This window comes from Syngnathus acus, chromosome 13 (genome assembly GCF_901709675.1).
Source record: "Syngnathus acus chromosome 13, fSynAcu1.2, whole genome shotgun sequence".
Taxonomy (NCBI): domain Eukaryota; kingdom Metazoa; phylum Chordata; class Actinopteri; order Syngnathiformes; family Syngnathidae; genus Syngnathus; species Syngnathus acus.
The window spans coordinates 7976575-8120753 of NC_051098.1; the positions used below are offsets into that span (position 1 = coordinate 7976575).

At 39.2% G+C, this 144179-nt stretch overlaps 3 protein-coding genes, 1 non-coding gene and 2 pseudogenes across 8 annotated transcripts in view; 3 read left to right on the top strand and 3 right to left on the bottom strand.

Moving 5' to 3' along the window:
• Nucleotides 1–13995: 13995 nt before the first annotated feature.
• Nucleotides 13996–70197, bottom strand: b3gat1a (beta-1,3-glucuronyltransferase 1 (glucuronosyltransferase P) a). 4 transcript variants are annotated; one of them, XM_037267247.1, is made up of 9 exons: nucleotides 69734–70194; nucleotides 44574–44790; nucleotides 31677–31826; nucleotides 29008–29150; nucleotides 25714–25782; nucleotides 25102–25613; nucleotides 19220–19516; nucleotides 17176–17278; nucleotides 13996–16317 (listed from the first exon to the last, which is right to left on the bottom strand). In XM_037267247.1, exons 4-8 carry the CDS (start codon nucleotides 29117–29119, stop codon nucleotides 17192–17194), a joined length of 1077 nt encoding a protein of 358 aa, XP_037123142.1. In that variant the 5' UTR covers nucleotides 29120–29150; nucleotides 31677–31826; nucleotides 44574–44790; nucleotides 69734–70194; the 3' UTR covers nucleotides 13996–16317; nucleotides 17176–17191. The 4 variants fall into 4 exon arrangements, with proteins under 4 accessions (XP_037123142.1, XP_037123145.1, XP_037123143.1 ...); XM_037267250.1 differs by lacking the exon at nucleotides 31677–31826 and having other exon boundaries at nucleotides 69734–70197; XM_037267248.1 differs by lacking the exon at nucleotides 44574–44790.
• A 42845-nt stretch (nucleotides 70198–113042) lies between these two features.
• On the top strand, nucleotides 113043–113124 carry trnas-gcu. The gene has a single exon. It is a non-coding gene; the product is annotated as a tRNA-Ser (tRNA).
• Nucleotides 113125–122283: 9159 nt separating this feature from the next.
• Nucleotides 122284–129859, top strand: LOC119132728 (annotated as a pseudogene).
• A 437-nt stretch (nucleotides 129860–130296) lies between these two features.
• Nucleotides 130297–134789, top strand: LOC119133029 (annotated as a pseudogene).
• A 38-nt stretch (nucleotides 134790–134827) lies between these two features.
• On the bottom strand, nucleotides 134828–139515 carry LOC119133026 (transforming growth factor beta regulator 1-like). 2 transcript variants are annotated; one of them, XM_037268653.1, is made up of 15 exons: nucleotides 139229–139515; nucleotides 139042–139160; nucleotides 138670–138727; nucleotides 138489–138571; nucleotides 138336–138376; nucleotides 138032–138093; nucleotides 137465–137707; nucleotides 137145–137215; nucleotides 136769–137001; nucleotides 136559–136695; nucleotides 136341–136487; nucleotides 135888–135985; nucleotides 135581–135691; nucleotides 135342–135481; nucleotides 134828–134997 (listed from the first exon to the last, which is right to left on the bottom strand). In XM_037268653.1, exons 2-15 carry the CDS (start codon nucleotides 139158–139160, stop codon nucleotides 134918–134920), a joined length of 1623 nt encoding a protein of 540 aa, XP_037124548.1. In that variant the 5' UTR covers nucleotides 139229–139515; the 3' UTR covers nucleotides 134828–134917. The 2 variants fall into 2 exon arrangements, with proteins under 2 accessions (XP_037124548.1, XP_037124547.1); XM_037268652.1 differs by lacking the exon at nucleotides 138032–138093 and having other exon boundaries at nucleotides 138340–138376.
• Nucleotides 139516–140214: 699 nt separating this feature from the next.
• Nucleotides 140215–144179, bottom strand: part of LOC119132729 — a gene marked incomplete at its 5' end in the record, with an annotated part of 9122 nt that continues 5157 nt past the window's right edge. The window contains 11 exons of the mRNA XM_037268201.1: nucleotides 140215–140384; nucleotides 140484–140587; nucleotides 140918–141083; nucleotides 141156–141286; nucleotides 141354–141537; nucleotides 141762–141923; nucleotides 142028–142153; nucleotides 142232–142380; nucleotides 142864–142991; nucleotides 143111–143227; nucleotides 143731–143876. Of these exons, the coding sequence (XP_037124096.1) occupies nucleotides 140281–140384; nucleotides 140484–140587; nucleotides 140918–141083; nucleotides 141156–141286; nucleotides 141354–141537; nucleotides 141762–141923; nucleotides 142028–142153; nucleotides 142232–142380; nucleotides 142864–142991; nucleotides 143111–143227; nucleotides 143731–143876 (1517 nt within the window). The remainder of the gene's footprint in view (nucleotides 140385–140483; nucleotides 140588–140917; nucleotides 141084–141155; nucleotides 141287–141353; nucleotides 141538–141761; nucleotides 141924–142027; nucleotides 142154–142231; nucleotides 142381–142863; nucleotides 142992–143110; nucleotides 143228–143730; nucleotides 143877–144179) is intronic.

Consider the following 144179-nt stretch of genomic DNA (forward strand, 5'->3'; position numbering starts at 1 on the left):
GATACATAAACAGAATGATATTCCCATTTCAGCTGCATAGCGTAGGGTGTGTCCCACCTGGATACAGTAGGTGTTCCCCTGTTGCTTGAAAGGGAGCATACAGCATCACATATAATAATAATAATAATAATAATAATAATAATAATAATAATAATAATAATAATTCAATTCCACAGGGGACGCAGAAATAATCAGCTTTTTCGATTGCTTTTTTCTTATTTTTCTAACGTAATATAATTTCTTTCCATGTTTCTTTTTAGTTTTTGTAAGGTCTAACAATCAATATCATAAAAGATAAATCTGTAAAATCCAGGGAATACAGTAGGTACTAAGTCTCATTGTTTGAATTGATCCGTTAAAATGAATTGTTTTCCACAATATTCAATTATTGATTTATATGCACCTGTATGATTAGTGCTCACCACCTTCTTAAAAACAAGCAGAAACTTTACTTTTAGTTCAATGTTCTACACAGGCAAGAATGCAACATCTGGCAGGTACTCGTTTATATTCTTCTCACCGTGATTGCTTTCCAGCAGTCACAAGTGATACGCTTTCCTCTCCAAAGGGAAATGGGCAGAGACATGCATTTAAGTCATTAAGGCAGACTTAATTGGCTGGAAAATTAATTTGTTAAATGTTAGGCTGCGTGTGTCCATAGAAACTAATGTCATAGCGCTCTTGAATAAATAAATAGTGTAATGCATTTATAAAGGGAATTATTTTATTGATTGCAGGAACGTATAAACATCGTGTATGAGACAGTGACAACTGTTCAGTACAATATATATATATATATATATATATATTATATATATATATATATACACACACACATATATATATTGTAGAGTCAATAATATCCAGCAGGTGGAAGTGTTGTACTGCAGTTCAATTATGACGAGTGGTTGTATGGGAGCTTAGTTTTTATTTTATTTTTAATATCGGGGGTCATTTTAGTATTTGAGTGCTGAGCAGCTCAATGATCCATTATTGAGCATACAGAGCGTGGGTCGACTCGAGACGATCATTTTGAGATTTTACTTTTATTTATTTGATTTTTTTATGCATTCTCTACTGTAGCTAGTATATTGCCCATGGGCTGCAACTTCTTTATTCTTGCTGAATGGCATATTGACTAAATCTCATCGTTGTCAGTTAAAACAAAAAGGCAAATGTATTATCAATATTGCAACTCCACTGTGTACAGATTTTTTTCTTTTATATAGCATATCCATTTTAAGAGGTTTGGATAAGTAAACAACCCTTCTATGAATATCAAAATGGATTTAAAGCTCTACATATATTCCTGCCAACAGATAAACTTATGGATGTATCCAAGCAAGGAAAAACATTTGAACATTTTTACTATGACATGGTATTGGTATGTTATGCTCCTAATTGATGTTAAAAGCAGACAGCTTTGTGTTGTGTCTTGTGACACTTTCGATTCGTGTTGCTACGCATCACCAAACAACAAATGTCTACCATGAAGTCCGACACACAATTTTGACATATCCTACAAAAGACGACAGGATTTCACAAGACATGCATGGAGGGCGTTCCACATCACACAAATAAACCTTCACTGATACAAAGTCACTCATGATTCGTTAGCGTTTTCATGAGGTATTACGGGGAACAATAATTGAATCTGACAGCCGTATCTCCCTGAAAGAATGCACTCATTAGATATTGTAATCAAAATAGATTCACACTGATAAAGGGGTGAATGTTGGAGGTAAGTATTTTTGGAGGAGCTTACCTTAAGGGCAAGTGAGATCATGTTTATTTGATCATCATCAAAACAGATATTCATAGGGCCTGCAATGAGGCATAAAACCTTTATTTTGAGATACTCATGCATGGGGTGCAAAAAAAAACCCCAATATGAAATAACTCAACAAAGAAAATCATCAACAACATCAAACCGATGTACACCAATTTCTAACTTTCTAATTCCAATTTCTAACGGTTCAAGCTATACTGAGACCGATTCATTTGTTTTTGTACTGATGCACGCACAGATTTTCCGATTCAAATGTATTTTCTACAACTGAAGGTGTAATGTAGCTATTTATTAAAACTAAATATCATGCACAATAAATAAAACAATAAATATGTGTTTGATGGTTTTGGCATATTTCATAAATTAAAGATGAAGAATATCAAAATGGCACTTGCATCCTTCAATTATTATTTTTTAATGTTTGTTCACCCTTGGTATACAAACCCAGCTCTTGTCAAATACACAAACTGCATACACTGCATGACCCTGGTGAGTAATCAGATGTATCCTGCACACTTAAATCAGTCAATTTGCATCCACCCAGCAGACATTTTCACTCCATCAGCGCCACGCGCCATTGAACAAACTCTGATTTCCATTTCAAAGTGTTTTTGAAAAGGCAGCTGCATTGAGGCTATAGCGACAGCCAACAGCAAATGCCAAGTCTTAATATGTGTCATCTATTCAATGGCTTGTATGGCTACCGTACTCCAAGGGTCACCTAATTACCACGGTTCAAGTGCTGAATGATATCAATTTGAAGATATCGGACATCCCTTTTACTAAAGGGTTTTAAATAACAAAATCAACAACAATTCAGTGGAACCTCCAAATGTGAGCATATGTAATCACGTTGATTTCCACGTTCTTCTAATTTCAAAACTATTGTTTTTCATTCTTACAACTAAATATTGTTTAGACTCCAAATTTGGCTTTGAGGGACAATTGACTTGAAAGCTTCTGCTTCCTCCTATATTCCAAAATAATGTTAGCTTCATTGCCCATAGCCATAAACATGACTGTGTTTGTCGCTACCCTGTAATTGGCTAGCGACCGGTTCAGATTGGACCCAGCAGGAATACTCTGCGGTCACACGCAAGCATAACAAAGACAAGCTATGTCAAAAATGGACGGATGGGTGGGTTCTGTTGTATTTGTTTATCTGATGCAGAGCTGATAGGAAGTGTGGCTGAGGCGAAAGGGGGTCAGGGGAGGCAGCAAGGGCATTTTGAGTCACAATGCCTGATGTTATCCTTTCAGGCATAAATGTTTAGGGGCATCACAGAGATGCTGCAACTGACCTCAGACAAGAAGGGAGGGCTGAGTCTCCAAAGGAGACATTGTCTGATACACAATGCAGTGTGCATGCACAAAGTCAGGCAAACAGCATGTTGGCAGGGGAAGAATTGTCTTTTCACACTGTGACAAGAGTGACCCAGTGTCAGCTAGCGACTGGTCCAAAGGACGACTGTCCCTGTTGGGCCTTGAAAGCTGGCACGAAAAAATGCATGATTTCACGTTTCGTTTCCTCCTTCCAACCATTGTTCTATACTGATAGTGAGCTTGTTCTCTAATGCGTCTCTTCAATGATTACCAGAACTTTCGAGCAAAATTCCCCTCGGGTGAGAATTCACATGAATGTTTTAGTGCCATATTATCATCTTTTTTCACAAGTCATGCAAGTTAACATTGGGATATTTGCATATTCTGTGCACAGTCGACACTTTCAGCCTGATCCCTGTGTGCAGGAGAAGATTATACCGATTTTTTGCTTGAGTTGGAAGTTCCAGGTGCTAAGTGGAGATGTTTATAGTCCCTCAAAGACAAGTAAAAAGGAATGTGTGGGAGTGAGTTGTCTCTCCAAGCAATAATCTCTTCACTATAGGCTGACACACCATGGTAAAGCAATGGAAACATGACTGAACCAATTTTTCCCATAGGAAATAATACAAATTGAATTAATCTGTTCCAGGCTCAAACACCATCATAATTATTAACTGTCCTGGTAATTTTTAAACTAACATTGAAACCTTGTTAACCACCATGTACCATGCTAAAACGTTGTACTCTTATGCTGACAAGTAATGTAACTAAAAAGGTTTCTGGAAATGTAATCGAACTTTGTCCTACTATTTTTTTTTTTATCAGATAAGTCACATTCATTTCCTATTTGTTTTATATTAATGACCCCTATCATACTAAATCAACCTTTTTTGTTTTAGCTTATAACAATGTTAAAATGCTAACTCCTCCTGGTAACCATGACATACAGTATTATACTATAACTTTCATTACTTTGTTATTTTGTATCCAGCATTCATGCCAGTATGTGATGGGATCATATGAGACACTAATCAATTTTGTATTTATCACGTGTGCTTCAGGTGAGCTATTGTGTTTGTTAACTGCAGTGGCACATGCCTGAACATGGACTGTTCGAGCTACTCCGATTCAAAATCTGCAACAACGAGCAGAGCACTGAGAAGAGGGTAAGAGCTGATCTCTGATGATAAAGACCCTGAATATATTTTCCTGTAAAAGATGATCATTTGAGCTGATTATAAATTTTGGTGCTGAGATTTTGCACTGTGATCAAATACAACACCTTGAAAAGTAAAACAGACCCTCTTGAGGATCTTATAATGCATCAAGCTGAAGTGATTAACATTCACATTTTAAGCAAAATGGACGATCTGATAAGAACAAATAAAGTGCTATTGAGTTATATAGAAATCCTGAATTTGCCCACGGGGATCAATAAAGTATCTATCTATCGATCGATCGATCGATCGATCTATCTATCTATCTATCTATCTATCTATCTATCTATCTATCTATCTATCTATCTATCTATCTATCTATCTATCTATCTATCTAAAAACGAAGGCCTTTGTTTTATTTCATGGGTGGCATTGCACAATATTACAAAAGCCAAATAAATTATTGTTACTATTGATAAATTTATGGAGAAATATTTCTTTATTTTAAATGCAACGTTCCCAGGGGTTTTAACATGTACGTGTGTGATATACAATTTGCACACTATATTTGTGTCTTGTCTTTGTCTTGAAGTTATTCTCTTTGAGAGAGCTTAATCTGTCTCATGCAAAGGAGCCAGCTCACATCTTGTCACATATAATGCCGGGCCAATCGCAAGTGCAGATTCCGTTTCCATGACAACTAACTGGCCGAGCTAAGGGTGGATGTTGTCAGTCTAAAAAAGCATTTGCTAACCGTGACGTACACGCGAGACTCTAAAAAACACCATGACAGCTATTTTCCCTCGTAAAGGCAGCACTGAGCCCCCAAATTAAATTTCGCTGTATCTGGTGCAACAGACTCAATACAAATAAGGCTTCATCTCACTGATAACTTTCCAGAGCAATCAAGTGAGTGCCACTTATCAGAAGTTAAAGATGTCCAGGGTTGCCAATGCTGATCATAAGCCTACATGCAACAAAACTCAAGACAGGTCTACTTACTTTTTGGCTTTGCTGTAGACACTGGCCAGTACTTTAAAGTTGCTTTGGATCTTCACGCTAGCACTACGTCACTGGTGGAAAACTTTTAGTGTAAGACAGATTTGTCCAGACACACCTTCAGAACTAGACATTACAAAATAATTATTTGGTTGTTTTAATGTCACATTTAAAAGGTGGACTTTTTATAGCACTTATCCTCATATGGGTCGCAGGTGATGGAGAGTTTGTCTGCACTGACTGGGCAGGTTGCCAGCCAATCGCAGGCAACATCAAGACAAACAATCATTCACTTTCACATATGAACAATTTACAGTTTTCAGTTTTTCCAAGAAGCAAAGTTCTTTTGCCACTGACTGAAGAGAGCCTCTACTGATCAGGTAGTGCACTCCATTCGTAAACAATCGATTATTGAACATGATCCACTCAAAGCAAAAGGGCCCCTGTGAAGTGTTTTATGAGCAAAAAAAGGCACTTCTTCAAATTGGCATTGGCTTGAAATGGTCCATCAATATAAGTGAGGACGCTGTCAGTCGTCTAGCCAGCATGCTGTTAATTTTCCCACAAATATTCACCAGAATGATTGATCATTTGATGATAACGCCCATCAAACAAATACACTTAACGCCTTTTTAAATCCCCTTCAAATATCTATCATGGACTGCACAGGTGTTGACGTGCCTCAACATGCAAGAGATGAACATTTGTGACAGCTTTTACAACCATAATCCATATAAACTCAACTCAGCACCATCCATTCATTTTCTCTTTACAGACTAATCAATATAAACTCTAATTCGTTCTCATCACCAATCAGAATGACAGATGCGGTTTTATTGAATTTGGATGCAAACCAAGTCAGATTGCGCAGAAAGCATGCATCCAGCGTGCCATTATGGTGACTCACGTCCTTGATGCTTGACTGCTCTGTAGTCACAAACATATCCAGCAGTCGGTCACGGCCAGTGGCGCCATTGTCAAAGCAGCTGAGCCCAGCTCTTGTCACTCAGCGCCCCGTACGGTTATTATTCATCCTGGCTCGTGCCCTTGATTCATACCATTAAAGTCAGTCCAATTTGGTCACTAAAGTCTAAATTGAATTCTTAATTGCTTCACACTAAAGAATCTAGGTAGCTAATTTATGCAGCAATGTAGGTGTATTTTATGGCTGTATTGCCCCATCGGGCCTAGTAAATTATAATAGGCCATAAAATGCTGTGCGGTTGTGGCCCATCCATGTTTCATTTGGAATAGAACTGAGGGCAATCTCATCATTGAAACTACGGCTCTGCTGTGTCTACACATGCAGATGTAACGATTACTTTTTGTCACCCCAGTGAATTCATTCTAAACTTTTGCTCTGGTCATCCACATTGATTTACATCTTTTTACATAAACAGATTGTGTCAGCATGTTAGGTATTCATCCATTCATTTTCTGTCCGACTAACGCTAATTAGGGTCACAGATGAGCGGAAACCTATCCCAGCTGACTCCGGGCGAGATGCGGTAGCTAGGCCATCCAATTGTAGGACAAATATACACAACTACTAATATTTACACCTCGGGACAATTTAGAGACTTCAGTGAACCCAACATGCATGTTTTTAGATTGTGGAAGGGAGCCAGAAAAAACATGCAAGCACAGAAATGTTTTAAGACATGTTTTTTCTTTGCCTTGCAAAATGGTGCACTGTATGGTGGGAGTGAGCTCAACTCACTTTTCAACAACAGCACTTTGGCAAATTGTGAACAATGCTTCAAAAAAGAGGCTTCACGCTGCTTATTGTTAGTTGAAGTTTACTCTCAAACTAAACATGAAACAAAAAGTACACCCTGTGCATTGAAAACAAACATAAAACAGCATCTATGTTGTGGTGCAAAAACTCTTTAAACAATGGCTTGGATACAAGAGGTGTGTTTTGACAAAAAATCGCACTCAGTAATTTTGTAATTTACAGCAACATACAGTAATGACATGAATAAGTCATTGGTTATTTTTAGACTTAGTCTTTTCCAATTAATGGTCAACAAGCAGATGATTGACAACCTCTTCTCTTCCCGCAGGTACTATATAAATGACACACAGCTCTTGGTGTTTTCTTGCTTTTATTACAGTGAGACAGATATATTTGAGGCAGACATGCTGGGTAAGTATATTATCTGCTTTTTTTTTATTCTGTTGTGGAAAATTGCAGATATTTCCCCGCATTCGGGACAAACTTCTCTAACCTTCCCGTTTGTGTTTACTGAATAACTTTAGCATTTTCCTTGCAACAGAAAGGCTCAATTTTCCATCAAGATACACAAAACGATCCTTTGCTTGCATTTGTCGTCTCGAGATTTTGATAGGGCCGAGCAGGTGGCACGCTAAGAGGCATCATCCTACCTCCCACTTTCTCCACAGCCCGCTGTTCTGATAGTGCTTTATCTTCCAGATTACGACGTTCCGTTATCCAAGGTTGGGGATTACAACAGCAAGGAGCATCTCGTGAGGAATGTATTCCACCACTACCGCACTGTGACTGTAGAGTGTTGATGCATAGTCCTTTACATCTTCTGTCTCACATCCCTTGCCTCTTCTTTCATCTCACCACTTAAAGTTAATTCTTCTTGTACAATCTGTCCTCTGCAGGATAACTTTGCATATGATTACAAGCACGGATTTGTTATGCTTACTTTGTGTGTATAGGTACGTAGATGTGTGTATTTGTTTGAGAGACTTCAGCTCAAGTCCGAAACCCTCCATTACTGCAGATTGGTCAAATTGCATACCACGTAGCGCTATCTATTGCCTGTTTGCAAACTACTTGGCTGTGTGGTTGCAGGCAGAAGTCTCAAGTGTTTTTCTTGCCAAATGCAGCTTTGGCAATCTGGGTCTGATTCAAGCACAATAAAGTCACTATTTGTGCAACATTGCGGTGATTGAAGATGCTTTGAACGGCAGCCTGCGTTGTCATGATTCATCCTCACACTTTTTAGTCCGTTGCACAATGGGCAGCGGCATGGACGGGAGAGTCGGCAAACATATGACCTAGTTTTTTAATTATTTCAGCTTGATTTATTGTTGCAGTTTTTCTACGGTGCACGTGGTGTCAGGGCCTTTGTTTTGACAGCACTTGGCACAGAGTCAGGTGACTCTGGAGGTGTGGAAATTTGACAGGAAGTTGATTCCTAGTTGACTTAGTAAGAGTGAGAGGGAGGGTACACCCTGGACTGGTCGCCAGGCCACGTATAGTGAGATGAGGTGCTCTGACAAGCAATTTCTGGATGTCAATCATGAGCATGACTGCTACATTGTTTGTATCTGTCATTCCTCATAGGTGTAAGTCAATACCCTGAATAAAATGGATTTTCTTGTGGATACAAAACTGTCTATAAACACGCTTCTCTTTGACACGCCATTATAGACACAAGCTGGCGTTGAGAACATTTTATGAGCGAATTGTCTGTCATTATCCTACAGGCTTTCTTCAACAGATGCAGCTGTTTCCACTTGGTGCTACAAATGTGCTGTCATAACTTTTCCACAGAGACTGCCGATGTCTCTGTGTGCTTCCACACCTTAAAAAGCTGTAGAAAGCCATGAACATCCTCTGTTTATTCTTGTATGTAAAGAGTATACTGACAGGATCCTGTACTGTAAACTTTATAGAGCAATTGTGTGAGAGAGCCAGTAACACAAGGCGATCCTTGAGCATAGGTGTCAAACTCGAAGCCTGGGGGCCGGTAACAATCCACCAAATCATTTTATGTAGCCCGTGAAGACAAATGGTGCATCGACTTCACGTGTCAATATTAAAATTATAAATTGTCTTCACTTAGCAAATATTTCTAGAAATATTTATTAACATTCATCTTTTTAAAATATTTAAAGTTTTTAGTAGTCTCTGATTTCAAAATTAGTTATTCATCAGGTTTTTCTGTAGCCTATACTGTATATATACTATAAGGTGTTGACAGTCATAATGGCCCAACAAAGGAAACTATGACTACGATAAGGCCCACGACGAAAATGAGTTGGACTCCAGCAAAACAGTATTTCCTTCCACCAAGTCAAAGTGTGCGTGTACTTTAGTGCACCGATTTTACAGGGAATGAGAGGAGTCACTTCGATTGGCAGCAAAACAAGTCGGCTATGTTCACGCCCACAACTGCGCAAAAAGATTATTTTAAACTGCGACAAGCTACATGCATCTGTGAAAATGACAATACAAAGTCTGCCTTCCCCCTGCGCAGATTCAGACCAGACTTATGCCAGACTTGTGCTGACTAACTAAAAAAACTTTTCCCAGCAAAGGAAGCGTTTCGTTTCTATCACCCCATTTCACAAAGGCCAAAGGAAGGGCAAGAGGGAAAAATAAAATAGTGAAATATAATCTGCTTCTTCCATGAATGACAGCTATTGAAGTGGCCCTGAGCACAATTGCCCCTTGCCAACTTCCCCCAGTGGCCTGCCGAAGGAAAAGCAATAAAAAACTATGCAGTTTTACGACTGTAAGGTTTTTGGTTGCTTTGGGAGTAAAGTAAGAATACCTAGTAAATAAAAAACAAAGTCGCTGTCTGTGAACAGTTCATTTCATTGAGTAGAGATGCAGCATCTCTGGCGAGAGTGGTCAGCATCTTTAATTATTTCTGCTCCCGCCCGAATAATTAACACACAATTACTTTTTTCCTGACCTTCTATGTTTAGCAGCTAGTAGAGGTCTCAAATTGTGTCTTTGTGTTTGCAGGTAGGACGTTAATCGTGTCATAACTGGTTATTGTCTTGCAGGAATGCACAATGCATCTCAGGAGGGATGAGTAAAGGAATAGTGCTCAATAATGAAAAATAGACTTCCGAGGCCCCGTCGGGAAAGCTGATTTTTGTTTGTTTGATGTCTGGGAAGTCTTTTTGTAAAGCCTTTACAAGAAAGACAAAATGAATCACAAGAACAGATGACCTTGCAAAGCTCATTCCACAAGTAACACAGCAGGGCGCAGGAGCAGAGGCAGACAAAAGATGGGAAGACATGGAATTCTGGAGGTCACAGAGAAGCTGCAAGAGACTCGAGGAGGCCTGGGAATACCGCTGTACAACAAGCTTCCCTACTTCCAACCTACTTAACATTGTAACCTACCTTTTTTTACACACCCCAGTTTAAGTGCCAGGGAGACCAAAACAAATCATTCCAAAGCTATTTCCACCATTCATGTGAGTTATATGTATTAGTCTATCGGAAAAAAAAAAATGTTTGCCAGTGAAAGCAAAAATAAGCAGCTAAAATGGAGTTATTATTAAATTACCCTTTTGTGGTGTGTTGGTATGCAAGCACATTGGGGTTTGAAAATTGTGCTCCGGTACAAGTCTGTCACAGTTTTTTTTTTTTTTTTTAAAGAACCCATCACTGGAAGGATGCAGACACTGACATAATCACGTTTGCACAGTCATCATTGCTTCTTCTGAATCACACCTCTGATGGGTGTGCGTGTGGAGCACAATTAACAGTCTCAGCCTGATATTATTGCCCTGCAGTTAGAAAAGAACTGACCAATCCCAAAGTTTTGGACCCAAAAAACAAAACGTGCAGTTGTTAATTAAGTTGGCATCCAAAATGCACTTTCGTGTTTCATTTTCTGTTCTTCATCCATGTTTTTGTTGGCAGACAGATATGCTGGTGTTTTAGATGATAAGATGAAAGAACCTGCTGCTCTTGATGGGAACGTGAAGGTGCCTTGCATGTCTTTGTGTCGAGATTCTAGCTCACCGCCGATGTGCTCTTATCTTCTTACAAAAGCTAAGCTATTTGTATGAAAGCGCACAAAAGGAAATGTGGCGGCAGTGTACGGCTACAGTAATAACCCTGAACTTCAATCCTGATCGATTACTCAAAGTAGACCTTTGTGTATGATAACAAGGCTATATATAGAAAAAGGGAATTGCCAAGCATGCTTCTTAAGATATCATTTTGCTTTTTTAAATAGGTTTCTATCAGCAATAGTAATACTCATCACAAAAAATAATTCGTCCAGATGTCCATGTTATTATCATCATTATTATTATTAGACCTCTTTGGCACTTGGTGGGATCTCGTGGAGAAGGCTGCACAGCTCTATATCGATCTTTCTGGCATACATTAAACAGTTAAACTGAGAAGGCAGCCTCCTGGTAATTGCTATTAGCATAGCAAGCATTAAAGATAAATAACGGGGACATATCTAACATTATAATTATGGTATATAAAGGCAGTTGTGCTCATAAGTTTACATACTCTATGTGTGTAAATTTATGAGCACAACTGCACATTATCGTTTTAAATTGGGTTATCTTTCTACTATGGGTGTTCAGTAACACTTTTTTTTCCAGATACCAGCACAAGTATTCACTGATACTGAGTACTGGTACTTTGTACTTTTGATATGTAAATTTAACTTGAACACAAAAACAATTGTGAATAAAGACCTTTCTGAAGCAGATAATGATTCGCTGATGTGTCAAACTGCCGGAGTATGGCGCCTATGGCAAAGAAGGACTTACTTATGGGGCCTTATATACGAGTGGCTGGTATCGGCAGCCTCTACGAGTACCGATACCTTAATATAAGGCTGGTATCGGTACTCGTCCACCTCTACTTTCCAGTTCATATGAATGTTTGAATGCAGACCTAAGGTATATTAGGGTATTGAAAATTCCTGAACACTGTTGGTAATTATGATTAACTGATTTGTTTTGTACTTTTTTCTTTATGTGTATGACGCTGCTGTCCATGTTGTGATTTTACAACATCGCACTAAGAAAAAAATCTAATTCCAGAACAGTCAGCCAAGAAACTTTGTAAAGCACAAATCAAGTATTTCTCCTTTTTGTTTATTGTCCAATAAAGAGTAGTGATATGCATTCCAGTTCTTTTAGGTGAACTGAATCTTTAGAATCATTTCACTCAAAAGATTCGTTCAAACGAATCATTCAATGACGAGCCAACACTAATAAAGAGCTCCTTTTTAGACTTTATAAATCTAAGGCTTTTACTGCATCATTGAGCAACAGTTGTGATATGTTAAGAATAATGTGTTTGGAAAGATGTGAAGGACTGTCTAAGATGAATGTTGCATAAAGTGACATCTTTAGCTATCCCACAAGAGTCAGCAGTTCCTTCCGAGGCAGTGCATTAGGCACACCTTTCCAAAGTAGGATACATCTACCAGACAAAGGATTTGGAATATATTGCCTGTGGTGCATAAACAGCTTTTCACTTGACCTTTATTGGTCATTGGATACACAATAAATGTAAATAGTTTGATATAGCGCAGGCAAATAAAACAGGTTCAGCAGGGAGTATCTTACGATAAATAATGTAAAGAGTGCGTGCGGTGTCTTTCCTGAAAGTGTCAGACTCATTTTCTTTTTTTTTTAAAAGCAATTGCTACGTGCACAGCTTTGTTAAATACACATTCATCAAGCACGCAAGAGGCTGTCTAGATCCCCTGCTTGTTAAATACAATATCGCATAAATTGATCTCATTTTATTAGCGAGGCGTACTGTTATTTTGCACAAGCCTCTCTGGAATAACAAAAATCACAGATTTGACAAACACTGCTGTTTCTTCGATGATCATATGTTTCTTTACATGTTGTTGTTTCTTCGATGATCATATCTTTCTTTACATATTTGTTGAAACTCAAGCCTATTAATGCTATTTTCCAATGTTTTCATGCAGATCAAATGTCATTCATGTCTCAGGTAATTGCCAACACGGGCTTCTCCACCGTCTATTGTAATTTATATTTTTCTTATGGATTAAATATTTATTTCAATCAGTAAAACTAAATATCTTTCCCATATGTGTTTTGTTTGCCTCCTCTTGTCATGGCACTTTAAAAAAACAAAATAATGCATGACACAAGTCAACATTGATATTGTATTTATTGTTTAAGGATGTTATGAAAGTAGGTAATAAGCTGCAGCTACTCTTCTCCATCTCAATGTCCAACTTTTTGCATTGTGCTAGCTAGCACTCAATGAGGCAGCTCAGCCGCCCACTACATCTGGCCTCGTCTTAACCTCAGCAGAGCTGGTTGCTTTCACTTCACGATGGATCACGTCAGTATCCCAGCCGCAGCAAGCAGATGGTAAGATTCTGGTTCAACAGCAACCTTCCATTACAGTACATGGCACTTTGACCTCGAAGCACGCGGGGGCTGGGATACTGACGGGAGAACGAGTGATGCAAGATGAGCAAGCATGTTTTCAAAGACACACTTCAGCCTTTGCATGTGGCCAGAAAGTTTGAGAGAAAGAGACAGTGGAGAGAAGTGCACTCGAGTTCATGTCTGTTCCCTCCGATGTGATGGATCCCTCGAGAAAACACTGACAGACAAGGGAGGGGTGGCTTTGAATTGTTACTTCCAATGCCTATAAAGCACCGAGAAAAGTCTAAGGTATCGTAGTTACATCCAAGGGTGGCTAAACCTTTTCTTCCAAGATCGACAAACGGAAAACTCTAACGAAATAGCAAGGGCCACTTTGATATTCTTCACCTTTAATTAATTTTACACACTGAAATCCAATCCAGTTGCTACATTTTCTATTCTTTTGAAATATCGAGTCCCTAGCATTTCTGTCAATCTTCTGTGGTTGTGTCTTCTAGCTCAGGGTAACCGTTTTGGGAAGAACATCATAACAATAAACATCACTGGAGTACTGCACACAAATATGAATAGAATATCATGAATAAATGAACATAGCAGTCAAGTCAGTCAAGTTGATGTTTATTTTTCTTGATTCTTGAACTACCACCTTCCTCTGAGACAAACTCGCAGAGGCATATGGACAACCTTAAAGAGTCCCATGCATAAAGTGTGATTCACATGAGGATGACTGAGAAGATGAGGGAACAAGGGAGGGCTTATGTGGAGAGTATTGTGCCTTAGAAAGCCTTGAGAGGGCTGTAAATGCATATCAAGTGACATTAAACAGAAAAAGCTGTTCTGCTTATGTGCCGGTGGGTTCTCTTGTGAGCCGCTGATTGACTGCACAATTGGATTCCAAAACTTTTAACATCATTTAAATATACTATTGCTGATTACATATTTGTTGATATGATGATCGATTGATGATCCACACGATGTGTACATGCTTTTATTATCGTGGGCAGACAGTGCTATGATTTTATTGCACACCCGTACCTTAAATAAATACACAAATAAATAGTAACTTAAAACAAACCAGCAGATCAAACTGCAAAATGTGACGCCGATGGTCGACCCAGTGCACAATCATGCGGTAAACAGAAGCAGCCAGTAAGTCCTTTTTTATGACAGTATCTTGATTTACTCCAATGTAATATTTAGACTGGAACAATCTTTATGCGTTATCCTCCTGCTGTGGGTGATGCACGTGTTTTAGATTTAACTCGGCGGCGCGACAGAGGCTCAGTGTTTGAATCGTCTCCATTTGTTTCTGCCCGGCGCCGTTGAGATAAGCTCTGATTTATCCAGTTGAAAATGTATGCGGATATTACTGACACAGACCATTGAGGCTTAATACACCTGCTGTTGTCTATAGTTGTGTTCATGCACAACAGCTGGATATTCATAAAATGATATCATTAAGAATGCAAAACTTCGGAAGATATGCTCAACTAAATTATTTTGCTTTTCTTAGCCAGCTGTCTCGTATGATAAATATATGCATTTGAAATTGACATTAAGGAAGCCATGTATGAAATGTGTTCTAGTCAAGAATCATTGAGGGCTGTTTTTGTGTTTGCCTCCTATACACACTTTTAACAAATGCTTTTAACACAATCATTATTAATTGAAATTCGGAGTGATTGGAAAATGTGGTTTTAGTTGACTTCCTGAAAATGAAGAGCCATTAAAAATGGTTTTAATGGGAAATTGTAGTATTCTCAATGCTTGTGAAAAATGTTGTGGCCTGACTTTTTGTAAGTGCTCAACTCTTACACATGCTTTCCTCAAATTGTAATGTATAACGATGCTTATATTTTTTTGCACAATTTGGAAATGGAAGTTTCAATGAAGAGAATAATTATTCCTAGAGCTGTGCCACAACGCAGCCATGCTCAATTTGTTAAACCGGTTCAGAGTGAATGAACATCTAACTCGGCTCAAAATAAGATGAAACAGTTCCACAGAACTTGTTGATGGATTTATTAATTAGACATGTCCGTCCTTAATTTGCTGCTTCTGGTGAGATTGTGTTTTGGTGTGTTTATACATTGCTAGGCATCGAGAAGTGGAATCCTTTATGTCAATAAAAATGACCCAGATGGGCTTTTCGCTTTGATTTTTCCACACAAATTGCACCTCTGACCAAAACCTTGACTGGGCTATTATTTTCCGCAATGGAGAAACATAAATACAGTACTTACCATACATTTTAACCAATTCCCGATTGCTCCCATGAAGGATTTTTATTTACACACATTATAACAAAGAAATACCATCAATGTATTTTAAGTGCTGAGTAAAAGGTGCAATGTGTTTTTTTTTTTAAATGTACATTTCCAACTGCATCACCTTCAAGTGTTCATTACGACTAAAATGCATGGATTATGATAACCCAGGAGTAAATGTAAATGTATGGGTCAGTAGTTTTTTTTCAACACCTAAACGAATTCAATTAAATTAAAGGAAACATTACATTGTTATCAAAAAAACATTCCTTCCCTTCCAGTGTTTTGTTTGGAGTAAAATCCAAAAGACAAATAGTCCATATAATGTCATCGTCCTTCCTTTGTGGATGAATTATTCACGTTTTCAATTTCTTCCGATGAAGGTTTATATTTTCTAGAACCTGACTTAGTTGAAATTGTGCTGTCTTTTTTGGCAGGTTGTCATCAATGAGACACCTACACTGTCTGCTGAAGCGTCCTTGACGATGTCTCTTTCACATACCTCATAAATAAAAGCCACCTCTCCTCAATCTGTGCTTTGATATAATACATTAGCGCGGCTTTGTCCGTTTCTTGGAAAATGTCACACCCATATCTCGGACCTCAAAGGCCATCTTCATCAATGCTTGTTCAGGACTCCGAAGACAAACGCCTGCAACAGAAAGGCCATGACACGATAAGAAAGTGTGTTAAAAAAGATTAGAAAGCAGTTTGAGAATCTCTGCCGCAAGGCGGAAACAGAATGGGGATTTAACTGCACTGACGCCCTATTACATATTTGGTTTTGGTCATGTGTCCTTACGCAACATCTTTACACTGTAGTGTGTATAAACTGCTTCCTACATGAGTGAAAATGCTTTTTTTAATAGGTTGGTGTTTGCTCCCGCAAGTGGAAGCTGCCTGTTCAATAAACTAGCTCCATCCCTGGTGGTCATGGCAACAAAAGCCACAGTCGGTCGTAAGCGTTGGGGGTGGGGTTTAGAGGAATTTGTCCTCCACTTACAGGGACACCCTCTCAAACAGACTAGTGTAAAAAGCAGGAATTATGTGTGTTTAGTCTAAACTAACATGGTATTGCCTTTATGATAGTTTCTAAAAAGCAGAAGTGATTCACTAGGTTCGGAGGTGTTAGCAGGACAACGTGTAACTCGGCGGTGGATAAAAACAAAATATACGTAGAACAGTGCTGATGTGATTATCAATCAATCAACAAAATATTCAAATGTTTTTTTAACCCTCTCATTTGAGCTTTCTTTCTATTTTGATATCAACCCTTGACAACTGTGTTGAAAAGACACAAAAGGCTTGATTAATAAAACGTGTTGAATAGAATCTCAGCATGGTCTTACTGTTTTGAAGCAAAGGCAAATTATGTTAGTTACAATGTTCAGTAATTCTTTTTGTTTTGAATGTTAAGTCTAAAATTAATCAGGTAGGTGGTATCAAATTTTTACAACACATTTCGGTAAATAAATTATCATCCTCAGGTTCATTATAAGGTCTGTCTTACCGGGAGAGAGACATGGTTAAATCTCCACATTTGGGTCTGTGAATCCATTTTTCCCTTCGTTTACGAGGACAGGCTTCTCTGTTCTCGTGTGCCAAACAAGTATCTGATGATGAAAAGAAAAACAAGGAAAAATATGAGCAACCTGCGCTCATTCAGTTATCGCCGTCTTTCAACGTCTGCGGCATACTGATGCTGTTAAAAGCTACTTGAAGGCAGACAGTTTTGAAGATGCGAGTGATCACAGGAGTGTCTGATCAATAGAGAGAAAGTCAGGGTTATAAGGAGTGTTGGATTCTTCATTAGTTACTGTTTATTTCATTTTATAGATCATATATATAAGTAAGCTTTTTTTTCTTTCATTAATAAGACTATTTTGTCGATTTTATTTTCATGAATCATTACCTTGATTTCACATGACATTTTCGCAAAAACAAGCAGAAAAAAGCAACATAAGTGTGTAGGTGTTAACTAGTATTTGCCCTTTCTTTTCAAAATCTCTTCCGAATGTGACACACTGTGAGGCCACCTCATCGATTTTTAACTCTGTTTAGGTGAGTGAGGTGAATCCAAAATATTTTTCTTCTGGTGAAGCAATACTTGGGCTGCTTGCTTCATGATAAACATTGTACGTTATACATTCTCTGTCCCCATAAAATTTATAGGACCGTATGTTGTACCTGACGATACCTACAAAGAAATGCAAAAATGCAAGAGTAACAGCGATGTGATATTTTTCACTCTCCATGTTAGGCACAGCTATGTTCAGCTTCATGGCACTGTTTCAAATAATGAGTTAAGATTGAATTCTTATGATAGCTATTATTTCAAAATGCTTAGCACACAAAAATGTACGCATTTGTTATCCCTTTAATAAAAAGGAACCAAAAGACATAAAGTTAGTCCAAAACAACAGCATATTTTATAAACTCATACACTTATTATATGAAATAAAATAGGCCTGCCAATTTAGCTATTTAGTTATATATCCACACTTCTTGGGAAGGGATTCGAGTCAATCAACTTGGGGCCCATGCTATTTGAGCTAATACAATTGATTATATTTCACAGTTCTAAAGAATTATTAATATTTATAACAACGGAGCCAAGGACTCTTTTGTAAAGATAGACAGAGCGACCTCCTTGCTGTCATCAGGCTGCGACTATACTGAATAATGCATTGAGTCTTTTAGATATGCCGGTAGCTCACTCCCACTTTGTGCAGATATAAATGAGGTTAATAGTCACAACTGCAAAGCAGTCCAATACGCAACTTCACCCGTGTTTTGTCTCCTATGTCTAAATCCACACCTTCTTTCAGTCGTCCTCATCTGTAATCAGCGCAGTGTCCTGACCTCGCTATTCCCCACAGCTCCTGTTCCGCTCTCTCAGCGGTTCCCCGATTTGCCTGCCTTTCATTTACCCCTGTGGATGGCTGAGGGAGGTCAAGAACAGGCTGGCTGACAGTATCATTTTTTGTCTCTATGCGCTTCGTGTACAGATGCTGGCAAGCTGAAGCCCTCTGGCTGACTGGAGAGTACTTTTCTGGAGTGCACACTGCCCACAGGCCATGAGCAGGGATGGCGCATGGACACTGCATTATACATTCTAATTGCTTGTATGTCCACATAACCGATGGCAGACTCCCCTCAAACTCTTAGTGCAAGGATGCGGAACATCTGTTCTCCAAGAACCATACTACATTTATGAAAACAATGCTACAATCGAACAAATGGTTAGGATCGCAAAGAAGATGGAGTGCCAAATGCGGGATAATCTTTCACCCACACGTTCATATCTACGGACAATTTAGCGTTATCAATTAACCTGCATGGTTTGAAACGTGGAAGGAAAATTTGTAGATTATTAAATGAGTATGAAGTGATAAAGTGAAGATAAATACATTACATTAGCACTTAATGTGCATTTTAACGGATTGTATCTGTTTTACAATCCTGCCACGAGATTGTGAGGCTTCCCTAACCACTAGCAGCTCAGCGCCAGTAAAAGTATAGTACGAACCATAAAAAAAAAAGCATTGAATTACCTTAGTGCAATTGGCTGCTTTGGGTTCCAGGTCGTTGAGTGTGACAAGTTCCCGCAGCAAACTACTCTCCTGGTAGCCTCCCTTCACCCCGCGAAGCTTGAAATACGCCTGAGGCTTGAAGAGGATGAGCCTCAGGTTGATGGCAAAGCCGGCCATGTCGATGGCAAAGGGCCGATGGGGGTCGAACACTGTCTTCCACCCGTACACTTTCCCGGCCGAGTTGACCTTGGGGGACTCGTAGCGCAGGCCGCCCACAAAGGCCACAGGCCACACGGAAACTTTCTGAGTTGATCGCATCTAGCAAGGAGGAGAGTGAAAGGAGGGAGGGAGGAATTACTCATGTGAAAGACTCTACATGACAGTGAGACTAAACACGTTGATGGAGGACTTTTAGAACTGCTGCTGTTATTCATCGTGAAAGATGGTGACTATTGAGCCGACCATAGTGCAGCGAACAGCTGACACATTGTTAGATGAAGGTCCATGACATGCATTGCTCAACAGCTGGCCCACAATGAAGACAATTAGCAGAGGTCATATTTAAAGAGAATAAGTGTGAACGATGTGGTGCGGCTACACCGTTGGATGGGTTGACCGACTGACCGAGGGGATTCTTTGTGTCATTTGTCTGACTTTGTCTTTTAATTAAACGCCGTGGTGTTTTAGATGGAAAGAAATGGACGGGCACCAATCACTTTTTACATAGTGTTGCTCTCCACAATGAAAAGATGAATGTCATTTTCAATGCAAACTCAGGTTCCTTGGTAAAATTTTGTTTTAATCATGGATAGACACATTTGGGTTACTTTGCCACTATAGGAACAGAAATCCATCAAAAACAGAACACTTTATGGCCAAATGCTGTGTTTTTTTTTTTTCTTTTGAGCTGAAACAAACACACACACACCACATTATATGTCTGTTGGGGACACGAAAGTTGTCAGATGTGCTGGGCAGAGAACGTGACACAGAGCGAAAGGAAATGGCAATGTCAGGAGCAGCATTATAGCATCTATAAATTCTCGCTACTTGGCTAGGGCATTTTTTAAGTGTGTCATTCATAATATATAACGTGATTGTTTTGCACTTTATGGCAGGTCATTAAACATTGGTCCATTGTGCTACATTCAAGTTATGAAAGGCAACACAAATCGTGCCTATCCATCGAGTAAACAGAATGTGGTTCCACTTTGCTAGGCGTAAATAAACAAATGTCTGGCTTCCTGTGTCTTTTTGAGCTTAGAGACATTTCGGTAGGTCTCTATTCATGATCGACTTGCCTATGTAGGTTTCAAATGAGTGAATTTAAAAGAGGGAGACGTTACTAGCCAGAAACACGAAAATTTGTGAAATCTGTGTATGACAAAACCCTCAAAAAGACTATTTAATTGGACTATGAATAATCCCAACTAGGATTAACAGATGTCAGTCATATTTTTCTTTCGCTTTCATCCCATTAAAACCACACAGGCAAAAAGCAGCTGCAGCCTTAAAAGTTCTACTTAAAGAGAAATGTTTTTGAACAAGCAGTAATTTAATCAAAGTCTCTACTGCTGAAATAATGATGTCAGTGCCTCCCTTGTGTATAAAAATCAAGGCGCAGTATAAGAGACAGCGATAAGACAGAAAGAATCTGCTCGCCAAACATTTTACATGTGCTAATAATTCACACCATATGCGCTTTGAAACCCTGATGCAAATTGCCTTTCTTTCATTTTTTTTAATTTTTTTAATTCCATTCTGTGTGACCTGTTGGGCTGCTCTGTGGTCAAGCTCACCAGATCACAGCAGCAGAGTTTGAACAGCATGAAGCAGACTGGATGCTTGTGGGACTTTAGAGATGGGAGCGTGCTGTGCCAGGCACCTAGATGCAAATTGGCACGAGCCTTTGTATTAATGAGCTCTGGGCTTTAATAGTAGACGGGAGAAGGAGTGTTTTCATTTGTGCATCCATGTGTTTGTTGCTACTATAATTATATATAAAGGCACATTTACTGTTTTTGACTGTGCATTCCGAACCACCAATGTGGGACATAAAACTACTACTGAATACAAACAAGTTATTGTACGACAAACAAAAAAAGGACAACTACCACCAGGTATTGTGCAACATACATTTGAGTTACAAGACAATATTAGAAACTACATTTAAAATTACCATTCATTTAAAGGTCTAAAATGGTTTAAAATATGCCCTTGCATCAATGTGCACAAACAAGCAGCTTTTCTGCAAGTTCCACTCAAATACAATATAGCACATCATCAAGTGTGGCATAGGGGATGTCAAGAGACTTGACACTTTCCCTTCCGGAATCAAAATGTGAAAATGAGTATTGCTCACCCTTGATTTGGGGGAGGGTGGTGATGGTAAGGATGGGCTCAAAAACACACAAGCAGGCAAGCAGCTTAGCCTGTGTGTTTAACAGCTGATTTTCTGAAAAAGGCTAAAAAATATCAAAACAATTGGACTGACAACAATTATAATAATTTTGGACATTTTACTCACCACCAGGTGGTTCTTGATCAATGTCAGTTGTAATAACTTCATGTATGTTTTCTATTTTGTCATTGATTTATGCAGAGTATAAATTGGGGCATAATTTGGGTCTCAGTGTTGACAGTAATGCAAATTGAACACAACTGTAATGGACAATCAAAGAAATTACATTCAGTGACTCACACCAAACTCACAGCAACTGAAAAACTCCAACTCTGTGTGAGTGGGATATTTCAGTCATGTGGGTCGGGCGTATTGCTCACTGCATGGCAGGGGCATAACATGTTACAAAGGTACAACTAGAGTTAAATATCAATAAGAGCAATGTCATGCGCCACAAATAAAATGTCTCTCAACAATTATACATAGCCGTTCCAATCTAATGCATTAGTGCAAAAAAAAGAGAAAAGAAAAATACATCAGGAGAGGTAATAGTGAAAGCTATTATATTCTAATATGTGGCTATAAGAATGAAAATATTATTGTATTATTCATTGGTTGTGCAAGATGGTACAAAAGTTGAATGAAAATTACACATAACAATCAGTATCATTTTAAATCTGTTGTGTTGCCAGTACATTGTTGTCTTGCAGAAGGCCATCAGTGTATTAAGTGAAAATGAGAATGCAGCAGTTTTGGAGATGAAAAAATGCAGACTTTATAACGTATCATCATTCATTTCAAGTAGCATTGCAATATAACTAGTAATATTATACAATATAACAAATGACATTTTAAAGGCAGTTATGAGAAATATGTAATCATATACAGTAAGGTCTGGTGTTGATGTGACTATTGTGTTCAAGTCTGCATAATTTTATTTTACATTGTTGAAGCTGTCTGCGTATTAGGATTAAGAGAACGTTTAAGAAAGTCTGTTCAAAAGAATAGAAGAGTAAAGGCAATTATTCCATGCACAATCCTTGGGTGTGCAAAGATAAGAAAAATCAATTCTGTCTCTTGTGCCTTCTTGCAATAAGCGATTGTCTCAAAACAAACTAAAATATGCTGCAGTTGTTTTAATTTGAGTACCTGATGTGTTGGTCATTCATTTTCTTTTTTATTCTGTTGAGTGAACATCACATGTAGCATTGCAAATGCAGATATTGTTCTCCATTGCAGACGCACAGAATCAAACGGCATCCTTTTTAATTTCGCACAATATTATTGTTGTTTATTTTGATATGCATTCTTAAGGGATGTGACAGAGGCAGCTCTAGAATTGCATCGTTTCTACAGCAGAGTACATAAATCTAAATTTATTATAAATGATGATAATTTATTTGGGTTGGAAACAAATACTTTTATGGTGACTCAATAACTTGCAGAAAAAATTACAATTTAAAGAGTTTCTATTTTAGTTTTAATTATAGGCATGGCCTGAAATTTTGCATTTAGAAAGAGATTAATGACACTCAAGGCAATAACAGTAATTTACTCAGCATTTTGATAGTGTTTGGGATACTACACAGTGGAATTTTTTTGCCTTTGTGATATTTGTGTGGGTAGTTGACACTTACCGTATACTGGAAACCAGAATTTGACAAAAAAAATGTCAAACATACAAAATTCAAAGATCACAAAATTCTAATTTGAAAAGCGGCATGTGCATCAAAGTGTTTACTGTGGCATTTGTTTTGCTTTTTCTTTGGCTTTTTTTTTTTGCAACAAAGAACAAGTGACCTCTCCTAATCGGTTGGTGTGGATTTTAAAATGAACAGCAAAACCTCATTTTGGTTGCAGCTTTAGGATATGCTGACCTCATTTTGAAGTACATACGACACACAGACTCCTTTCAACCTTGTTTGCACGGTTGTCAAGCCGCAGACAACGGTTATATTTTCTCTGGTGTCAGCAAAAGTCACCGCAATCGGATTTGTGTCTGACTTTGTTTTTATCGTCCACTCTTCTTTCTCTGTCGTCTCTGTCCTTTCAGGGCTGTTACGCCGCCACATAAATGGGCCTGTTGGAGGTGATGGAGCGCTTTGGAAGGAGACTGAGCACTTTGGCTGATTTCCAGGGAAAGGTAACGACAGGCCGTGTCAATACTTGACACTCCGCTCACTACAGGCCTCCCTCTGGACCAATACCGAAAGGACGTGGCTCCCGTATAGTCGGGTAATTCAGATGACGTCGAGATGGATGGTTGGTATGTGTTCATTATCTAGCCAATCTTCTTCGCGTGTGATCGGAGCAAAATAATGACTGGTCTTAAGGAGAATTGTGTGTCATTATGTATCTGTTTCCTACAAAGCAGCCTGACTGAGCAGTGCTCTCAATACTGTCATTGGTTTCCCATAAAGCACAAGAGTAACAATGAGCATTCAGTGACAGTATAGGGTCAATAAGGACACTTTGAAGCTGCTGATTATGAGCTGCCTAATCAATGCACCGATTGCCCATATTCCGAAGCAGAGTGGCCACAGAACTTTTAAGGCTTTTAACCCTTTATTACGTACTCACTGAAAAACAACGTAAGTTCTAAAGTCAAGCACCCTTGAACTGTTTCAGAAAAAATCCCCCCAAAACAGTGGTGTCTAAATGGCCATCATGAGTGATGTCACAGTACAGATGTCAACAGACCTCAGCTCAGCCAGCATAATAAAATGTGCTTTGAGACCTACGACGGACCCAATATAGGAGATTTTTTTAGATAAGAGTCATTTTTTGGATGTTGTTTTTTCCGGCTCAACTGATTTTACACCAAGGAGCATCTTGTCAGACAGTGAACAGTTCTGAAAAGAAGCTTCAAGCTGTTTATTGCCACTCACAGTCCACTGTCAAATTAAAGATGATAACGAAGAAGAAACAAAGACAATTGAACTTTGTGTCCTGTTATCCAGTTGATCTGCTTTAAGTAAATACGTTTAGCATAACGCTCACAAATGATGCAAAGAAATAGCGTTGTGTCATGCTGGCTGGTATAATCTTTAAAGCAATAGATAGTTGTAAACAAAAAGTTGATTAAAACCTATTGACTGATAATGTGACAATACTCATGGGCATATTCTTTATCCTCCGCGAAGAATGACTACAAGGAGTTTTGATTGGCTCCAATTTAATCTGCATTATGTCTGTATTATACTGACTCCAGGTGGCCAATGTGCACACGCCAGAAGGAGCAAAAAGCAAAAGCAAAAAAATGCAGCACACTATTTATTTTGTTACGTCATGACTGTTATGCTATTTTTCTTACAAAACTGTTAAAATCTCGAAACAACTCAGCATGACCTCATTATCCCTCAGTCAAGCAAGCATCGATAGATGAACTTTTTGCTTTTCTTTTCGTGGCTTGTTAACAGTCACAAAAAAGGCTGTTGAGAAGAAAAGAAAGTGAGAAGAAAAAAGTGTGTGAAGCAAGCAGACATAAGAAATGGGCACTAACCTCCTCAAACAGCTCCAGACTGTAAGTGTTATCGTCATCAGCAAAGTAGACTATTCCAGCTTGAGTGCTATTTACGTTGAAGGTCTCCCTCAGCCAGCGGAGTGCCAGATTCCTCTGCATGGTCCCCCGGGGGATTCTAGGGTCCCTTGTGTCCCCGCGCAGCTTATAGTTCCTGGGCGTCTCGACATTTAGGTGGGTGTAGTTGAGGCCCGTTTCTCGGAGGAGGCGCGTGACGAGAGGCGTCCTCCTTTGGGAATCCTCCACCAGGATCCAGTGCAGATTGGGAATGTGGAGGAAGGTGTTGGCCAGCCGCGTCAGCTCGGCCTTTTGTACAGGTCGACTGTACGTGGGCGTGATGATGTGGATGGTGGGCAGCACATCAGACCACGGCGGCGGCCGCGTGTACACATACTCAGTCCTCACCACCTCCACGATGTCCTTATCTGAGGCGCAGTATTCCTTGGAGTCTCCCGCTTGGCCACCCGCCTCCCTCTTGCCTTCAACACCGTCATCTGCAGGTTTAAGAAGACACGTCAGGCATTAGTACAACCAAGGGCCGCCCTTGTGTAAGCTTGCCTCAGGTGACTTAAACCCAAAGTGGGTAAAGTGTACCTGAGAGTCGGTGGCGAACCGCAAGCCTCTCTGGAATGATAAAGATCTCTTTTACTAGGTGGTGACATGCTGCAAAAAGTGAAAGCAAGCACCGTGAGAGGACAACACAGCTGACGGATGGAGAGACCGCATTAGAAGAGGATGGAATGGCAGAAAGAAGCCTTTTAATCCTCAAACATTGACTTTGGAGTTTCCCCTATTAGGAAGGAAAAGATGGTGGATTCGCTCCTCTCATGTTGAAGTGTCAACATGTCCACTCTTATCTACTGACTCGCCTGCTGTGCTGCTGTCACAAATGTTTGTGCTCACATGATTTTTGTGAACGCTATGCATCATCTGAGGGGCGATGAAAACATTTTAATGTGAAACGGGTTTCATTTTTATAGCCCCTATGCCCATCAAGCAGATGCGTGCCTCCACCTGTTTGCTTCAAGAGGAACCGTTTTAGGATTGCAAGATTGAAAATGCAAAAACAATCCTAAAGAAATTAAATTGAAGCAAAGTATCTCAAGTGTTTAGATTGCACAAGTCAAGTGGAAACGGAGTGGAAAAGCATGTTTGATAAATAAATAATAAAATAAAAAGTGATCAAAAATGAATTCCTATAAAGTCTCTAAGCCAAGGAAAACCATATTAGCGCTTCTGACCAAAACGTTTTATCAAAGTTGATTTTGCAGTTTTTATTTAATCCTTCCAACAACAGACCACTAAACAAAAGCCGCACCTGTTAAACGCTGTACTTTGAAATTGTTCCTTAATAAGCATCCTAAAATTGTTTCTATTTCAAAACATTAAACCTAGCCTAAATAGACATTGATAAATTATTTGTAGGAACCGCAGTGGCAATGGCGTTAAAGAAGGCATTTTTCTAGCTACAATGCAAGTTGCGGTCAGACTGTGGGCAGCCATGTGCTTGGTTCCACCTCAAGGGACCAGACCAACTTCTTGAGCTGCAACCCTTGCCGGAACCGTCACGGTCTGTGATCCTGACAGGCGTTCCCATTTGGCAAGAGTGAGGGAGCCACGAGCAGGATTGAGCTACTTTGACCTCTGTGTGCTTATTTCACCGAGTTGCGGCACCCCTTCGGTTGAAATCACATTTCACAGCAGCACAAGGATCTTGTCTTCGGTTGATCCTATTAATATTTCAACAGCCTGTCTTGTAGCAGGACACTGTGCACTGTTTTTAAGATTTCTATTAAAACAGCTTTTCTTCGTCTTTTTGTCATTTGTCATGCAAACGCAAAGCCAATTAGAGTTTTTCTCGCATATCATTTTCATATTGTGGGAAATCCTATTTGCAGGCAGGTTGCTTTTAGCGCTTGAGACACCAACTTAACCGCATTGGCTAATTTGCGATGATCAGAAGTGGAATATCATCCGACATTAATGTGTGACCAGGATGTGTATGATTCTTCCACAAATTCCCGAGGCTCACGCTTCCAGTATTCAGTCCACAGAATCAATTACAAAATTGGCAATATTTCTGTTTTCTTCTGTTTACATCCCATAATAGAATGGCGAACCAATTGTTTACAAGCTTTTTAAGATTCGTAGTGCTCCTTTATGTGGTATAGAAATGAATTCAAATCTATCTAACTCTTATGTTCTCATAAGAAATGGATTTTACACAAAAATATACCTACGGTAGTAAGGTTGTATGTGACAAACTGCATCTTTGAAAAGAATATTCCCATCTTTGATTCAATATTAAAAATATTACTTCCTGAATTTTTCCAACTGTGCCAAATGTTACAGAGTCAAGAATCAGGGTGCCTTCAGTAATCAACGAAAAGCTTAAATCGTATCACACATTCACAATATGATGTTTTTTTTATGTTTTATATTTTGCCAGATGGTGATCACTTCCTGTCATCAAGACATGAATGTTAACATTGGAGCATCTAAAAACTACCGTTCTAATCCCAACACTGTGGTCATGAAGGAGATTATACAATTATAGAACAGTATTTTATTGAAACGGAATCGGTGAAGATATTTATGCTGTCATTTTGCCGTGACTAAAAACAATCTTCGTCAAGAGTTCATCCTCGGAGCTATTCGCACTTGAGACATAAAAGAGGATTTTTTTTTTTCCGTGCAGCCATAGATTAACACAATCTGCTGATGGCCAGATGTTCACAACAGCCTGCCAGCGAGAATGGTGCCAAAACCTCCAGCTCCTCTTTATAAGCGCTCACAAAAGCAAGCCTGTGAGCAGTCGGGGTTAAATAACAGTGAGGATATTTGGTTTTGTTTCACACTTGACAGTTTCCACGCTGCTGCATGTGAAGTGATATTTTATGTCACTGTATTTGCATTGGTGTTTGTGTATTAACTCCTATGGTATGTATTTTGAGATCATCCATCAAGGACAAAGAAATGTAGTGATTTGCTGTCTATCTAATTTGGCTTTGTTTACCCAGGAGCTTACTTGACATTTCACACTGTGGGTTTGTGGTCTCAGGGGAGAAAGATTGGGAGACTCATGAGTATGATGTGCTAATGAACTGCATGTTGTTTGGGCTTCATTAAGCTAATTGCTGGACGCATTTATGACATTAAGTACAGCTTAAATGAACTCTGTAATTGAGGAATGGTGAATGTCAGTTGATAAAATTGGGAAATGGTTCAACCCTAATAGATAAAACACATGATGGATTTATGTTTGATTGATTAGGATAGTAAGTAATAGATGTATAGTGCTTGGCAAATTTATAGGCCACCTACTATCATCTATTTGTTTCAAAGATCATCAAACAGCAAGAACTTAACAGCAATATGGATTTCCAGTGAGCCGTCAAACTATTTTTACCATTTTGAAGAGGAAGGAGGAATTTCAAACCGAGTTCATCTTTTCATGCACACATTTGAGGTGGCTGACAAGGACATTTGTTGGATTCTATACATTTTTGAGTGCCAAGAAACTTTGCAATAATACAAAACTTTTTCTTGACAGTTTTTTTTCTTTTGAGGTTTCGGTATTTCTGGTTGGAAATAATCTGAAACACGGTTTTGTTCTATTTTCTTCTCAATTCTTGCAATATCATGTTCTTATGTTGTTTTTTGTGCGCATAGATGTGTAGATTTTAATGAAGCATGAGAGCCTCATCGTGCACTCCATGACAAATCTACGACTGGATAAGTGTTGTTGAGCCGCAATGAAGCAAATGGTCACGGCAAGAGAGAGCCTCTAAATGAGCAGGCTCCATATCTAAGCTTGAAGCGCGGTGTGAGGTTCGAGGACCCACTTCGGCTTCAATATGGCCTGTGGAGTGTGGCTGCAATGCGTACCCTTGTGGATGGCGAGGAGCGGAGCGATCGCGCTTTGGTGCCAAACTGTGATGAGCAGAGTCCAGGGTAGCACGATCAACACGATGGCAAGAATATCTCTTCTCTTCGGCATCTCCAGGATTGGTTATTTGGCTCTGCATTACCTGTGGAGAAACAAAAGACCCACGTTATCAGCCTTTGTCTAAGTTTGAGATCCTCAAAGCTTAAACTAGCATGGACATGTGGAAAATAAACTTCACACTTTAAACATGTTGTTGAATTTTGATTGCTAGAAAATGAGTGGTGCATTTACTGTGCCTTAATTTGCATTTAACGACTCAGGAGCAGCATAATAAGCACTTGAGCTCACCCACATTCATATGGGATGAAATTTGAAGACAACAGAACAACAGGGGGGAAAAAAGTGATTAATAGACTTGTGTTGTTTGGCAGAAGCTAGTACACATGGGGAATGAGATTGTGGAGCAGCAGAAAAGGATAAAAAACAGTGTCTCTTAATGTCTGACTGCCAACAAAAAGAAGGTCAGCACTGCAGGAGGATGCCCTGGAGCAGGAGCCGCTGCCAATCGGCATCATTGAGGAAGGGTCAAGCCCCCTTTGCTAAAGATATTCTCCATACATAATCATGGGAAGAAAGTCACCAGAAGGTGCTTTGGCCCACAGCCAAAGTCCTAACCAGACAGTCAGAACCTTACACAGTACAATCTATATAGGCCTCAGCAGCAGTGATAGATGTTGCCATAAGTGTTTGTGGGCTCTTTGTCTTTGTTGTCCCAATTTAATTTTGGCAAGCTTTAACTTGAACACAAGTTTAACCCTATATAGCACGATGAAATTATAATAAAATTAACATTTAAATTCTAGAAATACATTGGGTGCCTAACAACAATTTTGGGGGCTTTGTCGAGGTGATCATGCACCTAAATGAATAAAGTCCCATTTAGTTTCTCTTTCCTTCTTTTATTATAAAGTACAATTTAGTGGTAGCTCTCGTCCTTCTCCATCTCTCTGGAAAGCATTATTCAATAGATGGCTGAGCTGGCTCCAGGTTGAGGTGAAGCTCCTCACGGATGTAGTGTTGTAATCAAAAGTCTGATCACTCCAATACGTGTTCTCCGCTCAGTAAATTACGCCATCCTAAATGCTGCAATAGTGGAAACGGCCCAGAACATAACACCAAAACAGGTGGAGAAGGACTCAATATTAGACCGAAAGCACATTGACTTTCTAAACTGCTTTCTTTAAACCAACACCGCCATCTACAGGAGTAAAAAAATACAATAACTGGTTCATGAACCAAATTTGAAGCTTCATTTCCCTTCACTGGTTTTAAAGAGACTGCCAGTAGGTGCATACATACAGCTCACTTTATTAATTGTGTATGCATACATTAATGTTTTGTTTTTACATATGTGTTCATGTTTTTTTTTTTTTGTCTGTTCCTATGTGAAGCATTCAATGCTTATAATTTCTTTCTTTGTTGTAAAGCGCTTTGAGCTGCATTTCTTGTATGAAAGGTGCTATACAAATAAAGTTTATTATTATTATTATTATTATTATACAAGTGTTGATATTCTTTATTGCAAATGTCAAAACCAAAAATGCTGAAAACAGTCCAAAATATGTTAGCACTTGCAATGGGTGAGTACCAATACCAGGTATCGGTGTCGGGCCAGTTACGGCCCAATTTCAAGGTATGAAATACTCATGAAGACTCCCTATATCAGTCCCTCACACCCTCTTGTGGTCATTTTACTATCAGAACCTAAATGGCATGCATGGCTGACAGAGAAGTAGACTGCATATATGTCAAACCTCTCAAACACTCATTAAGACGCCAAATCTGCACACAAATATATTCAGGTTTGCAATGTTTATACTAATGTTTAGAGTGCATTATTTATGTGTTGCTATCAAAATGTGTATGTTTATTTGAAAACTCAATTTTTGTATAGCTGGTGTGTATATTTCACTTTTGAATTCCATTCATGTCCATTCTTTCATATGCCCATTGAGATGCAATTTTATTCATGTATGTATATGGTTTGTATTAATACTACATTAGTGTTTTGGTACCAAAGTGTATACATTTAGTAAGTGTATCCATTTATTTTCTACCTTAATTTGACTGGTACGGGTTCACCAATACGGTAATTTTCGGACTAAAAGTCGCTCCGGAATATAGGTCGCGTTAGCCATAAAATGCACAATAATGTGAAAAAAAACATATGTAAGTCGCTCCAGAGTATAAGTCGCATTTTGGGGGGCAATTTGTTCGACAAAATCCAACACCAAGAACAGACATGAACGAGCAACAACAGGCTAAACCAGGGGTCTCCAAACTACGGCCCAGTTTTTATTGGCCACGCAGCGTTTGACGTCCCATTAGCACCCAATGAGAAGAGAAGCGAACGCGCAGCGTTCGCCCCCCCACCCAAACTATGAAAAAAAACGTGACTTATAGTCCGAAAATGACGTTATATGCTTTCTGCATTCATTAACTGAGAAATATACGTTGTTGTTATTCAGTAAATTAATTGCGTCTATTTTTCCTGTTGAATGCGCTACAAGCAACATTGGCTTTTTACTACTTATGTGTATTATACAAAGTACTTTGCTTTCTAGTTGCTTATTCAGTTTTTGTACTGACCACTTTTTTTGCTACTCACCCACAGTCACAACTGGATCATGGCATCACAGGTGATGCACAGCTGGGAAGCCCACAGAGCTTGCTGGGTGAGCTACGTAGCAGCAACATCATGCGTCTTCTTCCTCATTTACTTCCACCTGCAGTCACTTAGGCAACTCCTTGACCATGTCTGCAGGATGAAAACATTTCTTCAGTCATCATGTCACAATATTTATTCATCAATAGATGCATTTTGACTTACACGGTTCTCCCCAAACCTCCAAACTATGAGGCAGAAGTGTTAACCACCACAATTTGTTTATCTTTGAGACCTCCAGACTACAGAAATATGACATCTCTAAAAATTACCGTTAAAAAATGGTAAATAAAAGGTAACAGTTTTGTTTTTGAACTCATAGATGGCTAATTCAGAACGATTATGGAAGAATGAGTTAAGTGAGGCTTGCATCCTTATTGTGGTGCTTGTCAAATAACGGGAGCATCATGCAGTTACAAAAACAATAAACACAAGCAAATGACAGGAGAATAAAGTAGTGATAAAAAGGTGACTTAAGATGCAATTGCCGCAAGAAACTGTCACATTTAGCCCAAAATAAAAATTGTCAGGAAACGCAAACAGCCTGGAAACATCTTATATCACTTGACAAGTCAAAGCATCGTAGAAGCTACCAGCTAATAGGAAAGCTGTTGTGCATTTGTTCAGCTCACACCTAACTTTGCTCCAAACCAAAAACCATTTTATTTCTGCAGTCAGAAAGTCCAACTCAATAAAGTAAACAGTGCAAAAGCGACGTCGCTTGTCTAAGGTGGCCTCTTCGTACCTTTTGGCATTTCAACAGACAGTGTCAAATATACAATAAAGCTTGACGGCCTTTGATTTCACAAATGCCGTTAAAGCCTGCCGCGATGGTAGAAATGAGACTTTTATTATTCAAATGAGTGGCACAATTATAAGAGTGACGTAAAAACATCAGGTAAGAATGCCATGGATACAAAACACATATTTTATTAGTAGATTCGCTGTTTTCAGCTATGCGGGCAACTTGAACTAGGGAATAGGGAGCTATTTCGAAAAACAATCAACCACACTAAAAGGGTTGCCTGAGTTGTCCTGTGAAGACGGAAGACCAGGTCCGGTAATAAAGTTCAGTGCTATGTGAGACCAAAGGCGGGATGTGTTGTGCAGCAAATGCAGCAGAAGACCAGAGGGTGATTGACGAGAAAACGTATTACTAGTGTAGACCGAGCAAGCAGAGATGAATTTTTGGATGTCCTTGTTAAAACCAGCCCAGCAGAATCTTCCTTTGATAAGGTATTGAGGAAATGAGGATGGTAGTTAGGCCGTATTCATACTTTCAACTTGAGTTCACCGAAAGGTTGCCCTCGTACTAATATTGAGTTGTATGCCCCATCACTCCAATTAACACCTGGAGGCTCTTGAAAATGTGATACTCATAAAAATAGCAACGCAGTAAAATCAACTCTGTATGAATACTGTGCAAACTTACCAGATACTCTCCTCTTAAAATCGAGATGCATAACATACTGTATGGTATTATGTAAAATTATTAAAAATAAATAATAATAAATGAAACAAAACTCAAGCCTTTTCCTGCACCACTTGGCCCAATTACTGCAAATGCTACTTTTCAAGCTTGATTTAGGCTGCCAAAGAAATCTTGAATAAGCTATTAGCTGTGACGATTGGCTGTGATTGATGGCCCGACCGAGTCCATGCCAGGATCAGCCTGCCTCAGCAATGATAAAAGATTTAGGAGCACCAAGCCCAAGGCAGCTTGTTTTCCGCCGATAACCGCATGGGAGAGTGGAGACCGCCCTGAACTTATTCTGACTAATTTATTGAGCTGCTCGCTCAGTCAGGCCACATTTTGAATGTGGGACTTGGTGGGAGCTCGACGTAGCTTCTCATTGCCATCTTGGCTGCGGCTCCAGCAGGACTGCGCAGTCACTGCTACTGAAACCGGCACCCGCCGTGTCGGCTTGACGCAGCTCAGCTTGGATCACAACGTCGTCTGGTGTAAATGCCATCTTGAGGGAAGCCACACAGAAGATGTTGGCATCCTTTCAGATTTTGCTCAGTAAGGTGCCATTGGTAGCGTTCAATTTGGTTTGCAAGGGTCTGTTTTTGGATCCGGGGGAGCCCGATCAAAATTGTGTGTAGGAGGAGTCTCATAAATAATGTGAATCATACCATCAGGCCTGTGCATAACTCAGCAATGAATTACAGGATGTTTTCAGTTTACAATGCTTCTGACATTGAACATTTTGAGTTGATGAATAGTGCGCAATGAAATAGTTTGTGCATATAATTACATCATCACACGTAATGCTCAGTTACTGCTGTAATGACTGTTTTATATTTGAATCCTAGAATTGCTTTTATAGAATTATTTACTGTAATTATGACGTGTTAATTTATCCCTAACGTTTTATCGTTGCAAATATATATGCCATTTATTTGTTGCAGTGTCACCAAACAAAGATGGCACAAATGAACATACCAGTAAATTCCCAAATAATGTCAATCTTGTCTCAATTTTTCACAAATGCTTTACTGTATTTAGTTACTAAAAGCTTCGAGACATTCTATGACTGGCTTTGTAAGCAAACGTATTACAAGTGTTATTTTAAATGTACAGGACTGTTTATATTTGGCTTGGCCAGGGCCAGCTGTATTTCGCTCCATAGCTGGAGGTTTTTGTTGTAAAACTCAAATGATATGACATGTTCAGCTGTTGTTTATATTTCAGATTGCTATGAAAACTAGTGGCCATTGATCACCCAGCCACTCATGGAAATTTGTTGAAGAACCCTTTACACACTGCATGACAGTTCACACATGATATCACACAGCACACAAATATCCTGCTGGGAATCCCTTTTTTTTTTTAACAATGGACGACAAGCCATTCCATGACACTATTTGCGTAGTTGTTCTTTCAAAACGATGTTTCCTATTGAACAAATGGAAAATAAAATTCAATAAAATTAGAATGAATTAAAATTACTCATTCCACTTCAGTGGTGTCGTGATTTGTATTATAAAAAGGTGCTGAGTGGTAGAATAGTTTGACATTCCTTGATTAAAACATCGACAAAAGTTGTAAGGATTAAGTACTCCAAGAATTTTCAAGAGCTTATCGTGAAAAAATGTAACGTTGATCAAAATGGGGTTTGCTTTTTTTGCACTACTAAGTTAATGACTGCAACTACTAATCAAAGACTACGTTTAATAAACAACCCCTTTGCGGCGATACTCGTTCATGGTCTCTCTCCTTAGTGTCTTGGTATAAATTAGAAAATGTCATCCTTGGTATGCATACTAAACAACATCAATCATTAAAGCAGTCACTTGGGTTGAAAATGCAGTGAATCGATACATGAACACCTTTAGCGAGTCTCCGGGAGTGATTCATGAGTGCGGACTCGAACGCTCCCAGAGCAGGACAGCATTTATCTCATTAAACCATAGGCTTGGAGTCTACTGGGGATTGATCACAACCGCTTGTGACATATTTCACTGTGCACAGGCTTATTAGGCTTTTGCACAAGGTCAGAGGTGGGCAGAGGGGGGCTTCCGGATTCATTAGCTAATTAAAGGCCGCCTTCTGAGTGCAAGTTTTGAGGTATTCATCTTTTCTTCATGACATCTTCTTCTCTCACCACCGAGTTTAGTGCTGTAATGAGAGGGTCGGGGCCTGGACCTCTCCAAAGAGAGATTCCACATCAACAAAGTCCTCCAATTATATGCCCTTGTGAGAGGAAAATATGTTATTATGAATTTGATCATTGTTAATTAAACTGGGGGGATTTAGATACGGTGTTTGAGAAGTCAAGGTTTTTGGGCAACTGCCGGCAGGAAAACAATGAAGTCAAATCGGGGCTTGCTCTCTTTGAGGAAAATGCTTGTATTTACCCTTGTTTTTGCCACAAACTTACGTTACAGTTTCTTTTTTTTAATCAGAACTCCAAATGACTTTTAGCACAGTAACTGACAAGTCAGTTAAACAATAGTACATTATTTTTCTCCCCAATTGCCTGAATTGTTAAAAACTGGATGGACATCATAAAGACCTTCCAAATAAATTTCCTTTATCTACCAGTTACCAAATATCTAATGTTTTAATGTTATTTATTACGTAAAATCTTTAAACATGTAAATGAAACTAATCTTTTTTTTATATTTATTAAAGCAAAAGAAGGGAAAATTGAAAAGATTTTCAACAAGTAACCCTGATACCTAAATGCTAAATGGCATGTAATTGTGAATTAATTTAAGTAAAAGCTGAAAGTATGCACTTCAAAAACATTTTGACTGCTTAATTTCAAATCCACCGTAGTGGTGCATCAAGGCAAAATTATAAGGATGCTGTCATTGTCACTTTGTGTGCGCGTTATTTCAGCACCACTTCCTACCATTTTTGCTCCTCTTATTGTTATGTTATTTGTTTATTTATTATTTATTCATCACTCTTATTTATTCATTGTTTGTGCCTTCTTGATTTTACTTTTTGTGTTGTTTACTTGTATGTTTATTGTGTACTATGTCTTGTCACCGTGGGATAGTGGGAACGTAATTTCGATCTCTTTGTGTGTCTTGACATGTGAAGAAATTGACAATAAAGCAGACTTTGACTTTGATAACTTTGAGCTATGTATAGGTCACATGCTTTGTACATCACAATTAGGAAACAAACACAGCTGGCAGTGAGTTTGTGTCCTTATCTGGTGTTTATTTAATGACATAATTATGTCATCAAGTGACAGTGTGTTACTTTTGATGAAAAGATGTTACTTTTCATCTTTGACGTGCTTGGAAGCTGTCAGTGCCCATGACAGTTATTGGCTTGGCTAATTAGCAGCTATACATTGTTTTCATTGCTTCCTCATGCTCATTGCACACTATTTTGGAAGAGAGCCACGATTCAGAATGTTTTAAATGTCTCCTCAAAATTTTCTTTTACATTTCACACTTCAAATTAATTTTTTTCTTCACATGTACACAACCGTGGTAATTTTTGGTTTTGTTTTGTGTTTTTGCCAGCATAAAAGCGCTGACATTTGGAGATGCCTACTAAAAATGTCAAAGGAGCGACAGTGTTGAAAGAGAAGCAGTAAGTTAGCAAAGGTGGCAGCACAGCGTACCAACGAGACATTTTTGGCATTTCAAAGTGAGCCTTTCGTAATTTGCCCTTTGCCTGCCTGTGAAATAATTGCTCATCTCTGACTATTACTGTTTGTCCGCTTGTGTCGTTTGTATGCGGCCAAGCACACTCAACACAGTACAGTGTTGACAAAGCAAACGTCTGCATTTTGGAGGTGACTTTGCAGAGATAACAGGCGCAATGCTTGACTGGCAGCACGCCACCGAATGTATCGGCAGCAGCTTTAAGGAGACTGTACAAACTTGCAAACACCACATTCTTATCCTAACACACACTTATCAAACAAGAGTGCACAGTGTGACAGACTGTCACAGCGGTCACGTAGCTCGAAGGGGCTTCTTTATCTTAAATTGGTTTTTTGAAACATGAGGGAAAGCACATTGAACATAAGAACACATCCACAAAAAAATTAGCATGTCAGAATTTGCTTTTAAAAGGCATTTGGGTTGGCTGTAAAAAACAACATTTTCACTATATGTATCAAATAATTGATAGATGGGTGGCAAGGTGGACGAGTGATTTTATTTTATTTAATGTTTACTTTCAAGCACAATCGAATATATGTATAATAGGAGCATTATATATTTATGCATTATATCACCATGTCCAGAAAGGAGTGTCAATTCATCTACACTGTAATACGAAAATAGATTGTACTCTGATGAGTTATAAAAAAAAAAAAAATGTCACAGTGTTGCCAGGCAACAAGCAAGACTTACAAAAAAAAGACATTATGCCTAAAAATAAAAATGATCCTTGGGTGCTTATTCAAGTTCTCATAAAACTGGAACAATCTCCCATTTATTGTGTTGTGCCAACTTTGCAGCCAGCTCCCATTGTCCCATTTTTCTTCATTGCCTAGCGTATAATATAAGCAAGTCCTCTTCCTGCAGGGAGGGACACAGACACACCAATGGCTGGCTTGCTTCCCTCCTAGACTGTAAGTGTGATCAATAGCCTGCAGGCCGAAGGAAACCTCCCGTATCCATCACTCCTCTGCACCGCAGGACCCTTGTGAAAGGGTGACGAAAGGTCCAGCCAGTATCTATAACAAGCCCCTTTGGGTCTGCTACAATACATGTGGAAATGCTGCAAGTGGGCTATCTTGCTGTAAAGTCCTGGGAAGGAGACTTGAACTATGGTAAAAGGAAGCGGGATGGGACTAAGCAAACAATCCAAATCCGCATTTAATCGCTTGTGCTGTCTATCACGACTGAAAGAAAAAAGTTGCACAAGTGGATAATTATCCTGATGTTGAAAGAAAAAAAAAACCCATCAAAAATCAAGTAATATTTTACATAGTAATAGGCTTAATTTCATATATTGTAAAGGCACAAAAATCCTTGCGCAGCATAATTCCGCAGAAGACAACAACGGAAGGGAACAGGAGTTATGAACTTGCAAATATTCATCCTATTAATTCAAATATTTAAATCAAGTAACATTTAAACTGTTTTGCTAACCACTCAAAGATTTACTTGATTATTCATTTTCACCGTAGACAACAAAGAAAATCTACTTTTAAAGGCACCTTTGCATTACAATGTTTGATAGGCTTGGTTTTTACAATCGGGGCGGTCTGTACCGTACAAGTTTCGGAAGTCGACACTCTGTATGTCATCATGACTTTGACAAATTTGTAACTGAACTTGCATTCGGCCCTCTGGCCCTTTAACCTTTAAATGCAGCACCATGGTTTCTAGATGGATGGAGGACAGCACACAACGTACATTTGGAAAGGTCACAAGCATTCATCTACCACTAATCCTGTAATCATGAAAAACCTTTACTGTATCATGAGTTTTGTTGTTGTTGTTGCTTTCAAATAGTATTGCAGTATTTGTGGACCTTTTTGATTGAAACTCACAAAACTACTGTCTAATGTGCAATCAATTCCCATAACTATCTATGTAGGTCATGCTGTTTTTGGAAGGTTAAAAATGATCCTAATGGTGGAAGTTTCACACATCTGCTGTGTTCATTTAGCAAAGAATGCTTCTTTTTCAGCACGAGTTGGTTCTTATATGAGCAAGGTTTATTATAGTACAATTGTGCCACACAATATCTCAACGACTCGGTTTTACAGAAAAAGCCGACTGTTGTACCCTGAATAATGCAGTGTTGAAGAGGGAAATCTGGGGAGCTTTTTTTCTCATTGCAACAATACAATTGCAAATAGTTGCATCACAGTGCAACATTTTTTCCTCTACAAATTCACCCGTCTGTCTATGGACATGTTCTCTCTACTGAATTCTTGTCTTGAGCAAATACTCTAACATATCAAATACATCTGTAGTGTCAGGATGGTTTAAATGACAGACCTTTATAAAGTGCAACCCAACCCAAACCCTAATCCTAAAATGGACCCTATTACAACACAACAACCATAACCCCAATCATTAACATACTGATAGATAAATAAATACTTATGTAAATTAACAACGATCCCACGACTGACTGAAAACATCATGGGCCAGTAGTTTGCATGCTTTGGATCTTTTTAAACGATCACAACGTAAAAGAGATTTGCTGACATTGCACATGATACTGGTTTGAAATTTGACTTTGGAGGTTCCATTGTATCAGATACACAGATATAGTATGCCCAATAGTAATTGTGCTTATTAAATATAATTCATTACACAAATATATGTGGTTCAGCAACTAAGGCGGCGAATTTGAAATCACACAATGTGGCAGAGCAGGTTTGTGTCATTAATAAATAAAGAGCTTGTGCAAGAACAGGACCAAAGACCTAAGCAATGTGTTTTATGCATTACAAGCCTGCATCAACGTCCTAGTTTGCAGGCGTAAGGAGAAAATACAATGGGTGTTTTTTTTTTTTCTGGAAAAGGTGCAATCCCGCTAAATAATTTATTCTTCTTGTACAAAAACCTCGGTTCGTGCATGTTTATCAGCCAGGCCGAGCAAGCGAGAGACGCTGGAACAGAAGGGGAAAGGGAAATGCACTTACTGCGAATAATAATGCCCAGAGGTGGGATGTAGAAAATGATGGTCTATTCTTTACATGATGTGCAGCCTCAGGTGAGGATATACAAATAGTATCTATTTCAAACGTACAATGCCCGGATCTCCATAGCTCTCTATTTAGGAGATTATTGCTGCAAAAGTGATATAAAGACAGAAGAAGATTAAGGCTATGGCCTCAGTCTTTGTGTGTGTGTGTGTGTGTGCGCATGTGTGTTTGTGTGTGTGTGCTTCTAAATGAATTGTCATCAGCATGCTTGTGGATTTAACTGCTAGGGAACTGTCATATTTGCCAATTTTTTAAGCTCTGAAAATACTATTAGCATTAGGACATTTGTGATCCACAATACGAAATACACAGGTGTTTAAGTCAAGGCCCGGGGGCCAGATACGGCCCGCCACATCATTTTAGGTGGCCCGTGAAGACAGATTGTGCATCGAATTCATATGTCAATTCCGAAATTTCCAATTGTTTTCACTTTTAAAAAAATAGAGATATTGTTAGCAATTTTTACTGCCATTCATTTATTTAAATAATTATTTTAAAATATTTGATTTGATTTCAATATTTCATTTAAGTATTTGAACAGTTTTTATGAGTCTCTGTTTTGAAAACTAGTTATTCATCAGTTTGTTGCGTAGCCTATACTCTATATACAATATGAGACGTTCATACATTTATTTGGGTTGACAATTTTAATGGCCCTTTGAGGCAAACTATGACTATGATGCAGCCCACGACAAAAATAAGTTTGACAGCCCTGTTCTAGCATATACAGATCATTTTTAAAATAAAGAGAGAAACAACAGTGCATGCGGAAGTGCATGCCAACACAACAGGTAACGAAAGTGGGCAGATCAATTATATAGACATTATTTGCTATGGGAAAAAAAGTTCATTTAGGGGAAAAAAAGCATCTCTGAGCCTGCCAGTTAGATTATTTGATGACTCTGAATTGCATGTGCGTTGTTGTCTGTGTGCCAGTGCTTTGTTTGACAGATGATCAGTCCACAATGTCAGCACGTCCTGCCCCACGTCAGCTGTCACCAGCTTCCGTGTGACCCTGAATAGAATAACTGGTATAAGAACTGATGGATATATTGCATGATATCTCACTGATGGCTCAGGCAAATATAATTATCAGGATATGAAGTAGCCTTGTCAGCTTCCTATCACCTGTCACATTGATAGCTCTGCATCTCCTCTATCAATTCTCTCTCTATAGTTCCCCTATCTGGCCCTCTCTATGCCCCTCTGCGGACCTACAAAGACATCCTAGTTTAATGCAAGTCAACTTTATAGACACAGCCAGAGGGAACATACATGTCTCATCCGCATATGGTTACTTGAGTTTACATTTGTGTAAGAGAGAGGGGGCGTGTTTTTTGAGCCCACGCATTCGTGCAAACTGGAAGACTTAATACTGCCCACGACAGGCAGAGATGATTGCTGTCTATAAATCTATGATGTGAGACTGCTTTGCTGATTACTGAGTGAGTGCTAATTCAATTTGCACCAAACGACGGGGAAGGCAGGCGGATTACAATGATTATATAACATATGCTGTTTGCGATGGTAAGAGAGACTGGAAATTCAACCAATGATGACAATTGTTAGCTGGCATCACTCAGTGAAGCTGAAATACGCCCGACAGGAATATGCCACAGGAGAACACAAATACACGATACAGTGCAGCCCAGTAGAAAGAGCAGAACTGATTAACTAAAGTGCATATAAAATGTCTACACACCCCTGTTTATATTTCAGGGTTGCATGATGTAAAAAAAAAAAAATCAGACCAAGATAAATTCCACACAACCTGGCTAAAATTCTCAAAAGATTTGACACGACGCAACACTGCCCAGCAATTGAAGTAAACCTTCATACCTACGCTTTGGGGTTGTTTTTCTTCAGCTGCAGTATCATACATATGGTCATAGAAGGGGTGCGATAAAACCGTTTTTCCAATTGAAATAGTTTTTTGATACAATAACATATACTGTGCTGTATAAGTGGGTATGCCTGGAAGTCACTAGTTTTTAATCGTTTCATGCTACTCAATCTTTTCTGGGGGGAGTAATCACCCTTCTCCTGAGCCCAAAAGGTGGATATCTCTAATTTGCATACCAGGCATGGAAAATGAATTTTAGGTGCAGTGCTGAGCTCTGTTATCTCGCACTAGTATGATCCCTGCAGGCCATTATGGCTTACGTAATTGGAGGTTTTTTTTGTGTGTGTGTGTGTGTGTGTGTTACAAAAACCTTAAACTTATGTTGTGTCGTGTTTGAAGTGCACTGCGAGGAAATCTTAGTAACATTAAATTTACTTAACAATCCAAAAGCTCCACCTTTATCTTTGTGAGCCATGATCTTTGGCAGACTTTTTACATTGGATCAAATTAGACTGAACAAATCTTTTTTTTTTTTTCTTTTGTCAAAGTCTGCTTTATTGTCAATTTCTTCACATGTCAAGACACACAAAGAGATCGAAATTACGTTCCCACTATCCCGGTGACAAGACATAGTACACAATACACATACAAGTAAACAACACAAAAAGTAAAAACAAGAAGGCACAAACAATGAATAAATAAGAGTGATGAATAAATAATAAAAAAACAAATAACATAACAAATAAGAGGAGCAAAAATGGAGCAAGTGTGCATACAGCAGACAGTCAGAATATAATGTTATATTATGTTGTATAATGTTAGATTTTTAATAATGCTTGAATTTATTGAATTAATTCTAAATAAGTCCAAAGTATTTCTAGTATTTTCTGAGGTTGGAGGACAGTCAATAAGTCCTTGAAGAGCCAGCCACTCTTTCATCATGTGTCGCCTTCACACTTTAAGATTATTTCTTTGACTATTCTAATCCACAGCATCGACTCATCTGAGCTCACTTGTACTATCCCAGCATATACAGTACAGTATAGTCACTATATCACAGCCTGGAATGAAATCAGAGCTTAGTTGACTAGTTCTTTTATCACAGACAAATGATTTATGTTGTTTTATTTACCTGACATTTCCAGCGTGTATTTCTGCCTTCATCAGAGTGTCACTGGTGCAGGTGTGACGCGTCTTTATCAGCTGGTGAATGAAGGTGTGGCTTACCTGTCAGATTTGACAGGTAAGTCACGCCCTCTGCTCTCTTCTCCCATCACATCATGGACTGGGAGAAGGCCAGAGTCATCCGCACCGAAGAAAACAAACATCAGGGAGGCCATTGAGATCCGCAAGCCGGGCCTTGGGACCATCAACAAGGACGAGGGAGCTTTCATGCTCTCTACCACCTGGAGCAGCATTCTGGAGGGGTGAACGGAGAGCAGAGGGCGTGACTCACCTGTCAAATCTGCCAGGTGAGCCACACCTTCATCAGCTGATAAAGACGTGTCACACCTACACCAGTGACACTCTGATGAAGGCGGAAGTACACGCCAAAACATGTCAGGTAAATAAACTAACCTAAATTATTTGTCTGTGATAAAAGAACGAGTCAACTAATGTATAAGTGAAGACAAAATGAACTTAGTACAACTGTTACGTGAAATCAGAGCTATCAGAGATGGGAGAGTTGAGTGAATGTGTCAGATCATTTTGACCCTGTCCTCCAAATTCATCGACTGGGTGTCTGAATGAAAATGGAACTTTTATTAGATGTGCTGCAAGACTGGAAATTGTGAGAGCCGTGAGAGAAAGGAAGACAGAAGAACTCTCTTACTCATCTTTTACAAGGCAAGGAAGGAAGGTTGCCAAAAGATGTTTGAAATTGATGCTGCACGACTCCACCGGGACAATAGAACCGTTATCACCTAGTCAATCAGCAAAGAACAAAAATTTACTCAATTGGGGAGGTCACGGGGGAAGCCTTCATTTTTACAAACACATATCTGAGGAACAATATATGAAAAGTGGCGTTTTGACAAAGTAAAATGGGGATAATTAATAAGTTGTGTAGCTCTCTGAAAAAAGGACAAACACAACAGTGTGTAATGGAACGGCACTATCACCACATTGCATAATATCATCTTTCATACTGCACAGGGGATTCATTTATGGCACGCCGTATGGCGCCACACTTTCATCTGAGAGACTACTGACGCACTGGTTAAACAACAGATTTCAAATGAGCTCTGCAGTTGAACTTTTACCCTCGTGTGAAGCACATATGAACCGACAAAATTACAGTTGTTACCCAAGTATTTGTAATGGCAACCCTTGAAATTTCTACCTTAATGATTTTTATGATATTGCGAGAGGATTCTTTTTAGTAATATAACTAATAGAACTTAGGACATTTAATTTAAAACGCTTGCGGTTTATAGTCCAGTGCGGTTTATGCATGAACAAAACAGGATGTTTCTCTACTTTTCGCTGGTGCGGCTTATAGTCCAGAAATTATGGTATTTACAACATTGCACTATTTTTTTCTTTAAAGGAAATAGAAAAATACACCTTGGTCTTTAATTCTGATGGTAATTGTCCATCTTCAAACATTTCCACATTTCATAACATAGGAAGGTTACCAGATAGTCCCTTAATTTCATCTTCAACCTTTCAAAATATACTCAAAGGCATTAGGCAAAGATCTAAACGAAACACATTCCAGGCTATTGAGCAAACCTTGCATTCATCGAGCCACAAAAAGACCACATTTCATGCAATGGTATGGATAAAGTTGGTCAGCATGAAATTGTATGCACATCCCAGCCACACCGTCAACAATAAGATACTCACAGGTCTGCCTCTCCTTGTGTCTGCTGCACCCGCAGCGCCCTCCTCCTCCCTCCGCCGTTGTCGTCCTTTTCCTCTTTCGCCTTGGTGTGTCGTCCGATTCTGTCACAACTTGCCCGGCTCAAGCCCGCCTTAATTGGTGCCGCTTGGAGAGCAGAGATGAGCTCGGCCGAGAGTGCTCAAACGGCGACATCCAAAATCCCAAGAGGAGTTTGGCATACTAGAGAAAGGAGAGACGTGCATAAGAATGGGCCTACTCTTCCTGACACAATGAGGCGCATTGATGGATGGGAATGAAGCCACTGGGTCATTCTCAAAACGCTTGGAATTGGAATTTGTGTCAGGGGGGAAAGGGGACCTCTTTATGAGAGTTGCAACAACTCAAGAACAATGAATAAAAAAAATGGATAAAGTGTGTAGGTACACACACACACAACACCAATGGCAGCGCTTAATAGCTACGTTGCCCAACATGTGTTTCCCAACCAATTTGTCGAGGGAAATTATCTACGTTAACTAATTGGTCGAAAATTATATCCTACAAATAATGCACCTTTGTTGATCTTGCTATGACAGCAGTGAATAATGACAGGCAGAGCCATTAAAGATGCTTGAATAAAAGGGTTGAAAATATGTGCAAAGACTGCGAAAAAATTACTCCTGAATTGTTGAGCTATCACGTCACCTTCTCAGTTGTCTGCATTCATTTTTTGCTAAAACAGAGACCACGAAAGAACTTGGGCTATGTAGCTATACCTGCAATCCTTACAAAAACATCTTCCCTGAGATGTTATACCACACACGTCGTACGGAACGAGCCGATGGCGAGTCGAATATCTGCACTGCAAATTGGGATACTACTAGCGGCTAGTAACTTATCAAGGCCTGGTGGGCTCATCCTATACTCCGTAGCCTCGCTCCATCTGCCACACAATAGAGACACTCAGGAAAATTAACTGTTTATTACATTCGCTAAGCTGCGAGCTCACGAGCTTGCTTGACCGTGGCGGGGTTGGTCAATACTTGAAGCGACTCACTCTGTGTAAAAAAAAAAAGTTAACTGTTTATTCAACACAGCCATACATGTTTCGGCTGCATCTGACTACAGGCAGTTCAGGACATACTGTATAAATGATTGTATTTAATTCATTCAAACATAGCAGGTTTTTTGAAAATACTGTTCTGTTCAACACTGCACTTTCTGTTTCAGCTTGATCCGCCACAGTGCTGGATGTGCTCACTGCCAGGATAGAAAATGGGCTAATATCATACCATACCACTGAGATTAAGCATACTGTGTTGCAATGCAATACAATATGGGAAGGAAAAGTATGATGATGTGCAATGTCACATACACATCGTTGCAATGATAGAAATTATACAATTTCTTTTTCGACAGTTTTAATCAAAACTGAGCTTTTTCATCTTTGTACATACATCATTTATAAATTGGATCTCATTATTATCCGATTATACCATCATCATTCTGATTAGTGTACCGTAAATCTACTAGGTAATTGCATGAATCTCGCTCTTCCCATTACACTCACTCATCAACATGAAACAAAAGGGAAAAAAGGAAAATAAGCATCGTCAAGACACTGCTTTCACATTTTAGTGTCTTCTTCGACTTTATTGCAAATGGGCCAATTCACTAATGAGATCATAGCCGTAATTAAAAAAAAAAGTTGAGACTTTAGAGGGACCAAAGGATGCTTCAGATCTCAAGCTGTACTGGAGCTCACTGAGGGTTAAAAGCTCAGAGATAAACCTTGGCACTTATCCGAAATGTGTTTTTTGTGCCAAGCGTTGCTATGGTTACCACACTGAATTGAAATGACCCTCTGATTGGAAGTGTGATGTAATAAGACAAAAGGCCGCCTCTTGTTTTCAAGTTAGACTGCTTTTAAATGAGGGTAGCTAGTAAAAGTCATGACTGTTTTATGCACGCAGATACATTCATATTTAATATTTTAGGAGCACTGCATCTGCCAACAGCACTGTATGGTAAAATTGTTATAGTTTCTTTATAGGGCCTAGCATAGTTATTCATGAGGCCGTGTTGGAGAAAATAATAACTTTTTAAAAGTGTGCATTCCCATCATGTCACATTTCATCAAATAAACATTTGCAGCACACGAGTGTTATTTTCTGCACTTTAACCACACCTCTGTCATATAAGAAGTGTAAGGAGCGTGCAGTTTTAGGCCAAGCTCACAGGCCGTGTGACGGTCTACGGTGGCTTTGACGTGAGCTGACTGCGCCGATGTGGGCATCTGACAGTGACGGATGTAGGACAAAGCGAGGGGGCGGACGACTCGATTGTGAGAGAGGAGAGAGAACGATGGGCAGAAGATGATGTATTCATTGATGATAGAGGCGAAAATGTACAAAATGGATCTGCACTTTTTCATGTGTGATAAACATCAATCCATCCGTCATCTGGAAGAGGAGGTAAGAAAACAAGCTTTTAATGGTGCCTCTTGTTTATCATGTGCACATATGAAGTGCTATGAAGGCACAATCCTTCTCCTTAATGGCCCAAAACTATTTACAGTACATACACGTTCATGTGCTGGAGGGAAAATTTCACTGTAATACACACAAATTTTAACACCCCTAATGATGTCACATGCATATCTTTACTTCTTTGGCACACTTTTAAGGTGACCCAAAAGTGTAAAAAAAAACAAAAACTCATTACAGGAGTGAAGGATAAGGGAACAAACACCACAGGTCAAATACTGAAAAGTAGTGATGGGAAAATAAAGCTTCAAATTTGCTTTCTTAACCATTTCTTTCTTGGTTTCAAAAAAGAGTTTTACCAAAGTGAGAACACAGAGTTGCATCTCGAGGAGTTAAAAATACTATAACCAGATCATGAAGAAAATGTTTACCGTATTTTCCCGGACTATAAGTCGCTCCAGAGTACAAGTCGCACCAACCATAAAATGCATAATAAAGAAGAAAAAGACATATATAAGTCACACTGGAGTATAAGTCGCATTTTTGGGGGACATTTATTTGATAAAATCCAACACCAAGAACCGACATGTCATCTTGAAAGGCAATTCAAAAGAAAAATAGAATAGAGGCAACAACAGGCTGAATAACTGTACGGTATGCTAACGTTATATGACACATAATTCAACAAAATGAGAACATGCCTGGTATGTTAACATAACATATTAAGAGTTATTCAAATAACTACAGCATAAATAACATGTTAACAAGTTTACCAAACCATCCATGTCACTCCAAATCACTAAATCTAATGAAATCTTCATCCTCTGTGTCACTTTTAAACAACTCCACGAACTCCGGGGGTAGGAGATGCAGCGCTTCCTCTTCTACGTCGCTTATGTCAGACTCATCGTCATTTGCAGGTCCAATTATTCTACAGGCCTAGAGTGGTTTATTGTGTGTGTAGTTTAGTCGCTCCTGAGGATAGGTCGCACCCCCGGCCAAACTATGAAAGAAACTGCAACTAGTCCGGAATATACGGTACATGTTTAAATGATAGCTTTCACAACATTCAAATGATGTCAGTGTCCCATTACTATGAGCTACTTTTAGAACAGGCGCACAGGCTACTCATGTGGTGCTTCGAGGATACCTTCAGCCCACGACCACCATGTTGGGGACATCTGGATTAGATTGTGCAGATGTTGTGATGAGTCTGCATGTGGTGTAGCATGTAAATGTGGCTTTTGCTCTCTTATAGCTTTACCGCTGTATCTGACAATTGTTTGACATTCATTGTTTTGGTGAGGTTAGGAATCGTCATGGGCCTTCAAGTATGACTGTATGATTAATTCAGGATTGTCAGTGGGTGAGTAAATGCTTTATTCATGTCTAATTGTTCATATTAATAATTCACAAGTCGGTCTTGGTTCAGCATCCGTCTTGTTAAAGTTCAATAGACAAGCTAGGTCTCCATATTCCTCACCCCCAAGCCTCACTAGTCTCCATCTACTTTGCGCCTCTAAAAAGTGTCGAATGGCTCTGACACCTTTCGATAGAAAGATGTGGCCCATCAAGTGTAATTGGAGGAGCTGTGGTGGATTGGCTTTCGAGGAGGGAGGGATGGATATTACAACGTGATCGATCCGCAGGGTGGTGGAAGTGGGCGACCTCCCTCCAAAGATCCCCAATGGCTTAATGAAAGCACAGCACAGATTATTTTTTTCACACAAGAAGAATCATGCATCTAACCCAGAGAATCATAATGAGCTATTTTACTGATTCTCAACTGTAGTGTTAGATTTAACATTAACCTTTCATCACACTCACATTAAACAATAAAGAAAAAGGCGAAGGCTAATTATCACAAAGGTGATAAATTGGAAACATTTGCCAACAATAATCTTGCTATTGTCCTTCCATGTGTCGGTGCCATCGCTCATGACGTTCACAAAAACAATTAAATAGCACGAGACTGATGATAATTTGGCCGATATGCAGTCTACTGCCCGAGTGCTACTCAGGGGGAATAGGGTCTTTTTCCACCTTCACGCTGTTTTAAGTTCCGGTCTCCATGGTGACGTGGAGCAGCTGTGCCTGGCAGTGTGTAAGAACATCGTGGCTCAGGTTAAATCCTGACCTGTTTTTATTTACCCTGCACTGTTCTCTCTTCACTCGCTGAATTAAATGTATGATGGGGAACTTGTCTGAAGGCAACCGGAGCACAGCACAGCAATTACTTCAACTTTGTGGTTCTTCACAACACTGTAAAAAAAAAAATATATACACGCAAACTAGTCTGTCTACTTTTTTCGTGTCAATTAGTTCCCACATAGTTGTATTCTGTTGGTTAAATATTCAGTTAAGGGTGGAGTTTGCAGTTTTCATGCTGCCAGCAAGATTAGAATAGCCTCAGTTGACTCCTCTCTAATACCTCACATCTCTGATCAAAGTCACGCTCACTACAAACATGCACGTGACATGCATTGTACATAATGTGCACCGTATAAAGAGCTGATGTTAACCACAAATTATTTTTATAAGCAATGCAAATATTGAGGAACGCGTAGTGTCGATCTGCGTGGAGGTGGGTTAGGCATATGCAGGTTGGCATATGTGCGAGAGGGACGGCTGCGCCACTGTGGGAGAGCTCAGTCAACTTCAGTCATGGCCAGTCAAAGCGGCTCATCTACCAAGATAATACACACTTATGTTGATGATACAGGATTGCAATAGCAAGTACGTATATTGTTGCAATTCATATTTTATAGATCAGTATACTAGATACTGTTGTTTTAAAATCAGTGGAGGATAAAATACAATAAATTGCATTGTACCAGGAGTGAAACCAAAAAGACTTTTCCTTGCACAGGCATTTTTCAAAAGTCCATTACAACAGCTGAGTACACATAAATGCACACCATATTGACAAATTGTTTCAACTGGCTGTTATTGCTGAATCAGGACGGGGCCTTTTGTCAGCAGGGCAGCTTTTGTGACTGTTATAGTGAAGCTGCAATGATTCATTTAGTCACTGTGACTGCCAAGTTTCCACATTTCAGAATTTGCCCACTGCCATAACAGCCTCTTGGTATTGGGACTCTACCGTCCAGTGTATGTCACAACATGCAGAATATTCTCATCTCCTAATTAACTCCAGTTAATTAAGATCATATTCAAGGTGTTCAGCTAATCGTCTTGGATAACCAACTTAGGGATGTTATATCTGCTTATCTATCCGAAGCAGCGAATAACAGAGGACAGGGGAAGGTTGTGGTTTTCCAGGCAATCCCACTCATCCTGGTACAGAATTTCCGCAGAGCTGCACAAAAATAACACTGCACTGGTACATTAATAGATCATAACTTTTGCTTGTGTTTGGAACTCTGCAGTCACTTTCTAAATAAACCTACTCCTCTGAGTTGATGTGACAGGAATATTGATTTTACTTACAGTGGCCATTATTTTTCGTCTCTAGCTGATGAAACATAAACGTTGAAGGTAACTATCATTAAAGGAAGCTTCATTACAAGACTCTAAGTGCGTACATCTAATACATTTTTCATAGTGTGCTGCTCAATTGATTTATTGTCTTTCCAACTAAAACATGCAGGTCTCGGAAAATTCGGAAGTCGTTGTCAAGAAGAGAAAATATGTGATATTACCGTATCCGACAGCTATAGTTAAGGAACTGTAGGAATTTATTACAAGTAATGGCTGTGTCTTATATGTGACAGCAATCTCCTGTTTTATGACTGGTCTAATGTAATGTGTGTGTGTGGGGGGGGGCTGATGAATTGTTTCTTCAAAATTACAAAACCCACTGTACTGCATTATCTTGGGAAAACAAGCGCTCAATATGCTGATGTATAGGTCATAGCAATCTTGATCATCTTCTACCCTATTGATGGAGCCTGACAAAATGGATAACTGAAGGCTGTCGATTTTGTGGGACATTTCTCCAAATTGTCCCTAGGTGTGAGTGCGAGTGCAAATGGTTGTTTGTCTCTGTGTGCCCTGCGATTGGCTGGCAACCGGTTCAGGGTGTCCCCCGCCTACTGCCCGATGACGGCTGGGATAGGCTCCAGCACGCCCGCGACCTCCGTGGGGACTAAGCGGTTCAGAAAATGGATGGATGGATTTCTGGGAAAGCTCTGAACAAAGCAAAGCAAATTCCATAACTTCATGCTCGGGTGAATTTGAAGTGGAAGAACTTCCGATCCCTAAACTCTGTGCATCAAATACCCTTTGGGATTAGCTAGAATAGAGATCCAGGGCCAGGAAATACTTGTGTTTGCACTTTGTCGATCATGTTAAGTGGACAACATTACACCGGGGGAATGCTAAATGTGTCAACAAGCAACACAGGAAGCTGAGAGTAGCTTAACTTGAAGGGAATGACATGTTGACGCTTAAGTGTACATTGAATGCTTTATGAGCTACTATTTTAACATCTGGGTGAGGGGAACATGTCCGTTCTTTTTATGGACTATTAGTGACTCGATGATGATGTATTCATATGTACCGTATTTTCCGGACTATAAGGCGCACCGGACTTTAAGGCGCACCTTCAATGAATGGCCCATTTTAAAACTTTGTCCTTATATAAGGCGGACCGGACTATAAGGCGCACCATTAATGCATCAAGTCAAATTTTTAATCCAAATCAAATCATTCTCCATTTTATCTTTTTTATTTCAACTTCAGACGCAACAAATTACTTTATAATCACAAAATAATGATCCATAGTCTTTTTGATTCATGATTCATAGTCTTTAGTGGGCCACTTATGATTGATTTCATGACACAATGCTTCGGGCCAGTTTAAATTTAGGAATTTGGTCTATATATAAGGCGCACCGGACTATAAGGCGCACTGTCGGCTTTTGAGAAAATTTTAGGTTTTTAGGTGTGCCTTATAGTCCGGAAAATACGGTACACTCTATAATCTGCTTTGAATCAAATATCAGACAGTCCCTCCCACAACTTCAGATCATATGACCAATAAGCTATGAGAGCCCTACCATGCATGCAACCCACAGGTGAAATCAAGAATAGGACGAAATAGCTTTTCCATATGCACCAAATAAATTGTGAGCATGTGGCAATCAAATGCCACTCCTTAGGGTTTCCTCCTTGACTTCCTGAAAAAAGGTAATACACTTCTTGCCTTAGAGCCCAATCATATCAGCTACACTCCAAGAATATGTAATTACAAAGGCTTGGAGGGAGTGACGGGCTCTACTGCCCATATAACAAGGAGCTTAAGTAATCTTACAGAGTGAAGGGAGGCATTAGGAAGAACATATATGTTCTTGTTAGATCGGTGTTAGAGCGTTTTAGATCAAGTCATCGTTAACTTTTCCCTCACGGTGCTTTGTGACACACAGCTGTGCATGCAGCGTGTTGCCGTGAATCTCTTTTAATTCGATGTTTGCTCAGCTAGAACAACACGCAGGTGCAAAAGCGGGTAAACGGCTTCCTGCGCTCGACTCAAGCGCGGACACCTGCGACTTAAACCGCACGCATTTATCCTCGGAAGGATGCCAACCGACAGGTCGGATCAGAAGGGAGACAAATGGCGGAGGAACCCGCGTCTTCATCCATCTAGCCTCATTTAATAGCAAGATTACCTGCTCGCCTACTTATGAAGACTGAGAGTCTCTGGTGGCCAATTGATGATGAAACCATTTTTTTTCAAGTGGAAAATGCAGTCATTAGATGAGATTTGCTCCTCCAATCAAATACTGTGATACTTACATAATGTGTAATGCTTTTTCCTTTACATTTTAATATTTTGCATGCAATACTGACTGTCCACCCTGGTTTAAAATATACTAAATGCAGGCATGTATAATCACTTTAAAAGCGAGCGCTAATTATATGTGATTTGTGGTGATTAGGCTTGTCCCTATTCCTGTATGAATTGGACCGATCAACTCTAGTTATAATATGTCTCTAAAATGTCTTGAGTGCAAGTGAATGGAAAAACAACATGAGCGAGCACAATTTCTGTGAGGGTGCATCATAACATAAGTGAAACTAAGAGAGTCTTGCAGGCAAATAAACAAAATAATTGGGAATCACTCTAATGTAAAGCTGACAATGGTGGGTACGTGTGTGTATGTTTAAGTGTGCATGTGTGCAAAATGACTCTTGTTAAAAAGTTCTGTATATATTTGTTTCAAAACACTAGACGGCAATTTTATTAATTGAAATAAAACCCAAAATGGGAAGTAACAATTTTTTTCCCCACTCATCATAAAGCCTTTGGCCTGGTATGCATGTGAAGAGAAGTTAACGACTATAAAAAACAAACTAAAACTAAATCTAGTCATCATTTCAAGATGAGAGGAAACAGCATGGTATTTACAGAAATATACTGTCACTCAATGTTGTTTTATAAAAACGGAAAAGCATACTTTTTCAAAAAGGAGTAGTCAGCATGCTTTTTGCGAAATACAAAAATAAATACGCTATTTGAGCACAGTAAAATCATACTTCTAGAGTGTTTGCTTCTGTAACTCAATTACTGTAAATAACAATAAATTTGAAAGAAACCTGAGCCAAGAACCCAATTAAATCAAACCACACAATGACTTTCCATAGGAGGCTGCATTGCTTTCCGCACACAGTGCAATTAAAGTATAATGCCTCAGTAAACAAAGCCAAAGTTGCATCAAAGGAAGCAGAGATCCTCAGTGATTATTCACCACCCTGAGCAGACAATAAAAATCCATAACATAAGCAAACATCAAAACCAAACAAGATACGAGACATGCAAGCAAGCCACTGGCGATAAGAATTATCCGGGGAAGACTTTTATGGATTCCTCTACATTTGGGCCACGCTTGGTTTAAGCCGCAAATGAAAGTCACAGTCAAAGTCAGTTCGTAATTAACCGCACATTGTGAGTGTGTGTGCGTGTGTGTGTGTGTGTGCATGCGTGTGCGTGCATGTGTGTGTACACGTGTGCGTGCTGAATGTGGGTGTTTGTGCATGGATGGGTGTGCATGCATGTCCTTGAGTATGTCTTAGTGTGTCCTGTCTGCTCGACTTATTAATGGAGGCGGATCAGCTCGTCCTTTATGAGCCGAGAGATGCATGTTTGACAGCGCTGAATAACGGCCCTCGTAGAAAGACAGACTATGGCGGTACTGCGTAATAGAAGTAATAACCAGGGGGAAAAAAACGAACCCAGATGGATCGCCTGTTGGGGTGCAAATTGTGCACTTCCAAAAGGATGCGGTATTAGAATGTTTCTCGAGTCCTTTTCTGATTTCAATCTACCTGAATTTAAAAATACTGAGACGTTCATGGAGGATCATTTATCAACTCAGCTCGAATAGATGTATTCGGCTTTATTTCACACTTCCACTATTTACACAAGGTTTACATATGTTAGGTTGATAACCTTGAATCAAAAACAATAAAGAAATGTGCATAGAATTACTAGTTAGATATACAACAACTAATATTAGTATTTAGTAATTAGTATTCTAACAGCACAGTCTAGTCTGCATCGCAAACAAAGACTCAATAAATACTAGTAATCCCATCTCTGAACGTCTTCACTTTTGTCCTGAGTCTACCCAACTAAGTCTTTGAATACAACACATTGATCACATTTGATGAAGGGACATATTTAAAGTGATTATAAAGTTAAAGTAGCAATCCGGGTCACGGCACAAATTGAAAAGTTCCACCCAGGACATTTATCTGAGGCCTAATCTAACAGTATGTAAATAATGTCATCACCATTTTGATTGAAGGACTTAGTCTCTTAGTCCTGAAAGCCAGCTGGGATAGCTTTAAGACACTCGCCACTCAGCAACACACGCCGTGAACACGTAAATACTATGACACCTGAATATTTTAAATAGATATTTTGAATATACTACATGTTTTTGAAACATCTAATGCAATTGGATTGCAAGTATGAATGATGAGAGTCATCACAACGGCTCTGGCCATAATGGTGACAAATAAACACACTGCTCCCCTCATCAATCACAGACAAGGTGCCCTTAAATAAAATATGAAATACAAAGTAGAAAATGATAAAGTGTTTTCCTCACGCAACTATGAAGTACGTAGATGTCTTTCCTTAGTACATCATACACCTACTGAGTGACCAGTACATATATTAGAACCAGTCACCAGTTTTGCTTGTCCTTTAAACAGTCACAGCTTTATATATGGATGAGAGCTTAATTTCAGACTGTTGAATGCATGGCCATTACGACTTGCCAGTAAAATAAGCAATTATGTTTAGTATAATCTAAAAGAGGCTTGGAGGAGTGTTTTTAAGGTTAATTCATTTGAGACTACATCAGTTTGGACTATATAAAGAGATGATTTTGGAGCAAGGCTTTAAAATAAGGTAGTACCGCTCCCACACGATTAGCACATTTGGAAAGGTAATCATCATTCATGGTGCTTGCGCAGGGTTTTGTACGGCATCTGCATTATTTCCTTGCTTGATCGTTCCATTCCGTTTAGCACGTTATTTCTCTTTTCCTCCTCCTCTCGCTTCATCCTACTTCCAACAAAGCCTTCTCTTTCCAGTCAGCCGCCTCCTCTTTTCACCGTTGCAAATGCAAAAGGTGATTCACGTGGCCGTGGGTTCGCTGTGCCACGTCCATCTAAGTTCCAGCGCACACCTTTAAGAGCCAATTTTGAGTCATTATTGAACCCGCTTGAAAGCTCAAAGAGCCATTTGTCACGCAATCCGTTGCCGAAGACAAAAAGTTCAGAGGTGTTTTATGGACTTTGGGCGGAATAAGTGTCCATTTTGGACACCTCTAGTCACATTCAAGAGGTCGCTGTCCTTTTACGGGCAAGCTGGAACTTCTTACAGACATTTCTTCTTACAGGGGACACTTCTTGCAGGGGTGTTTTGGAGGGTCATTTGTCAGTAAGGCCAACAGGCCTGAAGAGCTTGTCTGGTCCTGATGAATGGAGCGTGATGCCTCGCTTCTTACATGGCCATCCATCGTCTTCTGTACATACACGCCACTAAAGTCTCAAAACTGTTGCTGGATGGACTGTGGACCATCCAGATGTGTTTCAACTATGATGTAACATCAGCATCAGAGCTAATGATAGAGAGAGCTGGTGTTTTAACTCCATATATGTCCGTAAGTATGGAACTGTAACATTTACAGTATGACTTGGCAATGTCGTACAAACATATTTGCAAGTACATTCAAATTTACGTTGGCACGTATTGGCAAATATGTTTGAAAACAGCATTTTCCGCAGGGTATCAATTATGCATGCAGAATTAAATAAATAAATAAATGCTTTTTCGGATTGGGCCAACATTATGCCAATATGTTTGAAAATCAAGATGATTTCTGTCCATCTGCAACCTTGTCTCTTGACTTAGCTCAAGTTACCAAATATGGTTTTGATGTAATGAGCTTGCCAACAAAGTGAGGCATACAGGCTAGCTTATTAGCTAAGCCACGCTCTAGTGTTTTTTTCTGTAGTTAATGAGGCTAAAAAAAATGCACTCAATTCTTCCCGTGCACTTGTACATCAAGAGCACAAGTGCAGGTCGCGATCGAGAGCATACTGTGTGCAGACTCCCTGTTCATAACAGCATTGTTTGTCCTCCATGGTGACGACAGCTATCGTTTTGATGAGATTTTGTACAGGAAATGCTGAGACAAATACACAATATTCCACCAGACTAGATGCTGATCTTTGAACAATTGTCACAGCAACAATGTGGACTTGTAACTTTAAGAATGCTTGACATGACTTTAGAAAGAGACTTCATTTCTAATGCAAAAGCATCAGTGAATGCTCATTTTTACAGTATCTATTGTCAACATATTCAGAATTTAAATATTACGGAACTTAAATATTGAATTGATGTACGTATATCATTGAAACGGATCTATGTCACAGAAATAAATAAATACTATTGTTTCTTTATTTCATCTTAATCTTTTGCTCATTGAAAACTAAAGCCTTGTGATTATGCCTTTTAGTTTTTAGAGTGTTGTTTTTGTTGTTTTGTTTTAAAGCTGCTATCGTCCTTGACTGCTTTGAAAATGACCTGTGTTTGGGAAAAATATCATTCTAAAATGTTGTTCAATATATTGCATGATTTCATCATTCTTCATTGGACAGAATCAAAGGCTCGGCCTGAGGCTGATGCAGTCCGAGCTAAGCCTTGTTGCATGTACGTACTGATGAAGCCTGCTCAGATGAGACGCACAACCAGAACAGTCCGGTTATGATCCGTTCAATGCCTTCAGAGGCAACTGCATTTTTACATAATAAGCTACAGAATACATTGCATCCATCTATTAAAAATCCTTTGAAAACGTTTTTTTCCCCTCAACTTGTAATATATTCATGCAAGCCACTCAATTCCAAAGTCCACATGCTTTATTTCGGATTTCACGCATCTTATTAGCTGTGTATTTCACCTCCAATGGGATTAGATAGCATCTTGTCCTCTATCTCCCCAATGAGGCAGAGGAATCAACCCTATCCATCGAAGTTGTGTGACATTGAATTCACCTACAGGTATAGGTTGATCCCCAGATATCACGGGATGTTCTGGATCCTATTGCTCTGTCTTCGGCATGCCCCCCACCCCACACACTTCAATTAACAGCAATACTTTGGCGTCTTTGACTTTGTGGTATCAGGTTAGCTATGAGGAGGTGAGAAAACACCTGCATGTTAACAAATGGCTTCCAACTGGTGGCATGATGGTGCAGGGGGATGCGCTGCAACAGCTGTGCCCCGAATCAAAGCACAACACCTTCAGGCAGAAATGAATCATGTGCAGAAGGAGTCAGAATATGAAGCATCGTACGGTCTGCAAGCACATGTCTGCATTTTCTTGATAAAGACTGAAAAAATAAGAAAGAAGAAGTAAGACTGAATGGAGTTTTTTTTTTTTTTTTTTTTTACAGTCCACAGTACTCATCTCAGTCTGTTAGCTGTTGACAAACCTACCATATTCTTCATTTATTTATTCAGTTGCTGCTATTCAGTATGTTTTTGTACATTACTGGAATAGAAATAATAAAAAACAATAATAAAAAAAACTATAAAAGAAGAATTATGGAAAAATGCAGACGCATGAAAGGCAGGCTGTGTCTCTAACTCATGCAAATGTAAAATTCCTCTTTTACAAATATGCAGTGGTTAGCTTCTTTTTACACTTGTTTAACAAGTTAGAAAAATATGTGTAAGGCAATCATGTATTTTGTGTTTTTATCTTAATACCGTAATTTTCGGACTATAAGTCGCGGTTTTTTTTCATAGTTTGGGTGGGGGGGCGACTTATACTCAGGAGCGACTTACATACATATATATGGGGTTTTTTCACTTTTTTGGGCATTTTATGGCTGGTGCGACTTATACTCCGGTGCGACTTATAGTCCGAAAATTACGGTAGTCCTTACACGCTGAAACCGAGTTTTTGTAATGCCGTTATCGTCCACTGTTTTTTTTTAATTTGTTTTGAAAAACAGCTCAATGCAAAAGATTCCAAAATAGTCAAAATTTCCATTTAATTACATGCTATATTTGCTAAGCTGCACCGTTGTAAAATTTTTGCTCTCCCCGTCAGAGATTTTTGATCAAACTCTCCTGTCGTTGAGTGTCACAGTTTGTTTGGATTAAGCAGCATGAACAGTATGAGATTGTTTTTCAAATAACACCCTATCACACCACTTGCTTTTCATAATTTTATACTTTATTAAGATGCATAGAATGGCATTTAGCTCTGATATATCGCATTTATTGTAGTTCGGGATGAGATTGGTCTGATTGATTAATTTGTCTGATTTCATGACTTATATACAGGAGGTATTACGATCTCGACTGTTTGACACTGTTAAGAAAATTAACTGTCAAATGAAATACGTGCTCTCATCGATGTTTTCTGTTTGTTCTTAATGAAGACTGATGTCATGTTAGTTGAGATATCTAATGATTCAAAATGATTTGATCAATCTCCTCTTAGAAGAGAGCGATAAATACATAGATAGACAGACTACCTTGTTTATTGTATTCTTAATGAGGGAGCCACCCATCAACAAAACACGGGGCCTTGAGTTCAGCTATTATTTTCACTATGTGTTCCAGCCATTTTTTTGTGAGTAGGAAACAAAAACAAATAACCTGAGAAGATTCAATAAAGTAGGTAGTACAATTACTGCTGCCAAATAAGAAAAAAAAAAAAAACTCTTTTTGGATGAGGAGGGAAACCTGTAAACCCTCAAGCAAGGAAGGTGCAAAATTGGATGAATCTAACACTTCTGACTTTAAACAGTCCGGTAAATAAAAACAAGAATGTAAAGTGTGACTATGTGACATGCACCCAAATCATTGTGCTAACAATTACCTTTCTGAGTTTTTCACCACCTGTGTTAGTGGCTAACACAAATACTGACGTGATGCTGCTATGTCGCTAATGTCTCCAATCTTTTGTCTTCATTTATTCTTTTCGCGAACAACTTTGCTTGCATTTCTCACACTTTAAGACGCGTTTGCGAGCGCTCGAAAGTGAGAATACCTCACTGACAGTCACAAATGCTTGATGCACTTTGCAGCATGATATATCAAAATTGAAGTTCTACATGGCAATTCATCACGAGCCACACACCCACAAATCCATATCCATTATCCTGGCATGCATGCTTTTCATTTGCACCACGACGTGGTTAGACCTGTATTGATTTTTATCCCATTATTAACCCCCCACCTTCCCTTTTGACATGCTGTAATAAAGCCTTTGGCCATTTTGCCTTTGACTTCTGCATGTTCAAAAAAGCTATTATCCATCGCTGTGGGCCATTCCATCACAATTGAAAATGACAAAAGCTGCCAATATCTGTCTTGTCAGGATTTATTTTGTCACTAAATACAAAAACCTCAAACTTGAACAAAATCCCTGTCATTTGTCAACCTCTCATTGATTTCATTCATTTCATTTCAATGAGATCAGCAATATTTTGAATAGGCAATACTTTATATCATTAAATTTCATGCACGTGCAGCTTCGTGAAGTGGTAGTTAGCATGTCTGCCTAGCCTTCTAAATTGGTCTCTCGATTATCTCTAGGTGTGAATGTGCCTTGGGACAGGCTGTAGGTCAACAAACACATTTTAATTGAAAGGAATTTGACAACCAATGAGAATGACATTTGTTAACCTCAAGCTTTCTTGCGGAACAATTAAATATTGCTGCATTTGACCTCTCGTGCTAAAAGTTACAATGGCAAACTGAATCATAAATCATACATTTTGTAGATCGCTTATTATCCTCATTAGGGTCAAAGGTGAGCTGGAGCGAATCCCAATTGACTTTGGTTGAGAGACGGAGTACACGTACGCTATACTGTAAACAAAGCACCATTAATATTTATTTTGAAACCACTGTAATTCATTGTTCCACCCTGTTTCTTTGACTCGATTACTAAGGTTGACGAGCACTCGCTTCGCAGAAACATTGTATTGACAACTATTTTTTGTTTTGGTGGTTTCATGAGTCTTTGCACCATACAAAGTGAATGGGGGTGAGATATGGTCTAAAGTGTAAATACATGTTTTGAAGTGCAGTTCTGGCAACCGGTAGTGATAATCATGACAAAACATGATCAGTTTTTTAGGTTTAAGTACATGTCTATAATTATCTATTTGGATCCAGATTATTTTATTTCATGCAACCACTTGACAAATTAGAATTGAGTGAAGTCAACAAAACATTTACAGTGTGCAAACATCTTCTACTGTATAACAAATTTGTTCATTTGTAGGACAACTTTGGCAGCAAGAGGACTTGTGACATTGAAAAACTCTCTTATTTCATATATAGCACTGTTCAATAATTAATAGCACCATAGAAATGACAACTTTTGCACAGCTGTACCTGACCAGTAACATATATGTGAATTTTGCCCTATGAATGTGCAGAAATGTCATACATTAAAGAAATGGGAGCCATGAATAAATATATGGAACAACAGCTCATACCCATTTGAGCAATGTTGCTGCCGAAACAATAATAGTAATAAAATGTTTTTGACAATCCAGACAATAACACTTTTATCAGTGATCCAATGACTACAGTGGCCATAATTGACCAATGCATCAATGCGTGCTTTCATCAAGATCACTTCTTTGAGCACATTATTCCAGAAGGCTGCCTTCAATGAAGCTTGACTTGATTGAAGATGAGGCTTACGCAGTAATTGCTAAGCAGTTCATATTCCATAGTGAGAATTGGAGTGGGTGGAGACGGCGCTTTTCTCGGCCAAAAGTGCAGATTGTTGAAGCTCTTCTCTGTATGGAAGTGTCCACGCATACAGACGTCTACATGTGCCCCTCTCCGACTGAATCAATTCAGCCTCTGTTTATCTCATTAGCTTGTAGTGTGTAATCAATGACACAAGGGCATTTGTTTCGAGCCTGCAACCCGCCGCGCATTAACGTGCAACTTGCTGTTGGAACATTGCACAGTCTACAGTTATCTTCAGCGGTGAGGCTGCACGCTCGGCTGAATGTCAATGAAGCGAGCCTCTTGCCGTTTAAATGATCCCGTCGCAACATCCGTGAGACGTTTGGCGTAAGGAAGTGCAAAATTGTGTACACAATGCAGTCAGGCACACTTCATAGTGACTAATAATTTCTGAATCACTGAACTCCAGCTCAAGCAAGAGTAGATAATGAGATGTTCAGTGTTTATAAGTGACTTTTCCTAGTCTCTTCCCAAACTAATATTCCCTCCCCAAGCCCTATGTAAATGGAATTGACAATATATTTGATCACAAATTGGCTTGATGGCCACTGGACAACCGTGCCAATGAGTCACATCAGGACCACAGGTCACTGATGTTGAAGCAGACACACACAGACACACACATGCGCCTGCCTTAGGCCAAGCAGCAAATATTGTATTTGCCAAATTCACAGAGCCACTTTGATCCCTGTGCAGCACTTCACACGCACCACCACATCACACAGATGCGTCACCAGACAGCACAAACGATGATAATAATGCTAAAAATAGCATAGCCACAGTGCATTAGATTGATTAGAACTATCACTATTGTCTTTGTCTACTAATAACATTTAAATATTTTCTTTTTTAAACAAGCAGGTTATGCCAAAAAGCCATCAAGTGGCAGCCCACAATACTAACATATTTAGAATTGAATTGGCTTTCAGGAATAATTGGCCACTTTTTTTAAAATAATTTTGCTCATGCCCTTTAATTTACCCCTTGTGTTCAATCATGAAAGCATGAATAGATCCTAACTGTAAATGGCCCATCGGTATTATTCACCACCATAACAATGGTTACTATATCAAGCCTTAATCATTTTTTAAAGTTTGAAAACATTGTCAATTTATGGCATAGTCTAGCTTTAAGATACAATCTAAAAGTAGGACGCAGTCAAAGCTCCCTAGCTTGTTACTCCTTCATATGAAATAAACCTGAGAATGTTGCAGCCCTTAATTGAATTTCTCTGTTTCATGTTATTTTTCATAAGGCAGCAAATGGACACGGATGGGTTAGTTTCGCTTTGAAGTGATTTTGGGAGGGGGGGGGGGCTACCAAGTGACACCTGAAATAAACTGAGACAAATGTGTTGTGCAACCAGCATCAACCGTGTCACCTTGTCCGTGTTGGATCTTGAGAAAAGACACACACAGGCATGCACGCAACCTGCTCCAACAACAAAAAACTCTCTCCCTTCTGGATGCAGTGGGAGTTTTTCGAATACAATTTTCCACATGAAGAGAAAACCCGGGGAAGGATAAAAATCGGACTAGGCAGGTTTCTGTCCACATTTTAATGACGTATTTTCAGAGCTTGTTGGCATTCACCAAGGAAACAGGTGACACGTGTATACTGCATTTGTGTGACTCTCACATGCGACACTTGAGCAAGTAAGGTAATTGGTGCCTAGCGCACATGAAATGCCATGCAAGCAATATGAAAAACAATCGTGCTCACACTGACACTGCCTGACAGCTCAGTGATGCATCCATGCATTTTCTTTCGACATTAAATTCTACCTTTTCTTTCATACCTGTTTACAAGTAACTGCGCATCACTGCCAGAGCCAGCCAAGAGGCTGCAAAAGAGTTTTTAGAAATATTGCGTGTCAAATAAAAAACAGGCAAACTATGGCTTGTTGCTCTAATTGGCTTTTTTCCACCTTTGTTAACGTTTCATACTTTGATTGATTACATGTCCAGCTCATTCAGTCAAATAATTCTGCAAACCAACATTAATTTTGTTAATTTTACACTTAGAGGAATATCAGACAAACCTTTCAAGCCCAATCCTATTTCACACTGTTTAGCAGAGATAATTGCAAAAAAGAGTGCCGCTCATTCAGCATCGACGAATAAAAACCTGTCATGGTTTTAACTATATTTTCACAGTGTAGATTAGGAACGCCGACTGATCTACATCTTGTAAATCAGAAAAAAGAGGATGCTACATTGAAGCTCAGTGATCCATGAGTATGTTGTTCCTCTGATTAATCACAATGAAAAAAGTGATTAATTAGAAGCTACAACGAGTGCAATACATCTCAAGCAGACATAATTGGAAATCAATAGGATTCTCACTCTGACAAGATTTGAAAATTATCACGTAGGATTTGTGAAGAATAGGTCAACAAGAAACATCTACCGATTGTATGACTGGCCAACGGCTATCTCGTGTCACATATGGATCAAAATCAATAGGCCTCTCATGAATTGTGTGTGGTAGGTTGAAGAAAATTCATTAAGAATTGAACTCTGAGTCAAAGCGTCGACAGACAAAATTGACATTTGTGTCTTTCCACTGAATCTGCGTCACTGTCACCATCCTGTAAAGGTTGAAACAATACAATAAATTAGTTGAGCGGCTCTATGCACAATTAAATGCATGCAACACAGCATCTTAGCCAGATTAATTATTTAGCACCTTTATTATTCCAGCAGGCAACGGGAGCAGTCAGGCTCATACGATTAAATCAGAATATGCTTCCGCCGTCTTATTATCGAGGCCGTTATAGGTACACAGTCACGTGTGCGGTGGTGTAGAAGCAAAAACACGTTGGGCGTGTGAAAATACAAACAAATCCCACAACATTACACCCAATTACTAAAGACTTGAGGTCGTTAATGAGCAAATATGGCCTTATGCTCCAGCATGCTCGTTAGATGGCTGGTTCATGACATCGGGATTTAGAAACATCGTGTTTTCATTGAAACTGGGGGATTTACAACAAAGGCTCAACCATCTTAGGAAGACAATTGAGAGCTTGCCTGTGTTGCAAAAGTAGGGCTGTTTTTGTTGTTGTGTGGTGTCTGCCCTTGCGCATACCTAATCTCCAACTCATTAGTGAAGCTGTCCCTTGAAGGACAGATGTTTATCATGCAGACAACCAAAAACAAGCATGCTGTGTGCCACTAATATTCACAAAGAAACTTCCGCAAAACAAAACAAATAAAAAAAACTATTATTCCTATTATTTCATTGCGATTATACTTTAGCCGCTTTTAGTTTTCCTTCTACAATTAGATAATGTGCTTCACATGGAAGCTGCTGTGGTGAATGCCATTAAATGAATGAATTAGCTGTCAGAAAAAAAAAGTTAAATAAGCCAGTGAATGAACAATATGTGCTACCAAAACCTATATTTGGATTTTTTTTTTGCAGTCATTTCAGATAAATCTGCAGATAATTACAAGCCGGTCAAGAAAACAAATTTGGAATAAGAACAAACAAACAAAAAACACTCCACAGACTACACAAAATGGATCTTATTGGTCAAATAGTACATATTATATTTTGTGTATGCTGATGTCTAGTATATCATGTGCCATAAAAGCTTGAGGAAAAGAGTTGAAAGAGTCGAAGGTTTATTAAGTTGCATCTCAATGATGAGGGCAGAATGTTAAAGCCAGTTGACCTCAGTCGTTATGTCAAATGTTTCTTTCTTCTCCTGATGACCTCCGCTGCCCACTCTTAGGTAGAATGTATAGTGGCTACTATATAGTGTGCACTGTATTTCTTGGATATGACACCTCCACCAGACCACAGCGACTGCAGGCTAAGCTCCTTGGCCTTCTTATTTCATGTAATTTAATCAATCCGGGGAGAGATGATGAGTGTGGGGGGGAGGGAAGCGTCTCTGCTGTTTTCATTCACTCTCTGTGTGTATGTTTGTGTATGAGAGAGCTGGAGGAGCTTTGCTTATTGTTTTTAGTTTTGCCTAAAGGCATAGTAGAAAATGTGTCTTTGTGGGTGTGTTTGTGGGGGCGAGTGTCTTTATATTAATAGACCATGTGACTGCGCCTCCAGTAGCATCCAACCACTGTCTCCTAATCTCTCGCAGGCCTGATGAATGTGAACACAAGTGACACTGCACCGCCAGCTGTCCCTAACCCTAACCCTCCCTATTTCCCAGACAGCAGCACTTGCCTGAGGCTGCATGGCCAAGTACAAATACACATAATGAGATTATGAAAAAACAATCATTAAGCATAAAGGGAAAGGGCTCTTATATGAATTGTTAGGCATTAGTGTCTGGATTTGTAAATAGCAATGTGAGGTTCAGTGGCAAGTATCAGATATATATTATTAACCTTGATTTTTTTTGTATAACATTTCATTTGTTTCCTTTACGAGCTGGAATTACTTTCATGTAAAAAAATATTTAAAAAGAAAATGAAACCAAACAATTCGGCAAACAAAAATATTGATTCGGTTCTTTTGCCAACAGTCACAGGAATGATAATAATCAATTCCCTGATCACCGTCTTTAACCTAATCCAACCTAATGTTAAAATTTATTTTTTTGCTAAGACTTTCAACTTAACAATACATGTGGTTGTTTGAAATGGAAATTTCAAAGTGCACATGCAGACACGTATACACACGTTGCCCCAGCAGGGTTTTTTTTTCCATTGGATCTCCATCGACTGGATTTGCATCACTGCTCTACTTGGCCCCAATGCAAGCAGAATTTTAATGGCAAACAAAATCTTTCATCTTCTACATATGGCCTAGAACTACCATTCAAGAAAATTTCTCAGTAATCAATCATGTGATGTCATGCTTTTAACTAATAACCAACTAACAATAAATCCAAGCCCACATTTTAGCCTCATGCTTTACACACTTGGCAGAGGTGAAAATGTATTCACATTTTGTCTTGCATTATTTATCAGCTTGCTGGAAACAGTGAAGCGAGAAATCTAACTTCCATCTGACTCGCGTCACCTCACTCTTGTGATTGTGATGTTGTAGAGTGCGACTCTTCTTCCTCTTCTCAGACTCTTCACCCTTTCTGTCATGTCCTCCACTCTTGATGGCAGCCTTTGTAAGCTTGCTGCAAAAAAAAACCTAATGAATTCATCTGCCGCATGAGATTGGAAAGTTCTGCCTCTTATTATTCAGTGTTGCTGGTCAAGCGGCTATGATGCACCTCAGGCAAACTCCTCAGAGGGAGAAAACCTGGCACAGGGAAGGGAACCAGTCTTTTCCAAGCACACGGGCACAATATTGGAATAGCACTGGAGGAGCAAGATATTAAAATCCTTATATGGTATCGTTATCTCCCGCCGTCTTGATACTCTCACCAGTCGACTTTTAAATGTTTTGGTAAGATGTTTTTTCCTTATTTTAGCAATACACAGTCAATGAAAACACATTTTATTACTGCATTGCTTTTTGCCACTTTGTGTAATGAAGAAACAAGACTCACTTGACCTTGTTTGACATAATTGCACACACTGGTCATATAGTTCATGTTATAGGCAATTTTAGTTAGACAACAGTGTTTTCATTGTTACAAGCAATTGTTCTTGGTTGCAGTAAAACAAAACCAACTAACACCTGCTCTGCAGAGGAGGATCTATTTTCTGTTTCGAGATTTTAAGCGTCCACCACTTGCATTTTTAGCTTCTTCCACAGCACCCACTGTTCCCTTATTTTTCTCTCCCTCTACACAGGCACCCACATGCTGCCCCGTGTTTCAAACTTTCGCAGTCTCGTCATTATCGCCCCGAACATTTTCACAGAGCCCACCTTCTTGCCAGGCTTCATACATGTGCAATGATGTGCAATGATGTGTGGAATGCTGCGCAGGTATCAGTGATGAGCTCTCTTTGAGCATATGGATGTGTAAGTGTGTGTACATATGTGCGTGTCCTACACACATGACAACATACTGCGTAACAACTGCAATGCACCATAGGAGGCAGTGTATAATTTATGTCATTATATTGTTCAGATGCACACTAGAAAATGATGTCATTTTTGTGGCTTTTCTGACAGCTGTAATTTAACTCATTCCATTACAAGAACGCTGACAATTTTGAATTAAATTTGACATAGTGAAACTATAAGGTCATAAACTAACCATGTTTTATTGTCTACATTTTTCATAGAGTTCTGTCTTGCTAAAAAAATATAATTCATGTTCAATTGGTGGTGCAAGTTACTTCTATTCTCATGCATGTACAATAACTGCCGCCTCATGTTATGTATTTGTGGGCCCTTTAGCCATGAACACACATGACATGACAAGGTGTCCACTTCCATAAGTGAGATGTGCATGCTATTTGCTGACATTGGCACACTGAGCAGAACTAAATATGTACATGCACGGTCGAAGAGTGCGGTACCACAGGAGCATGCTGACACCAGTGTTACAAACAGCCGGGGGCAACACATGCGCACATACAGTATACTATACAGTACAGAGACTATTTTCAAAGCATGAAAGCTATTGGAGCAGAAGAACAGTCAAGATAAAATGTATGCACTTACTTTGTCAGACAAATGAGAAGCAGTAGCAGTTGGATTAGTTGAGTATGTAAATTTCGTAGATGTGTTATTTCGCAGGATGGATTGAATGAGGAGAGAACACAGTAGGACTCATTCCATCGCACAGTGCGTAAGTGACAGCAGTGGATTGAAATCACACACGGACGTGTATAATTATTTCCAAAATGAGATTAACTGAACGTTATTATGATGAGTGAATGTACTTGGTTGCATTCATAAGGATCCGAGTGAGTGCTGGCCTCTGTGGCATATAAATTGAAAAAAAAAGTTGCAGCATATTTTGCCCTGTGTGCTTGATGTCATGCTGGGTGTCAGCTGCCTGTGACTGGACCAGTCAGAACTTCCAGGCAATTGGACTGATGCATACTGACACATGACTAAGGCTTCAAAACTGGAGTCCAGACCTTTGGCACCATATTCACACTGTGCAAGCTTTTCCTATGGCACTAAATGCCTGAGCTCACTGCAAAATTACACATAATGATGAGGTAAATAAATACTTGGATAGTAAAATATTAGAGACGCTCATGCGGTTTACCCGCAACGGTGCAGACAGAAGCAAATTAGCCCTTAAGAACATGCTCTACAGGCTACTCTTTAAACATTAAATTTGAACGTGACAGTGAACTTCTTATAGACTTCTGAGACTTTAGGAATGTTTAAAAAAAAAAAAAAGAGAGAGAGAGAGAGAAATAGATGCATGAGGCACACCTTTTGCATTATTCAATCAGCTCTGGTTATTTTAACACAGATGAACCCATCCATTCAATTTCGATACGGCTCGACGTCTTTGGGGTTGCGGGTGAGCTGGAGCATATGCTGACAGCATACCAGCATGCAGACAACCAACCATTTGTCTTCGCATCGTCACCTATAGATAGTTTGGAGACTTCAGTGAATCAAATTGACATTTTATTTCAATTAAAAAAATGGTTTGACCTTTTGTCTTTACATCATCACCTATGGATAGTTTGGAGACTTGTGAATTAAAATTTTATTTCAATTAAAAAAAAATGTTTAGCAGTTTAACCACGGAAAGGCTCGTTTCAAAATTTGAAAATCTCTTTGGTAGACCCGCGATTGATTGCATTTGACTTTTTCGATTCCGCTGTACTTTTTTCCGCGACAGTGTGAACCCACCTGGATGATCTAATTCGACAGAAACGGGTTGACAATAAGTTGTCGAAGGCTACCGGGTGTGAAGTGCATCTTATCGCAAAAAAGCAGGTTCTTTCTTGGCAGATATCAGAAAAGCAATCCTACAGCCCACTCAAGCTCTCCTTTTCCTGCGCCTAGTTTTGTTTTCCTCTCCAGACAAGTTGTTAAGCGAGGAAAAGGTAGCTCGCTGCTCCCTTGGGTCATGAGCCAAAGTGGGTCTGTCAGGTTTTGAGCTTGAGAAAACTGCCGGCGATGTGTGCAGCCTTCTCACAGTATTAAACTTCTATCTTGTTTAGATATTGGACTGTGAATTGATCAGCTTAGCTCACACAATCCAAATAAGCAGACCTCATGTGCCTCTCCTCAACTGCTCAGTTAAGAGCAAATCGCCACAATTGCTTTCTCAGCATGCTCATCCCGAAGATTATCGCCCCATCCTTTTCATCAAGAGCCTTCTTCTTTTCGGAAGCGCTTCCCAAAGCCCTCCTTGCAGCAAGCATGCAAGCAGCACAGATTCCCTCTCGCTCGTGCTCTTCCCCCCCGTGTCATGCTCAACCGCAACCCAGGGACAAAGATGGCAATCTCCTCCTTGTCGCCTGATCAGCATGGAAATTGCCTCATGTCTGTCAAAGCTCCTTTGCATCTTTTCAAGTAGAACCGGATCAGACAGAGGAAACGGGAAGATAAATGGAGCTTTTTCTCTTTACCTTTTCAGTGACTTCAGCGTGCGTCTGCTATTCCCAGGCAAGCAGGACTCCCATTCATTCCAGAATTCCTGTTTTTGTCCCTGCTGTGTTTTGTGTCCCTCTTCTTCCGGCATTCAGAGCATCCTTTTCTTTTATTCTCTCATCCTCTTGAAGGAGATTTTTTTCTGAACTCCCAGGATGTGTTGCCTTTCTTTTCCTCCTTTTCTTTGCGGTGATGTGTTTTATTTAGTGGCTTTGCACCCCTTCTTTCTATTCCTCCCTCCCTTCTGCTTTTGTCCCCCTCTGCCTCTCTGCTGCCTGCTGGCTGACTGGTCCACTCTGAAGCCGACCGCTCTATCGAGACGAATGAGGTGGCTCTACGCGTGCGAAGGCATATGTGAATGTGCTTATGCTAAGGGGGGTGGTTTGGGTTGGGGGGGGGACTAAACTAGCCTCTTAGCTGAGACTGAGACCACCTCTCTTCCTCCTCCCTTCTAGAGATGGGCTTTCCAATGGCATGTACCATTAAAACCTCAGAATAGGGTGGGTTGCCGCTCTGACGGGAGAGAGAAGAGGGGAGTAGAGAGAATGTGAGCATAAAGAGATGATGGAAAAGGCAAGTGGTAAAACGCATAAAGACCGTCTGTTGAAAATGGGTTCAAAAACCATATCCCACCTCCTTCCGCTCTAGTATTATTATGTCTGTCACTGACGTTGTAATGAGACCATGACATTCTATAGGAGTGTGAGACGCTCACACAATTGTATAATAGAAGAGAAGAATGTTGTTGTTGGAGTGTGTTAATCCTGGTCGACGAATGTGTCATACGTACATAAAATATTCCCTCATTCTTGAATAGCTTCACAGATGCGCACGTCAGGGATTGGGTGGGCCGGTTGACAGCTTGCGTTCATGGCCAAAACATTCAGTGCACCTGCACTATATAAAAAAAAGTTGTAAATAAATAAATAAATATCTTCCTTCAAATACAGTTTATGGAAAAAGGTTATTACTTTTTATTTTTTTATTTTACACTTTACTTGAAAAGGTTTTTAGGTAAAGATAAATTCAAATAAATCTAATTACAGCCCATTACAAGGCATTCAAAATGAAGCTTTTTCTTAAAAAAAACTTTGTACCAGACACTTATTGAACATTTTCATCAACTTTCATCACAATTTATAAAATGTCAGTGCATTTAATCATAATTTTGTGGTTTTATTGCCTCATGCGGGTCCATTCCTTTTTACGTTATTGAAATGCTTCCTTTCCTGATTAGAAACTGCACTAACGTATTTTATTTCCAAAGATGCTGCCATTTTCAAACTTATAAACACCCATAATTAAAAACTGCAAGTTCCTGTGCCAAACCAGTGAATGTCTTTAAAGAACTGTGACTTCAGTGATTGACAGAGACTGTCCTCAATGCCAATTCCGTCACACTTCCATCCCAGAAAGCATCTCATTTCAGGCGTCACTGAATATAGAGCCTGTTGGTGGCGGAGGTGAGACAGCGTCTGGTCGGAGGGTCAGAGGCATCCTCTTGGACAGCTCACCTCCTGTGAGCTAACACAGCAGACTTGGCTCTGCAAGCAGTTCAACTGGGGGAAAATAAGACTGAAGCAGTAAAACTGCAGCACATGTAAAAAAGAGAAAAAACTCTGTCCCCCTCCTCTCTCTTTCTCAGTTTTTTTTTTGTGGTTGTTTTGGTCTTAAGTGGATCTCTTCACTCTTCATGACTAATTTTAAATGAATAAAATTTTAACACAACGCAGGCGGCACAGTTGAGCAACGGTTGGTACATCAGCCACACAGTTCAGAGGTACAAGATTTGATTTCAGCTCAGGCCTTCGTGTGTGGAATTTTCATGTTCTCCCGTGCCTGCGTGAGTTTACTCCGGGTGCTTTGGTTACCTCCCACATACCAAAAACATGCATGGTAGGCCAATTGAGCACTTCAGTTTGCCCATAGGTGTGAGTGTGAATGGTTGTTTGTCTATATTTGCCCTGTGATTGGTTGGTGACCAATTCAGGGTGTACTCACTACTTGCATAACATTTGGATTAACCATGCCTTGATCAGGCATTTTTCTTTTGTTTTATTGATTCCCACTCCTTTAGATTTTTCTTACAATCACAACTGTTTGGGATAATAATTTTTGACAAACTATGACCATTGCCACAAACTGATACCATGATGCGAGCCTAGACAACAAGCAGCTCTCAGATGATTTAACAGCTGCCTGCAATATTTCACTGCAAAGTGTCGGCAAGTATTTTGAGCTTTGGTCAGTCAACCGTCTTGGACACTCATTACTCGAGTTGCTGAATCAAAACCTGCAATGATGTGACATGGAGGTTTGATGAAACAGTATTCTAAATTTTGCATTTCTTTCACAGTGGCGTCATCAGGATGTACTCCACCTATCGGCCAAAGACTGCTGGGATATGGATGGCTAAAAAATAAAATCTTAGGGACTTTGTTACAATGATTAAAGTGAATATAGCTACCATGAATAACAAACGTCTGTAAAATGCCCAAGACGGAATGTGCACATGTGTAGGTTTTTGTCCAGCATCATGTCACTGCAGTAGTGTTTCCCACCAATGATCAGATAACAAATTAGAAGGAGGAGGTATAAGACAGGTGTGCAATCTGACATCCCGAGGGAGCTACAAGAATGGGACAAGAAGGAACTTGAGCTCATCGGTCCACAGCGGAAGAAGAGATGTGTCTTATCTTATTCCAGCTGACATTGAGACAGTACGGTGGTGTACAGCCTAAAGTGGTCACCAGTCATTTGCAGGACACAAACATCCATTCACTCATGTTCACTCCAATGTACATTTTAAAGTTTCAATTCACCAAAGATATGCACGTTTTAGCAATGAGGATAAGTCGTTCAAGGGTTGGATGGATGGATGGATGGATGGATGGATGGATGGATGGATGGATGGATGGATGGATGGATGGATGGATGGATGGATGGATGGATGGATGGATGGATGGTGACTCATTCAGGACCAAATTTAATTTCGAAATCACTCAAGTCCCTGTTTTAACATTTCCTCTCAACTATTGTATCGTTTCAACTGGAGATACATTGTAACATTTTGTACTAATTGTTTTTCTTTTCTGACTCATGAAGCAGACGGCTTCTCTAAAACACCACCTGCCATGGATGGATAACACACGCTTGTCCGAGCTGGCTATAAAGAACATTAAACTGATACATGGGCAGGTGGCCGTTCCATTAATGGCTCGCTAGTGTGTCCACGGCCTTGGGCTATATCATTTCTTGGAGGCGAGTCCGTTGCCTGGCGACCTCCTATATAGTAGATAGTCGCTGGTACCAATGGATCATGTGGATGCACTGGACCGCCATTTCCTCATGACAGATTAATGGTTGATCTACAATCACAACTGAATGGCAGCAGAGAAAATCTAATTAAATATTATTGCCCCAAAATCCGAAAGTGGCTAATCTGACACCCAGGAAAGTATTCAAGCAAGCAGATTGAATGTGTGCTTCATCTAAACCTGAGTTTTGCATTAACTTTCTTTCAAATTCCACAATCTTATTCACAACTCATCAGAAGTACAGTAATTTCCGGACTATAAACTGCACCCGAATATAAGCCGCACCAGCTAAAACTCAGGAAAAATCTTGTTTTGTTATTTTGTTACTCGCATTAGACTAGCCTAGCCGCAGGTGTTTTAATAACTGATTTTCCTATGTAAGAGAATATGCACAAATTATACAATATAATCAAAATCATGAAAGAAATCCATAGATAAACCGCACTGGGCCACAGGGTTCAAAGCTTGTGCAAAAAGTAGCAGTTCATTGTCCGGAAAATACTGTGGTTCAATCATGCCTGAGTATATTTGGCAAAATGAAACAAAATTGCTGCCACAACAAAGGAAAGTGAAGCCAGGTGGTAGAAAATGTATGCATGCATTAAGGTGGAATGAATAGCACTATTTTATGCACCGAGTTAACATTTCACCACACTGCAAATTGCAATATTTAGTGTTGTTGTAAAAAAAAGCCTATTGAATAACATGAGCTTTACAAGTAGGTGCCATAGGGCGTCAGAGAACTGTACTTTGAATTGATTTAAATTGAAACCGAAAAAATCATTCAGACAGGCAAGAAATATTTTCATTAGGATTTTAGTGACATTAATTGAGAAAATATTTAATTTTCAACTCAATATTTATTTAACACCATTGTATTTGTATAGTTGTGTCGTTAATGTGTCGAAAATATTTTTAATGTGCATTAAAAAATAAACGTTTTAATACATATTTACAATGTTTTTGTTTTAATATTGTTTTATATCCACAATACATTAATGATAAGTACCGTATTTTCTGCACTATAAGGCGCACCGGATTATAAGGCGCACCTTCAATGAATGGCCCATTTTAAAACTTTGTCCATATATAAGATAAATACATTTGTCCCGCGGGCTGGACTTTGGACACGCCTGCTGTAGTGGCTCAATATTGGTCCATATATAAGGCGCACCTGATTATAAGGCGCACTGTCGGCTTTTGAGAAAATTGGAGGTTTTTAGGTGCGCCTTATAGTGCAGAAAATACGGTAGGTGAATAAGAATTTATTTTATTACTATTAATATTCAACTAATCAACCAATTATTTAAGAGAGAAATTAATACAAAACCAATTACATTTAGTAAACACATTTAAGGAAAAACAGTTAGATTCATGCAACAAATATCACTGGACTTTTAATAATGTAAATGATTGGTGGCACTGAGTTACGGTGATAGTATGTCTGAGTTGCACAGTTTCTATCATTATACAATTGGTGAAGGAGTTTGGATACATAATTTCTACATTAGTCAATCACAATCACTGCATATGATTTTAGATTAAGTTGTACCATAATACGAAAGCGATCACAAAGAAAGGAAAAAAGCATGATCGTGTCAGAACGGAGGAGCGTGGTAGAAAGTCAGTGTTCGGCATAAAAAACCTGTGAGATCCTCAGAGTCTTTTACCATGCTGACTGACTCAGAATTTCCATCGCTGCACCAGATAATTCAGCCTTTTTCTCATCTCAGAGTTAACTTCCTCTGGGTTTTCACATAACCTGCTTCCTGGCATACCCCCATGAAGCACTGAGATGGCAACATCTCATAAATGTAGAAATCTTTGTATCGTGGTATTTAGTCAGGTGGGTGGAGTACAACTGAGAGAAAACGGGGTCGTCGTCATATTTACTTCACTGTTATGAAGGAAATGCTGTCAAATGCCAAAAGGTTGTGTGGCAGTAAAATTGTCCCACTTGACATATTGACAAAACGTATCCACACATGGCACCATGTCAGTACCTCCAGTCGATATGGCAATTGGGACATGTCAAATTATGTTATTACTTTCTTGTCTGAACCGGATATTACCCTGGATGCGAAATGATATATAGTTTAGCCAATGATAGGGGCTGTTTTTAAACAGAAAGCAATAATCTCAGTATAAAGTAATAATTGTTTTTGCATCTCTTGATACATTTACATAAAGTTAATTAAAGATGAAGTACAAAGAAATGAACTGTAAATATCTATAAATGCAATAATGACGGAATATTCCAAGAATGGTGGCTCGAAAATTACTTCAGTGAAAATTACTTCAGTGAATCTCAAATTACAAAATTGTCAGTTAGCTCAACAGAGTTTAATATACAGTACAGAATGTTTGTCCAAGTGCAATTGCCATGGACACTGCAGATTTGGGTTCTTATGCATTTTGAATATTCATAAGGGCCAAATCTAAACAGCGATATATCAACACGATGAATCTTAAAGGATGCTAAAAGAGGAGATGCAGCCAAAGGAAGCAGCTAGATGAATAAACCACCATATCCCCACTGACTTATATTTGTTTCCATAATGACAATACAAAATTGTTATGTATGATTTTAGGGTAGCAGCAAAGAGCCAATTCTCCAATGAACAGCTCTTTTGAGCAGTAGCAAAAGACACAGCGGGCAGTCTGAGGAGACTCTATGTTTACATTGAATGACAGCATCAGATGACATGGTTGTTGCCGTGCAAGCGTCTCAGACAGACCATTAAGCATCGCAGACTCACTCCTCCTTCACGGCAATACTGTACTTAAAGCCTTACTGTACTCTCTGTGATTCAGCAACTGCTCATGATAGCTACAAAATGTTAAGTTTGTTGGTTTGGTATTCTTCCATCTATCCATCCATCCAGCCATCAATTTTTTTTACCGCTTAGGGTCATGCTTGAACTGGAGGCTATCCCTGCACGAGACAGTTCCTCCAAAGATATAATTTGAAAACCTTTCATTTCATAATTAAACCAGTTTGTTTTTAATGAAATACACAACGGAACAAAAGCATCATTGGCTTTTTTACTTCAGCTTCTGATAGATCTGGCAATCCCACATGGAGCTCTATTTAGAATTAGGGACAGCCATTTGCAAACGTAGTGTTTGAGAATATATGCCATTTTTCACATGTCCTGAGTGTTGTTAGTCACCTAAATGTTGAACAGAGGCTGTGATTTACCGAAGTCAAATTCCTTGTTTGGCACGCTCAAACATGGCGAATAAAAACTCTTGAATCTTGATGCAAACAATGCATCATTCTCTTTGGTTAGAAATGCATACATGCTAAACCATCCAAAAATGCATCTGTGCATGACTTGGCTTCATGTTGTAATGATAGTAATAATCATGTATGTCTGAAATGTATTGGATATGGGTATCAACCCCAATCAAGACAAGAAATGTTTCTTCAGGAATTATGTAAATTCACATAATCTACCCCCTTTTGTCCCTAGACAAAGCGGTTAATCACATGGCGTGACTCTCATTTTGTTTTCTTACATTGCATTATTAATGAAGATAGAAATATGCACATCTCATTTCAGAGCCACACATGACACTATCTGGGATTATGCGTAATGTAAATGTACATATTTATTCTTGTTGTCAAAGTGTGCTTTATTGTCAATTTCTTCACGTCAAGACATACAAAGAGATCGAAATTGCGTTTCCTACTATCCCACGGTGACAAGACATATGACACATTCAAGGAAACCATACAAAAAGTAAAAATAAGAAGGCACATACAATGAATAAATAAGAGCAACTTGGTGGAAATGGTGCAACTGTGCATACAGCAGACAGTCAGTATAATAGCGCAAAAGTACAGGAGGAGTAGTGCAAGTGGAGTAGTGCAATGCAGCCATCTCTTTCAGTGTTGATGTTTCACTACCTAAGCACCACTTCCTCTAATAAAACAACTAAATTGAATTAAAACATAGGATTTCTCCATCTCAGTATGTGCACAGAGCAATGCAAATTTGTCCTCATTTGAAGCTTTGAGTTTTATATCAGACAGCAGATGGGCTGGATTTATTGACTTCATCCGCCGTAACAAATAATGACAGTTACAAGTTGTATTGCATAATTTAGTTCTCGAGTGATTAGGATTTTAGGAAAATAATGATTTTGACACTGAGCCTATTAAATATTGGGATCTCTCTGCACTCATTATATTAAAGTGCATACTGTATGCACCATTGGACATTTAGTATCAAACACATGCTTTCAAACACTGAAAGCAGCTATTTTATCTGAAAAGGTAATGGTCTTATATGTGTTCTAAAATGTTAGCTGTAAAAATATGATTGAGTAAACTTTATCTACTGTGCAGACTGAAAATGCAGAAAAGGGAAAAACTTCAACTGTTTGAAAACCAGCACAGAATGCTATGGAAAAAAAAACAGGTTAATATATAATATGTATATCACAATATTAAAAACAATAACACATAGAATGCTTTTTGCTCTGCTCTCACGCCTTTGCAGACAAAGAGCTCAGATGATCATTCAGACACTTGCAGCAGAGATGAAGACAGATGAAGAATTACACATGTATAATTACAACTTGATTCAATATACCCACAATTGCACCACTCATCCCTCGATGAGCCTGAATGGTTTGCTCAGTAATATTGCATAACAATCTCTGGAGTCAGGCCTAGTTTATTTGAAACACGGCCGAACTCGCAATGTAGTCATCCAACAGTGAGATTTTGTGGGCCATGTGGGTGGTGATGTGAGAGTAGAACACTGCTGGAGGAATAAATATAACATTAAAAGAACGAAAAAGTTGGTTTATGTGGCTCAGCATCTTTTGAAGGCAAACTCATGACTGTGATGCCAAGGTCAAATTAGTAATTCTATCCACATTATTGATGAAAAGATCAATAGTTTTGCACGGTTTCGATGAATCACAGTATGAATCAATTACGGCATATAGAAGAAGCCAACAAAGTATTCAATGTAATTTGGAGAATTTCCACATTCATGTTTTCTTAGTAGAATATTTCCTGTCTTATGTCAGATTATACAAGTTCATTCCTCATCAATACTTTTGTATAATGGCGGTAGGTGTTTCCCTGTTCTTTCAAAATTCAAACACTACTCACTTGGGAATCAGTTTTTCCACCTAATATGAAACATTTGTTTTTAATAGAGCAACTAAACTGGCTTATTATTGGGGTGTTGTCTTTAGAGAAAAAATAATTGACACTGGATTTTTAAATCAATTAGAAGCAAACTGATGGCAGAAGGAACACCATAAACAAGGCAACCAGTGCTGGCCATGAGTTGAGTATTGTTTTGCACCTAGTTTTCAACAGATATTACCAAACCTTATGTGCTAGGGAAAAACAAGAAAAAATTGATTTCCAAATACATACGTACTTGTTTGCTTGCATCTCTGCTTAAAGGAATTGTAAACATGTTGACCTAGCTGTGTTATTGAATGTTCGGTGCCCCGGCGTGTTAAGGTTAGGCTGCGTTAGTGTTAAGCTTAGCGATCCTGAAGGGCACTGTGGACGGGAATCCTTGTGATTGCATGAATTCAAACCTCAGCGGTGCCAAGTCAACAGTCCAGGAAAGCAATTCAGCCTGTGGCCAAGCTCAGCGCTTTATTTATTTATATGAAGCATCGCTTTGTGTCTACACCATAATACAGCAGAGGTCAGGGGCACAGGAAGGAGAATTGAGCGGGTACGAACAAACAATACACAACAAACAACACAAACACAGCGCCAGCACGGTGTAATGCAGTCATTATTCCACTGCTTAGAAAAATAGGGATGACACGTTCAAATGGCCAAACTGCCAGCAAGATCGTTAAAATGGATAAATATTGGTCCCTGTGAGTGGCGAATGCTGGAAGGGTTGACACTCATCACACTGTTCAGGTAGATGAGAACATAGCACACAATTTGATGAATTCAGCTAAAGGACAAGACATTTTCTCTCACGAAAACAAGTTGGGCTGCCTCATAAATGGTGTAGCGAAAAAAGCTATCTTAACATCGATTTTATCACTATCCTAACCGCCGGAGGTATTTCTCTCTCCTCTGCTCTTCTTAATGAAAATTCAGGATGTAACAATTTTTCTTAGCACAACATGAGAGCTGACCTGGCTGGCTTCGCACTCACAGAGAGATTAAAGTAGGTGATGTGTGTTCAACTAAGCTTACCACCCAAAGTTTCTGTGTCAACCAAAATAGTGCCCCCAGTCATGAGTTCAAATATGGGTTAAGAGTTCTGTTACAAATGTCAGAAGAGGGATCCATGGCGTGTCCATTTGGAAGGACCTTTGGGGCAGGTAACTTCCGGAAAGAAGAGAGTTGAGGCATTAGGATGAGAAAACGGCACCTGTGTGGGAGATGAACTCACCTTAAGGGGAAGCTAGTGTGATGGAGCAGGCTGTCACTAAAAGGGTGTACACGATCTGGCAGAAAAATTTTTTTTTTGTCCTCAGACTAGGCCCAATCTAACAGACAAGTTCAAAACCGATTATTACGCTTTAGAGTTCCCTGACAAATGCTTCATCTGGCCTGTAAGCTTGGGGCGGGAGACAGCTGGGACATAAGGATGACTGGAACCTTTGTGTACGAATCATATAACAGAACAGAAGTCATTGCTTCTGTTGACTATCTCGTCAGTTCTGAATGTTTTTTCTTGGATGTGCAGCAGGTGTTGAATTTCTTCCACCAATGTGTGATGCTACAAACTGCATACATGCTTTTCATCCTGAAATGAGAGCAGCCAAATAGCCAGGCCTCATCCGTCATACTTGCAAGCATGTTAAGATCCCTCCGGGCCATGATAGCAGCAGGCTAAGCAGGCAGCCCGGGTGTCCTTCTGCCCCTTTTTACTCCTCCTTGGGGGGGGGATCTTGTGGCCTTCTTACCGCCAGATGGGATGGGGAATGCCCGCAGTGTGCTCTGGGTCTCCTCTTTGCTGGGAGGCATCCATTTTAAATGGCATTGTTGTAACCTGAGATTGTTTTTATCAGGGACTTCACCCCCTTCCCAAAATATTTGCTAAAGATTGTACGATACCCTTTATAAATTAAATTTCTGTAAAAGATGGGTGATTGGCTTTTATGGTATGAACCAAAGTACCGTGTAAGGAAACTGAAACCAGACAGGACAATAAAGCACAGTTTGCTTTGGTTTTTACATTCCTCTATTCGTCTTTGCCATAAAGATAGGACAGTGTTCAGAACAATTCAGTGACTCTTGACGACAAAGCCATGAAATGAAATACCGTGAGTGTAAAAATAAGTAACTGAAAGTGCAGCGCATGTGCGTGATGAAAAAGAACAAAAAAACATTACAACGGCTCTATTCTGGAAAATATTTATTTGTAGTTTTGAGTAATAGCGGAGGACTGCATGTTCTTTTGTGCTTGCTGTTTTGATTAGCAGTGGGATTTAAATGGGTTCAGCATTTATTAGACTGATAATGAAGAGATAAAGTTAATGCATATATTTTTGGGTTTGTTTCATGCAACATTTATTTTAGCTCATTATATAATGCAGGTTAACCTGCACTATTTGGCTGGTTTAATGTGCTTAGTCTGTTCAATGGTAGTTTTTTGGATCACTTTTCTTTCATTGAGGCTATTTATTTGATTGCTTTTAACTGCACCCATTATCATTTTGAACAAATGACAACACCCACATGTGGCACTGCAAATAACAGAAAGAAATACTTTGAATGGAAGTTGTGGGGGAACCTGCATTAAGCTAATGCAAACCAAATTAGTCTCGGACCTGTTGAAGTTGACCTAGACTCAAGGTGATATCATTCTTAACTTCAATAATTTGTAAAATTGGACAGCTACCCCTTTTCTGTTGCCATCAGTCTATTAGATGAGCAAAATGTTGTTTGTGATCTCCATTAGGAATGGTCTGTCATTAATTAGAACAATATTAGGGTATATGAAAAGTTCAGAGTTTTGGACCTTTGATTGAGTTTTATGCAAACAGAAAAAAGCTTTTGTATAAGGAAGGATGGAAGGATATTATTGCTTTTTGCATTTGCCTTAGGATAGACAGAAATTGTCTCCTTGGCAAGATATACTCCTGTGTGTTTTGTTTCACCTTCTAACCGTTTACCAGATTGGCCAATACTGTATGGGACCGGAAAAAAAAATATATTTGTCTGTTTACATTTGCAAATGATGCTGTCACTTCAATAGATCATTATTGGGGGTCATCATTGTATTTCTGACCATCCACAAAGATGGTTATGGTTGTCATTTAATGCTCGTGTCATCTTAAAATGCATTTTAAGATACACAATCATTGTTGGCTTTTACTGCACAGTTGTCACGGTAAATATTATTTGTTTGGATAATGTAAGTAGCAGTTCAACGCATTTAAAGTGAGGATGTTATTTTTACTGAGTCTTTCTTTCTTGGGGTGGCCAAAAGCTTTCAGTAACGGTTGTCTGAATGTTGAGAGGCAAAAGTTAAGTGTATAATTAATTACTCTGAAATATCTCTGTGATTAAACAGTATTAAAAATAGGATATCAGTATAATCACACCAAAAATAAATCTTATTTAAAACTTATTTCATCAGTTGTATTTGACATTTAAGTTGGTCATCACTACTCCAATGAATGAGTGATAGAAAATGAGCCAGATACTTTACAAATTCAATGAAGGAAATTCAATAATATAATTAATAATAATATAAATAAATACATACATTAATAATATATAAATACATTATATAATACAAATTAATAATATAATTAATATAATTAGTGTGCTACAGTAAACATGAATTGCTCTACTCCTCTGTGCTCTTCTTTTTATCCTCCTCCAATAAAAAAAATATACCCATCACAAAGTTTCTATAAGGTGAAGGCTTCGTTGACTGATTAATGACGAAGCATTCGAACCTGTTCAGACAGCTGAATTATTTCTCACTTCAGGCTTGAGTCTGAGCTGTAGTGTTATAGCGCTGACACAGCCAGCCTGTCGCAGTCATATTTTTCTACTTTGTCCAGATTTTCACCAAGGCCAGACTGTCCTGCCAAAGCTGGACCCGCTTTCAACAGAACAACCAACACTTGCAGCCCTTCAAAACAACCAGAACAGTTCAACCACCTCAGTTTCCAGCCAAATAAAAAATGAGGGATGAGACTCAAGTAAATTAATGTAATGAATTAAATTGAATGCAGCTCACAGATTAGGATGACGTTTCATTGCAACTTCTTCCATCCACTATACAAATATCAAGTTATTATCTCAACACTAATTTTAGATGTTTAATTCCTGCTTGTGTGTTTCTGAGGATGTTGGTGCTTGGATTTGAACACACTTTGGTTTTTTACAATCCATAAGGGAAGAGAGGGAGCTGATTGTAGGTCGCCTCTGCTGGGACTCTCACAGATAACGCAGCCCCCCTCGGAGACGCGCCGCCTGCAAGCACATCGTCTCCTACGCTCAGATCCAGTCTATCATATCTGGGTCACAACATTTGGCTAATTAGATACAAAAAAAAAATAGTCCACCATCATTCCATTCCACAACAGAGGAACAATGTGGATCTTTTTCAAAAGAGAATTTGAACGTGACAGCGGATATTCGACGGGCATTTATGCCTCCGCCGGTGATTTGCCGTATCGTATCTCCTGCTCATCTGTCCAATCATTTCCTGCAGAAATTGCATAGACGCCCTTGGTATTCGGCGGAGGATGTTTATCAGATTGCATGAGGCAGTGCAGTCTCATTTGCATGTTTCTGAGGGCCTAGCTGCATGATTCGAGAGCCTCCATCAGAAACGGAAAGGAAGGCACACACAATTTAACTTTGAACTCCAAAGACAATTCCATCCATCCGTCTTTGATACTGCTGAACCTCACTAGGGACACAGGTGAGCTGTAGCCTAACCCTACTAACTGGGGGAGAGGCCGGGGTACACCCCAGACTGGTTGCCACATAAAGTACTTACTCTTACATTTAAGGACACTTTAGATTCTTTACTTCACCTAAGAAGCATACTTATGGAATATGAGGGGTTGTCAGACTACTTGGAGAAAAGCAACGCAAGCGCTGGGAGCAAGATGCAAATTTCACACAAGAAGACCTGAGCCCCAATTTGAACCTACAACCTCAGAACTTTGAGGTAAATGTGTTAATCAGCATTCATCATGCTATTAATAACCGTTTTTCAATCTACCAAATAGACCTGCAGTTTAAATGACAATGATATGAATGCAATACAATTCATTTATATATACGTATGCATTATATGGGAAAAATAGTGTTGTGGCAATAAGTTCTATATTACTATCATAAATACTGGTTCAGACTAAGATGTGTTATTTTGTTTATCCTTGCAAAAAAAAAAAAAGGAGAAATTGTGTCGATCAAACACACAAACAAGGTAACGAGGCAGGTGTTTTGTAAAGTCTAAAGACAAATTAATTATTTTCTGATCACAATGCATCCTGTTCTGGTAAATGACCATTACATTTTGAACATAAACTAATAAGCAATGGATCTGGATAGAAAGGTCCGGATCTGCGCTGACATTTTGCCAGTTTCTAATGTAGAGATAGAAAAAATGAGCAATTGGAAACTTTTTTTTTTAAATCTATCATTTAATTCATTCATGTTTGTTTTAAAGGGAATTATTTTTAAATAGTAGTTTAAATCTATCATTTAATTCATTCATGTTTGTTTTAAAGGGAATTGTTTTTAAATAGTAGGTGTATATACAGTATTTTTGTATTGAAAGCACAGTTTTGCACAGTCTTGTATGTCTGCATTTATCACTGAATTGGTTAAATTTACTATATTCCATTGTCAGACTGCATGGTGACTGCAGGACGAAGAGTCCAACAATCGGGTTCTTAGAGCAGATTACGTCCCAGAAGTACGTAAGTGTAAATTGTTGCGGCACATAAAAGCCCAAAGTAGTTATTTCTAACCATACCACAGCTACTGACCCATGCAGAGTGTTTTGCTGTTTGATCTGCAGTTGTTCTGCAACATAGAGCCCTTGCTCCATAAAAAGGTAGCGAAGTGTCTTCTATTTTCTGGCCCAACGGACAGATGGTCGCTTTCTTCTGTGAGCCATAATCTCCCAGTCAAGCTGAGATAAAAAAAAAAGAGTTTAATACCGCAAAATCCTGGGGCTTTATCCGTGCTCTGGTCATACTGCACATATGGTTCAGGCATTTGAACAGCGGCTGGTCAAAAGTCACATTCAATGTTCCAACTGCACCAATTTATATTAATGAGGAGGGGAAAAAAAAAATTAATACTATAATATTTGGCTCCTATTTTGAGAAAATCCTCACCGCCGGGATTATTTTAGAAGCGAAGATTCTTCTTCCACATGTCATGCAAGTTAGGCAGTCATACTTCACTTATGACAGCAGAATAGCACTCAGCTGAATGCAGATACCTGCCCAAGTGGTTTGAGGACCACATCTTTTAAGGACCAAAATGCGCCATAATTTTATTATAATCAGATACATAATTAAATGATTGCTCAAATGTGTATATCAGTTTCCATTGGAGAAACAAAAGTGATCATTAAATAAGTAAAAACATCATTACTCAAGTGTGTCATGAAATCCTTAAAATTGGGACAAAACATAAATAAATGCAAATCCCACCCACGAATTTTGTTCCGTGAGCTTGGGAGATCAAATAAATTAAAAACGCAATGCAACGTTAGAATAAAATAGCAAGTTAATTAACAAACAACACATTTAATTATGCATTTATTAATGCATTTATTTAATTATATTTTTATTCATTTATAGGTGGTTATAGCTTTGGTTCTCCTCACAGTGTAAAATGAAATACAGAGTTAAGAGTTATTTTGAAGGAGGTATTTATTTATTTAACATTGGTCCCTGTTGATAGATGTCTGCCTCCAACTGAGAAACTTTTGAAAACAAGAGCTATACAAATATACTTTATGGACATTGGACATGTTTTTTTAATTTTTTTATTGCATTACCCTCCTATCTAACACCTACTAACGTGAGTGACAAAAAAAACAAAAAAAAAACATTTGCAAGTAATTAACAGCATAGCAACAAAATCCTGTCAATAGCTCGAATGGATTTTCATTAGGGGGAGCAAAGCAGTTCTTAAGTGGTAAACTTGACCATTATCAAATCACATTACATTAAAATGAAAGCATTGTCTCGTTCCATTAGGAATAACTTGCTAAGCACCATAAACATCTGAACGTCTTGTGCACTGCGGATGGGGTCGCTTTCTGTCTTTCCACTCTCACTCGCTCTCAAGTTCACAGAAAAAAAAAAAAAAACGGTGTCATGGGTATGCATTTCAACGAGATATTAAAATGCACAATGCTGCTGTGCACTACATTATGTCCTTGGTTTCATATTCGAGCTTAAAACTGTGTGCATTAGTGTTGCTAAAAGTCTACTCTATTCTTCACAGCCTCGTGCCTTTATTCAAATTTAATATAGAGCTAACCTTGATATGTGCATGACGTCATTAAAATGTTATGGCTATTGGGTTGGTTTTACTTTTCGTGCTGCATTTTAAGAGAATTTGCATTATAAAAAGTATCTTTGCGCTGTGTGTGGTTATTGGAATTCAATTATGATTCTGAAATTATATTAAACACTATTTTCAAGGTGCAATCACGTCAGTGTCTACTGGAAATCGATTAGCCAGGAAAAAGATCTCACTTCTTAAATTCATCTTTATTCTTCATTAATGAGGTCACAACTCCATTAATTTATCTAAGATGAATGCTATCACATGATTTGGCAGGCGCTGCTGCTTTAGTTTGCGACAAAGCTCGGCATTGAACCAGTAAAAGTCTGTGCGTGTAAATGATAATGTCTAGTCACAGGTACAGGAATTAAAATGGCAACTTGCTTGTTCCTTAATGGTGAACTCATTTTACTGATTTCACAGAGCCGTTTATTTATCTTGCATGGATGACGTCCTTAGCAACTACTTAAGGCACGGTGCCTATTTGAGACATATTTAAGGAAAAGAAAATTTAGCCAATGAAGGTCCTGAGTAAAGTAAGTGAGCATCATCCTTTGCTCTAAAAAAATAGAGGCCACGTCCATAGAAATCCAAACTGGTCACCATAAAGTACACACGTGACCAAGCGTGTTGGAGAAAATGGCAGAGCATGTTGTGATTCATAGGAAACTCTTGAGCAATGAAATATCAGAAGGGGTCTCAGAAGCTGAAAAGCCAAAAGACATTTATTGCTCTATCTTGGAAATGGATTTCACTATTCATTACCCCGTGGAGCAACAACATGACTTTTAATGCTGAATTATTGCAGCATGACTTGTCCTATCCATCTTTCCTTTCAATACTGAGCGGTAAAAAGATGTTGGCCACTGCAGCATCTTTGTCCCTCCACGTGAATGCTACGCATTGTGTAAGGTCACTTAGTCTGCTTAGAAAATGGCACCCCACTGAGAAAATTTACTGAGAAAAATCTGTCCTATTCAGTGAAGCCTTCTGCATTGGTGTGCTGCAAATACGTTTTTCTAGATTATTTGTGTGTGTGTGCACAGCCTAGCAACCTATCCAGCCAGCTAGCTAGAGGAGCTTACTATATTTCAAGGATCTAACTACAACAGCATTTACTTTGTCACTTTTTTTTTTCCAAAGTGAGCTGGATAGTAAAATAATGCAGTGTGATGTATCTTTGGTTGCGTCGTATCAGATTGTCGCTGTGGGCAACATACCCCCATCTGTTGGCATGAAAGCAACAGATGGACCTGACAGGGAATCAGACATGGTGGCTGTGGCTAGGGTTGGGGGGGTTGAAGAGGTGCCTCTCCATAAAGCAGAGGGCCACAGAGGAGACATCAAGGCCGACATGAGGGGAGGAAATGTGTGAGGAAAGATACTTTGCGTTGTCAAGAGTGGTGACATGAGACACACAGATTCATGCTGCAAAGGGCATGTTAAATGGAAGCTTTTGGGTTTTGGATTGTGCTCTTATCATCCCGGCTGCAACCATTCTTGCTTAGAGGCAACTACAAGCACGCACACGCGCGTGTCCTCCTGTCTGCTTCACTCCAAAAATCCATCACATTTTGATAACTGCTCTCCTATTGGTGGCTGTAAACTTTGTATCCGGCTCAGACAGTGCAATGCTTTATCAGTGTATCATCAATTCGATTAGTCCAGAACACATTCATGAAGCAGTTACAGAGTTGTCTCCTGCCATGTATGGATGGTTTAGCACATTTATGAGTATTATTACTTTTCTCTTATCAATGGTTGCTGGGCTTGCTCCTGTTGCACTAAAGGTGCAGTAGAAAGATTAAATTGTGTTTGCGATCAGGATCAGTTCAATTTGTTTTTTTTCTTTTATTGGAAAATAAACGTTCTTATAAAAGTGGAAGCCAGCGCTTCTTGATGACTGCCTAAAATGCATTCACATATCATTTCCTGAGTTACAAAACATAATTTATCATATTAAACATGTAGCAGCTGGCACATTATTCAGCAATTACACTGTAAATCACGGACGACTGTGCAGCATGACAGTGACTGCACACTGCTCCCGATCACTGCCCATCATGATGGGATTGGGTGGGTGTTAAATTTGAAGCACCCTCACCCTCTGCAAAGCCCCCGCCGCTTGGAGTAATACTCTGGAGTCTGGACATAGCTTGTTTCGAAATCTACACTTGTACTGTGCTTGGCTGGTTTTTATTAACGGCGCCTTTCCATATTATCCATCATTTCTATCTGGCAAAGTCCTGACACTTAATTAGATGCCACGCTGACTAGAGAACTACATTCGGGCATGCATGCAATGCTGAAGTAAAAAAAAAAAAAAAAAAAGGCAGAAGTGAAAGAAACAAATTAAGGGGGGCAGGAAATAACCATTTTGATTTTTTTAATGCATCTCCGGTGGTCAGATTTCCTCAACTGCTGATATTACACTAATTGCAGCAATGATTTCGTGTTTTAATCCCAAACAACCACTATGGTAATTTGACTGAACTTGTTTTCTCTAAATGTCAATGACTTTTCGATCGGACTGCAATCATCACGATGTTCACCTAATGAGCATGGTGTACATCTGTCAAACACTCAGAGAGAACAAAGCTCTGGCAAAGCGTAAACATTAGTATTTTGTCAAATCGTGACCTTAAAAGCTAACAGTAGGTAACGTTTTGCTGCAAACATTTCTGTACCATTTCTCCTTTTCAGTGTGAGGGGAAAAGACGTTTTCGTTTGTTTATCTGTGCGACTGTTTAATTGCACGGCCTCACTCATATTGCCACGGTACTACTTACTGCACAGACATGTCCCACACATTGGTAACCTACCCTGTTGCTGCGCTTCAGATGCAGATGCTGCACTATTCTTCTTACCAACTGTCACATGCTCAGTAATAAATACAGGAGACTCTTGTGATCCTCTTAATCTTTTATGTTCGCATATCGTACGGGCTGGTGCATTCAGTAAGGTGTGTTTTTCATAGCTTCCTGCAATACTATTTTGGAGTGGGAAATCGTCTATGTCCTATTAAAACACTATATCTTAAATCTTTCGGTTACAAGGTTCTACAAAGTTTTACCTGGGCATTAGACGGTCAAATGCCCAAATACCAAACGCATTCTGTGTTGCCATATTTAAACAATTGTCAGATAAAGCAAAGATTCTTAGAATATGAGGGGCTGTGAGGATTGAACAGCTTTTATTTGGCCCACGTGCCGTACTTTGGACACCGGTGCTCTTTTTTTTTTTCCCTGCAGGTGTGAAGTGTGAATGTTAACTGGTCCAGTTGTATCCGCCTCTCACCTAAAGTCAGCTGGGATAGGCTCTATTTACCAATGGCCCAAATATGGACAAGTGATATCCAAGATGAGTGAATAGAATAACACACCCTAGAAAATATTGATTCTGAAAGGAAAAGAAAGTCAAGGCTTCTAACAAATCTGTTTGAATGTCCTCGCTGAAATCCATAAGAGTATTTATTTAATGAAGCCTCAATGGGGACTTACTTCAAATGTATGCTAGATGGAGAGCTGCATGCGTCATCTATCAATAAACTGTCCTACTTTTACCTTCCTAGTTTGATGTCAATTTTATAGCGTTGCATACAGACACCATGCAAAGCTCTTGTAATGTAAACAGTCATTTTTATTGGCTGTGAATACCTACAGAGGTAAGCATATAAAAAAACTTCCCAGCCGTGATGTCCCTGAAGAACATGATTAATGGCATGATCTTGCCAGTAAAATATAAATAGCATCAGCCTCAGTGCTGGATTACGATTATAGTGATGTGCAGGAGCAAAGTTAAGATGAGGGACTTTCACTATTTGCCAAAGCTTGAAGAGATGTCCGGGAAAAAAATGCATTTATCCAACCCTCAGTCACGAAAATCTACATCAAATCGTCACATCCACAGTTTTTTTCCTGCTCATTTTTTCCAAGTGGCATCAAATGACATAACTCAGTTTTCAGATATTCCCATTTGCCCGTGACCTATTTGATGAGGCCTCATGAACAAACAGCCTTTGCTCGGTCGGCCCAGGAAAAGATCAATAAACAAGATCAACTAGGAGCTAATTATGAGCAAATTTCTTTGACTGTGCGTGGCTCTTCATTATCGCCCTGAAGGAGTTACAAACAACAGCTTAGTGTGTTGCTCTCGGAAAATAAATTTGGAACATATGCAGTACATTTTAGACGTAATGAATAAATAGCATAACACTCTCCCTACTGTATTCTGTAATGCAGTTTCCTTGTACAGGGAAAAAAAATCCTTAACTGCCATCTGTCTTTCAACACACATCTTTCGTATTTACACACACAGATATATACTAGCTGTAATTCGTTCATGAGTTACTATTGAGCGCCCCGTGGTAAATCAAAAGGAAATACAGAATATAAATCTAAGGCAGTGGTTCTTAACCTGGGTTCAATCGAACCCTAGGGGTTCGGTGAGTCGGTCTCAAGAGTTCGGCAGAGCCTCTACTGCGGAGGTCCGACCACACCTGATTTATCGTGTAAGTTTGTGATGACGCATATCTGAATTTGTGAGTTCATATATTGCGTGAGTTTTGTTTTTTGAACAAGGTGATGTTCATGCACGACTCATTTTGTGCATCAGTAAAAACCATCGATGTCTTGAATTTGAAAACAATTATTTTATTTTTCACTAGAGAGGGGTTCGGCGCATATGTAACTGGCAGGGTTCGCTACCTCCGACAAGGTTAAGAAACACTATTCGTATCAAAATGTATCAGCTGAAATGTTGCAGTTATAGTTATTAAAGTTGTCAAATAACCGTGTGGTTTGTGATTTGAAATATTCACAACTGTCATACAGAGGTCACATATGTTTAAACATAAGTTGCAGGATTCACTGGATTAATATGTGCATATAATATGTAACTGCTCATTTACTCATATCTACCTAGATCTATTGTCGCTATCTAGTTATGTATTTTGAAAAATCAACGTCACCTCAAGCTTGATCCCAGGTGATATTAAATTGCAAGAAAAAATAAAATAGAAATCACCCTTAAACTTGAATGACACCCTTAAGGGTGCATTTTTGGTAGTCTACTCTCAAATTGTACAAACCAAAACAAAAGAAAGAAAATTCACACAGTGAAACCTTGAAAGTAAAATGTCCCAAATTGTACAAACCCTGGGACATTAAAAGTTTCACTGTGTGAACATTATTTTATTTTTTTTGGTATACCAGTAAAGAAAAAAAGAAAATGAACGAAAATTTTGATGATTATTTTACTGTGATTTATACTAGCACTTATATTAATTTGTTCCTTATTGACTGAAATTTGTTGGAGCCCCTAAAGTTCAATTAGCCAGCTTTTCCATTCAAATAAAATCTGAAGGTTAAAATTGTGTGCATACATTTCCATAACAACTGCCAAAAATTACTTCATATATTAGTGTGGTTTTACATATACCCTTGGTTTCTAATGTTCCTAATTAACATGAAGAGAATGATTTCTTTTTCTTTTTCATCTTCTTAAAATTACAAATACACATACTAATTCACCATGCACACCTTTGTGACAGTTGCTCAACACTGTGACACACAACCGTGTCAGCGCCAATGTTTATTAATTGATGTGACGAATGGGTAAAGGAAGTGGCTGTAACCTTAGTGCAGCTTTAAACCTTGGAAGTACAAATGGGACCTTCAAGACGAACCAATTACCATCCCAAATTGAAACATGCACTTGCATATTCATTCTCCTTTGCAGTAGCAGGCAGGCGTCACACCGGCGGAGACAATAAGCTTCTGTTCAGGTCGCTGCCAATTTCATAGAGTATTCTGTCACTCCTGACTCCTCATTTAATTCATTTTTTTGTTCCAATGAGACTTTCTCTCGAAGAGTATATTAAGTTGTCAACTGAAGAGACCCACTCCTCAGGTGGAAAGTCCTTTTCCCCCTTTTCAGCAGTGACAGTGGTGAGATGGAATGGCTTACACAAAGGCAAAGTGAGATGCAAATGGTCATTGGCTGTTTTAATCGGAGTCAATGCTTGTTCAAGATGCATTGCTATGACTGGCACTGTCCTCATTTTGGTTTCAACTGGAAATGCTCATGGAAGACTCATCATGAAGGCCTAAAAATAAGTTTCATTTTTAAGTATAAAAGTAGTTTGTAGTTTCGTAATTAGAGTCTGATTTGAGACAAACAAAAGTCTCGGGTAATGAGAGACTGACACCAGAAATGTGCTATTTACCTTATGAACTGTATAATCCCCCAAAAATGTATTTAAATCGCTGTCATTAAAGAAAATTCTCCCTCACAATGGTGGGATGTAGAAATGGAAGCTTGGTGTTCCAACATTTGGGGCAGTTTCTGTGCCTCATTTGCAAGCCTGTTGCCACATATTCTGCACTGTATGTAATAATCTGTCAAATGCAGCAGGCAAGACCCAGGGAGCAAATACCCCCCAAAATATGATTATTTACAAAAATAGTGTGTGTGTGTGCGTGTGTGTGTGATGGGGGGATTAGGATTAGGTAAAAAAAAAAAAAGTAAAGTAAAAAGCAAATACCAGGAATAGACACATGACTGATTCAGGAACATGACAATTGACAGTAACAACAATGAAACGATGATCCAACAAAGAAAGAAAGAAACTAAAGACCTATAAGCAAACTCACATGACCATGAGGTACACCTAGACATGACACGAATGGCTCGACGAAAGTAGATTGATGAGAACAGCTGGAAACAAATGCCTAACAAGCAAGAGAACGTGAAAAGGGACATGTGGAAAACTCTAAATCTGATCAAAGTCATGACAAAACTAATTATAGCAATAAACCCCTATTTTAAATAGGGCTGATGATATTGTTTCTTAAATTTTGCTTTCTTCTGCATTAACGCATTCATTTATAATGCTGTGAGCAACATCGGTAAACACACACACGGAATGAAATTGTGTGCCCTTACAGAAACATAAAAATCTCTTAACATGACTTTCATAGCTGTCATCAAGCCAGAGAACATGTTGCCATGGCAACTGCATCTCTGGCACAGCCTTTGGTGACAGCCCCTCATTCTCTCTCTCGCTCTCTCTCTCTCTCACACACACACACGCACACACACACACACACACACACAAACGTGCACACACCACAGACAGACCAGTTTGCTTTAAATCACATTGTGTCCAGGTGGGGGAGGAGCATGGAGACTTCCTAAAAGGTGGCATGAAATGCCATGTAAAGGTGACAGCTTCCTTAGATGTCTCACTTGGCATTTAAAGCACAATGTCATGATTTACATCACTGAGAGACCACTTGTGACAACGCAATCTTCCAGTTGTGTGAACTCACACTCTTGTAACCTTGCCACCGTGAAATTGACTTCCTAAAAAGAAATGTGGAAGAATATGAGGCAACACTTGAGGGAAGGACCCTGAAACTACATGTTGGGCATCAAATACTTGCTTCTAGCATGGTGTCATTTAATTTATTTATTTTTTCAAATTATTCAGTCATGTTGGGCAAAGGAGGAAGGGAAAAATTCGCTAGGCAATAGCAAGACCTGAGTGCAATTAGCAAGTTACCACAAATTGTTCGAGGCTATTTTGTTAGAGTTAAACAACGTGACAACTTCTAAGAACATGAGTCATGACAGCTAAATTAACCGCTCATCTCCCTTATTGTAATGTCACCAAACTAACTGATTTGTCGTTTGTTTGACTGAAAGCACCACCGCAAGAGAAATTACTGTAAATGTTTAGAAGAAAAGCCATTTTCTCTGCTGGGCGCACACTAGCAATGAACTCTTAAGTTGTTTGCGATTTAATCTCTTTTCCATTTATATGCTAAATCCGCCTGAAAACGATTTTGTGCCAACATCATCTTGGATGATCTTAATCTTTGTGACATATAATGGCAGTGCAGTGCTAGCAGGCGAGGGGTGGCCTGACCCATCAGTGCGTCGCTGAATGTCATGTGACCAATGGGGAATCACGAGGAGCTTGACGGACATTTTGGGTGGGCCCGCACGGGATCCACCATGGCAGAGGGTGCTGGGGGAGAGTGAGAGTAACGTCTCACTGTGGAAAGAAAGTATTCAGTTCAAGGCCAGGCAGTGTCATTTGCACAATTGCCTGTTTCACACACAAGGAATTTACAAAAAAAATTGCAGAAGATATTCAAAGGAGAAGCAAAAGAAACAAAAGTAGCTTACTAAGAATGATTAAAAGAATGTACATTGACAACAATTGAATGTGTTTACAAGCAAAATATTTAAATGCATTTGAAAAAGTAAAAGATAAAGAATTGCTTTCTAAAATTACTGACCGTGAAATCGATTTAAATGCTTGAAAGGCTTTCCGTTTTTCTCCTAATCAAACTCATTAAGACAGAATCATGCTCCTTTATTATTCAGTGAACCTGCAGAAAGTATATTTTAGTGGAAGTCTTAACTCATTTTGCTGCTGCATACCAACATGAAATTTTAATCCATGTGCTGGAATGTCTGAAGCTTTCTCATTTCATTTATTAGGACGCAAAAGTGGGAGAAGTCCAGGAAGTGAAAGGCGACACAAGCTTCTACGATATTTATGAGCACTCAAATGGACAAGTTAAGTTTTTTATCTATAGACTAAGAACTTGTAAGAAATGTTCTAGTTTGATTCATATTTCATACACTGCATGTATATTCAGTCCCCTGAACTTGGTTGATGTGGTGACAATGGCTTTCGTTATGCACCAATGAGCAGGGCTAAAAGGAAAATGTTCATTTGAGGGTGGACAGAAAAGAATATGCAGCAGTCCAATAACTGCATTAAAAATGAATTCAGTCTTCAAGACTTCAACGTTCACACACGAACGACAGGATTGGTTGAAGAGGGAGCAACTTGCTCATTGTTGAGCCCACCCGTGCTTCTGCATACAATAAATATACACCCGATACACTCTTGTTTATACCACTAATAAAACAGTCAGTGTGCTGTTGTTCAAAGGTGCATCATCCAGACAAGGAGGTTGCATACCCGATAGTGGAAATAAATCGTACTCTGTTCTATAAGTGTTATTTTGTAGGAGGGTGGCTAAAACGAAATGTAGAAGGAAAACAAAATATTTAAAATTAAATTCATGAATGCGTGTTCCTATGACAACTCATGCTTTCATGAGAATTTTGTACAAAACCTGTTCAGAAAAATCACATGCAGCGCTCATAAAGCATATTTCAGTAAATGTACTTCATTCGCTACCATTTCGTAGCTTTTCATTTAAAAGCAACTCAATAAAATTCAAATCGTAGAATTATTACATAATATCAGGATCAAGCCTCAGTGGGTTTTCTTACTTCTTCCAGAGATAATCATGGGTTTACATTTTGTCAACAATACCATGAAAGTAAAGTTAAGTATTACATTGATACACATTTTCTGTTGAAATCAATCCCAGGTAAATGTTTCTCTTAAATATATTGTGCCACACTTTGTTACCTTTTAGTGGAGGAACAATAATGATTGTTGCTTATCTGATTGGTTTGTTGAATCATGATATAAATATTTGTTTTAAGTGGATTATTGTTCTACATGAGTGGACAGATTGCCCTGATACCATATCCCACAAACAGCTGTTCCAATGCCATTATGTGTCTTAGTAAGTGCTGCTGTTTTGCTTAGCAATAGAGTTTAAATGAGCCATGCAGTGATCTTTTTTTTTTTCCAGATAGGAAGAAGAGTTTTTTTGAAGTTACTGTTTTCAGTTGATGTTAAACTATGAAACTATATAAATATGAAACTATTTGAGAACAAACACAGGATATATAGAAATCATGAAAAGATTTAATTGCCACAGTTTCATACAATCTAAATGTCCTATTCTCTCGAGACCATAATATTTATATGACAGCAATACACATCTAGACTGAATGGTGAGTTATTGCGCGAGTGCTTGAGAGCTTGTAAATGGTAGTAAACACCCATCTCTCTCATACGTGCACACACAAACACACACACTTGGAAGGTGTTTCTTTTAACAAACGAAGGCCCTGCAGCAGTCAATAAAAAGGTAATTAAAAAGCTTCTCTTACCGCAGGACCTAAAACACCCATTAAAAATAAGAATTATAAAGCAACAATGCAGATTGTTGAATCCACACGGTATTGGTGCAATATTTCTTCAATGGCATCATTCCCCACTTGTATAAAATGCTAACTTGAAATCGAGCTGAGTTAGCATCACACGAGCGGGGCTTTCTTAGGGCTATACTTGATGTATTCGAATGGATTGCGGCGCTAGTTTAAAGGAATTATTCATATCAACTCTGCTCAACCTCACTAAGTTAAAATATCTGGGCTAAGAATAAGATAGAATAGCGGAAATTTAACAAAACAACAAAACATTCTCATTATCAACATGCATATTCCCCAAATTCCAGTAGATGCCTGCAGGGAACTCGTACAGGCATTCTGTTCTTTGCCTAATCAAAGTCATTAAGGATGAACATAATATTTTTGCATGGTTTTGTACAAAACAATGTATTCTGGGTCAAATATTTTAGTACTACACAGACAAGAGTAACTCAACTATAAGATTTCTGCAGATGGATAGATATACATATGCAGACGGTTTCATTCATTTGGATCAAGAAAATAAAGATACAAGAACAGCAAAGTCTACAACAATTATTTTATGTTTTTGTGTCTACTCTTAATATCTATTTTTGGCTTCTATTATTTAGCTAATTGGCAGTAGTGCACTAGCTGGAGCCTATCCCAGCTGGCTTTGAGGCAAGAGGTGAGACTGGTTGCCAGCCAAAGACAGCAATCCAAACTACAATCACAAGATTAAATATTGCATAATGTATATCAGCTTTTAAACTCATTTTGTCCAACAAATGCTCAACTGAGACTTGATAAGCATACAGTAAAATGAACGGGTGGATAGACGGACAGATTGATGTCACGGATTGGAATGGAGCAGGGCGACCAAATGCAGCTTGGACCAGGGTTTATTGAAGGGAAAAGGTAGTTGGAAGGTAGGATAAGGGGAACAAGCCAACAGAACCGGCAACCTGACATAACTTAACGGGACTGACCGACAAGGCTGGCAAACAAAACAGAACTGACAGAAACGTGAAACAAGAACCGGCAAACTAACATAACTTAATGGCCAAATATCAACAGGACTGACCGACAAGGCTGGCAAACAAAAACAGAACTGACAGAGATGTGAGACAAGAACCGGCAAACTGACATAACTAAACGGCCTAACAAATATCAACAGGACTGACCGACAGGGCTGGCAAACAAAAACAGAACTGACAGAGACGTGAGACAAGAAATAATCCAGCAGGGAGTGAGGGGCAGACAGGATTTAAATACACGGCAGGTAACGAGAGGCAAGTGAGGGTGATTTCACTGATTGTGAGGTGACACAGGAGGGGAGGGGCGACGCGAACAGAAACCATGGCAACCGGGGACGAGACGTGACAGATGGATGAATATTCATATTGGCATTCAGACACTTACTTGCATGACCTGCATTGGGTTCTTCGGAACCTAGCATCTCTTACTAAGAAACTGAAAAAGTTACAAAAGAGCAGTAAAGGAGGACAGTTCCCCAACTTATTCCAATGTGACGTCTTTAAACCCCCTCTGTGCTGTGTAAACAGTGAACATCCCGCAGGTCAGCCGAGTGAAACGCCTTCTTTAGCGTGTTGAAATCCTGCTGTGCTTCTTGTCTCACTCGACTGCTTTGTCTTATTGGAATCAATGGGAAACGAAAGTTGGCTCACTCACTCCATTAATTTGGTATCATGAAACTACCACAACGTGAACCCTCCCTCACCCCCTTGCCCTCTCAACATAATATAAATCAAATTAAGCCACAGCCAATTGACTTTGGCCATAGGATAGGCCTTTAGTGGAAGGATATGTACCTGACCTGCAAAGTGACAATTCCCTGCCCTTTGGCATCATTGGTTGCATACCAACCAGCACCACACACTAATATTTCAGTGTGCACACAACAATAATGATATTAGTTTTCATGGTGGTATGCAGCATTACAGACAAATACTATATGCATGCAGACATGCTGCAGGCAGTGTCACTTAAAACAGCCTCCATTCTTTGGTGTAGTCAGTGGCATTTTTTACCACTAAAGTCAGACCAACAAAACTACACCAAGCTCACTCACTGTCTGATGTGCATCCTTTAATACACATTTCTTGGTCCAACAGAATTCGGAATTCAACAGAATTGCGAAGAATTTGTCATTTGTCACCTGTTGGATCTGTTTTGTGTTTGTTTCTGACAATTTCTTAGTTAATAAAGACTCGTCAATCTATCTGTCGTTCAGTTAACTGCTGAGCCCAATCAAACTTGCAGACTAAAATTTTTTAGTCCATTTTTTAGTTTTAGGATTTTGATGTGTGATCACTCCACAAAGTTGGGTGAGTGCATGTTCATGATTCAGGGACATAAACTTATTTCTTCTGTCCAGTCTGCCTTCTTGCCATTTCACAGCATTTCCACCTCAGTAATTTTTATTTAGCTTTAAACTCCAGTTTGACTTGACATAAATAAATGTGCTAGGATAAATAATGGCAGACACCTCCAATGCAGCTACTGTTGAATAAGTAAATGCCCTGACCACTCTTGACACCATCATCAACTGCAATAATAATAATAATTGTCCAAACGGCGCCATGAATACTTTCACAATCAGGGACACGCGCTGTTCTCTTGTCAACATGGCAGAAAAAGCAGTGGCCATGAAACCAAATGTTCCATACTGCAATGTACCCGAACACCTGAGCATGGACTCGCATGAATATGGAACAGCTCAATAGACTTTGTGCAACAAAAGTCTGCAATAACAGCTTTAGGTTAATTTGGGAGAATTAGGTTGGTGCATTTAAAGCACCTTTGTGAGGCATAAACAACTGTAATCAAAAGCTAATAGCTCATAAAGCAAGTTAATTATTGAAGATGATTCAATTTTAGCATAATGCAACCTAAACTCAGCCATTGAAGAAAATAAATGAGCTGATTCAGTTCGGATAAAGATACCAATGGACTTTGGGCAAAAGGTGGACTGGACTAGTCACCAGTCAATTTCTGAACACATTTAGATATATAGAAACCTGTCACACTGCCATTCAGTGAGAATTTATCACACGCTACTTTTGCAGAAGTCAGGCAAGAGAACCACTTCATCTATTTACTGAGTACTTACATTGCCTTGAAAAGATATTCCTTCTCCTTGAACCTTTTCACATTTAAGATTTTATGTTATAGTGACATGGAACAAAATGCTAAGCTGTTTTTTTTTTATCAATATTTTATTTTAAGTGAAGATATATCTAGACTGACCATTGCCACTCCACAAAAAAAATAGCAAAGCAGTCAACTTTGCTAAACTGTGACAATCCAAGTAAATTACATGAATTTGTGAGCAACAGACTGGAAATTGAAGAGAGGTACTTTCAGATAGAATATGCCCATCTCAGTTATGTTGTACTCCTCAGGAGTTCTTATTTCAGCCTCCCATCAGTGTTTACTCATCAATGAAAGCAAGCTGAGCCTCTTTACATTTTATTAGGGGTTTATTTTACTTTATTTTGTTTTTACAAGTCTGTCATCTAGAGAGATGTTTAGAGGACCATGACTGATGTTGACTGTCAGTGTGGTTTTACAAATTAATCTGAGTGCCTGTGCTCTAATTAGGGAGGAAAATAAACAACTTTGATGTAGTGGGTTTTTAGTAATGTCTGCTATGTATAAAATGTATAAATAAGTGAACAAAATCTGCTGTTGTTTTATCATTCCCCACATCTGGAGGTAAAGAGGATCATTGTGTATGTGCTGTGTTAGCAAGGTTTTTTTTTTTTGCACCCAACATGTAACGATAGAGGAAATTGTCTGTTTTTTGTTTGGCCTGCCAAGTTCAATACCTTTACCAATCACTAACCAACAGCAAATTTACAGGATGAGTCATTTGTGTTTGCTTTATCCTCCGGAATGAAAGGTTTTCTTTGACAAGCTCACTATTTCTATTGATAAAGCTTAACTCATGAGACGCTTACAATCTTGAGTTGACCTTCCTATTCCAAGTTTCTTCACCACACATACCATGTTGTCATCTCACTCATGTCATCACAATGCATGACTCAACTCTTATCACAAAGACAAACATTGTGTGTCCGAAAAAAGACAGCAAAATAAGAAGGTACAGTGAATTGTGTATACAGTCTTTTCCATCCATCCATTTTCTAAAGTACCGAAGTCTATCCTAGCTGACTTTGGGCGAGACGCATTGTCAACCCAGGAGTAGTGGCCGGCCAAATGAAGAGCACATATATAGAGAGAGACCAACAATCATCTCCAATGTGCTTAATGTGCAGTTTTTTTATTTTTTGGAATGTGAGAGGAAGCCACAGTAAACCCACACAACGTCAAGTAGAACATACAAACTCTACACGAGAGGGCTGAAGGGTGGAATCAAGTGGCGCAAATTTCTGAAGTGTAAAATAGATACTGGTAATCGTACATCCCACCGTGCTGCCAAATTGTTATATTTGTACAATGTTATTGTATTTATTTAATTTGGCTATTTGTGGAAACAATCACATGAAGCGGACAAAAATGTTCTCTGTCCACGTCTAACATCTCTGCGGGAGCACGGCAAAGTATTTAATGGAACATTTAAAAGCAATATAAGGTGTAAAAGAACTTTTTATTAAATACCTGGCACAGGTTCAAAAGGCAATTTTTGCTTACATATGAATTATCATAAAAGTGCTGGCTTTCAGCTCAAAGAAAGGTTACTGGCGCCGTTACTGCCATATGTACAATGTTCACTCATCATAAGCTCCTCTGGCTTTGAACTTCATAAACGCCTATGCGAAGGGATGAATATACTATAATTCAGTTGCGCCATTTAATAAAGCTTCACAGGACACAAGAAACCATCTTAGCATTCAAATTAACGTCTCATTCAAAAAGAATAAAGCATGAATGTTGTACAACAGCAGTTATATTTCCAAGCCAGATGTTTGTGCAGCTGTTGATAACCTGAGAGGAATTATGATGAAGCCATCTGTTGAGTCATTTTACGCAAACACTTGCCGGACACGTCAATAGGTACACTAATCACATTATTATAAGGGGTGTACGTTTTACACGTCCATATTCCAAAATATTCCACTTGATGGATGGGTATTGATTTAGGATGAGTCAAAAAATATGCAAAAATGTCAAGGAAAAAACTCCAGCCAAGAGGATGCTTGTGCCTTGAAAATCAGATCAGAGCCGGTCTCACACTGTGATTTGCATTATCATTTGGCACAGGCAGGGCGCTTGATTTGTTTGAGACCTCATGGTGTGTTTTACCATGATTGCAACAGTATGGACATGAATGCACACAACAGTCCTTCGTGCATGACCCCCCCCCCCCTGCCACCCATGCAATTTGTGCAACTGTGTTGGGCATTTACACATAATGATCACTCAATTATAATAATGCAATCTAGTATGTTCTACAGAAAACATTATTCGTGTTCTGAAACAATTGTCCAGTTAGTGGATGCTGCACTGCATAAGAAAAGGGCACAGGCTAAATTAATGAGTTTTCCTGGCCAGTCAGCAGTTTGGGAATGTGCTATCATTGCACATTAGATTGATCCAAACAAGCACTTAATACATTGCTTTCTGGCCCAAAGCGCACAGGCGTTCCGTGGATGTAAAGCGACAAAGAAATCAATTGGTTTGATTGAGAACAGAGCAGCGGGGCAGAGGGTGATCCGATTGCAGCTGATGACGATTGGCTCCGTAGTAATTAAGTTTTGATATGACGACCCAGAGGAAATTGGTGAGCAGCTCAATATCCAATCTAATCAGTATCACAAAGCTCTATTCGAAAGGAGCAATTTCTTAAAAAGCATCCATTTCTTAAAGCCAATCTTTATGAAAAATATTTGAAAGACTGTGGGGAGGGTTGGGATGCCCAAGTTACCTTTTGTTGATGCAGCCTTCAGTGAATGAGATGACTTCCATTAGAGTCACCCTCGCGTTGGAAGCTTTTGCTCAGAGTCACGTAAGTGAAACAAATAGATTGGTTTCGATTAGATGTGCTTCAGATGGAAAATGTGGCTCTAATTAAAATGTTTGCGCGACTCAATTAGTTTTTGTTCATGCTGCTGTAAGCAGGAAAACAAATAAGGTTGTGATTTGGAGCTAGGTGTACTGTCTGCTCATCACTAATTGTGTATTTTGGCTGTTGTGTTATTGTATGTTGATAAATCTCATGAAACACCATTGAGAGCAGATTAACATAATCTGGCATTTTCACGATTGTTTGAGCAAAAAAAGAGGGCATTCTCAGGTTACGCCAGAGTTTCATTCCTAAAGCGACAGAATCACACGGTTTTACACCCCACATGCCAAACATGGACGGGCCACCTAGTATGTGGCTCTGACATAGTTGAAGCAAACCACTTGACAACAACATATTTCTCCGACACCATAACTATCAGTGGTTTCAATATTGTCAATGTGTACAAGCCCCCTAGTGCCAAATGGGATCTGCAGGTCCTACTCCCGCAAAGTCTATTGGAAGAAATGCAGTGAAACGCTGGATAAGAGTGTTTTCACCATCCCACTCCGCACGTCTGTACGTCCCATTCCTGGACGAAGAAAGCGCCGCACTCCTACAAGCCTACAAAACATCAGGGGACCCTGATCTTATTGAATCGCTAACTACAGCTCGGCAAAGGAAATGGGAGGAGACAGTAGCTGACCTGAACTTTACACATTCTAGCAGGAAATGCTGGAGCCTCATCCGCCGTCTAGGAGCTGCACAAAAGCCCCCCAGCCAAAACCGAGCATCCGTCACACCCAATCAAGTTGCATCTCACCTACTGGCTATTGCAAAAGTAACTCAAGACAAACCCACCAGAAGAGCAGTCTCATCTGAGCTAAAGAAACACCAACAAGTGCAAGAGAGGATAGAATTCCCGAGCCTTTTGAGGTTGCTGAACTGGGGAAAGTCCTGCAGGGCCTGAAATGTGGAAAGGCAGCAGGATATGACAACATCTCTCCAGAGTTCATGAAATACCAGAAATTCGATGCACAATTTGTCTTCGCGGGCCACAGAAAATGATGTGGCGGGCTGTATCTGGCCCCCGGGCCTTGAGTTTGACACTTGTGATGTAAGGGGACAAATTCAAATTGGCATACCTAATGAGTAAACTAAAGCGGACGTGCAGTTTTAAGAGTGAGGGAGATTAGCGATGGAAAAAGTTTGAACGGATTGCTGTGTTTTGTTACAGAAAAAAATGGATAAAAGTAAGGAATTCCGCATTTCTTATACCCTAGAACAAATACCTGGGTAAAAACTGAGATTTTTATCTAGAGGAGAGGACCTTTCTGACAAAAAGCTGACAGTGCCCTTTTGATGCAGTGCATAATGTAAGAGCAGATGGCATTTGGGGAAGTTAAACTAGCTGAGGTGAATGCATGAATGCCCTCGGAAAAGAGTGAGGCAAAAGGCAGATGTTCCACCTCCGTGGCCTCCAATGTTTTCCTCTGGGAGAAAGCATTCTGCTGTGCACCATGCACATGGACACATTTCCATACACTGAAGCTACGCTAATTGACATTTGTGCATCGATGGTGATTAAGTGGAAAGTGTTTACAAAATTCTGTGAACTGTATTCCCTGGGAGGTCTACAATTAGCATACAAACTGAAAGACAATATCCATTTTGCATCCACTGTGCAGTATGTAGAGTGAAGGGCTTTAACACTTACTAAGTGAGGAGGACTTTATTATGTACCATAATTTCTGGACTATAAGCCACACCCAAATATAAGCCGCACCAGCTAAAATGAGGGGGAAATCCTGTTTTGTTCATATATAAGACACACTGGACTATAAGACACTGGTGTGTTAATGTTTAATGTCCATATATAAGAGAATATGCACAAATCATTCAATATCATAAAAATCGTGAAAAATCCATAGATAAGACACACTATAAGATGCAGGTATCAAAGCTTGCGCAAAAAGTAGCAGCTTATAGTCTGGAAAATACGGTACACAAAATCCATCTACATTTCGAAGGCAGTCATTGAATAAATGGGAATATTTCTCCAGTCGTGGACTTAAGGTGCCATTGTGGTTAGCCCATCTGCCTCAATAGGTTCCAACCCTCTCATGATTCTTCTGAAGCAGAGCATGATCAAAAATGTATGGAATATACCTAAAAAGATCAAAGTTGGACTTCAAACCTTCTTAATGTACATTAGCTCATCTGAGATACAGTGAGCATCTATACAATTAGCACTAAGTGAACTAACAATTATACATTTGTAATAGTTAGTCCTCTCCATTGTGAATCTTACACGAGGAGTTTTACTTTCCATTTGTTTTATGTTATGTCATAATATAGTGGGTAACTTCTATTTGCATTTGTAACTTCTATTTGTTAAAAACTTTGTGGTAGCCTGCACTGTTAAGGGTTTTATAGTGAACAGATGAATTCACTTGACATTATTTACGATTGGAAACAAAATATATGGCATGACAACAACTTGAAAGTCAACAGGCAAGGCAAGGCAAGTTTATTTATAGAGCACAATTCATACGCAAGGCAATTCGAAGTGCTTTACAGTTACAAAACAAAATAGTCAGATAAAATCATTAATCAAATCAATAAATACATATATTAAAAGCAAACAGACAGAAAATAATCAATAAATACATACATTAAAAACAAACAGACAGAAAATACTTTCAGTTTTCATATGCACAGGTAAAAAGAACTGTTTTCAGCCTGGATTTGAACATTGTCAGATTTCAGGCCTCACCTTTTCTGGGCATATGTAGTTGTTGTATTCCACTTTAAAAGTACCACTGAAATGTTATTCTACAGACAAAAAACAAAAAAAATCCCTAAGGCAAAGCAGGTCACCACTTCAGCACCTTTTAATCCAAACAGACGATAGTTTGTAGCCAGCCGCTGGTGAAAAATGTAATCAGCTCTCACAGTCAGTTTAGTCACATGGATTAACGGACCAACAGCACTCTAATCAGGACCGGCCGACTGCTAGGAGATGCTAATAGGAGGCAATGTGCGCTTATATACAATGCAAATGAGTTGCTATTTCAACACATGCACACTTTTTAAGGTTTTTCTTCAAGCAATGATGACTACAGACCTACCTGGTCCACAAGCTTGCTAACAGAAAAAAAGCAGATCTAGTTTGCGCCATGTGTGAATGTGTCAATTTGTATCATGATATTGCTAAATGAACAGCAGTATCCTAACAAAATTCTAATGCTGTTAAGAAAATCTATCCATCCATTTTTTAAATTCGCATTTATCCTCATTATGGTCATAAGTGAGCTCCCGCCGATCCCAGTTGAGTTTGGATGAGAACCCGAAACACACGAGGGAAATTTATTCATACACATGGATGGTGTAATTGAATGGCTCAAAATCTTGCAAAATTCCCACTGCCCTACTTTACAGTTGTAAATGATGATGACGTTTTTTTTAAATTATTTTTTCCCTGCCAATCTAGTGAAGCACACCGGTGATTTACAAACTTAATATAATTTTCATACAAAACATCTGTTCATTATTCGGAGAGAAACAGTCATTCACACTCATAGTTATTTTTAAGACTTTATTTAGCTCTAGGAACATGTTTTTGAAATGTGAGAAGAATACGCAAATTGCAACAAGGAACACCCAACTTCAATCCTTTGAGCCAAATGGGCTAAATCTAGTACAGGGTGTCAACGTTCATATGTAAAATTTCTTAAATATATGAGTGACAAATTCACGCTGTATATCCGTGTAGAAGCAAAATCGTGCTGTATCACAATGTGAACTATCTACTATACAGTATATTTTTAACTTTTAAGTGTAACAATGAAAATAATATTGATCGAGTTGTCAATTTGTAGATATTTGCTAGCATTGGCAAACAGATTTTTGTGGCTGAATATTGTATTGGTTTATCATTTACCATTTAATTGAAGCGAAGTCTGGTGAGTCAATAAAAAAATGCATATAAAAAGTTTAATTAAGATCTAATATCGCAATAAAAAAAATGCATATAAAAAGTTTAGTTAAGATCTAATTTCTCCATCCTATTCAAAAATGTTTTTGCAAGTAAAAACTTTCTACAATGTCATGAGAATGAGCTAATACACAAATACTGGGACTTTTGTGTAACTAATTAATTAGTCGTTAGAGTCTTTTACTTCATGCTCCCACTCACTAACACATAGAGAGGGAAAAAAAGTGAGAAATAGTGATGGAAGTGTGAAAAAGTACCGCCAAGAAAAGTGTGAACCAACCACAGGAAGTCATGCAGTTATTGAATCCTTTTTATCGGTCAAGTGTTGAAAAATACACAAGGAATTTGACTCCCATTGTTTAAGTAACTCGAGTATGACAAAAACAAGCAAGTATGATAAACAAGAACATGTAGGATGTAGCACATAGGGGCGAACTGTCAAAACTAGCAGTTCATTGTCACCTTTAGGTGAAATCAAAGTACCTAATCAAGTGTCAAAATAAGAAAAGGCTATTTTGTTCTAAACAGAATATAAAATAATCGATTTTAAAAATATCGTTATTCTCGGCCAATTGCAATATGTTGCCTACAACTAACAGTACAGCAGACTGGATGTGAAATTCACTAGATAAATTTTAAATTTAACAGTACAAAGCGTTAAGTATAGGCCTGTCGAGGTTTCTGTGCAAATGTCCAAATATGGGTCTGTGTTACATTTTCTTCCTGCCCGAGGCAACAATTAGAGTGAATTCATGACTCCATAAAGGCTATTATGCTCCCATTAAAAATCCATTATGAGATGATGTTGTTGGACGGTAGGAGATGTTTACTGGTCCTCTGGGTATCAGTCACAGATGCTTAAGAGACAAACAATTGGCTCACTTTCTTATGTTCACTTGTTTTATTGCTGTAAATCAAATTAGGAAGTGATTGATCCATGTCTATTGAGACATGCAGTCTGACTCTGTTAGTTTGGATGTGTTATAGATTGTTTAATAATAGATCCATGCTGAAACAGGAATGTGAAATGCGCACAGCCACAATTGAGGATAAAGGACATAAATAAGACAAGATGGTTGGTGGGCGGCAAAAGTTGTTTTAGAAGCCATTGGAACGGAGGAAATTAGTAAGCGCAGGACGTTGTTGGCCCGCTGGCAACCGGAAGGACAATATCTGTCATCTGCCTGCTTCAAGGTGTTTTTTTTTTTAATAAGAGATGTGATTATGCGGCATTAAACACAGCAGGTAGACCGGGAAAACCACAGTATTCTTGCATGTATCTTATTGTTTACCATTAAAATACAATAACAATAGAATTGTTTTAATTAAAAAATTACTCAATAATGTACTAACAAAGAATAGTTTTACACAAAAAAGAGAAGAAAGGTTTTTTTTAAATAATGCCTGAAAAGGAGAAGATGAAAGTGTTCTGAGAAGCTTCTTGGTGCCTTTTGCATGCTTAAATATTGTGTTATGTTTAAAAACAATAGGAATTTGTTACCTAGTCCTTGAGCTATATTTTCTGTCTTACTTTCACATGTGAACATATTTATTTATCTTTAGCTTCATCTTTTTTTGTCTCAGGTCATTCAGGATGCTGTTGTTTACCGCCCAAAGTTGCTGCACCATCCACTGAGGAGTATTTGTTTTCATTGTCTTAACTGTTACTCAAAGCAGGGCTCATTTTTCAAAATCAACAAGAAATGAGATTGTGAGGTATCGTACACCATTAATCGTGTTTGTCTGGATTCTAGGTCTGCAACTACTGATTGATTTAATAATCATTTAATCTGTCTACTATTTTGTCAATTCATTGATTAATTGGACAATAAAACATGCTCTTTATTCAACGATAAGACATTGTTTCAAATTGATAGTACCAAAAACAAGTTATTTATGACCAAAGTCCATTATATGTTGGAAAAGTGGAATATAATGATCAACATATTTATACCTGATGACAAGCAAATATTTTATTCTGTTTACTATTTATTTATTTTATCTTATCATTTTATATTTATTTATTTATATTATTATATCTATTTATTCAAAAAATCTGTCTGCTTTCATGGAATATGACAGAAAACAGACAATATCTACTGTTGACAAGTTGAAATTCTGAGGATTTGGACAATTTTAAATAAACAAAATAAACAATTAATGGATGATCAAAAATCGTTTCAATTAATGGATCAATCATTGCACCTCTACTGCAATCACAATGTTGTTGGAGGTGTTACTCTCAAACCATAATTAAACCATAATGGTTTATTCCATTCAGATTTTTAGTCTGCTAAATGACCATAAACATCAATTTTTGGATTCAAGTAAAACACCTTTGACAATGAACCATATGCTAATTGACCATCAAGAGAGACATTTTATCTGATGACAGCCATGGCAAATGGCATCACACCAACCACATTAATATCCATTTGACCTTTTGCATAATAGCACTGCACTACTACGACCACTCTAGTTGTTGGATGTGTGCTATAAACCCCTGAATATTATCCAAAGGATAATCTTTTAAAACCTATAACAGATCAAGAGGTCACTTGTTGGTCATTGTAACATTGTGCCAAGCTCAAGTCACTATTCTCGCTTCTGTCATTAGCATGCATTAAAGGATGTGTAGCCAAGAAAACAGAAAACAAAACACTCAATAATACTGATGCTTGCAGTGGGAGATAGGAGTCCAAAATAAAGGCTGTTAAAGTCTTATCAGGACTTTGCACAAGCGCATGTGGATGTGTGATCTGTTCAAATGTCTAATTAAGTCTTTCTTTCTCCTGGTGTAAAAGGATTGAAATGAAACACACAAAAAGGGCAGTCACCATGATGCTCACCAGATCGGGTGAGGACCCAAAATGAACATACATTGTAAGCTACATCAGAGGTCCCCAACCATAAAGGCCGGTCCGCAAAAATATTTCTGACACGTAACCGGTCCGTGGCGCAAAAAAGGTTGGGGACCACTGGATTAAGCCACCAAAATAAAACTAGCTTTAGTTTTACACCTTTGATCATATTAAATGCATGAATACAGTAGATCAAAGTCAAATGAAGGCAATGCACAACACATTGAGGCTTTTTTTGGATGCCTTTTCAAGGTGATTCAAATTTAACAGCATGCAGCGTGATGCCGTGCTTATTTTCTGCGGGGGTGCAGTGAAAACTTGTCTCTTTTTATTCCACTAGCGCTACCTGCACGCACACTATTCTGACCCTTTCCTCTAAGGGGAGAGAGAGGAAGAAACATCACCAATAGCTTCATCTAGGAGACACTTTCTACTCTTTATTTTCCAGTCATCTTTTTCACTCTGTGATGTTTTGAGTCAGCCATTGGATTGGATATAACTGAGCAATTCTTGAATTGAAGTCTAGTTTTAATATGTAAATAATATGGACAGCCACCATACCCCCTCCCCAAAGTACATTGATTATGTGAGGCCTAATAGAACATCCAGCTAGTGGTAATTGGATGATTACAATCTTCTGGGGGGATGCTTAAAAATATACCAAGCATACTGAAAATAAAAAGGATGTGCTATTTGTTTTTGGACAAAGGTTTCCACTATCATTATGCTACATGCCATACTAGGATGATGTCTGACTAAAAAAATAACTTCTGTTGTTAAATGTATGGGGTTGCGTAATATACATTCAATAGTTTGATGCAGATACTTTTAGGGGTTGAAATAAAATGGAATCAAAGGTTTTTACAATTCAAAAACAAAGAGGAAACTCCTCCAGCTGACAGCTGTTTTGAAGTTTTGATTTGCCACATCTTTCTCAGGCAATGCTTAAGCTAATAAATCATTCATAATAACTTTATGTAATGTATTGAAATATTAATAAATAGCTAAATAAGAAACTCCAATATTGGATTTGATTGCCTTTAAATATGTTCATTAAACAGCTTTTCAGAATATTTGAATCACAATAAAAAAAAGTATATATATATATATATATATATATTTGAATCACAATAAAAAAATTTCCAACAAAAAGTGCAGGGATTCAGCAGCGTAACTTAAAGGTTAAATGAAAACTTCTGCAGAGAAATAGCTCCCCAGTATTTTACAGTAAGTGAAGTATTCCACATTTTAATATAATTGAAATGTTCAACTTTCAGTTAGCTTCGTTTTAAGTCAAAACAAAACCAAAAATTTAGTCCCAGGCTCAGCAGCATTGCTTACAAACTTAACTTAAATAATAAATAAATAGTTTCCCGAGACTGACCTAATTGAAATTGAAACCTTAGTCACTGGATCTTTAAAAAAACGCCAGATGAAGATCTGCATCAAAATGCAGAATTTCAGCATCAATTCCATCTTTGAGGTTCCATTATGTTAATTTGATTTAGTCGGTTAATAAGTACAGTGCATACCAGGAACATGGCAACTGACTGTTCCAGGAAATAATGCATCACATGTGGTGCTTAATATTTAAACAGCGCATGTGGATTCAGAGAACAAAACAGCAGGATAGCAAAGCAGCATCTTCAACGCTCATATTTTAGCATGCAGGGCACATTCTCCTTGCACATTATGTCCTTCTTTTTTTGCCACACAAAGCTGTTTTTGTTTGCATAGCGTCGCACATTTCGACGACGTGACAAAAAGTGATTGACAGTGAGAGAGGTATTCTTTGTTTGTTGTTGTCCTTGTTGTATGCAGAGATTTGCATCAACCTTTTTATGACTATTTTCTACTAAGCTGCTCTAGGAAGCAACTGTACACGTGTGGGACAAAAAAATAAAAAATACATCTCAGCTCAGCATGATTGAGTGCCATTCTAAACTACTGTTTGGTACATTACCTTAACTTGCTTATTAATCAAACGGTTAAACAGTATTTTGATAGAGGCCTGGTATTAATTCTGTTATAAACTGTCAACTGTGCGAATTTCTGTCAGTCATAGGGGCTAGGTGATTAGATTGTCAGAGTAAACTGAGGATGACATCCATTTGTTTCTACACTGCAGCTATGCTTTTCCACATCACATCCTTTTACATAAATGAAAGTGACACTTACAGGTTGAGCCATAGTACTCCTGTATAATCGGTCTTGGCCAGTAATGTAAGTTACTGTCATACACGAGACCAATGAAAGTGGGCAATGATGATACGCAATATGATGGAAACAATGGTGCCAAAGTTGTTGAACTTGTTGCAATGCACATCCACATTCCCATTATTTACATTTCAAGTAGATTAGACCTACAATTGCCTGGCTACTAGTCCATTGTACATCTTGTCCAAAGTCACTTGAGATAGGCTTCATCTGGCCCTGATGGATGGAAGCCAACCCACCAAAACAACAAATCTGCCCCTGCCTTCAATATGTGCTGCTGGGAACAGGAAGAGTGCTGCTTTGTTTTCTGTTGACCCATATTTGATGCCAGGAGATGCCATCACATTTTTTGGACGTTCAGCTTGGTCACTCTTTAACACGCTCATGGGCTCAGCTACAAAGCACTTACACATACAAAATCAATGTGCCCATCAAAATCAATAGAGAGTCCTCTAATGCAATGTGATTCAATCGCTCCATGTTTTCCCATCATTTACTGTACATTTAAAGCAAATTAGACTTCAAACATGCAATTGAGCAGCTAACAGTTGTAGGTGTGCCCCATTTCTTTCCCAATGCCATCTGGAATAAATTTAACAAACTGACAAAAATCGACAGATGAATGACATGTAATGAAAATAAATTCCTTACATTCAGTATTTTATGCAATCCAAAGGCTCTTAAGTGCAGTGAGTCACCCAGCATGAGCACATGCTCATCTTGTTGGGACTTTCAACTGCCCCAATCAGAGATCATCACATTATCTCACTTGGGTGATTTATTTGGCATAGTTTTTAATCCAGTTGCCTTTCCTGACACTACTGAGCAATTTTACACCGACTGGGAATTGAACACATACTACAAGAAAGCAGTAGTATGAAAACGACACTACCAAGTAAGCAAGTACTGCACATGGGAATAAAAAGAAAAATATTATGGAATACCTTGCTAAGTAGCTTGACGTAGCATCAGCACTTTGTCTTTTTTTTTTTTTTTTTTTAATCAGACAACAGTAGCACACTGGCAAACACTGCTAACAAAAAGAGGCCATGACAAATCAAATGAAACAGAACGTGCTATTTGATCACCATCTAATGAGACTTATTCAACTCGGTCATACGTGACGGAATGGGTGCAACCATGTATGCGCACAACATTTGTCTATGTATTAAATAACATAAACACTAAGTAATGCGTTAATTGTATTTCCCTCAATAATTCAATGTAAGTGGATCGAGGGCAACAATGTTGATCACAGCAATCCCCAGAGATGACACCCCCTAATGGGAATAATAATTTCCCTCTTTGTCAATAAAGTATTCACCCTCAACCTTCTATGAACTTTAGTGCTACTAGGTCCTCTGCATTTGTTCTCAATATGTCTAGATAGGATGCAATGTTCTGTTACTAATTTGGAATTAAATTTGCACCAACAGGTTGCTCCTCTGCCAGCCGTTGATGATGCTTCGTGGAAATCAGCGATAAAAACCATACCACATAGCAGAGGTGAAATACAACAAATTCAAACGAGGTCATAATACCGGGGCTTCCTTTATAAAATGGACCGGTTATACTGGGGCAAAAAAGTCAAAGATTACAATGATAATGATTAATGGCATGGCTACAAAGTTACAAAGTGAAATGAGCACATCAGCATCATCACTAGCTGAGTGCTCTTGGTTAATTAGTTTGACATTTAGAAAAATATTCCTATTGTGCCCTCATTGAGAAGCCACTAAATGAAAATCCTGGAAGCAGAACAATATATTTCACATTGTCAGAAACTGGGCTAAGGCTAATTAAACCAGTGTCTAGAACACGTGCAGATTATTTTCACGTACCTTTCTCTGGCTGGTGTTTAATGGTGTCATGAAGAAAATGAAAGTGGGCCCTGTTTTCCGCCGAGAATGATGTTCAATTCCTTTAATGAGATGTTTTCTCTAAAAGAACGCAGAAAGAAATGTCCTTCATAGACTCAATCGTACTTGCAGCAAAGACCCTCAAAAGAAAACTCTCCAACTCATTCTTACAAAAGCTACAGAGGCATGTTGGAATCGTTGTCTTATAGAAAATTTGCTGCAACTGAATTGTGTACAACTGCCTTGAGGAAAAATCTACAATAAGCCTACCGTTTCAGAATATTATGGTTGCTGACATTCGGAACGATGGAGTGCAATCTTCTTGCAGGAAGTGCTCCACCATTTCAACTAACTCACCATGTCACACCTGGCTTTAATTTAATGATCCAAAGGTAATTTGTCCCAGCGACTCGATTTAAAGCTTAACTTCCCAACAAACTGTATATTTAGACTGATAGAGTAGATGAGGTGACCGAGTGGTTAAGGTGATGGACTGCTAATCCATTGTGCTCTGCACGCGTGGGTTCGAATCCCATCCTCATCGAGTTGTCCTTGTTTATCCTATATTGAATGTGTTTATATAAGGTTATCCCAGGTTTATGTCGATAGGTCATCTGCTTTGCGTGGGGAATTCTATTCCTTAAACGTTTAGAGCATTCTGACATGCACCTTTGCAATGTGCTTCATTCCAAAGCGTGGGACTGGCAATGGATACAGCTCGATCCCCTGTGAGCCTTTGCTGAGTCCACTGTAACTCTAACAACGTCCATCCACCGATCTAAGGCACAGAGCAGTATGAGTGAAGGAGCTCAGAGATGTAAGATGAGCTGAGATCATTCAAAGATTTGAAAACAAATAACACTGAGAACCAGTAAAGGGACGCCAGAGTAGAACTATATGCTCTCTCTTCTGAGTACCATTCAATCGACAAACAGCGGCCTTTTGGACCAACTGGAGACGATTGATGGAGGACTGGCTGACTTCAAAATAAAGAGCACTACAGTAATCCAGCCGAGATGTCACGAAAGCATGAATCACTGTTTGAAAGTGCTGTTGAGAAAGGAGAAGCTTTACATTAGCTTGGTGCCTAAAATGAAAAAAGCTGGCTCCAATTTGCCCATCCAATTTTAAATCACTATCCAGTTTAAGACCCAATTCGAGACTGTTGACTTTAGATAAGGATCTCTATAACCACATCAAATTTTGAATTTCAAAACTGTATAGGATCTGATGACCTTTTCACTACTATGTTAGAGAGATGCTAATTTGCACCATTTTCCATGCAACATTGCCAAGCGTACTGTGCAAAAAAAATGAATTGCTGCCATTAATGAAGCCCATTCAATCTGAGACTATCAATGGCTGATAAGAAGATTAGTGCAGGGCTCAGAATTGGTGCTTAGATAATGTGCCAGGATCTCTAAGCAGCATGCGAGTGAAAAGCTGCTGCTAACCAAATCACTTTACTTACTTGGTTGCATTAAGGAGAAGCTAGTGGAAATGCCATTGTGATCATATGTGATGTCAAATAACGAATAAAAGAAAGCAGGGTGAGCAGATTCGACACAAGAAACACTTTCCTGGATTCACATCGTATCTTTCTTGTGTGTATCACATCTCATAATATAAAGAGAACAAATGAAATTAAACTCATATCCAATCCTCAAAGTGTTCAATGGCATTTTCACATTGTCCCAATTCCATTATAGCAGAGCAGTGATGACTTCACACTTCAGCAGTAGGTCATGTCAGAGGTTGCTGACCAGGAGCTAGTGGGGGGAGGGTGATGCAGTACATTCTATTCCAGTCTCAGAATGCAAGTGGACTGTTGGCATGTGGTCTGAAGGAAGAACAGCCGAAAAGCACTTGGGCAAAATTCAGTGACGTGGCGCATAATATCACCCCTGGACTGTCACGCCTTTTGTGTCACAGCCAGATGTACTGTGCCGTATTTTCCGGACTATAAGGCGCACCTAAAAACCTAAAGTTTTCTCAAAAGCCGACAGTGCGCCTTATAGTCCGGTGCGCCTTATATATGGACCAAATTCCTACATTTAAACTGGCCCGAAGCATTGTGTCATGAAACCAATCATAAGTGGCCCGCTGAAGACTAGGAATCATGAATCAGAAAGACTATGGATCATTATTTTGTGATTATAAAGTAATATGTTGCGTCTGAAGTTGAAATGAAAAAGATAAAATGGAGAATGATTTGATTTGGATTAAAAATCTGACATGACGCATTAATGGTACGCCTTATAGAAGGACAAAGTTTTAAAATGGGCCATTCATTGAAGGTGCGCCTTATAGTCCGGTGCGCCTTATAGTCCGTAAAATACGGTACTTTGTTGTAGACTCAGTTGCGTCTCTATGAAGACTTAGTGGACGCAACAACTACCACAAAATGTATATATTTTTATTACCTGGAGCAAACAACGCAAATCACAGGGAGAACATGACAACTCCACACAGGAGCCAAGATTCAAACCCTGAGACAGACTTTCAAACCACTCCATGCTGTGATAAAGCAAGAAAGCTTTAAGATAATTAAAATAGATGTTGTAAACTGTGTGGTCAACAGAATGAACTGCGAGAAGAGAGAATTGGGCAAGAGAAGACAAACGAAATCTAGAAATCTGAAGTGACAAAGGACACGTCATATGGAAGAAGACACACGATGGAGAAAGAAAGAATGATTGAGCAACACATTAGAATATATTGGTCAGGATGTTGAGTAGGACAGAAGAGGACGGACTGAGTCATCGTTATGATAATTCGGAGGCGGCAGGGTGCTGACTCACTCTAATGTACTTTCACAGAAACATGGAATGTCACAGCGCACCTCAGGGGCGCGATGATCAGTGCAAAGTTAGGAGACACGCAATACTGTAGCGATCGAGCACTGGCACTCTTGTGCTGGTGTCGACTACCATCTTTAAAAAAGGACAGTGAAATTGGAACTTGATTTCCAAAACATGTTTTACCTCCTTCTTTGAAGCTAGAAGACATATCATCTCTTCTATATTTTCTTTTTCAACAGTACTGGTGACCTTTTATAAATGAATGCACATGTTAGACTCTTTATATCACAGCCAACTTCTTTTCATCACGAATTGTAATCCCTAAACACATCACAGTTTATTACATACCAAGGCTGGCTCGCCATTGCTTGCCAAACTAACCCTAAATCACTGCTATCTTTTCATCTGCAAGGCTATCCTATGTATGCTCCAGGCTTAAAAGTGTTCCCTCATTGCGCAAAACTCTGTTAGCTATTATAGCCTCAGATCTCAAGAGGTCAAGTCTCTCTATCCAAAGAGAGTGCAACCTTTGTAATACAATACTTGAAGAATTCATTAAGAACAAGGCAGTCAGTGTAAAATCAAGCCACATGCTACCGGATCATAAAAATCACCACACACAACATTGAGGCTTAATTTCTCTTAAGTGGTGAATGCACCTAGCTAATTTTTGGGCCGTGAAGTCTGTTAGTTTAATGAGACTTTGCCGTGTATTATTTTGCATTATACTGCATTGCATTGTACAGATAATTAGAAAGGGCTGCAGAAGCAGGATAACAATACTGATCATTTAAATAAGGTGTGTTGCAACAGGGAAACATAGAAAACATGCAGGAGGACCAGAGTTACCTACCCATGTACTGAAGTGTGATTCTCATACATCTAAGTAAAACAAAAGATGATTTTAGCAAGCATTTGGCGCTGTGAGGTTTCATCAGATAATTTGCATTAATGAGTGCAGTAAATAGTGTTTACTGAAGATATAGCCGAGTCATACTGTAGATAGATTGGTCTATAGTACAGGAATAAGACAGTGCCAGCATGCACTCCTGATGATTTTTTCATGATGTTGAGCCATTACGACTCCCCTAATGACTTCTGAATGAGATGCCAGATGTTAAGACTTTTGAACTGAACAACTCCATACACATTTATGTGTCCCATAAACCAATGTAATTGATCAAAACAATGCCTTGAGGATTTTTTCTAGTTCATTTCATTTATGTGCATGTCTTGTTAAACGACCGGATTGTCTTTAATGCATTCAATCCATTATTAGCTTTCTTAATCAGACAACATCTGAGTGTCCTTTTACATCAAATTTGTTTTTGATATGAGTTACTGTTACTAGATGAGTTAAAATTGCTGTCCCTCTAGGAAAATGAAAATACTTGGGCAACACTAAACTAACTCACAACCCTTTGCTGATTTGCCATCAGTGAGTGGATGAGGCATTTACTTTGACCTTTTCCTTCCCTTTGAGTCATCATTACCTGCGTCAACATTTGAATGACTCAACACTATAAAAGTACATTCAAGTCAGAGAGGATATTCAAATGCAGCCCATTTACCGCACAGCGATTTATTGTTTTTATTATACTCGGAATATCTCAGTGGTAATAGTAAGTGGTTAAGCAGTGCCCTATAGAATTTATTATAATTTTTCTCACAGAAGCAAAGCAAATTATAAAGCACAATTTATACACGAGGCAATTCAATTTGCTTCACTGAGCAAACACCCAACACGCAAAAACAATTCCATACAAAACTACTGAAGACATTCAAAGGCAAAGCAGCCTTAAAAGCTCATGTATTAAATGAATTGACAACAATGTAACCAAGTGAAGAAAAACAGTATGAAAAATGAATGAAAAGGAACTTTTCATTCGTCTGTTTTAGTTCCTCTTGTAAATGTGAAAAGTTTTGTTTTTCAAAAAGCACTTTCATTTCATTTATTTCATTCTGGGTTTTTTCAATTGTAGTTTTAGTTTTCATTCAATAAAATAACCTCAATTATTACTTTGCTAGTCTCCTTGCACTGATTCATAGAATAGCAAAAGTTAAAAAAACACTATTATAAATAATGAAAGCTACATACTGGAAAAGAACGGACCTTATGTCATGTACTGGATACAAGAGAAATTCAAAAATAATCATATAAAAGACTATCCAAGTGTGGCTGAAGTAATAGATTTTAGTGTAAACATTGTAATGTGCAAAGATGAAGGCATTCAAGTGTTGTATGTCACAGAGGTATTGTACACTGGACACATTAAAGTGAGCAGGAACATAAAGATAAAAATGTTGCACAGCGTGGTAGGAAGGGATCAAATAGTTCTTTCCCCCACCTTTCCATCACCTTAAACCATGCTGGCATATTCTTGTGTGACGTCTGACCTGAGCGTATAAAGCTTTGTGTGCAAGTCATTTGTTGACATCTCCACAGAATAAATGAACCGGTGCTCACATTGCTAACTGAGCTGAATTCTGAATTCTAAATTCTTACTCATTTTTGCTAGCTTTGCGGGCTCGACTGGGGAAATGTGTCACGTGACCGGGACGAGCGTCTTGACCTGAATTAATTGATCGTCGATAAAAAATTTTTTTTTTTTTTTTCCTGTGCGGCTTGGCGGCCCGGTACCAAGTGACCCACGGACCGGTACCGGTCCGCGGTCCGATGGTTGGGGACCTCTGCCTCAATCATGTTTAGTCAAACATGAATTGGTCCATCTATCAATTTTCTATATGCTTATCGTAACAAAATATTATGTTTTGATATTCAAGTCTGGTGGGGATGAGTGTATATGACCTCCAAGCTTCTCAAAGGGGAGCAGAACAGAGTGTTGAGATTGAAAACGGAGGTTTAAAAAAACAAATAAATAAATGTAAAAACAACCACAAAAACAGCTAATTCAATCCAGTGTATGACCTTTACCACTCTAGGAGTTCATTGCCTTTTTATCTCACAGAGTTTTTGACATGAAGGTTGCTGATGTCGGTTGTTTGTAGCGTGTTGGGAGGCAAAGCAATATTTGATTATTGCTGTAAAAGCTGTTCTTCTGCACAGTGTGCCTTCATGATGACGACAACAAATGCACAATGCAATGAAATTCCATTCTGTAGTAAGTGCACATGATGCATGAAAGCACACTGCAACAATATGGCTCTCTCAAACAGACTGGAATGTGGAATGAAGAATTATATCGTTTATTAGATAATGCACTTGAAAAATACACACACTTTCAATTATAGCACATCTGAAAATACGTGCAATAATGGCACCCTCTTTTTAAGATGTCGGTTCTAAGTTATTGACCATACTTGGCCTTATTTGCTTGTTGTACTGCCATGTTACGAGAGTGGCCTCTAGCGGTCATATGTGTGAATAATGAATTGATTTTATCTGTCTCTGTGTCGCCCTCTTGCTCTCTCTCCTTTTCTATCTATCTATCTATCTATCTATCTATCTATCTATCTATCTATCTATCTATCTATCTATCTATCTATCTATCTATCTATCTATCTGTCTGTCTGTCTGTCTGTCTGTCTGTCTGTCTGTCTGTCTATCTATCTATCTATCTATCTATCTATCTATCTATCTGTCTGTCTGTCTGTCTGTCTGTCTGTCTGTCTATCTGTCTGCCTGTCCACAATATGTTTGCGCATGGACTCACTTGTGTCTTTGACATTTAATTATTGCATATTCACGCCTTAGCAAACATATCAGTGCTTCAGAAAAGATCAGTTAATGTCTCAAGAGAAGTATTAGTCAAGGAGGATGTTGGAATAAATGTTTTTTAGGGGCCTAACATATTAATTGCCTCTTTGTCATGCATATTAAGGCAGCAGAGGGTTTAAATTAGCGTAACTTATCCACAGAATTTAGGAGGCAGAATTTACTCTCTCAGGCTAAATTGCTGGTACCCTCTGAATGAAACATAATATACCCTTTGTGGATTTGGAAAATTGAATATAAGACAGCTCTCTGCATTTCCGCTGCAAAGCATGCAACAGTGACTTTATTTTTTTTACTAGCACTGAGAAAAATATGGTTGGTACCTTTCTGTTAACAAAAGACAATATCAAGACATTTAATATTGCGTGAGGGAGAGTAATAAGTAACAATATAGTGACACAAGAACCACCAAGTGTGGAGGAGCCTACCATTGAAGGAACTGGACCTGCTCTGAAATATGTTGATCTGGATCTTTGCAGGGAGGGATCAATGAAGGCATGGATTGGGTGTGTGGAAGTGTCCCTAAATTGTATTATGAAATTTCCTGATGCAAAATGTGCTACACAGTGTTAGCTAACCAGCTCATATGTCTCCATCAGTATAAAGACCCAACCTTGTTTGTGAAGGTCATACGTCTTGTTAAGTACTATTCAAACAGTTTCTTTTAGTCAGACAGGAAAGATTATTTTTACCTGCTTTACACATTTTGGCTACTTCCTGTAGCCTTCCTCAGAAGTGGTCAAACAAGAGTGATAAAAACCAAATTAACAGTCTATTTTGAAGTGCAGTGATCTGATCCCATTGAACATCTTTGGAAGAAGCTGAAACTTGCCGTCAGGAGATGGCACCCTTGAAATCTGATCATTAAGCCAGCTGTCTCTCTTGGTGGCCTTCCCCCTTCCCCTCCATGTTTGTTTGTTCTGGTGGTTAATTGCAAGTTTGGATGCAGACGTGCAGCTGCAGCATCCAGCTTGAGCATACAGTGTGTTCTTACAGCTCATATACAGAGGTGGAAAAACTATGGAATCAAAATCTGTCTTTACATGCAAGATTGAAGGGATCGTCAACCTTATTAAATGTGAGCGTTGCGGTACTCCTTGGCTACTGTCTACTAATTTGATAAATACCTCTGAAATACTGGTAACTCACCGGTGAGCTATGTTTAGAACAGACCAGCTGGGATATTAAGCTGTGAGATTTATCGGCAAAGAATATCACCACCGATGCAAGTTTTCTGGGTTTTTTTTTGTTTGTTTTGCAATTTTGCTTCAAACATGGTGCTGGAAGCCATAAATTAAAAGTCCTGCATATTGTGCAACATACGTACTGGCTGTCTATGAAATGTATACATACAAGATACATGTTGAGGATATCGTAATAAATACATGGCATTATCTCAATTTTCTGGTTTTGGCATGATTACTCCTTCTAAAAAATGAGAATCAATGTCAGCACTAGCAGTAGGGGTGAAGCTCCACCTGCTTTCTTGCACGTAATAGCTGCTGAGTGTCGCTAATTTGAGAGCTTCATCACATGACGGATGTTGCATCAAGGGACCTACGAGGGCCTCGACAGCGGCCATAAATCTTGGTTCACGCTTGGTGCCACAAACATATCTGCATCTGTCACGGCAGCGCATGAAATTAGCTGCGAAATTTGATGGAACGGCCCAGAGCATATTCCACTGATCACTGAAGGAGCACTCTTTTTTTCAAATCCTATTTTGCCTATCTAATTCAAGCTCGGTTTCTGAAGTGATTTTCTTGAAATACACCTTCAATGTTGTCTGGAGGAACATGATAAGTAAATTTGGAGGTAACACTGAATGATTGCAATGTTTCTTTTATTGTTGTACTGTTAAAAGTGTTACTTTGAAGTTACTGTAATAAGGAAAGAAAATAATGAGTCAGTAGTTATCAGTGTAGCAGCCAATCACAATTAAGAAGAGAAAACGCTTTGTCATCTAAATGATGTGTCGCATTACTCGAAGCTGCAGGTTCTTCAATTTTTTTTAAATCATATCATCTGTGTTGTAAATGAATTACTGAAGTTAATTGAAGAGGCATATGGCCAAGAAACATTAATTATGTTATTAAATATCAGCCTGGGCAGCACAGTGGAACACTGGTTAGCACGTCCGCCTCTCTAGAATTTCAGCCTGGTTTACCTCAAGCCATCCAGAGTCCTCATTGAAACAGATTTTTCAGGGCGCTGGTTTACCCCAAGTCATCCAGAATCCTCATTGAAACTGACTTTTCAAGGCGAGAACTGGACTAGACAAAGATCTTGCCGCAAACGCAAAATTTAAAAAGAGACAAAGAAGATTGAGATGAAGAAGCTTTGATGCCAGTAATGTCAAGTTACAGATGCACTAACCAAGATGCGTTGTTCATATTATCACTGACACCAGTAGCGACACGCGCCTTTGACGTCTATTTCCCATCCCCCAAACACAAGCAAATTCCCACTCTGATTGCTTGTCATGGTGTCAACAACTGTGTGTTTCACAGCAGTGTCTCGCAGATGCTCTGCAGAACGTCGACAGGTTTGACAACTCTGTCAATTAGCAGGCAGAATGGCAAGAGGGATGCTCACCTAAGAAATAAAGAATAAAAAAGACACAAGGAAAATTAAAAAATCATTCAATTTAATTAGACATGGGTGCCAGTGTTTACAGTGTTTACCTTATGACACAGGTGTCAAACTCAAGGCCCGGGGTCCAGATACGGCCCGCCACATCATTTTATGTGGCCCGCGAAGACAAATTGTGCATCAAATTGGTGTCATTACTAGAATTGCAAATTGTCTTCCCTTTTAGTAATAGCTTCTTTTTTTTTAAAATATTTGACCAGTTTTTACTCGTCTGATTTGAAAACGAGTTAATTGTCAGTTTGTTTTGTAGCTTTTACTGTATATAATATGAGGTGCTCGTACATTTATTTGGGTTGACAGTCATAATGGCCCTCCGAAAGAAGCTATGACTACAATGCGGCCCATGAAAAAAATGTGTTTGACACCTCTGCCTTATGAGGTAAAGGTGAAATTTGGACACAAAGTAATTTGTGACACAATAAGTGATAGCTGCAAGGTTACCACTTTTATTATTATTCATGCAAACGGAGACAAAACAATCTGCTCCCATGCATTTCATCAGTCACTCACAGAGATGCAGGGTTCGGTTCCGGCTCTGGCCTCTCCGTGCCTGCGTGGGAAGGCTCCGGGTACTCAGATTTCCATATTCCAAAAGCATGCATGATGCATGGAAAACTTATTGACCACTGCAAATTACCGGTAGGAGTCAGTGTGAGTGCGAATGGTTGGTTGAGGTCTTGCAGCCCCTGTGAGAATATGGATGGATGGATGGATGGATGGATGGATGGATGGATGGATGGATGGATGGATGGATGGATGGATGGATGGATGGATGGATGGATGGATGGATGGATGGATGGATGGATGGATGAGTAGTGTGTGTGCGCGTGTTCGTGCGTGTGCCAGTGCCTGCGTTTATACGCAATCTAATCAGTGAGTGCAGTGCCTGCGTTTATACGCAATCTAATCAGGGAGTGCCAGTGCCTGCGTTTATATGCATGTGAATCAGGAAGTACACTCACTTCTGTCTCGCTCACTCACTCACTTTTAGTCCATGTTACCTTTTCCAGTGTAGACCACCCGAAAATTATGGGACTAAGTGTTTTGTGCTTACCAACTTGTTACGTCGGTTTTGATTATTTGGGTATTGATTCTTCAGGTTTTTTCCCACGGTGAGTCAAAACACTTTACATTTTTGGGTTACAGTTAAGTGTGTCGTGCTCAGTAATGAATTTTACAGACTAGATTATTTCATAGGTCGCCAATGTAACTTTACGAGTGAATTCGCACTTTACGAGTGAATTGGGTGTTCTTTCATAATTCATTCTTGGCGACTGAAGGTGTCATTTGCTTTTTCCGCACTGATCGGATTACTTTTATGCGTCATTTTCAGCGAAAATTGGTGAAGACCTAATTGCTGATTATCACGATAGAACACCACACTCTAGTTAGTCACGACACTTTTGTGTAGCTTGTTATTTTGTTTAGCTGTGCAAATGTTGTGTCAATGATCATGTGAAGCTTTCTTTCATGAGAACACGTGTCTGTCTAGATCAACCCATTGGTTTTGCCTCCTACTATGGCAACCACATGGTGCTGCAGAAGTCTCCGGAGAGAGCCATTCTGTGGGGTTACGGCAGGCCTGAGGGTGCCCAGGTCACAGTCTACTTGTCAGGACCAATGAAATACAACAGCTCACCAGTCACTTTTTTACCTTTTTTGGCTATGCTCCTCACGGCCAGACCTTTCCTCTTTTTTAAACAGAATTCGGATATTGGAACAAAGGAGAGCCGATCACTCGACTTGTTCAACCAAATAGGATTTTAGACCTTTAGTCTCCTCTTTTGTTCTGAGTGGGTGAGTCTTGTTTTGTTGTTTTTTCGACTTGTAATTCTTTTTCTTGCTTATTCATTAAATCTCTTCTTAAGCCTTAATTCGGTTATCGATTATTTCGTATTAACTATGTTGAGCATGGTTTTATATGCAGTAATTACAACTTTAAAATGTCTTTATTTCCCTATCATAGTCATTCTTTAAATCCGTTCAATTCTTTTTAAAGTGAAGACAGCTTTAATCCTTAACATCAGGAATTGTCAGATCTGGTTCGAAGTAGTTATCTTGAGCTCAGCTAAGGCGAGGGCGCTCTAGTAAATTAACGAATCCTTGAGGTCTTAACAAAGACATCTAAAAATATCCGTAACATAACAAAAGCATCAAACAACCGAAGGGAGCCATCATTATGGCGCGGTCATTTTGACGACTTGCCTCGAATTGAGTTACTCGGCACGCGCGTCGGTTGACCTGAGAGGGATTGGCGTCATAAAGAAGTTAGATTGATTCTGTTAAAATTAATTTAACTCGGGTGGTTAGATACGGACGAGTCCCTTCACCCCGGCTTGTCGAACCCTTTGATGGGAAGCCGGTGACACGATAAAAAGTGCGCCTTTGACTGTGCGCATGTTCGTGCGTGTGCCAGTCACTGCTTTATTAGGCATGTGAATCAGGAAGTACACTCCTGTCTCTCTCACTCACTTTTAGTCCATGTTACCTTTTTCCACTGTAGACCGCTCGAAAATTATGGGACTAAGCACCCCAAGATATTCTTTATTTGCAATTGTGTTTTGTACTTACCTAATTGTTATGTCGGTTTTGGTTATTGGGGTAGGGATTCTTCTGGTTTTCACCACGGTGAGTCAAAACACTACGTTTTTGGGTCATCAACGTTAGAGTTAAGTGTGTCATGCTCAGTAAAGAACTTTACAAACTTGATTCTTTCATAGGTCGACAATGTAAATTTACGTGTGAATTCGTACTTTTATGTGTTCTTTCATACTCCATTCTTGGCGACTGAAGGTGTCATTTGCATTTTCCGCACTGATCGGATTACTTTTATGCGCCATTTTTAGCGAAAATTGGTGAAGACCTAACTTCTGATTATCACGATAGAACACCACTTTGTAGTTAGTCAGCATGACGCTTTTGTGCAGGTTGTTGTTCAACTGGAGGTTGGGCGAGGTAGCACAGTTCAAAATGGCTGTCCACGATGGCAAAATAAATCTGCAAGAAAACAAGAGCAATATGTCCTACTAGAGAGAAAATCCTACTAGAGCAATTGATTTTCATTATTGGGATTGGTCAGTCACTTACAGGTGTGTGCTGACTTTGCTGAGGAGTCAATAAGTTCATAAGTGTGCATAGGTTGTGTCGATGATCAAGTAAAGCTTTCCTTCAAGAGAACCCATGTGTCTGTGTGTCTAGATCAAACCATTGCCTTCGCCTCCTACTATGGCAATCACATGGTGCTGCAGAAGTCTCCGGAGAGAGCCATTCTGTGGGGTTACGGCAGGCCTGAAGGTGCCCAGGTCACAGTCTACTTGTCAGGACCGATGAAATACAACAGCTCACCAGTCACTGTGCAGAATGGTAAATGTAGCTTTTTGCTGCTGTTGAGGGGAGGTTCGATACAAACATCCACAGGGCTGTGATTGGAAGAAAAATAAAGATCTAATAAACCAGATCCTGATAGACACAAAAACACAATAACGTATACAGTATTTTCTATACATTATATGCCTGCATTTTTGTGCGTGCAATTTTCAAATATGTTTACGGGGTTAAAAATGCATTTCAATAACTAGATACTTAAAGCATATGTGAGTACCGTAATTTTCGGACTATAAGTCGCGTTTTTTTCATAGTTTGGGTGGGGGGGGGGGGGGGGGGGGCGACTTACACTCAGGAGCGACTTATATATGTTTTTTTTCACAAATTTTTACTTGATCATTAACACATCACTTACTTACAAGTATAGTTGACCACTTCACATGTTATTTTTAGTATAGTTGATCCCTTCACATGCTTTGATATCTTTATCTTCACTATTCAAAACATGAAAAATAGAGAGAAAAAATCAAATAAAGTAATTAACACTTTAAAGCGCCATATCCTCTGGACATGTCCTCTGTCACCAGGATGACATAAAGGACGAGAAATTTGATCGATGGATTTAATGATTTGGAGTGACACAATGGTTTGATAATATTGTTTATGTGATAGTTATTTAAAATATAGTTTATATATCGCTGTATGGGCCTGTGGAATAATTTGAACTGCGGTGCGGCACACTGCATTGTTGACAAAGGACGATCGATAAAAGACGAGAAATTGATCGATGGATTTAATGATTGGAGTGACACAAATGGTTTGATAATATTGTTGTTTATGTGATAGTTATTTAAAATATAGTTTATATATTGTTGTTTGGGCCTGTGGAATAATTTGAACTGCGGCGCGGCACACGGCATTGTTGACAAAGGACGATCGATGGATTTAATGAATGAGTGACAGATGGTGTTATAAACGTGTTATTTATGTAATAGTTTTTTTTAAATAACTGAATGTTACGTCAGGCCCGTTCTCAGCTCCTCGTTTGTGTTTGTCACGTTAGCATACCGTATCATTTAGCCTGTTGTTGCTCGTTCATGTCTGTCTTGGTGTTGGATTTTGTCGAATAAATTGCCCCCCAAAATGCGACTTATACTCCGGAGCGACTTATATATGTTTTTTTTCACATTTTTGGGCATTTATGGCTGGTGCGACTTATACTCCGGAGCGACTTATAGTCCGAAATTACGGTAGTAAAAACATTTTTAGAAAAAAATGCCTTAGCGCGGAGGTCTGGAATGTATCACAGGCAATGAATGTGGGATAACCGGTAAAGCCACGGTCCACTATGACACCTGCAGGCATCTGGCGAGTCACCCTGGACCCCATCGAGGCCGGCGGTCCCTACAACGTGACTGCAACACTTCAGAACAGTTCGGCTACTCTGATGGATGTGCTGTTTTGGCGACGTTTGGCTTTGTAGTGGCCAGAGCAACATGTACTTTGAAATGTCTAAGGTCAGCAAAATAACAAAACAAATAAGTGGCATTTCTATAGCATTTATGGCACCTCATTTTTACAAAACACATTCCAACAAATATATTTTAATGAGCGAGTGTATAGTCATCAATAAAATAATGTACTGCACTGGGAAACAGGGTACCCAGAATACAACTAAATACACAAGATTTCATCCACCATAAGAGTTAAGGGGATTTGCTGTCATATCTATAAAACAGGATAATACAATCTGTTGAAAAACTACACGTATGGCGGTTACTGAGTGTGTCTGAGCAATTCTTTATCCGCGTGCCTTGTACCATTATACTCGGTTAGAGATTCAAAATGCTTTTTATACTTCCCATTAGATTTTCAATGCATCCAAGGAACTCGCTCTTGCGTCCAAGTACCCTCACGTGGAGACCTTTTATGGTTGCTTTGAAGATGAGTGACACAGAGTTGACTGATCTGATTGGAGTAACGCTCCCATGGTTTGTGCCTGAAGCAAGTAAGCAAGTTTTTTATTTACTTGCCGATATTATCATCCAAAGACTGCTTTTGAGAGGGCAATACGTTTCCAGGTGGTCTGTCGCAGTTCTCTGCAGTGTGTTGGCTCTTTGGACGCTACATGTACAAGCACCTGAACTACTCGATAGGACTGGTGGAGACCAGTTGGGGGAACACGCCCGTCGAAGCCTGGTCATCTTTACGTGCGCTTCAGAAATGTGGACTGGACCAAAATGAAAAGTATAGGTATGGACACAGACTACTTGAGGACTGGAACCACTTTGTGCTTGGGGACCACTGGTCTAAACGGGTGCAAAAAATTTTGTCCTCAGCTCACGGACTGACAACTCTGTCCTGTGGAATGCGATGATCCACCCACTGCTTAACATGACAATCAAAGGAGCCCTCTGGTACCAAGGTAACGTGCCCGGTCAGAACCTACTCTGACTTTGCAATCAAGATGTTTGACTTTTTGTTTTTAGGTGAAAGAAATTCAAATTATCATCAAAACGAATACAACTGTTCGTTCCCTGCCATGATTGATGACTGGAGGATGGCATTTCACCTGGGCTCAGGTGGGCAGACTGCCATGGACTTTCCCTTTGGATTTGTACAGGTACTTTAATGACCAATGTGTAACGGTTAATTGTTTGATTTAGAATGGTCCAAATCCTCAAAAGCTCAGCCTCTCACAGTATCCCTCAATGAAAGCAGACTGATAATATTTGTGTTGAATCAAAAAAAACTTTGGAACTGCACTGATCAACAATTTTGCCAATTTTCTGACATATTACGGACAAAACCAGTAACTAGATCACAACTGCAGCATTTTCTGCCCTGTCAATCAGAAAAAATTCCTTGTTTTAAAGGGATGGATATTAAAATGTATTTTAAAAATCACATCCATCCATTTATTGCCATAACAGTCGAAAGATTCTTAAAATAATTGATAGAGCGTCATTATTATTTCTTTGGCCAGCGACAACTTTGTCATTATTTTTTTCAAGTGCCTTTTAGACAGTGATAATCGATTTCTCTCTTATGCTAGCTGTCCACCGACAAAAAAGGCTCCACGGATGACGGCTTTCCAAACATCCGCTGGCACCAGACGGCTGACAAAGGCTTTGTCCCAAACTCTCGTCTGCAAAGGACCTTCATGGCTGTGGCTTTGGATTTGCCGGATGAAACTTCACCGTATGGCACGTAAGAAAACAGTATGGGTGTATTCTTAAGTGACTCACACAGAGTAAATTAGCGGTGTGACGATTCATTGATAACTAATCAATTATCAAATAAAGCGATAATTATTTTGAGACTCAAATAATCATTTGGGATTGAAATGAGCACTTTTTTTTTTTAAATTGCTCCATCAAATAGTCAACAAAATAATTGCAGGATTATTCAATTATCATTTACAGTATTTCACACACCGTATGCATGCGTGCAGAATCCACCCTCGTGATAAGCAAGACGTAGCATACAGACTGACACTCGGCGCACGAGCGGTGGCCTACAATGAAAAGGATGTGGTCTTCCTTGGACCTTTCCCTAAAAAAATACTGTCCACTCCGATGTATGTCAACATTACCTACGACCAGGCAGTCGCTGTCAAGTCATCAAAAGACATCTTTGAGGTAATAAACATTGACACGGCCGGGCTTACATTGACCTTACTGTTTAGAAAACCTGCAGCAGCCTAAGGCTAGTGATTCCCAGCACTGCCCTAAACAATGTATTTATAATTTGATAAATTGGCTCAAACAAGTGAGTTATTTCTCATATAAACTGTGTTTTTCCTCCAAGATTTGCTGCTCACAGTCACACGGCCCATGTGGGCCCAAGTCCCAGTGGGTTCCGGCTCCCATCGTCCAATGGGCTTCCACCAGCATCCAGATAGCAGCCAATGTCTGCAATGTAGCAGCGCTACGATATGCGTGGAAAGACCAGCCATGTGATTTCAAAGCATGTCCCGTTTACGGCGCAATAACCGCATTACCTGCACCCCCGTTCATTTTCGATTGCTATCAAGTTAATACCTCTGGCACAGTGGTTCTTAACCTGGGTTCGATCGAACCCTAGAGGTTCGGTGAGTCGATCTCAGGAGTTCGGCAGAGCCTCCACTGCGGAGGTCCGAACACACCTAATTTATAAATTTGTGATAAAGCATATCTGAACTGGTCTCGCAAAGGCCAAAGCAGAAGTCACACTGATTTGCAGATATGTCATTTGTTGTGAGTTCATGCATTGTGTTGGTTTTGTTCTTTGAATAAGGTGATGTTTATGCATGGCTCATTTTGTGCACCAGTAATAAACATTGATGTCTTGAATTTGAAAAAAAATCATTTGTGCACCAGTAAAAAACATCTATGTCTTCAATTTGGAAAAAATAATTTTATTTTTCACTAGAGAGGTGTTCGGTGAATGCGCGTATGAAACTAGTGGGGTTCAGTACCTCCAACAAGGTTAAGAACCACTGCTCTGGCATCACAACAGATAACAAGCAATCTTTTTGGAAAGATGTTTTATAAATCCCTATAAATTAGCTGCTGTGGTGTACGGTGTACTATGCATAAAATTCTGATGCCATTTTTGAAAAACACTGTCAATGATATCCATGACCCTAAGACTGGATAAGGTCCATGTTTTTATTTAAACAAACACTTTCCCATTCAAGTCACTGTCATTTACACAATTTGAACAAATAAAAGGTCAACATTGAGCTACTGGTTTCTATTCACAAAAATAAACGATCAATGTTTTCTGCATTTGTCATCCTTGTCTTGTTCAAAAAGTCTTTTTTCAAACTTGAGTCAAAAAGTCTATTTTCAAACTTGAGTTTTGAAAAAGGGGGTCGTCTTACAATCAGGGTCGTCTTATATTCGGGCCAATACGGTACCTGTTTTGTGAGGTGTCGGACAAACTTTACCGGGGGGTGACGTCAGTGCCTCCCCAGTCATGAACCTCACCGCACATCACTGTGCTGTAGATAGTTTAGGAAGAACCCTACATTATGTGGTTTCCATAATCCGAAAGCATGCATGATGCATGGAAGGCCGATTGACCGCTGCAAATTACCGGTAGGAGTGAGTCTGAGTGCGAATTGTTGGTTGCGCTCTTGCAGCCCCCATGAGAATGTGGATGGATGGATAAGTAGTGTGTGTGCGCATGTTCGTGCGTGTGCCAGTCCCTGCTTTTTTAGGCATGTGAATCGGGAAGTACACTCCTGTCTCTCTCTTTCACTTTCTCTCTCACTCACTTTTAGTCCATGTTACCTTTTTCCACTGTAGACCGCTCGAAAATTATGGGACTAAGCACCCCAAGATATTCTTCTTTATTTGCAATTGTGTTTTGTGCTTACCTGCTTGTTACGTCGGTTTTGGTTATTTGGGTATTGATTCTTCAGGTTTTTCACCACGGTGAGTCAAAACACTCCGTTTTGGGGTCATCAACGTTAGAGTTAAGTGTGTCATGCTCAGTAAAGAACTTTACTAACTTGATTCTTTCATAGGTCGGCAATGTAAATTTACGTGTGAATTCGTGCTTTGGGTGTTCTTTCGTAATCCATTCTTGGCGACTGAAGGTGTCATTTGCATTTTCCGCACTGATCGGACTACTTGTATGCGCCATTTTTAGCGAAAATTGGTGAAGACCTAACTTCTGATTATCACGATAGAACACCACATTGTAGTTAGTCAGCATGACGCTTTTGTGCAGGTTGTTGTTTTGTTCAGCTGGAGGTTGGGCGAGGTAGCACAGTTCAAAATGGCTGTCCACGATGGCAAAATAAACAAATCTGCAAGAAAACAAGAGCAATATGTCAAGAAAATCCTACTAGAGCAATTGATTTTCATTATTGGGATTAGTCACTTACAGGTGTGTGCTGACTTTGCTGAGGAGTCAATAAGTTCATACGTGTGCATAGGTTGTGTCGATGATCAAGTAAAGCTTTCCTTCAAGAGAACCCATGTGTCTGTGTGTTTAGAGCAACCCATTGCCTTTGCCTCCTACTATGACAATCACATGGTGCTGCAGAAGTCTCCGGAGAGAGCCATTCTGTGGGGTTACGGCAGGCCTGAAGGTGCCCAGGTCACAGTCTACTTGTCAGGACCGATGAAATACAACAGCTCACCAGTCACTGTGCAGAATGGTAAATGTAGCTTTTTGCTGCTGTTGAGGGGAGGTTCGATACAAACATCCACAGGGCTGTGATTGGAAGAAAAATAAAGATCTAATAAACCTGATCCTGATAGACACAAAAACATGCAGTATGCAAATCGCTTGAAACTATTTATTCTTTTATTTTTGAGCCAACCCCTGCAGACACAAATGAATAAGGAATTTACAATTTCTGTTTCTGACTTTGCAGGCTCCATTTTAATATTTTTTTTACGAGGCGCACAGGAGCTTAAATAATGCTCATTCTTGCTGTTTGCTTTGTGATTGAGCAGCAGCGCCAGTGGTTCGGCTGGGAGAAAAACAGCAGGCTCGGGAGAAAATTGATTCTTGGGGATTTGTGAACTCGCAAATACCAATGATAAGAGAGACACAATAACTTATACAGTATTTTCTATGGAATATATGCCTGCATTTTTGTGCGTGCGATTTTCAAATATTTTTACGGAGTAAAAAATACATTACAATAACTAGATGCTTAAAGCACTTGTGAGTGGTAAAAACATTTTTATAAAAAATGCCTTAGCGCGTGGGTCTGGAATGTATCACATGCAATGAATGTGGGATAACCGGTAAAGCCACGGTCCACTATGACACCTGCAGGCATCTGGCGAGTCACCCTGGACCCCATCGAGGCCGGCGGTCCCTACAACGTGACTGCAACACTTCAGAACAGTTCGGCTACTCTGATGGATGTGCTGTTTGGCGACGTTTGGCTTTGTAGTGGCCAGAGCAACATGTACTTTGAAATGTCTAAGGTCAGCAAAATAACAAAACAAATAAGTGGCATTTCTATAGCATTTATGGCACCTCATTTTTACAAACACATTCCAACAAATATATTTTAATGAGCGAGTGTAATAGTAATCAATAAAATAATGTACTGCACTGGAAAACAGGGTACCCAGAATACAACTAAAATACACAAGATTTCATCCACCATAAGAGTTAAGGGGATTTGCTGTCATATCTATAAAACAGGATAATACAATCTGTTGAAAAACTACAAGTATGGCGGTAACTGAGTGTGTCTGAGCAAATTCTTTATCCGCGTGCCTTGTACCATTATACTCGGTTAGAGATTTAAAATGCTTTTTTACTTCCCATTAGATTTTCAATGCATCCAAGGAACTCGCTCTTGCGTCCAAGTACCCTCACGTGAGACCTTTTATGGTTGCTTTGAAGATGAGTGACACAGAGTTGACTGATCTGATTGGAGTAACGCTCCCATGGTTTGTGCCTGAAGCAAGTAAGCAAATTTTTTTGTTTGTCGATATTATGATCCAAATACTGCTATTGAGAAGGTAATACATTTCCAGGTGGTCTGTCTCAGTTCTCTGCAGTGTGTTGGCTCTTTGGACGCTACATGTACAAGCACCTGAACTACCCGATAGGACTGGTGGAGACCAGTTGGGGGGGCACGCCCGTCGAAGCCTGGTCATCTTTACGTGCTCTTCAGAAATGTGGACTGGACCAAAATGAAAAGTATAGTTATGGACTACTTGAGGACTGGAACCACTTTGTGCTTGGCGACCACTGATCTAAACAGGTGTAAATATCTTTGGTCTCAGTTCACAGACTGACAACTCTGTCCTGTGGAATGCGATGATCCACCCACTGCTTAACATGACAATCAAAGGAGCCCTCTGGTACCAAGGTAACGTGCATGGTCAGAACCTACTCTGAATTTGCAATCAAGAAGATATTTGACTTTTTGTTTTTAGGTGAAAGAAATTCGAATTATCATCAAAACGAATACAACTGTTCGTTCCCTGCCATGATTGATGACTGGAGGGGCATTTCACCTGGGCTCAGGTGGGCGACTGCCATGGACTTTCCCTTTGATTTGTACAGGTACTTTAATGACCAATGTGTAACGGTTAATTGTTTGATTTAAAATGGTCCAAATCCTCAAAAGCTCAGCCTCTCACAGTATCCCTCAATGAAAGCAGACTGATAATATTTGTGTTGAATCAAAAAAAAAAAAACATTTGCAACATTTGTTTTTACTTTGGAGCTGCACTGATGAACAATTTTGCCAATTTTCTGACATATTACGGACAAAACCAGTAACTAAATCACAACTCCAGCATTTTCTGCCCTGTCAATCAGAAATAATTCCTTGTTTTAAAGGGATGGATATTAAAATGTATTTTAAAAATCACATCCATCCATTTATTGCCATAACAGTCGAAAGATTCTTAAAATAATTGATAGTTAGAGCCTCATTATTTCTTTGGCCAGCGACAACTTTGTCATTATTTTTTTCCAATTGCCTTTTAGACAGTGATAATCGATTTCTCTCTTATGCTAGCTGTCCACCGACAAAAAAGGCTCCACGGATGACGGCTTTCCAAACATCCGCTGGCACCAGACGGCTGACAAAGGCTTTGTCCCAAACTCTCGTCTGCAAAGGACCTTCATGGCTGTGGCTTTGGATTTGCCGGATGAAACTTCACCGTATGGCACGTAAGAAAACAGTATGGGTGTATACTTAAGTGACTCACACAGAGTAAATTAGCGGTGTGACGATTCATCGATAACTAATCAATTATCAAATAAAGCGATAATTATTTTGAGACTCAAATAATCATTTGGGATTGAAATGAGCACTTTTTTTTTAAATTGCTCCATCAAATAGTCAACAAAATAATTGCAGGATTATTCAATTATCATTTACAGTATTTCACACACCGTATGCATGCGTGCAGAATCCACCCTCGTGATAAGCAAGACGTAGCATACAGACTGACACTCGGAGCACGAGCGGTGGCCTACAATGCAAAGGATGTGGTCTTCCTTGGACCTTTCCCTAAAAAAATACTGTCCACTCCGATGTATGTCAACATTACCTACGACCAGGCAGTCGCTGTCAAGTCATCAAAAGACATCTTTGAGGTAATAAACATCGACACGGCCAGGCTTACATTGACCTTACTGTTTAGAAAACCTGCAGCAGCCTAAGGCTAGTGATTCCCAGCACTGCCCTAAACAATGTATTTATAATTTGATAAATTGGCTCAAACAAGTGAGTTATTTCTCATATAAACTGTGTTTTTCCTCCAAGATTTGCTGCTCACAGTCACAGGGCCCATGTGGGCCCAAGTCCCAGTGGGTTCCGGCTCCCATCGTCCAATGGTCTTCCACCAGTATCCAGATAGCAGCCAATGTCTGCGATGTAGCAGCACTACGATATGCGTGGAAAGACTGGCCATGTGATTTCAAAGCATGTCCCGTTTACAGCGCAAAAACTGCATTACCTGCGCCCCCTTTCATTTTTGATTGCAATCAAGTTAATACCTCTGGCTCAACAGATAACAAGCAATCTTTTTGGAAAGATTTTTTATAAATCTCTATAAATTAGCTGCTGAGGTGTACGATGTACTATGCATAAAATTCTAATTACGTTTTTGAAAAACACTGTCAATGATTGCCATGATCCTAAGACCGCATAAGGTCCATGTTTTTATTTAAACGAACACTTTACCACACAAGTCACTGTCATTTGCACAATTTGAACGAATAAAAGGTCAATATTGAGCGACTGGTTTCTAGTCACAAAAATAAACAATTGATGTTTTCTGCATTTGTCATCCTTGTCTTGTCAATTCTTATGACCTTCAAAGCCTTTTAGGAACCGAAATTCAGGAGCTGAAGTAGGAAGTCAACGGCTTCACAGATGTGGTGGTCAGGTGCGACGCACTAGAACAATGCAATGTCTGTGCTAAAAGACAGAAATAAAATATTAAGAGCTGAGAAATATTTAATAGTCATCATTACAGTCTTTACTTTTATAATTACGGCAAAAAGTATAGTTACAGATCTAGTAATATATATGAATAGGTATTTTCAAAACAACTATTTGTTCTATTATTAAGGCACTCTGTCATCTGTAATCAGAACCACTGACATGTTCCTTCCAATGACTTTTTAAATTGTAACAAACAATTTAGTAAGGCTATTTTCAAGGTTGACTTGAAATGGTAATAAGGTCATAAGTAGCCTTCAAATTATGTGGAAAATTATTGAAAATCCCATTACTTTAAAATCAACATTTGGCAACCAAACCTGGGATTTGCTCCAGCTTGTCACTAAAGCGTCGGTGTCGCTGATAGGCCTCAAAGTTGATGGAGGCGTCGTCCTCTGACAGGCTGTGAGGATTCTGGCCATCGCCCGGGCGACACACTTCAAAACGTATCCATCGGTAGCTATGAGGATATAAGACACCAAAACTTAAAGCATTTACAAGATGGGAACCACAGAATACTAAACATTAGGAGCATAAAAAATAATTATATGTAATGTACTTGTTACACTTCCGTGCGCCAGGACAACTTTGAATGAGATTCTGGATGGTGGGATGCGAGAAGCCAAAAAAGTCTGCTCCGGATGGCACAATTGGGGCAACAGCCTTGGAACTGAAAATAGAAAGAAAGAAAGAAAGGTGATATCGTGGAAGTGTCAAAGCTAATTTGTCTTTCAACTGAACTTTACAAGTAAAAAAAAACATGACATCACAGAAAAATCTTGCAATAGCCAATCTCAGTGTGCATCTGAGGCAAGTGGACGTGTATTTAGCTTGTTCTTAGTTTTGATGATTGTTCAGTATTGTACCTGACTGACGCGATGGCCTTGAGTAGGTTCGAGTGGCACGTCAGGGCCGAGGAGGCCACGATGGCATTCTGGGGATCGTCCTCAGGTACAATCTCAAACTAAGCCAAAACAATCGGGGAAAAAAATGATGACGTCCCCTCCAATTTTGACTTTTGGTAAGCAGCTAGCACCCATGTTTATGGGATACAGGAAGAAGCCTGACTTCCCAGAGAAAACTGTAAAATCCATGACCCTGTATTTGTTCTCATAGCAGACTACATTATTTACTAATGTATCACATTCTTAACCAAGTTTTTCTAAAGATAATATAGCAGTGCTTTTAATACATATGGAATCATTTTAAATGACGGCCTTTAATTTGTTAGTTTTGTTGACTTTGTAAAGCTCTTTGGACACTAAAAAAACCCCACTAACAAATCATTTGGGTTGTACAGGTGTACCTCCGCGCCTTACCTGCGGTCCGCTTCTTCCATCTTTGATTTGGCATGTGTAGAGGCACTGCAGCTCAGGGTTTTTCATGCTGGCAAAGACCCGCGTGCTGCAGAAGCCCACCGGGTAGATGGCACATTCGTCATGGAAAAACATTCGGTCCGTGATGATCTGGGGGGGAAGTAGGGAAATGTTTGCTTTTGCCCACACGCCGGCGCAGTGTCTCGTGTGACTTGACCGACCTCGCCCAAGCTGTACAACGTTAAGCCGCCCAACACGATGGGGAAGACGGGACGACCGCAGGAGTCAAGCGGGATGGGTTGCACAAGCTTACGGGAACCGTCAGCCAGTTTTCGTTTCTTTGCCATTTTCTTCGGAACTAAGAATGATGAAATTATTATCAACTTTTTGATACTGATGAAGTCACCCAAATAATTCAAAAAAGCACTCACGCTCATCCTTTCCATTCTCTCTGCCCCGCTCTTTGCGCTCCTTCTTGGGTTTTTTAAGCTGCCCCTCGTCCACAGCCGACGCCACGGATGTGAGCATGTGCGTCCCGCACAGGCTGGGTGGTGCTCCGGGACCGGAGCTCGCCGGGAGAGGCGGCACGGCGGGATGAGTGGTCGAGCTGGGCGTGGGCAGGAAGTCACCCTCTGACAGGGACTGGTAGTGCAACAGCAACAATCTGGACATAACGAGGACAGGTTTGAAAAAGTTGGAACGTGCTCTTTGGGTGTCATGATGACACCTTTTAAGCTAACAATCCAAAATACTGTTATTATTTGAAACAAGAATAGAATTAAAAAATAATCCAGTGTATTTACGTACTGGCGCTCTTCCTTGGCTCTTAAAAATTTCTCTTCTAGATGGGCAACTTCGTCATGCAAAGCTGCGTTTTCCTGTGAGGGAATGACAACTGTCACATACACTACCATTCAAAAAAGTTTGAGGTCATCCAGACAATTTAGCGTTTTTCATGAAAACTAAAAATTGCACAAGGGTTTTCAAATCATTCATTAGCCTTCTAACACAATTAGCAAACACAATGTACCATTAGAACACTGGAGGGATGGTTGCTGGAAATGGGCCTTAATAAACCTGTGTAGATATTGCATTAAAAAACAGATGCAAGTCTTAAAGCAACTCACAAATATCATGGCTCGTGCTGCTTTGCGTAGTCGGAGGTACTTCAACCGATACTTTTCATTCATTTTTTTCCGCGCACCTCTCCTCATCTTGGCTTTGTTCTCTGAGGAGATTGCAGGGGACGGAAAAGGCGCAACAGCAGGGGCGGCCCCGGATCCCGAAGCAGAGACGGTGTTCTGCTGCGGTGTGCCCAGGAAGGCCTGAGCTGTGAAGGCCTTTAGGGCCTGCTGCCGCTCAACATCTGTCTGAGGGAGAAGACAGTGAACACCGGCAGACTCTTGCAGTGGCAACACTCTCAAAACGATAGATAAAAACAAAAACTAAAATGGAAATGGTGAAAACATAACTGATGTTATGTAAACACAGAAAAAGAGTTTGACTAAATTGGTTTGACTGGGGATCATAGCTGCAAGTATGCTTTAATGTTTACAAAATCCCACAACAAACAAGTATCAATGGAATTTTTGACTGCAGAACAAAAAGCATTGAAGTAATTACATAAGTAGCTGCAATATAATTCTGATATTTGAACGCAGTCATATTGCATTACTGCCCCTCGTTCAACTCACCAGCAATGCAAAGACTCCATTTCTGTTTTCAATCCTCTTGAATCTCTTGCTGCCTTTTGTGTCTGAAACATAACGTGAAACTGAGGCAGACATGGAGGCTAGAGCTGCATCAGGCCTTCAGTTTACTAAAAACTGGCTTGTGCAGCTCAAAACAAAGTTGCCTGCACCGTCATATCGAACCCCCAGTTCTGATAACTATGGTGATGTGAAAGGACGGAAGCAATGCTAAATTAACTCAAAATGAAGAATGCATAGCATCAAATAAACAAAAAGAGTGAATGTACTTTAAAGTGTGAAGTCCTGCTTACCTCGCGATACATGACAGCTTCCAGACTTGACTTTGCACTGCCAACATAGCAAAATGGAAATGCAATTTTTGCAACATGCTTAATCTTATTTACAATAATTGATTCTTGACCATCAATGTCAAATAATATGTGATAAGAATTGCCCGTACTTGGACTGAACAAGCCCCCGGTCAATGATTCTTTGCTTGATCTCTTTAATGTGCATGGGATGTCCAGCTTCCTCCAAAACGATCTACAGTATGTGTAGAACACAAAATAAAGAAATAATCCAAGTGCATTAACCTTAATCTGTTAACCATTTTTAAAAAATGCAAGTGGAAAAGCACCAACCTGAGCAGCATCAAGCCAGGTGAGGTTTGGCTTTTCTGAAATTTCACTGGATGGTTCACTGCAAAAGGGAGTTGGGGTTTCATCAATACAAGTACTTTTATACACAAGAAAATTAGACAATGCTCTGCAATACGTGTATGTAGATACACTCTGGATATACTACTTGAATTTAGTGTGGCCTGATTTTAGATACAATAAGAAAAGCGTTCCTTATACAAAACTTAGGGAGAGTGTGCAAACGAAATCCTGAATAGACTGTGAGGCGGAAGAAGGAAAGTCCCTCGTTTTGACATCATTGCCGGATAGCTGCACCTAACGTAACGTGGGTGGCGATCAACAAGCAGTGGTGCCTTAACCTCAATTACAACAAACCTCTCCAGCGTATCAGCCGTCCCAGACAGACCAGCGATGCTATCCAAAGATGGAAATAGAGAGTAGCTCCCTTGCCCGTCAGGCTCCATCTCTGACTCAAATGTGTTGAGTGACTCCATCTTGTGAGCACAACAAAGAACAAGCCTGTCAATAATTTTGGACAAAATACGGGCAGAAACAGACTCACCTTTCTCGGGAATGAACTAACACTTATGCTTTTGTGCTGTGCGTTGAGAGTAGTTGTTTAGTTCATTGTTTACATGCAGCTAAAAGGCTAACGTTAGCAAGAACCTGAGAGTAGCAAACTCACGCAAGCGGGGTGTTAACTCTTACGGTTTCGGAGCAAAAAACATAATGTGTCTCAGAGTCATTTGTTTCCAATAAGCTTTCTTTTTCAATCAATTTGCTGCAAAGAATTTCTCCGACGTTTCCGCATTTCTTTGTCTTCTACTCCAAAATTAAACTGTGCTAGCAGACTTATGAAGCATTACCGCCATCTCCAGTCTTACTGTGTGAATTACATTTAGTCGTGATCCGTTGCTAGTGCGTACTTGATGTAGAAAACTGAAAGCTTTATTTTTGTCGGTTTTTCAAATAAATCGTATTTTATATATATATATATATATATATATATATATATATATATATATTGTGTCCATTGTTATGCAAATAGGTCATCTGCTGTGGGCATTTAGTGGTCTTCTGCAGTGAACAATACAGATTACAGGGACTTGTCAAAACTAGGACAGAAAAATAACATTTGTGGTGTACCTATTGAGTACTTTTTTTATCATATCAGATACTGTATATGGTGAGAGAGATGTTGATGATATGTTACTTTCAAATGGTTTCCTCTGGTCGGCTAAAACTAAAACCAGCAGAGGTGACGTTCTAAAAATGTGAAATACTAGCAAAAGATGGAGTTCATGCAAGATTGCATCATGTCACAGCACGACACTGGGGGTAACATTTTGAGAGACGACAAGTACTAATTTGTTTCAAAGATGGTTAATTATACATTTTTACCCATCTTTTGTATGTTCCCACGTTTAGTTTTCTTCCTTCAAAAGGTATTCACTTTGAGGTTCAACAAATTAAAAAGTAGAATATTATGTTTGCTTCCAAAACTTGTAATGCTGTTTCCAGTATATAATAAAGAAGCAGAAGCAGTCATTGAGAAGATCCTTTATTGCGTCATTTCCCAACAACATGAAAAAAGTATGTGCTGTGTTCCCACTCTTAATAACAATTGAGCCAGCCATAGTTTAACATCACTCTCGTCAATCTATGTCCTGGCAGGTAGTATTCCAGCAGTTTGGCGCCGACTGAGAAATAAAGGTACGCTGAGAGAGAGAAAAAACAGTTTCATATAACCTCAAATTGGGTAACATTACATTAACTGACTAACAAAACATCTTTTCATGACAACTAGTGTTTCTCACCATAATACTCAAAAACTGCATCAACCTTTGACCCGATGAGAGGAAAGTCAGTAGCAATTAATCGCGGATACCCAGGATCCATTTGGTTTGAAGCCTCATCATAGCTGTGATAAAGCAGAGAGACAAAATAAACGGTTGCGTCAATGTTCAACCACAAGCACTTTGTGATCATAAGGGATTGGACAGAACGGATGAAAGAAAAATGTTGAATGGAAAAATTTTATATTGTATTTTTGCTTGTGCTAACAGTCCCCCCCCCCACTCATGCTTTAAACTTGAACTGTATTTGAATACACTTTTTAAGACATTGTTTAGACCCCCCCCAATACCTCCCCAAAAATGCGTTTGCATTGTTTTTCATGTGCAAGTCTTTTGACTGGAATTTGAAATCAAAATCAAAAGTTGTATATCTTATTATTGGATTGTGCACTCACCTCCAATACTCTGTATTCACAAAAAATAATGTTTTTCCAGTCTCTACCACGTAGACGGCTGCATCCACCTTACTGACAGTGGAAGGCAGGCCCAGGCTGGTTAGCGGTTTTGGATAACCTGGTATTATTGTCTTTGGAATGGAATATATGCCCCACACCTGATTACCTGGAGAGAAAGAAGCGCTAGAGATAAAGTTAATTCGCATACAATATGTAACCACAATTTCATGACTTTTACCCTCAAAGAGAAAAACTGTGTCTTTGTTTTCGGCCTCATATGCAGCGTCAACAGTGTTGATCGGTGGCCATTTTGTGCTCACTTTAGTAAAACGGATTTCTGGGAATGAGGCACTCTTCCTCCAGTAGTATCTGGGGAGGTATTTAACGTAAGATGAAGTACTCTGATGCTTTACAAACAGAAGGGAAAAAAAGTTACCCATTTTTGAAGAAGTAGAAGTCTCCCCTGATGGATGTGGTGGCATCAAATACCAAATCGGGGTTGCATTGCTCATCACGAGGGTTTGGAAGAGGGTCTTGCGGGTCTTCTGTTGGATCCTCCGGCTCTGGTTCAGATCGTTGTACGGGTTCGGGGACTTTTGTTGGCTCTTGTGTGCGGCTACCTGGGAGATGGAGAGCAATGCAAAACTCCGTCATATAAAACCGGGCCTCCCTGTATTGAACCAAACTCTATATTAAATACAAAATGTGAGAAAGACAATCCAGTTGTGGTGCTACCCTGTTGCCGTTGTTTCTATTGCATGGATCGATCCACTGGAGAAACCCCAATGCTTTATCAGTGATTATTAATCATAAAATAAGTCACATTTATTTGACTTGAACTCACCATAGAGAGCCTGAACCTCTTGCCTATCATCATCTGGCAGCTTGTAGTCGTCTGTGTTGACATACTTATAAGTGGGGAACATCAGCGCACCCCTGTCTCTGGAATGGTCCAATCCCAAAGCGTGGCCGAACTCATGTGCGGCCACCAGGAACAGATTCACACCTGTACTCAGGAAGGATAACAAGGCAAACAGAATTATTATTATCATTATTATAATGACTCGGTGCTGCACTCCGCTTCAATATTCCATGGCGAAGTGCCGGTACCTCTTTGGTCTAGTGTCCATTCTTCATCATCATCAAAGTGTGTGTCCCCTCCTTGATTCAGCCCCGGAGAGTTTGCGTGAGCTAAGACTCTACCCGGGCCGTCAAAAGGATTAAAGTCCCCATGAGCTTCATTAAAATAAACAAAGAGGATTAGAAAAGTACTCGTAAATGTGTGTAGGTGCACCTTCTTCCATCTGGACTTACATCCACCCTTAAAGACGATCACGATATCCGCAGTGCCGTCGTCGATCTGCTGGAAGTCTAGTGGGATGACGTCGCTGTAGAGTTGGAAGGCTTTACCGATGATGTCATCCACCTGTTTCTGGCTCAAATCTGGCGTGTATTGAGTGATCCTGTTCAAATCACATGGAATCATTCATCACAACGCAAAATTCAAAGAAGTCGAGATAGGGATATTTTACAAAGTATTTTCGTCCCATATTTACAACGTATGGGATTTTGGCAGACCGTGGTCTGCCAGTCGGGAAATTAACTCATTGAATAAATTATGATTTTAATATATTTTTAAAAGCACCTCGGCCAGTTGTGGCACAACTACTGTATGTGTGTGATGGTGGTCACATGGATGCATGTGGAAGGGGGTCACCAAGTGCCCAATTCACAGAGGTCAAATTTACATCACCTCCAAGTGGACTTGCAGTTCCTTATGAATGAAAGTAGGTCCGCTAGTTTCAGTATTCTGGTCAATGAAACCGATTGGAAATTGTTTTGGTCAAAAACCAAAACACTACACCACTATTCTAATTTGCCACAAACTAGTACTAGTACTAGCCATGCTCTGCTTAGTCTGACTATTAGCGATCATCCAACTTTACCTGTAAGTTATAAGTTTCTTAGTCCATTTGGGTATCCCAGGGAAGTGTCCATAGCGGCCGATGTCTGACACACCACACCTGGACGTTTTCATGGCCTCCACCGTCTCCTTGTTCAAGACCCCCGTCACCTGTTTGCCAATATTCATGTATGATGGACAAATGTCTCATTAACTGTTTTCTGCCCAAACACAACAAGATTTCACCAACAAAGTCATTCTAGTAGGATTGGGTCCATCATGGTTTGTACCTCCAAGCCAAAGAACGCCTGCATGGTTTCCAGATCCTCGCTGAAGTTGCTCCTAATAGAGCTTCTCCTTGTGGAGTTTCTGGTCCCGACATCATTGTAAAACTGAGCGAGATATTTCTAGCGGAAAGCAAGACACATGAAGGTATTAAACATTTTTTTGCCTTTGCTTTTTTGCGAGACATTCCCTGAGAAAGGCCAAATTCAAAAAGGAGATAAGAATAGACAATGAAGTAAGAAGACTCACCTTCAAAACGAAAAAACGCCAGCTTCACAAATGTTATGTTGTTCTGATGTTTTTACGATGACTACTTTTTGCACTTGTGTGATGTCAAAAAATGAGACATGGAGTCTAAGGTCCTACATATGACTATTTACAGTGGTTAACTTATTCTTACACTTAAGAATCTAAAATCAAACAGATTATTTGTATGTTTTAATGTTTCTAAATTTGAAATCAACATTACCCCATAACAAATTGTTCCACTGTATGTAATCCTGTGAAGCAAATCATGAATAGGGATTTTTTTTTTTTTGTGCAAAGGACTCAATTTTTATCAGTCAGTGCTAACCCATCTAGTACTTCCTAGTTTTGTCAGTTTGTCTACATTATTGCAGCTTACCTCAGCAAGGTCGTGATCATCTGGTGAAATGGTCGGAGCGACGGTCGGTGCTCCATGGCTCACTGCCAAAAAACCCACAACGAGCAACAGCGTCCATAGAACTGATCGCAGAATCATAGTTCTCCTCTTTCTCCTCTTCTTTCCTCAAAGACTCAGTGTCCTATGTCGTGTTCATGTCAATTATATTAAGACAAACCCACAGTGTCAGGGCTTCCCCTGATTGCTCAATAATGGAAAATCAATTTTCACTGATCACGATAGCTGTGCAGGGAAACACGATGTACTACATCGCATCTGTTAAATCAAATAAGAAAATGAACATATTGTGGAATCTTGTTGTGAGTGCCACAAAACAAGAACACTGCAATTTTTGTTGTTGTTGACAGAGATGGTTTGTACTTTACCATAACCTTTGGTAAATAAAAAACATAGTCCAGCTGCTTTGGTAA

Coding starts and splice junctions, on each gene's coding strand:
- LOC119133026 (XM_037268653.1), bottom strand. CDS start 139,160: ATGGAGTCACTCAACACATTTGAGTCAGAGATGGAGCCTGACGGGCAA. Junction 138,728..139,041: donor ACGGCTGATACGCTGGAGAG/GTTTGTTGTAAT, acceptor TCCCTTTTGCAG/TGAACCATCCAGTGAAATTT. Junction 138,094..138,335: donor TGTCATGTATCGCGAGGTAA/GCAGGACTTCAC, acceptor GTTATGTTTCAG/ACACAAAAGGCAGCAAGAGA.
- b3gat1a (XM_037267250.1), bottom strand. CDS start 29,119: ATGCCGAAGAGAAGAGATATTCTTGCCATCGTGTTGATCGTGCTACCC. Junction 25,783..29,007: donor GCTCCTCGCCATCCACAAGG/GTACGCATTGCA, acceptor CACTTTTTGCAG/CATGTCACCACCTAGTAAAA. Junction 25,614..25,713: donor GGTTCGCCACCGACTCTCAG/GTACACTTTACC, acceptor TTAAACCTGCAG/ATGACGGTGTTGAAGGCAAG.